Genomic DNA, 121,896 nt, shown 5'->3' on the forward strand with positions numbered 1-121,896 from the left:
GCTTCTGCAGCAGGGTGGTCTGTGCCCAGAGAGCCACGGCTGAGCAGTGCCAGGCTCAGGTGCCAGCAGAAGGGAAATGGGCAGAACTAAAGGAGTAGTTTTGCTGCTTTGCACTGTGGAGAGGTTAAAACATAGAGCTCCTTTCTGTGTTTTTACTTTCAAAGTTACCACCAAAGGTAGGGATGATTCCAATGCTCTAATGATATGAATCTCTTCAACTCACAGCTTTTTTAATGCTCAAAACTTTGTAGTAAGATACCCCAGTGAATACTCCACCTAAAGAGCTAAGAGAAAAGCTTTTTGTTTTTACAAGATAAAAGAAAGATGTCCCCATCTCTGTATCCTGTAATTATACAGTGTCTCAGGCTTTCAGAGCAGCACTACATTTTTATTTAAACCATAAAAAAGCAAATGCTGATTTCTCATGGAAAAACTGTTATTTAATGTCATCATGGTTGGCAAAAGTAGCAATATTTTACCTCTGAAGCAGTACTAAGAGCAGGTGCATATGTCCCTGTTTTCTTGCTTCCATTAAGTAGTGTTCTTTGTTATTTTGTTGCCATATGGCAAGGACAGCAGGATCTACTAAAAAATACCTCTATTAGTTTAATAAAACATGGTTACCCAGTTACCATTGGCCCACAACCGAACAAGAAATATATGAAGTATAATTTCTGGACAGGTTTTTTTTCTGAGTTAATAATTTTGCATTCTGTCAATTTTCCTCTGATAGATCTTTTTGATTTTTTTCTCCAAGAAAAGCTGTTGATGCATTGAAAAAAAAGAAAAAAAAAAAAAAAAAAAAAAAAACGTGGATGAGGAAATGTCCCTTTGCTGCCATTACCTTAGCCTTGATGAGTCTCAACCCTTGATATTTCACCTTATAAAACATGCTCAGCTAAGGAAATATTATTTCTCCTTTGTTTTATATGTCTAAAATAAGGTTTTAAATACATCAAAATATTTAGTCAAGACAACATTTATAATACTGGTGACAACATTTATAGCACAAGGCAAAGCCAGCACACAGTGGACTAATGGCAACACACTGTGGACTAATGACAACAGGCAGAGTGATTTGCCTGAAGGTTTACATGAGAGCTACTACATTGTCTTAAATTAACAAATAACAAATTAATACTGCTGGCTATGTCAGCTACTGGCCTAAGGTGTGAACCTGTCCCAGTTAAAATATTCAACATAGTAACTACAAAAACAGTGAATTCCTGTATGTCCCTTTATTGTATACATATTCCACTAGCAAAACAACTCCCACAGACTGCTTATAGAGAAGGAAGGGAATGGAATTTCACTTTGTGTGCCAGCCCAAATCATAGATTATTTTAAGATCATGAAGCACCAGCTTTGTAGAATTCCATGTTAACTTTTAAGAAAAACACATATGTTCTCATTTAGAAAAAACATTTTAGTAGAATTATAACGGCAATATGGCATTGAGGTTTCGGAAACAAAACAGGCTGACCTTGCTCTGAATTATTTCTCCTTGTTGAATGGTGCTTACAATAATATCACAGAGCCATAAAACAGTTTGGGTTGGAATGGACTTTAAAGATCCACCCAGTTCCAACACCTGTGCCATGAACCCCTCTGCCATGGATGCCTTCCACTAGACCAGGTTACTTAAAGCCACACTCAACCTGGCTTTGAACACATCCAGGGATGGGCCATCCACAACCTCTCTGGACAACCCAGTCTTGTATCTACCACACCCACAGTAAAGAATATTTTACTAATATCCAATCCAATATCTAACCAACATTCTTTCAATTTAAAAACCCTTTGTGCTATCACTGCTTGCCCTTGGAAAAAGCACCTTATCAGATTTCTTCTTTGTCTTCTTTACTGGAAGACTGCTCTGAGGTCTCCTCAGATCCTTCGCTTCTCCAGTCTGAACAATCCCACCTTTTTCAGCCTGTTTTCATAGGAGAACTCTTCCAGCCCTCTGATCATCTTCATGGTCCTTCTCTGGATTGCGCTGACTGGTCCATATAATTTCTGTTATGGGGACCCCACAGGTGTTCACAGAACTCCAGGTAGGGTCTCACCAGAGCAGAGTAGAAGAGGAGAATCCCCTCCCTCACCCTGCTGGCCATGCTGCTCTTGAGGCAGCCCAGGATACATTCGGCTTTCTGAACTCCTATCACACATTGACAGCTCATGTCAAGATTTTTGTCCACCAATACACCCATGTCCATCTCAGACCTGTGTCAGACCCAGCCTGTATTTTTCTTTGGGATTGTCCCAGTGCAGGACTTTGCATTTGGCCTTGTTGAAGTTCACATGGTCCCATCTCTCAAGCCTGTCCATGTCCCTTTGTATGGCATTCCTTCCCTCCAGCCTGTCAACTGCGGCACAGAGTTTGGTGTCATCACCTTCTGAGGATGAATCCCATTGTCCATGTCACCAAAACAGATGTTAAACAGGTCCCAGTATTGACCTCTGAGAAAGAACCACTCATCACTGGTCTCCATTTGAACATGGAGCCATTGACTGCAACTCTGCATTTGACCAACCAGCCAATTCCTTATTCAGTGAGTGGTCCCTCCATCAAATCCATGTCTCTCCAATTTAGAGACAAGCATGTCAAGGGGAAGAGTGCCAAATGCTTTGCACAAGTTCAAGGAGATGACGTCAGTCGACCTTCCCTCATCCAAGACCGTAACCATATCACAGAAGTCAACCAAATATGTCAGGTATGATTTGTTCTCAGTGAAGCCATGTTGACCACCCCCATCTGTAAGGATTTAAAGAGCACAGTTCCTTGTCTCAAACGCTGTCAAGGCCACAGAAGGAACTTGTCATATTATAAGCCACCACAGCAGGCTTGAGGTAAACACAGAAGGGAGGAATTTGCAACAGAAACATGCTGATTCCATGCCTGCCAGAGGTGAGAGCTGGTTAGCACATCCTGTTTAATGCATCCAGACAAAACTTGCCACTGTGCCAAACCATGGAAAAGGAAGAACCTCTTCATACACATGTCATTAGTCAAACAAAGATAACCTGAAGGTTAGGACAAATGGCATCTGCAACCACCAATGACCACTGAAAGCCCCCAAAATCTTAGAGGAAGAATATGCAGAAGGACGTGCCCATCCTTGCTTCACATGCAAATGAAGGCACATCAATCCTCACTTCACTTATAAATTAGGAATATGCCTCCATGGATACCCAGGACTTGAACTGTATAAAGATGGTACTCCCAGAATAATGACTCCATCCAACCCCCACCACTGAGAAACCTAGGGTGAAGAAGTACTAACAGGATGCCACCAGATTCATGGGTGAGAACTGTCTTCTTCTTGATCTCTCTCTCTCCCTACCACTCTCCCCACTATTTTCTATTTATTTCTATTTCTCTACCTCACATTTATTAAATAAAATCTGTATTGTTGACTTCAGCATATGGTCTTGTCTACACCTTAGTTCAGTCAGAGGCATCTCTCACTTCTCTGATTGTAATACCAATCATATCCTTATTTTTCACATACCTTAGTATAATCTCCAGGACGATTTGCTCCATGGTCTTACCAGGAACAGAGGTTCTTAAATATGATGAATAATGGCTTAGCAATTTTATCTGTCAGATTCCTCACAACTTGCAGATGCATGTCAACAGGTCCCATGGACTTGTGAACCTTGAGGCTCCTTAGGTTCTCAGATTTGATCTCCTAGAGTGTGTGGTTCCTCATTCTCCCAGTTTTCCAGTTCTTTGCCTTCTGCAACTTGGACAGTGAAACTGGAGCACTTGTTGGTGGAAACTGAGGGAAAAAAATAATTTATTACCTCAGCCTTCTTCATATCCCAGGTAATCAGGCTTCCCATTTCCTTCCAGAGAGGATGCACATTTCCATAGTCATCTTTTTATCACCAATGTTCCTTTAGAAGCTTCACTTGCTGCCTTTGTTGTTCCTGGCAGGTTTTACTCTATCAGGGCTTTAGCTTTCCTGCTTCATCTAGTCCTCCACTTTCTCACAATAAATATACATCTGCTGATTCCTGAAAGAAATTTTTCAGTAGAAAATACCAGGCATTACTGTTATTCACAAATATCTATAACCATGAAAATTATTTGGCTTTGTAAATTATTAAAATTTAAGAGACATTATAATTCAAACCTACTAAAGTCACATGAGTAAGACCAAGGAAACAAAGCAAGTCTAGAAAACAGAGATGCAAACAAACACATAACTCCTGCAATTCATTCACAGAAAATATGCTTCTTTCCCTAATTATTTGGTTTAGTATAATCAATAAGATCCAAGTGACAGGAACTGATAAACAAGAGATGAAAACGGGGTTTGACCTTTTAGCTTCCCTTCAGCATAGTTAATTATAATTTTAAGGTAAAATCCTCAGACATTTGCACACTTGATGAACTGTGTGAAAAATAGTGACCCGGGTTGGGAAATTCCCAATAAAGCCACTCCAGTATGAAAAAGTCTATAGGTCTTCTAAACACTTCTCAGAAATATTTTCTACAGACTTTTACCACTCTTCCAACTCACCTGGAAGACTAAATGGCTCACAGAATACATTACACCAAGGAGACACTGCAATACCTGCTCCATTATTACATGGATCTTGGCTCCCTGTTGCAAAGGCAGGTGGAAAGCATGATGTACATGAACACATAGGCACCAGGACTTGGAATATTCCTACTTCATCAGAGTACTTAACAGTTTGTCCCTACTCCAGGAAAACTGGAGAACCGAAGGAAGTGGACTTGCCCTTCCACTATTGTCTGCATTAAAAGTCCAGTTAACTGATTTGTTCCAGAAAAACTAGGAAAAAATTACTACCCTGCTACAAGAATTTTACAAATTATAATCACTTTCTCCAAATAACAACAAAATTTTTCAGCGGTTATTATAGAATGGAAATTGCCAGGACAGCCGCCTCAAAAATGTATTATTGCTGTTCAGGGCAGGACTAACAATGGCTGTAAGAGGATGTAACAGTAGAAGAGCTTGCCTTAGGTCTAGATCCTCCCTCATAAGAAAGGACAGTGGGCAGTGTTTGATGTCGCTCTAAGTTAATGCTCCTTTGTTGTCAAAGTGACCACAAGAATCCCTATATCACGTCAGTTATCCAATTAGATTTTGCTCTCTCTCCTCCCAGCATGACATTTTTGCTCCTAGTTTCAGTATCTTTTGGTATGTTTGACAAGCCCAGAAAGTCTCTTTTCCTCTCCTACTCACCAAAGGTCCCCCATTTTCCACAGGAACACTGGAACTGAAATTTTCCTAAAGGCTTTAAGCCTGGAAACATTGCTTTTGGTCTGCTTAATCTCATCACTACCACTTCTGGCACATTAATAAAAGCAGGTATCAAAAGACAGGAAAAGAACCCCTGTCAGACTGAGAGGAAGGGAAAGTTCCCTCCTGAGTGTGTAGACCTTCTCCATGGCAATGTCCCTTCTCATTTCAGTATCCAGGCTCAGTTACCTGCTCCGAGAGCATGTAAAACCCAAGATAAAGGACAGAAACCCTGGTTTGTGTTCTGTAGGATAAACAACACAAGTTAAATTTACACTGCCCAGAGATTAGATCATACAACTATATTGCACAGGATATATTTCCTGTGAAATTAAGCTATCATACAAAACAGGAAAGAGCCATTTATAGATTATTGAAATACACCTATTGTTTACAAGCTCTAAACATTCTTTTTGAGAGCAACATTTAATACTATTTATTCAAAAGCACTCAAATCAAAATGGCATTTCTTTGATACACATATATTGATTTACTAAAACAAATGAACACAGAGACCTCTAAATAATATATTGTGGCTTCAATAATTGAAATAGGGCAGGAATTCATGCAGCTTTCTAAAATACATTTGATGTAGCTGACTCAATAAAATATGATTGTATAAAGACTGTCTTGAAAGTTACTCTAGGAAGAAAAAAAGAAAGTGAGTTTGAGCAGCAGAGCACAACAGACTTGCACGTGGGAGTACAATAGATGATGTCCTTGGCACCAGCCCATGTTTTACAGTACCATTGCCTCCCCTTCTTCTGTCTACTGTTCTTATTTCTACTTTTTCCCATTTTTATCCTTTTCCTTTACTAGTTACCTGTTATCAAACAGTGTCCATATACCAGTAAATCTCTTACTTTTTTCATTAATTCTGTGAAGAGAATTTTAATTTAATTACACTCAGGAGTAGCATTTATCAGGTTAGTGACAGCCAGAGCTTTCTATAAAGTTCTTTCATGTGTCTAGGGGTTAGTCATCAGGTTTTTATCACTTTTCAGCATTTTAGAATAAAAGTATGTTCAATAGTAAAAATACCAGTCACATTACAGCAGCAGAAGTCAGTGCCAGAGAACATTCCTAGTACTTTCAGTGTAGCTATTCTAATAAACCCTTGTGCTAGACTGAAATTTCATCAGATATTAGTGCTTGACTAACCCTGAACTACTTACTTAGGGCCCCAGTGTAACTAAAGAACCCAAGATAGGAACCTGCAAAAGCTAACTCACCCTATCTTTCCTACACAATCACCAGAGGAAATGACACATTTAAGGTTAGAGGTGCCTCATTGCTTTCCATTGATGACTGTGTAGATGATTAATTGTATATATCTAATGAACAAATCCTGCTCTTCAGTAGTACACATCATAGCTACACTATGCCTTGCAAAATTGACTTGCAGACTTGATTTTAAAATCCCAGATTTCCAGAGACTTTTAAAGCTTACTTTTTAATTTATTCATGAATTCGTGTTAAGCTATATATTAAGAAGGAACATGTTTAGTTACAAAACTGAATCACCTAGATGCTCTGGCATATGTCTAGCTTTGGGCACAGAAATACTTCCTTAGATTTCATCATGAAGGCTAACTCATCAAAATGCATATGAAAATGACTAAATTTAACCTGGAGAAGTTTAAAATAGCCAAAGGAATTATTAAAAAAATTAAAGTGAAATGCCATAAGCTGGACCCAGACACTTCTGATTTAACTAAGCACCAAACTGTCCACTGTGCCTGTGAAAGTGTTCTGCCAGACAAAAGGGTGTGCAAGAGAGAGCAATCACAGGTTTGGGTACCTGGGGTATGGTAGAAATATTGTGAATACCCCTGAATGATCGCATGCAGAGCAATCGTTGCATAACACAGAAATAGAATGGGTTTAAAACTGTAAATTTAGTAGTTCTTATGGCCCAATAAGATCTTTAGGATCTATTCATTCATAGTTTTTAGGGTTTTTTTCCTGAAATAGCAAGAGTTAGATTTAATGCAAGTAGAGCTTTTCAGGAAAAAGGGAGACAAACCCCACCATACTGGATTTTTGACAAGTTAAATGAAATACCAGCACTGATGTCTAGAAAAGGTATAATGCAGTTAGAGGCACTATGTATAGCTTTTGCATAAAGAGATAAATGTATAGCTTTTGCATTATTCCTAAGTACCCTAGATCCGTAAGGTAGATACATAAAAACAAATTTAGATACAATAATGGATCCCTCAAGTAAAGCGCATACTCATTCCATGTACCACATGTGATGTTTTGTTACTCTGCTTGATTTAGTCAGGCAATAAATCTTTGCATCCCCTATGACTGGAGCAATCTAAAATCTTGCATATTAATGTTGTCTGTCCACCCGCAATTATTGGTGCAACCGTACAAGTCTGAAACAATTTTAATTGCTAAGAATAATTCACCAGCCTCTTTTTATTTCTAGACATTAAATCTTGCCTTCCCTGTTTCCCAGGAATACAATGAAGTGATTTACATCAATAAAGCAAGTAGGACACATAGTGAGAGCCTAGAATAACTTAATCTGTGTTTTGAAAACATGTTGGAGTGAGAGTAAGGAACAAGATATTCTCCTTTTTTTCTAAGCAAGTGCTGCATTTTATTTGGCATTGTGAGAAATCTGGGGGAAATGTGAAAAAAAATCAGTTGCAAAAATTCTTATTTTCAAATTTAGTCTGATAGAGGTTAGTAAATGTAAATCCAATAAAAAAATCGAAATATTACCCTGAACATGTACTTAAAAGACTACAAATAGTCCAAGAATCACAGCTACACTGTTTATACAGTGCTGCCATCCACTGAATTACAAGAAACTCACATTTGTTAATTTTCAACATTTATGAGTATTTTTCTCCTGATAAAGCTAAAACCCTTAAATTTCTTAAAGGGTCTTATCAATTTTATTTTCAGAACATAAAATTGCTGTCTCAAATATCTATATCAAAGAGAACATTTGGTGGCATGAATGTTTGATTAGAAGCCTTTGGATGGTACCCTTGGAGATGCAGACTCTCAACAACAGTCATAAAATATACATTCAGTGACCTAAAAGGCTTGAAAGACAAAAAGTATGCTTTTAGAACTTGGGACTAAATGAAAAAACCACAGTTTTGCATTCTATCCAGTCACCAGTAAATGGCACAGAGAGGCAGCCATGTATGTTTAAAGACAAAGTGAGTGGGGAAAGGATGAGGAATAATACAAGGAGGAGAAGAGCAGAAAAAGGAATGTGGTTGAGAAATGATAGCATCTTCCTTAGGGAAGATTTTCTTAAATCCTTTTTTTTTTTTCCTTTCTCCACCCTTACAGACACTGTGTAAAGTGACTGTGCCCAGTACTTCCTCTGAACTTACATTTCTTTTTGTGCTCATCATTGAGGTCAGGTACTATTTATCTACAATAGCTTTTGCTAGCCAGATGCAATTGCTCTACACAGCCCTAGGAAAGCATGTGAGGGCAATGCAGGGCACATCTCCACCAGGCTCAAGTCACAGTGCTCACATGGGAAATTCAGCTGTGTAAATGGATAGTGCTTTACCTATGCCAAAAGTAAATGGAAAGAGATTCAAATTTTCAGAGACTCCATTCTATATTGCTGATAAATCATCATATCCATTCCAGTGTGTCAAAATGAACTCTTCAGGAATGCTAATGATGAAATTTTTAAATAGCACAGCTAGCAGCCTAACCTCCTTGCATGTGGACTTAGAAGACTTCTCAGCAGGAAAAACACAGAAAAAACCTATTAAAGCCAATTGACCAGATGTTCCATGATGTTCCCCCCCGCCCCCCCTGCACAGCCCCCAAAATATCCTAGGCTAGCTCAGAGGTAAGCAGGCTGTGGGGGGAGGAATATCAGGCAAAGATTTCCAAAAGAGGTTCTTACCCCAATACAGGTTGGTGCAGCTCTCTTTATTCTGTGATGTCCATGGGGAGAGCGGGGCAAAAGAGGACAAACAGGAAATGTCAGGGGTCTGTATAGACTTTGGACAGGGTGGGCTTCTCTGGCTCTCCACCAACCCCGTTGGGGCAGGAAGGAGGGGTCCAGGGTTATCTGATCAGTCACAGGGTCCTGGGGAAGGGGGAACAGAGTGCCCATGAGCACACTGTAACAGTTCCAAGTTGGCCCAGTGAGATTTGCTTTCTGAACCATGTTTATGATCTTTTCTATGGAGTTATTTTTAATGTAATTGCTATTGATTTGTGTCTCTATTCAATAATTTTAATGACCTCTGATGTGTTTAAAATACAAAAAAGTAGTCTTACAGAAAACAGTGCTGAGTATGATGCTACTTGCCTGTCATACACACACCTAAATACACACCTACCAGTCCCGTAAATATTTGCCCTTTTCAAACCCAAAGCGTGTGTCTGAGCTGACAGAATCTTCAGGTGGAAGAGGTAATTGCTTATATTCTTTCAATAACCAAAGAAAAGAGAAAAAATCTTAGGCCAGGATGAACAGTCCTCTGTAGTCCGAGAAATGCTTCCCTAAAAATTACATTGATGACCAAGGTAAAGCAAATTGATGGACAGCTCCATTAACTTCAGTAGGCATTTTTAAAATATTCACTTGTTAAAAATGAGTCTTGCACAACTCTTGTCAAAGTTTAAACTCCTGAGTTCAGAATAAATACTTAAAGCCTCAAACCTTACAGCTACCTGTCTATAAGAACTATAAGCAAATGGACTTACGATTTTCTGTATAAGTGTGTGTTTGCCCTTCATTCTGGATCACAAGACTAAGATTGAAGTAACAAGCACTGAAGTAAGCAACAGCTTTTGTACTGATTAGAAGCCTACAACTCATGGTGCATTATCTTCATGCTTGAGAAGAGCTGAAATACTAGCATTCCCTACTATTAACTTGAATTTTTAAAAAAGCATCAATATGCTACCTGAAGATGCCTAAGTCAGGTAATTTTATTCCATGGAAACATTTTTTTTTTTTTTTTTTTTATCTCTAGATCTGATCTGAAACAGAAATAGCTACTAACCTCAAAAACAAAGGAAAAATGTTTTCACACTCCAGATTCCCACCTTAATCCCACCTGGAATGTAAATTAAAAGGAACAAATTCTGAAAACAGATAATCAGCTGCCAGATGCAGTATCTGCTCTTCAGCCATCTTTGATAGAGCAATTCTTCAGCTCAATATCACAGAAGACCTGTGGAAAAACGTAAATGTGATGGGACAAGCCACTAACTGCCTGATTGATACCAGTTATTTTTAGACATCATCTGACACTTATCAAAGCTTTTAGAGGGAATTATTGTTCACTATCATTCACTGGAGTTGTATCACAATAACAATCACCAATTTAGCCACAGTGACATTAGCTTATTAAAACATTTCAACAAAAAAAAAAAAATTATGCCATCAAGATATGTGGGAACAGAATCCATTCTATTTCTAGTCTGGCAGGGGGATCCCAACAGCTGTCTGTACTGGAAATTGAAGTTAGCCTGATGGGAAATGAATGGCAAAAAAAACTGATTGTGACTGACCTAGAGGTGCCAGATATCCTTAAAAATTAACTTGGGAGAGGGCATTTCAAAGACCCAAAAGGGCATTGTTGGACTTTTGGGATATCTGCTGTGAAATTAAGGACAGGAAATTAAGACAGCTAAATACCTTGCCTAGTCCCACAGAGGACTCCTCACTGGGGTTTCCATCCACTGGGATTCCATGACCCCCATTCATGACATAGTTTGTGGACTAGAGAGCCAGGGGGTGGACAGCAAGACCCATTCACCTTTTAGGAGCCCTCCATGGGCAGTGCATAAGTCCAAGGGAGAATGGAGACTGACAGGGACCTGAATGAAACCCCAGCACCTCTAGGTGCTGCTCTGCCAGACATGCTGGAACTTCAGTACAAACTGGAGTCCAAGACAGTAAAATAGTGCCACTATTGACATTATCACTGCATTGTTCTTCATTCCTTTGGCAGCAGAGTACAGGCTCTAGTACATGTTTACAGAGGGGTGTCCTATTCGGACAAAGAAACCCCAGGCAGACTTAGGATATTCTGAACATCATTTATAGACTGGATTATTTCAGGCAACTCCCTGATCAACATATGTCCTTTTAGACCCACAGAGAGAGAATTATTTCTCCTCATTTGCTGTAAGTATACCATAAGCAGACCACAACACATGAATTACTGTATGACAGAGGCACACATAGGCAAACTTGGTTATTTAGCTCCCAGAGTTCTCTGCAGTTCTTTCCTTTGGAACAAGCAAGGTGGTAGCACTCACCTTGGATCAAGAGCTAATACACTCATGTTCCTTTATCCACAGCTATCTCCCAAGAGAGAAAGAAAGAGAAGAGAGAAGAGAAAATGAGAAGAGAAAATGAAATTAAATTTACATGACAGTTTCCCTCTGACAAAGTTTTTCTGTTGTTCCAAACTTCCAGTGTAATTTACAGTTCCCTGGTTAAGCCTCACATTGGTGTCAACAAATCAAGATATGAAATGAGACTGTCGATTTCAGTTTTCAATTAAAAAGCTAATTAGACAAAAGTTCTCTATCAATGAGGAATATCCCAAATTTATACAGGCAGTAGATGCAGCAATTACATGAATGATACTCCTCAAGTTGGCAATGATGAAATAAAAGCATAGGAGAAATATTCCACCCCTGGAGATGTTGAAAAGGAAATCATCTGACAAAACATCAGAAACAAACTGAACATATGTAACTTTAACACCTTCACCACTATAACCAAAGAAACAGTTTTATGTTGCATGATTTTCTTTTTATTTTGCCTTTTCCTTTTTAAGGAAATGAAAAGCTAGGAACTTCAGAACTGTGACAATAAGGCACTTAAAGAGCTTTGACTATTAGTGTACTTCCTACTGTAATTGGCTGATTATGCCTTTGGCAGGAGTACTAAAGACATTTCAGGAAGAAAAAAGATCAGGCTACTTTAAGGTCTTTTTGAATTTATCATAGCATATTTTCTCCTAGGACAAAATTGGAAGAAAATAAAATTATAATAAAATAGTATAAGTATTGTTTCTTAATGATATTTAATAAAAACAAAGCCAAGCTTCTCATCTAAATAAGAAAAAAGAAGATTTTTGTTGAGCAAAATATGTTCAATTCAGAGCTCTCTCAATCTGGTTACTTTTTATCAAGGGGAAATTAAACTCCAAATAGCTAATGGGAAAATATTTCTGAATGCACACCTGTAGAACTATTCACTTTTTTGTGCCTAGAAGACTTCAGCAATATGCTTAATGGGACATTTATTCTCACCAAGGACTAAATATGTTAAGGGAAAGACATGAAACTACAGTTTGCTTAGAGAGAAGATAACAACCAGCTTCTCAATGCAATAACTTGATTTTTTTCTTGCTTTTTTGCCTCTCTGATTCAGTGCATAGCTGAATTAAATGGCACTAGTTGATTTTATTCGAGGAGATGTGAGGAGATGCTTTGTGCCCCATTGAAGCACTGAGGGCTACCAGAAAAGTAGCTCATCTACTTTCACTGAGATATTTTGCATGCTCCTTAGAATTCAGCTTTTAGTTCCTTAAGAAGAGGCAGTTCTCAGTAGCCTATTTCTGAAGTCAGTCAAGTAACCAACAGTAATCATTACTATCTGATCAGTGGTATTGCATGTCTATGCTACTTCTGTTTTTAATTATCAATTTAAGTGTTTTAAGACTGGTCTGCAACAAGTTTGCTCATGGAATGAGTTACAGTCCAAATGTGAAAAAGGAGTATAGGATGAATTTTGCTAAACTTGAAGATTCTTCTTCAATTTTATCTTCTCAATTCCAGCAGGAAACTCTGTATCTGCTCCTTCAGGGAGCAGCTGCTGCACTCTGCAGTTTCCAGTCCAGAGGGGATGCTCAGCACCTGGCTGTCCTAGAAGAAGATGAGCTGGCATTCTGCTTCCTATGGAACAGACTTCAGCAACATTACCCAGCAGATCTGGATGAAAATGAACCACTGAGCTTCAAGCTAAGATTTATGGAAAGAGTCCCAGAAAGTGCTGATGAGGCTGCACTGAGGCATAACATCATGGCACTCTCTACAGAACATTAGGGCTAATTATCTCCAAAGTACATGCTAAACCCTATTTGCTTTCTTCAAAATTTCTGTTTAAGCAGCCATAAATTTATGCTTAAATTCTAATGTAAAGATGTTTCTTGATCTTGACCTTGGGAGAAATTTTCTTATTCATAAAATCCATTAAGGTCTCAACATCAAAGCAATACAAGCAATGTCATTAGATAATAATGGGAATCACGTGAAGAAATATATTAGAAATGCCCAGCCTTAGACTTCACAAATTTTCATTGCACCATTCTGAGAAAGAGTGAAAAGACCGCAGGTAAAATTGGGTCATAAGTACATGAGTTTAGCCCCACAAATCTTTTTGTGACTTTCACTACTTTCATAATCTAGCAGGCCTTCATTTTACACTACCCAGTACAGAGGGGAAATATTTTGTAAGTGCCACCAGAAGCACTGTCAATGTGTAGAAACACAGAATATTATAAGAAAGTTAATTTCTCTCCTCCTCTAGGTTCAGAGGTGCCCTGATCATTCCTTCTTATGTATCTATCCTTACAGACATCATCCAATTAAAGCCAACTGAATGTTTCTTCTGGTAATAAGAGAAACATTCTATCTGTGTCTTAGCTGGGAAAAGTCACAAATAAGAGGTAATTCAAAGGGCAAAATAATTTTATTCATATGAGAGAATAATCTGTCTCTGGTTTAATACAAATTTGAGATTGGTGTGACTGTTAGGTGTGGAAAGGATGTCCTGAAAAGAACCACAGACCCCAGCTATCTTTCAAATACTTAGAGCTAGAAATATTCAGATATTATCATTTTTTTCAGTAGAAAAGTCCTGAAAAACCCTTGCATTGTGATGTCTATAATTTGCCTCTTCCCTACAGAAATATAAAGAGCAATAAACATGAGGGAAAGCATAAACTCTCTAAGGAGGTTTTTTTTTTCTCTTCTCCCAGGTGTTTAATTATTCAACATAAATCTTAGTAAAATTTTTCATGATAATACTTTTCTGATCCAGCTTTGTCTGTTTCTTGAATCCTACATTTTTTAAATTATGTTTCAATAATTAATCTTTAAGATATTTTTAGGACCTGAAATATTTTTAGTAAGCAAATTAATTACACATTTACAATATAAATGTTCTGGACTTCTGACACATGTAATTAGAGATAACATTTGAGTGGTACTTATATCCAGGGTGTGGCTTTATCTTTCAATTTCTGTAAGGCTGATCACTTAAAAAAATACTATACATTTTATTAATGAGTCTCATATTTGGCTAAACTGAAACATTTACTAAGAATGACATTAATATTTGGAACTGTACCCTCCTGAATCCTTCATGCTTGAAAAATATCTACTGGCAGGAAATACATTCCACTTAGAGAAGTCAAATTTGACCTTGCAGTACCCTGCAGATGTACCAGAGGTGCTTTCTTCTTCTTGCTCAATTAAATAAGGCTCCAAGCACTTGCTGTCACCTCTGTATTTGTTTGTTACCAGTTAAAGTGTTCTTGCTGCATGAAGATTCACATCTGTGACAGCAGCTGAGAAAATGACTTATTTTTATCTCCCTGTGATCATAACTCCTTCAATTAATACTATGAATTAAACTGGCCCCTCGAACTACCCTTCCCATAGCAGTTGTTTCCCCTCAAAGCATTGCTGCCTCATCTCTTGCAGAGGGGATTTTTCCAGACTCGAGGGTCACATCAAATATTTTGCAGTCTTTAAATAAACTTTTCTTTTGTTCTTTGTGTGAAACCTAGATAATGGTGATTTTGCTCCTAAACATCAAAATATGAAAGTCTGTCTATCTTGTTTCATTATCTGCTTATTTATAATAACTAAAATACATAAAACCTTTTTCTTAGATTAGTCCCTATGTTTTGTGTCAGCATCTTGCAGCCATAGGCACTTTCTGTTCTGCACAAAGTCCAAATTGCCAAGAAAAAATGGTGTTAGAAATCCCTCTCTTCAGCAAACTGCAGACATTTACAGACACACTTAAAGCCCATATTTAACAGCATTGTGTTTGTCACATATTTAACATATCCAACCTAATGCTGTGAGATGACTGAATGCATTTCAGTTTTGTCACATTATTAGGACATAATTCTCCTTTGCACTCCTCTTGAAGATAGCTAGTCTGGGTCTTTCTCAGGACCGGAGAACAGAAGTTCATGCACTTTGTACATCAGAAATGCCATCTTCAATCTGTGTTCCAGAAACTGCACAGATGTGCTCATCATGTGACCAGTTATACACCTGTCATGCAACAAAGATGCCACATTTAAATGTTCTCTGTAAAGATGGTGGGTATTGACTATAGCTTATATTGCTCTATGTTTCAGGCTGAAGGTGGTTGATATATGAAAAACAACTTCTGTCTGTTTACTAGTCAAAGTGTCACTAAAACAGTCAAATGTGACTGTATTCTTTAACCATTAACATGTGCCCTGCATGATTTTGGTTTATCCCACCTGGTAACACTACCAGAAAGGAATGTCTGAGCATGTTTCAGGGGATAGCTTGAAAAACAAACCCTCCCCAATTATCTGTATAAACCAGGTGATCCTCTAATGAGGGGATATAATTTAAATGAATAGATGTGGGCTATAAAGTGCTGCTTGCCCTCACAAGCAAAGGGTAAAGCTTGGCCTGCATGATCTGCTTGTATAGAACAAGCCTGTGATAAATAAACACTCAAATGGGAAAGAGCTGGTATCACATAAATCAGATTAATTATAAAGACTTGTCCTTCTTATGTTCCTAAGGGATACTATAGCTTTTAATAGAAGCAATTGTCCTGGTAAATACTTATAAACCTTAATCTTACTCTAAATGAGAGCTGGGACAGTTGTGGCACCACTGCAAGAGCCTCTTATCTAGAACTCCACTGGCTGTGAACAGTTTCTAATATTGTAGCTTTTTTGGACTATTATATGGAGTTTCTGCTAACCATCCTTTCCATGTACTCTGGTGTTTGTCAGTTGTAAGCTTTTTAATCCCCTAAATATTTTACCTGTATCTGACCCTTGCCTTTTTATATCAGCAAAAAATAGCTTCTGAAAGATAGTGGGATTAAAAAAATTGCAAGGACACTTCCATTGTAGATTATTAAAATCTGTATTCCAGTATAATTGATTAAGAAACATCAATCAAGGCAGTTTAGATTATACTAAATGCTGTGAAAAGGTGACAAAAGTTAGGAGTTTTTTAAAGCCATTGCTGTATGACTTGCCAGAAGCAGCTAACAAACTGAGCATGCAAAAGAATGTGAAAATAGTACAAAGGATGCTGTCACTTACAGTGGCTAGCTATAGCAAGTGGCATGACAACACGACTCAGGTTTGGCCTAACAGCCTCCCTGAGTGCTCTCTAATGCTAAAGCTGCATCTCTGTCCAGCTTATGCTGCAAAGGGCACTCATGGGGCTGGTAAGTGACAAAACAAATCTTTGAGTTAATCACATATGGAAAAATGTTTCTGAATATGTGTAGTTACTGAAGCCTATCCTCTAACAGATTCTTTTTTTAATTTAAAAACTGAAATTTATGTACATTTTCCCCACATCTGAAGTCTCACAATTCTCCTTTTCTAACTCCCAGCTGATTCCAACTATGCCTATGGTGACTGACTCGCTACATGAAACACTGAATGACTAACCTGCAAACCACAAGAGAAATATCACTTAAGTTCAGACTTAAGCCTTTTTCTCATCAGAGACACTAATTTTATCTCTCTCATTTCCTTACCATCATTTTTCATTAAAGTTTGGGGAGTAGAATAACATTAAATATGATTGAAATTAAACTTTAGATTTAAAATCTACAGCAATGAAGGGAAGTAACAGACAGAGAAATCCCATAATAATCTTTCTTTTGGAAAAAACCTAGAATATTCTTTTTCCTGCATGCCCAGGAGGAATAAATTCCATTTCCTTTTCTTGGCAGGAAATCTGAAGTGCCGGAACACATTGCTGTTGAAAAGCCATGAAATTGATTCTCAATCAGCTCTTCTGCTGGAACATTTTAGCTATAGTCCTGGTATTTAAAAAGTCATCACGAGGATAGGTTTTGGCACTAAGTGAGGTGGACAACATGAAATGGCATTGCCTGGCTTTTTCAGGGCTGATACAATTGCACAACTTTTCACAGAAGAAATGCCTCATTGCCCATCATATTTGCTTAAATTTCAGTAGAATGTAACTACTATCAAAAATCCTGTTTATAGTACAGTACAGGGATGATTACTAGGATAGGCATTTCAATATTCAATATGAAAGTTATGTGGGCTCTCAAAAATCAGGATTTCTGCCTCAGTACTGTGTCTCTCTCTCATAGATAACCTGAAAGAAAGAGACTAAGAGCAGTGTGCTTTCATTCTTGACATCAGTCTCTAGGCAACAAAGAGCTTAATTATGGTGACTGAATAACATATTATCATAAAAGGCTTAAATTTTAGGAATCACATAAATACTGTATGTGTACATACAAGTAGATAATCTATATTCACCATACATTGATGTGTATACACACACACACACACACACACACACACACACATATATATATATATATATATATATATGAGTATGCACACGCATGTAAAAAGTGTGTGCATATATATCTATGGACAGATACTTACATATAGGTACAATATGCACAATATAAGCACAACATGCATATACCAGAATAGATATTTCATGTGGCTCCCATCATATATGTACATATAGAGAGATATTTGCGTGCATGTCTGTGTTCATATGTGTGTGCATATATATATATATATACATATTTATATATATATATATATATATATATATATATATATATATATATACACACATATATATACACTTATATTTGCATGCAAATATACTTCTAGATGACTGTTAAGTGTACCATGCTTGGAATACACAGATTCAGACATCAAAGAAGAAATATTATATAGTCCTGGCTTTTTTTTGCCAAGATATTGCAGACTGATGCCTAATCTGTTTCAATGTCTTCCAATGTCCATATTATATGACTTCTAAATTTTCAGAGAGTGTTTTGAGTCATATTTTCCTTGCTATATATGAACACAGTTGTAAATAGGAGCAAAGGCAGGAATTCTCGCTCTGGCTTGAAGTCAGAGTACATCCAGTATGGCCTAAAGTTTGTTTTTTCTTTGGGGGTACAAGGGGATCAACTAGAAGATGCTATTCATCTCATTTAAGAACTCTAAGGGTTCTCTGACTTTTCCTCCACTTGAAAAGGCAAACATTTCTCCTCCCTGACTGTAATCACCCAATTTAGCTAAAATAAATTTTCCTTCACAAGAGGGTAAGTGGGAGAGTTGGTGGTTTGCATGGACTGAGTCACTGCTCTTGTGGAGAAATCCCACATGAAATATTCAGGGAAATAGGAAACATGAAAGAGAACAGTCATAGAAGCGTGCTCTTTATGGAGATCTATAGATGGAAGAAAGCAACACTTTTTTCTACTCCACAGTATTCAGTGAGGCTTTATCTATCTGTAACAAACTGTTTTATTTCCGAATAAAACAGTAAGAGTTTCATTCTCAGTTTCCACAAAATCTTCTATCTTTCCATATTCTTGCCCTTTCACTACAGGAAGATAAGGCAGTAAAGCCTGTATTGAGGACCAAGAAATTAAATCTCTTTCAAGCTAAACATTAGAATGGTCCCAAGGTAGCCCAATAGACAAGAGGGATACTTCTACTGTCATTCTCCAACTCTTAATCTGACGGGCATTCTATCAAAACATCCTTAAAATATTCTTAATTTGTTTACAGAAAGGTGGACAATCTTTCATTGCTTCCATCAAAACTTTAATGTTCCTTCAGAATTAATACAGTTTCCTGAGGAGCATCTCTGCATGGGCTCCTTAAATATGTCCAGATTTCAGATGAGAGGCCAAGCCAAGAGAACCAGTACAGTGTGCACTGGTTATAAAAATTATCAGAGAGATGCCTCTGTCCAAATTAAGGTTCAAATGAGACCATATGCTTGAGTCAATAATGTGGATTTTTATTTAACTGTGTGACATAGACTGAGAAAGATAGAAAAAATAGGAAAAGAGAATGAGAGAAGAAAATGAGAGTGACAGAGAGACAGATTAAATAGAAAAAAATACCACCACCACGTGAATCCTGACAGCATCTCATTTGTCCTCTTCTTCTTGTCTTCTTGGTGGTGAGGGTCCTGGTCTTGATCCGTTGGGAGTGGCAGAAGCCCATGAAACAAAGAGTCCACTGGATTTATATTTTCTCAGGAACACCCAGGTACTTCTCCTAGGGAAGGATCTATACTGGATGATGTAATACTTTGGATCATGGGACACTTTGGGAGCCTTTGACGGTTATGACACCTTCTAAAATGCCTCTTAACATCAGCAGAGTCAGTTCTTGACCATTTTTGGTCATCAGCAGAGGTGAATACAGTCAGGTTACATGTGAATGTGCCAATACTTTTCCATAGGTGAGTTTTCACAGCTGAGCCACTTGGACCTTGGCAATGACCCACTAAGGACCTTGGCATGATAAAAAGCACTATCCAACTTCATTGGATTTGCCTCTTATCAGCCTGTCCCCTTATCTTGCTCAACATCCAACTGTAGTCTCTGGTGATGGGCAATTAAGTGGTTGATTGTTTGAGCAATTAACCAGTGACAGTCACTTTTCACCCAGTGAAAATACAGAATGGGGAACAGGAAAGTGCTGCAGAGCCAAGGGTATAACAAATATGTAATTATTAACAGATAGCACATCAACCCAATTAGACAAGCCAAAGGGACCTCTCCAGTCTAGACTTTTAATCACTCTGCTGGGACATAAAAGACTGCTCTAATTTCCACTCTGCCTGGTTGGAAACAAGTGTCAAGCCTCCATATATGAAGGTGGAATCCATTTTCCCAGCCAGACTACATGTGGCAACACAGGTCATCCCTCAAACTGCCATCAACTGACTATTTAGGACTTACTAGGTAAAATCAAAAGCTTAAAGTGCTATCTGAAAGCCAGGAGGCAACAATCCCAATCAGGAAGCATTAGGACTAAAATAGCAATAGGAATATCAAGTTTTGTTGCAGTGGTAAGGGTAGGAGGGCTGTTCCCAGGACTCAGGGCCAGCTCTAGCTGGAGCAGCTGAGGCAGCCCCCATCCCATTGGGATTGCTTGGCCATCACCCAGCCTGGCCTATGGCAGCTGCTTTTCAACTGGGCTCTAATGGCTGAGCTGCAGCCCCCGCAGCACCACAGCCTGCCCTGGCCAGACACAGGGCCTGTCTGCAAGCCCCTGGCCCGGCTTCAGCCCATCCCAAATATGCCTCTTTAACTAAAAACCAAGTCATGTTAAGCCTTGCCACCACTACACCCACTTGTTCCACTTTGCACACTGCTCATGCCTAGGGCATGGAGGACACAAAGACAGGGTCCTCAGGCAGGACCACTTCAGATGGTGGGCAATGGCTAAAAGCTGCTGTATTTGACTTTCACTTGTACTTCAGTGTTCCTGTGCCCTGGAGAGCTGTCAGGCTGGTGCTGTTTAGCTCCTTGTTTATGTTGCAAAGTGACAAATCTGCACAAAGCCACTACCCTCCCTCAAATAAACACTCAAAGAAGCACTGGTAAGCCATGAGGCCAGATGCACTGGATGCAAAAGTGACTGTTAGTTGCTTCCAGGACTGTTAGCAAGAGTCACTTAGCAGAGCAATGGCCCTGGCACCGTGCAGGTCCCAGCGAGTGCTGCTTGTGGCAGTGAGTATGGCATGGACCTCGGCAGGGCAAGAGCTCCCAGGGTGCCCAGAGCTGCTCAGAGCAGCAAAGCCTCAGCTTTTTTGGGAACATTATCTGCCCTAACCAGGGAAGAGCCCAGGAACAAGAAAAGATTGCTCACGCTTTTGGCCACTGAAGGAGACATAATTATTTGCATTAAATTAGGGAAAAGGGAATGGCCTGCGATAAGGACAGGGATTGCATCCTGATGGGTACATTTATTTGAGACAATAAAAATAAAAATAAAAATAAAAATAAAAATAAAAATAAAAATAAGTACAAAATCAGAGAAAAAAAGTTTTTTTATAATGAACATAGTCTTACTTGAGAGTATAAAATTCGTACCTATGAAACAGACTTCTTTTAAAGACCATCATTATAAAAGCCAGAATGCTCCTTGATTCTTGACATCTTTAGTCTCTGAGTTATTATTATGCCAGTTTTTCAGTGTCAGCTGTGTCCTGAGTGCCACCTGCTTCCCTTCAGCATCAATGAAGACATTTCCTTTATTTGTTATGGAGATCACATTGTGGCCCAGAAGGTAAATTAATCACTGTTCATAACTATTATTTCGCTCAAAGGTGAGAAAACCTAGAGCTGTGTAAATCCCTTCCCTGCAGTCTTGCCTTGTTCCCGTCTGCCATCTTGTGGCCCTAAAAGTTTAATTCTGCTCTAGTTAAAGCCATTGTCCCAGTCTGACACGCACTGAAGCACCAAGTCACTCCCCATCCCACATTTATGAGTTTACTCCCTCTCGATGTTCAGAGACACCTTTTGTCGCTGCCCTGGGAAGTGTGGAATCACCATCTGTGAGGGTATTTAAGAGATATGTAGATGTGGTACTTAAAGATATGGCTTAGAGGTGAACTTGGCAGTGTAAAGTTCATGCTTGAACTAGAGGACCTTAAAAGATTTTTCTAACTTAAATGATTCTATGATTATGTGTTAGAGCACACACGGTAACAGGTGCTCCATCCATTTCCAGTATTTGGCAACAAGTCTGAAATAAAATGTTCCTGTCAACAGGTTGGAAGATGTTCAGACTGACAACAGAAGACTAGATTGGATTAGAAATATGTTTTATGGGCAATGTACCAAACCAGAAATTAAAACCCATCTAGAATAGCTGATTTTTTTTCCTTCTGTAATTTTTCTAAAGGAAATGATGAAGTGATGTAGAAGTGGAAGGGATAATGTCGAGCAAGGAGAAACCAGGAGCAGCCACAGGCAGACTTGAAGCATTGCCTTCTTATTCAGCAGTGATAGAAAAGAGCTGTGGTGCAAGACAGGAGCAGGGTCTACCCAAGGCTTCACATCAAGTAGGAAAAAATTGAATGTCCGTGCACACAGTGCACTGAAACCAGAAATATGTAAGTTGAATGTTTTTAAGATGAACATTCTGGTGAGAAAAAGGCAGGGAAAACAAAATCCCTAAAGTCTTTGCAGTGAATTTAATAACTCCAACATTTACACTCATCCTATGTGATAATATGTTTATCAGAAGAAAATATTGCTAATAATATAAAATAAGGCACCTGGAAATTAGGAAAGGCCATCACTGAAGCATAATAACAAAGTTAAGAGTTATGTGATGCATATTTACTTCTGAGCAATGTCTAAGGCAATCATCATTCAGGCCCCTTATGACAATAGGAAGCTGTACCTTAGATCAGGCTTCCCTCACTTCTTCTGTAAGGCAAAGACTGTTCAATATTTAGAAATATTTTTGCAGACCAACAAACTCACAGCAGCTTTAGTTTATAAAAGCAATGAATGGTCATTAGGTACTTTATTAGCCTTGTTACTGTGGACAAATATATTTTTTAATAAAATATCTTCATGCATTATGGTCCAATATTTTCTCATATTTTACAGCCTTCCAGACTGATTCCATTTCAGGCTAAGAGGCACTTTTGCAGATTATTCTTACTTCATACTACATGAATGAGAAAAAAATTATGTGATAATGTAAGTAGCTGGGTCTTCCTTTATCTCTGCCTCAAAATGGTGCTAAGCTAATGAATTAAGCGAAGTTTTCTGAAAGTAGTCCCCTGTCCAATGCTTTTCTTAACATGCAATGTTGTGTGAATTCAGTCACAGAATCACAGAGCAATTCAGGCTGGAAGGTACCTCATGAAGTGTATAGTCTGACTGCATGCTCAGAGCTGGTTTATACCAATATTACCCTGAACTACAGATGTAAATATGTGAAAAGGTTCCCCAGAAGCCATTCTTGAAGCTTTTGATGTGCAGTGTTCATATTTGCATGAGCCACTGTGACGTGTTTCATTATCCTGCCTCTGGGTGTCAGCATTTGCCCTCATTTGGAGACACAAATTGTCCTTAAAATCGCTTGTCTCTAAAGAACCATGAAGCCAGACAGATTCCAGTTACAATTCCCAAAACCCAAATCTCATAGACACCCAAAAGATTTGAAGGAGCTCAGCACCCCATGGGACCAATTCTCTGCTTTCCTGTAGCTCCCAGTATGTGAGCTCAGAGGCATTGCCAAAATTTCTCCAGATCCCAGGAACTGGGTATAAGCATATCCTGTGGAAATCAGTCTGCCTAGAAGATTTTGCTTATTATTTAGACACATTTAGACACATAGAAAAATAAAATATTTTGGGTTGGGAGGTACCCATAAGGATCATCAAGCCCAATTCCTTGCTCCTTGCAGGACTAGATAAAATTTTAAAATATGACTAAGCGCACCCTCCAGGCAGTTCTTGAACTCCAGCCAGCTTGGTGCCATGACCATTTCCTTGGGTAGGCTCTTCCAATGATTGGCCACTTCCTTAGTGGAGAAACTTTTCCTATTGTCCAATCTGAACCCGCTCTGACTCAGCTTCATTCCATTTCCTTGTGTCCCCTTGCTGGTCACCAGAGAGGATCAGCACCTCTCCCTCCACTGCCCTCCCTGAGGAAGTTGCAGACTGTGATAAGGTCACTCCTCAGCCTTCTTTCCTTCAAGATGTGCCAGCTAAATGATGTCAGCCACTGCTTGTAAGTCTTGCCCTTGAGGACTTTCACCACCTTGGTGACCCTACTCTGGACACTCTAAAACTCTGTACTGCGGAGCCCCAGACTGCACAGAGCATTCAAGGTGGGGACATACCAGAGGGACAATCACCTCCCTTGACCAGATGGCAATGCTGTGCTTGAATCCAACAGTACCATGTATAATCCAATAATCTCCAATGCAAAAAACAAACAAACATATAAACAAAGAGACCTCACAAAAAAAAATCTCTGCAAGGAAGTTATTTAGTTAAGATTGAATTTCCTGACAAAATAGAAATAAGTGATAATTCATGCATGCAAACCAGAATGGTCCTGTCCTATGTGGATTTATATTCATACCACCATACATTAACAACTTCAATCTGACAAACACAGTATGGTTTTAGAATGCTGCCCCCTGAAACATGGCATACATTTTTATGCTGGAATTAATGAAATTTTATTAAATTTTTATTCATTGCATTCAGATGTGTGCTAAGACAATAAATGCCTTAGAAGGAGTGAACATTCAAAAGCCCCTGTTATCTTGTGTATTGAAAGACACTTGTTTTCAGATCAGATTTAATGCATGACATTTACTGAGTAACTCTGTCAGGCATAGTTGTTTTGTCTGCATAGATCTGCCAGAAGAAAGATTCAAATTAAGAAAAAAACAAACAACCCAAACAAACAAGAAAACAAGCAAACAAACAACCAAAAAATCAAAACACCAAAATTGAAATTTATGTAAGAGGAAATCCACACCAGAATAAATGTAGTCTGATTTAAATTAAAGATTGTGGAGCGGTATTATTATAGCCCAATTTACCCCCTTTCAATCCTTCATTAAGCTGGTTTGGATTTACAGATGCTTTTATAACTTCCAAGTATAATGAAAATGGTGTAAATGTTCCCATATTAAGATCATCTGTGAAGATACTTTCCCACTATACAGTTGTCTCTGACTTTTTGAACAAAATTAGAGATCACTTTTAAAAAGTGGGTGTAAAAAAAGCCTAAAGAACTCAATGAGATATGTTTGTGGGTACCAGATCTGCCATTTGCTATTGTAAGGCCACTCTAAATCATCATAGCAAGGTCACAGAAGTTAGGTGAAATCCCAGTGACTGTAATAAAGGCAAATGTAGCACCCATCTTCAAAGGGCAAGAAAAGAAGAAGCCTGTTTGCTTGACATCTATCCACAGGAAAATTAGGAGGCAAACTTTTCTGGAGTACATTTCCAGGCACAAAAATTTGTCTGGGAGCAGCCAGCACAGATATATCAAGGTACCTCACACTTGACAAGCCTAATGGCTCTGTATTATGAGCTGAATGGGTCATAGAATAGCTGGAAACCTGTTTAAGTGCCTTTAGCAAGGCGTAAGTAGTCCATAATAACCTCACAGCCAAACCAAAGAGATAGACTGGAAAGTCAAGGTTGCTTTGAACAGCTCTCAGGATCTGCCTAGTCATGAATTTATTATAATTCTTCTGTAGCAAAGGAGCATAAATACTTAATTTCAGTGAGAAAATGAAAGTGAGTTACAGAGTTCTGATGTCCCTCAATGCATCACAGTGCATGAAAATACAGTCTCTACTGAAAATCAGCCCCCATGACAAGCTTGAGGAAAGCCAGACTGCCTGAACAAATGGAATGTGATTTAGTGATTGTGACCTTTTCTTACTGTCAGCTACTTCTGTCTTCCATTACGACTTTTTAGATTACAGGGTGATGGTTAGGGTAGGAATTTATAGATAAATTTATGGTTTGATAACTGCTACCCTACTTTTCTCATATTAACTGTGAATGTAAGAGCAGAAGTACTCAGCATTGAATTCAGAACAACCCTTTATCAAGGATGGCCACCACACTATAATTTAAAAGAAATGCTGTCTCATATTTTAAAATACACTTTAGTCTAAAATCAAAATACCAGCTACATATCATTCCACAACTGATAATTGCAGATAATATATAGAACTGATATGCTTATGAGTAGAAATAGAAGTGCTGCTGAAACAAACTGGCTGCAGATAAAACCAGCCCAGAAGAATCAGCAAGAAGATTGTCTGGGTGAAAGTACCTTCAGATCAGCTCACATAGCAGAACCCACACCAAGAGTTATAAGGTTCAGAAGTGTCTGTTACACAGCACCAGAAAAAAGGGTTTAATGAGAAGAAAGAGAGACACCATCCACACACCTAAGATGTTTTGATTTTTCAGTTATGAATACAATGGAGGTTGCATGAGGGTGGATCTAGAGATTTTCTTCACAGAACACAGACATTTTGTAGAATGATGAGAAGATAAAAAGAGAACTCTTGAAGGGTTCCTGTTTCCTGTCAGTGGAGAAGGGATGATGAAATCCTATTGAAACATTGGAAAAAACACTGGGAAAATATATGGCTTTGTTTTCACTGTGGTGTTAGAAATGGTTTTGATTACTGAGATGGACTACAGTTTTTGCACATAAGTAACATCTTTGATCTAAAATTAACTGCTGACAGGTAGAAAGTCTGATCAGTGTTCAACTTTTCTCACTCTCTTTTCTCTGTTTGCCTGGTTTCTTTGAAGTTCAGTAAAATACTTCTAGCATGCCATCACCATCACTTCATATAAAAAGCACAGGAATCCAGAGTAGTCATGATAAATTATAGATAAGCTAAGCAATGTTTCTTTCAAACATGCAACTTGGGGTAAGGTGCATCCATGCGCCTGACTGGCAAAAAGGTACATTTATTCAGCTTTGTATTTTTCTAATCTACTTATGAAATAGGAGGGGAAATTTATTTCTGGACAATACTCACGAAGTCTCACTAGGACTTCACAACAGTATTTGGCATCGGAGGAAAACATATACCACATTTCCCTTAATTCTAAAGGGACTGGGAAAATGAAGGTTAAGTAAATTCAGTATTTCACTCTTTTTTTCTCATTACTTTGGTTCTTAAATTTACAGCAAATATCTACCTTCTTTGTATGCATGCATCTTCATTAAACTCATAATATTTTCACATATTGTTTTACAGTTTGTGCTTTATGGGAATTTAGACCATTTTTATCTCTCATATATCTGATTTTAAATGTTTGGTTGCAGTAGCACCAAAGTTCACTTTGACTCATTCAAAGAAGTGCACAAGTTGTAAATTTGGTAACAAGAAGACTCCCAGCTTTCTTAACAGAAAGCAATTGAAGTCTCCAGAAAATCAGGTTTTCTTTTTTTCTTTAGTGTGCAAAAAGTATAAATCTACTCTAATGCTGAAACTGAGAGCTGGCAGCTGATAGGAGCAGCTAAGAGAGATGGAAGTGTTTAGTCTGAAGAAAAGGAAGCTCAGGGGGACTTTATCACTCTCTACAACTCCTTGAAAGGAGCTTGCAGTAAGGTGGGATTTGGTCTCTTCTGTGAAGTAACAAGTGATAGGACAAGAGGAAATCACCTCAAATTGTGTCCAAGAAAGTTTAGGTTTGATATTAGGAAACATTTCTTCCCTGGAAGCATTGTAAAGCATTGGAACAGGCTGCCCTAGGAAGCAATTGAGTCACCATCCCTGGAGATAATTAACAGATGTGGCACATAAGGATATGGTTTAGTGGTGGACTTAGGAATGCTAGGTTACTGGCTCTACTTGATGATCTTACAGGTCTTTTACAAACTCAACAATTCTATGATTCCCTTTCAAATAAAATGAGCTCACAGAGCAGAAGATCATATTCTAAAGATCTCATTCCTTGTCAGTAACATCAGTTTGATCTGAGTCAAACTGAAATATGAAAGCTCTGCAGAGCTACTACCATCAGGAGGTATGAGACATCAAAACACATATCAGACTGACAATTGTGGAAACTGAAATCCTTGTTCTTGCACTGAAATATAAGATAAGCCATTACTGGGGAAGCTTCTCACAAGCATGGTTCACTTATCCACTGCCTTGGTGACAAAAGGCAGTTGTTTATGTCATCTCCACTGAGATTACCAGCAAGTGTGTGTAGGAACACAACCAGCTGGGATGAATGGTGGTTTAGCCTTGGTGGCATATACAGGAGGCATCAACGTGAGACCATGGAAAGCAGGATCCTGAAGGGGAGATAGCTGGTCAGGTTATGGTGAAAAGAGTGTGGTCATGGGAGTTAGGATGTGAATGTATGTTAATTATTCTATAATAGGACATGTTTCTGGTTCTTGCTCTCAGTTGGTTCAGGACCTGTCACATATAAGGTCATACTCTAAGTTCATGTTTGTGATTGGAGCCCTGCCCTCAGAATACCCCTATATATTGTTATATTCACCACGCCCCCTGGTCTTTGGATATTGCCCCTCAGATCATGCAGTTTCTACGTTTGTTATTTTGCTATTAAAGTTCTTTATTTTTGGGCAAGTCCATTGTTCCCACTTTCCCCCCAGCTGGACCAGACTCAGGGTTGCAGCAAGCCAGACTGTAACTAGTGTGTCCATGTTTTTTATCCTTTTTCTCTCGGTCATAACGCAAGTTCTTCTGTACTGTACTGTATTAAGCATAGGTGATTAACTTGTTTCACTTGCTTGTTCCTTTATCTTCAGTCATTGTGTTAAACCTAGAAAGTGAAATTATTTTTTAGACTCTTTGAACCCAAATGTTTTAGTAGTTTGAAAAGAGAGACAAATGTTTTAAACCTGATGTGATTTTCTGTGGGAAGTCAGCACTGAGTTGAAACTTCTTTGATGGGTTTGTAATGCTCATTGCCACTAATTCTGTGGTGGTATGCACCAGCCTGAGCTTCCCAAGCTCTGGGAGCTTCATGTCCATTGTAGTTTCATCATGGAACTACATCAGAGCTGCAGTAATGGCAGAAAAATATGAAAAATAGAAGTCAGCTGGAAACGGTTGAGACAATGTCAGTGGAGAATCCAGCAGTGATCTTCACTAGGGGACTGAACTAGGCAGTCACAGGTATAGTGCTTCTAACTGAAAATACTGCACCAAGACTGTCCAGAGTTACTCAGTTTCTGCCTGTTCATTCACTGGCAGGATGTATGCTAATAATTACAATTTTTCTGACAGTCCTCTTGCCATATGTGATAAAGCTCTGATAACTCTATATCACCTGTTACAACATATTATCCTAATCTATCTGCAGGTAGGCATTAAATCAGTTTATAAAAAAACAACTAATTCTTGTATTAGTCTGTAAGTCAAACTTTCAATCATTATATGGTTTATTGTTGCCTCCTGGGAGTACTCATACAAAATTACCCAATTATTCAGAATTTCTACTAACTCCCTTAAACAAGGCTGCAACATCACATGATATAGAGGAGTTAAGAAGGGAGAGAATGGATGTCTTTCCTCTGCCCTTCAATATAAAACCATCCTCTCTTTGCACTACTGATGAAGTTTGAATTCCATGTTCCTGTTTGAAGCTAGCTCCTCAGCTTGCAGTGAATGGATGTGTATTTATCCTTGATCAATTTTTCTGTGAACCTGTTGCAGAAGGAAGCACCTTGGGAAACAGATAAATGTATCATGGAATCATAGAATGGTTTGGCTTTGGAAGAAACTTTGAAGATCATCCATTTCCAATTTCCCTGCCATCTCCCATGAGTTTCTGAGACAGGGCTAAAACTTGTGGCACACAGCTTGAGAACGTGAACCCCTTTTCAGTGGGACATGAAAAGACCTGTAGATAGTGAGAGCTAGACCAAAGATTTTCCAAAGAACAGAAAGGCTCTGCAACCTATGAATATCTGTTACTTTTTTAAAGCTCATTAAGAATGCTAACCCCCTAAAAGAGGTAAAAGGAACTTGCTAGTGTGAAATGTGTTTGCTCAAATTGAAGCACCCTGTGATGTGTTGACCTTGGCTGATCACCAGATAACCAGCAAGTCATTCCATCGCTCTCTCCTCAGCAGGATGCAGGGAGAAGAAACAAAGAAAAGCTCATAAATTGAGCTAAGGACAGGGAGATGATTCACCAACTACCACCATGGGCAAAAGAGACATGACTTCAGTAAAAATAATTTTATTTATTGTCAGTTAATAAAAAAGTGAGACATATAAAAACAAAATTAAAAACACCTTCCCCCCCACCATCCCTTCTTCCCAGGCTCTTCCTGACTCTTTTACTTTCTCTGCCCCAAGTAGATCAGGGAGATGGGGCATGCAGGTTGGAGTCAGTTCACAACTCATAACTTTGTCTCTACTGCTCCTTCCTTTTCTTGTTTTTCCACTGCTCCAGCATGGGGCACATCCTCCAGGATACAGTCCTTCAGAAACCTCCAGTGTTGATCCTTCCCATGGAGAACAGTCCTTTGGGAACGAACTGCTCCTGGGTGGGCCCTCAACTCATCCTGCCAGTAATACCTTCTCCTCCGTGGATCCTCTCTCACAGGCCAGAGTTCCTGCCAGGAATCTGCTCCACTGTGGGGTTTCCATGGGCCACAGTGGCCCTCAGGGCACATCCCCCTTCTCTCATGCAGCGTCCTCCCCGAGCTGCAGGGGACAAAGTGCAGCACCACTCCTTTCCATGGGCTGCAAGTGCCTGGGGCCCATCCTCCCCCTTCTTCTTCACTGACCTTGGTGTCTGCAGGACTGCTTTTCTCACATTTTCTCACCCGTCTCTCACAACAGCTGTGCAGCACTTTTTAACCCTTCTTAAACACGTTACCACAGAGGCACTACCAACAAAGCTTAAAGGACTCAGCTCTGGCCAGTGGCTGTTTTGACTCTGTCTGACATCGGGGAAGCTTCTGGTATCTCCTCATAGAAGCCATCCCTTCAGCCCCCCTGCTCCCAAGACCTTGGCACATAAACAAACATACTGCTGCTAATAACATCTGGCTTAGAGATTTATTCTCAAATGCCTTATTCATTGAATTCTCAGGCAAAACTGCTGCCTATCTGTCCTGGTAATAATCCAGCACAGTGCTTTGAATAGTCGCAGATTTTTTCTTACAAGAAAAAACTACCCAATTATTATTAATATTATTATTATTATTCCTTTAAAGTCATCATAAGATGTGTTTGCTTCAGAGAGAATTGTGATCCGTGAACACTTTGTATTTTATAAAAATAGGCTACCCTCTTTTCCCATTGCTGCACGGAGGCTGCCTGAAGATGAGACTGGCATAATAAGGTCAGCACTGCTGGGTAGTGTAACAAACTTGTCAGTAAATGTTAGTATCAAAAACAGCATCTCAGAAACCTTTTCTTTATTCTTCTCACTTCTTAAGACATACAGTTTCATGTGTCACCACTTGGTATTTTCAGAAAAAAAAAAATACACACAGCTTAAAAAAGAAATGTAATTAAAACATTTCATTTAAAGCCAGGAAAATATTCAGAATCTAGTAATTAGAAGGAACTAGTACAGGCAGCTCTAAATAGTTAATTTCGTGCACATATTAGCAATAATGTCTTTGGGGGTGAATTTCTGGCATATTTATCACCATCATATCTAGGAACTATGGGTTAAATCCTTGACCATGTATAAATCCTCTTTTTGATGCTTCAGTGGAAGATTCACCATTACAGAAAAATACTATGCAAATCAGATTACATTTTCCTGCCTTAGGGACTCCAATCCTTCTGCCATGCCAAATTCTCTATACAGGCATAATAGGAAATCCCAGAAAAAGAAGCAATAAAAATAGTAAAATAATGAAAACCTTACAGTACACAGAGAGAGAAAAGAGATTAATGTGCTGGGGAATAAATTGAGAAAGGTGCCAGTACAAGGACAAAATCTGGAAAAAATGTGGAGGTGAACGAGTCACACTTCCTATATTCTAAATATAAGCATTATATTCAGAAACATAAGCAAAGAGAAAGGTCATGCTTTGACCTGTGGGGTTTTGCATCATGTTCAGCCCTTGGTGCGTGCAAACTTAGATCTCAGGCAAGTGTTATGTGAAATGTGGTCTCTGCATACAAATTTACTGCACTAACCATGGAACAAAGTATATGAAATTCTTTGTGGTATATCTGCTCAGCTGTCTGTGGTAACACTGATCTTACATTGTCTGCACCCCAGAAGTCATGGTGAGCATGACAGTAAGTCTGTGCTATAAAACACTGATGAGAAGTGCACCATAGTATACATTCACACTACTAGTTATCTGGGTACTACTTGGCTTTGAGAACAGTGGAGAAATCTGGTGTGTGCATAGAGCAGGCTCAGCATGATGACAAGGAGCCACACAGATGTACCCACCAATAACTGGGTCCCAAATCACTGGAGGCTTTTACAATATTGCTTAGAATTTACCTTTTCCCCATTTATATTCCAGGTAATTTAATCTGATCCCATTTCTGCTTTCCTCTTTGATGAAAAAACAAGAGATTTTTCCAAGTGATTCACAGAGATGGTTGTGGGTAACATACTGTCTAATCCACCTCCTTTCACTGAGTAACAGGAAAATTTACAGTTGAGTTTCCTGAGTGGGGAGGGAACAGAGGAATCTAAAAGCATGCAGTGTCACCTAAGTCTTTATTCAATAAGTGCAGTATTTATTGTACAGTCTTTTCAACAAGTAGATTTATGGCTTTTACGTTTGTGGTGGCTTAGCATTTCGACATAAAATTTGCCTTTGTTTATTCAGTCTTGTCTAGCAGTACAGGACTGCTCTGCAATCTCTGTATTTCCAGATGATTGAGGGGAAAAGCAAGGTTCTGTTTGGAGACAGCACAGAAAAATTCCTGAGGCAAGAGGCTGCATAGGAATAGGAGCAGTGCCGCTCGTCGCTATGGAGATGCAGGGCTGCTCCGCTTCCTCTGCTCTCGCCGCAGCTGCAGCAGGAGTGCTGGTGGGGTGCATGGGCACTGCTCCTCGTGCCTCCTCTGTCCCTCACAAACACTACAGGGCAAACTGATTGTTGTTCAGTTTGTGCATAGATCATGGCTTGTTAAAGTACCATATCACTGCTGTGTTTAAGAATATCTGTGTCAGTGCATCCTTGGACTATGTGAAGCTCAAGGGGAAAAAATAACAGTCTTTAAACACATGCACCTCTAAAAATACTACTGTGAATTATCTCATTTCTGCCCAAAAGCCTACAGACAGGATTTCTTATCCACCCATTTTTGAAAACTTCATATATACATTAAATTTAACATTGGGGTGTGGAAACCATTATAATTAATGCACAAGCAAATGTATATTTATAGAGTATTTTGTATTCTAGGGCTAGAGTGAGTAAGAAAGGGAGGGGAGTCAAGCAGTTGATGGCTCCAGGTATGAAAAAGATACATATGGCAAGGAGCCAAGGAGCCATCTCTCTTTTTCTTGTGCCAAAAGCATTTTAGCTAACACACTGAACAGAAAAGCAGGTCATAGGATGATTCCTTTTTATGCACAGAACTTGACAGGCTGCACTTACTCAGAAGTATGTCTGCTTTTTTGAAAACCATTTCAAGACTGGAGAAGCAGCTACAACCATATGCATAAAAAGCCAATTTAACATGCATGTGAAAACTTCAATAATAATATCAAGTACTGCTTTAAACACATGCAATCAAGACCATATATTCTTAACCAGGACTACTATATATTCAGGTTTTTACATTAGAAAAAATCACTTTTTCTTTCCACTGAACTATCTTGCCTGCATGGATTTTTAAGAATTGTCCCTTTGTTTTAACTTTTGCCCCAATAATACTTGAGTTCAGATGAAAGGGCTCAAATTATTCTGCATGCACTATATGACAACAATGAGCTCTGAGCTTACATCAAGAGCCCAAATCTAGGAAGCAGGAAAATCAGGAGATTTTCTCATGGACATGGTCCACAGCCAGAGGTACATGTGCAATAAAGGCAGGGCTTTTAGAGAAAACATCAGTCCTTCTACCCATCTGCTAAGCAACAGAGCAGCACTGGAATCATCCAAGAAGCTTCAGAAAGACTATCTGATCAGCTTTCATGTTAATTTGTTGGCTCTGTTGACTTGTGTTATTAGCCATCACAAGTCTGGCATTTGCTATATAGATTCAGCCCTTTAAACAACATAAGATGTAAATAAGATTTTGCTTATATCTTTTCATTGCTGCAATTCACGCCATCTACCCTGGAGCATAAGTTTTATGAAGCACACTCTCTGACTCATCTAAGTGAAATACTCAGGTTACGCCACAGATAAAATTTATCTAATGTAACCCTGAGTGGACCTCAGCCTATACATAATACACTTTGCCATGTTATGTGTCTTCTGCTGTTCCAAAGCCCTCTCGACTTTACATTCAGAGAGGTGCAAATCACTCAGCTCTTCTATTCAGTTGTCCAAGGGTGAGTCCATTTCCCATTATAATCAATCATGCTCCTTGCATAAGCGCGGTTCCCGTAAGCCTGGAGTCTGCTTTGCATCCATTAAGACTAATGGCCGTGGGATGCACACACCCTGCGTCCTTCCGCGGGGTTTGGGCCCGGCCGGCGCCGGGGAAGGGCGCGGGCAGCGGGCGGCGCGGATCGGGCGCGGCGCTGTCCGCGGTGCTGGAGCCGAGCGCGGCCGCGGCCGCTCTGCCCCGCAGGCACCGCGGGTGCGGGACACGTTCTTGGCAGTCTCCCCCGCACCGATTAAAAAAAATACTCTAGAAGAACATTAATTCGTATATAAACACCTTTATATGATATTGCCTCATACGGGGAGGACTAGATGATCTTCCAAGGTCTTTTCCAAACCAAACCATTCTATGATTCTATGAATATTAAAGAGATTAGAACAGAGCTAATCCCTTTCCATAACACACTCCTTTTGATATCAATGTCATTAATATAAACCAGCTTTCTCCAGCATAAGTGCAGGCACCTACTGCCATGATTTTTCCCAGTGATTTTTCAAAATCTGCTGTAGGTTTAAACTAAACAATCATATTTACGTTGTGAAAGGGTTCTTGTGATCAAGTGTCAGCAATTAGTTGGTTTTAACAGTGTGCTTCAAGAGATTCCATGCTCTTGCTTGAAAACAGGACAACATCGAGCTGAACTGAAGAAGAAACGTGGATTTCAGGTGATAATCTTTTCCCTCTGGAATTAATAAAGTATTCCAAAGAGATCTGACAAAGACAAGATCAAACACCTGAGTCAAGGAAGCACTTAAGACAGCAGCTACTTCCCCAGGGGGATTGTGAGTCATTTATATGGGGACCCTAAGAGTTTCTAGAAGAGACTTATTAGGAAGATAAATGGGATATGGGAAGCTGTTCTCTAGCTGGCAAGTGGCCAGAAAAGAAGGACATGAATGAGAGTCACATAAAAAAGGGCAATAAAGCAGTCACACACATAAGCAATGCAGAAAAGCACTCCTGAGACAAAGAAAACAAAATGGAAATCCCCCAAAATAGAAAGAGCTACCTAGACTGTAGATATGGAAAATCCCCAAGGAACTGGGGTAGATAAGTGTCTCTAGAGAGTAGGATAGCAATTAACTCCATTGCTACCCTATACTTTTCATATCTATTTACCCCCTATTACCTAGGAGTTTCTGAATATTTACTAAAGAGGGAAAAAAGCTGAATGTCAGTATAATCAACTTTCTTTCTACTTACAATATTCAAAGCATGGGAGTAAATTCATTAAAAGTATGGATATTTTTCTCCAGTTCTCCAGTCCCAGCTGTGACACTTGCCATGGGACAGATGGCACTGTCCAAACCAGAATCCACTGATTTATTCTTCATGGAATTAAATTACTCAAATACTATCATGGACTTAATGAAAAAAAAATAAAAACAAAAAAGTGTTCCTAATTTTACACTGCATTTTCCTTGATTCAGACCATCTCCTTACAGTTGTTTTTGCATCCTTTTAATTTTAAACAAACTGTGTTCCTCACAAAAGGGGTATAGTACTCCAGGAAAGGACTTACATGTCTGATTCACAGTGTCTTTGAGACAGCCTCAATGGAGTTGATAGAAACACGTTAAGAAATTGATAGAATTAGTCAACAATCAATTCTTATTTTCATTGCTTGAATATACTTGCACAAGAATTTCTTGGAAGGGCAGCAAATACTACCGTGCACTACCATGGCCAAGGCTTTTATATACTTCAGCTTCATTTATTCATGCCTTGAACTGCTGCTGGTTTCTGCCCACATTCGCTCTGAAAGGGTGCAGCACAGTGGTTCTGATTTTATTAACAGGATATTTTTTGCTAGAAGCTCTTTGTCAGATCAAATCATTGCTTTACAAAATAGCAGAAGCAGTGTAAGTAGCAGGTTTTCCATTAGCATTCTGCCTAGAACAAAGGTGCAGTTCAGCAAATAAGGACTTAGTGCATGTCTCTTTGTTTTCTGTTTGGAAAGGGTGCAAGAGCCGCATGTTAAGTGTATTTAAACAGCTTCATTTTTTGGATCCAGATCAGAAAGGAAAATATCTTTTGCCAGTGTATCCAAGACAGGGTTCTCTAAGAAGAACACAGCTGTTGTTGTGCTATCTCATCTCTTCTCAAAAGGCAAGTATTTTCTTGTTTAAAATGTGAAGGAGATTTATTGTTCCTATTGTACTGACACTGCTGGTTGAAGCTCTGCTTGCTTTCCTGAATCAAATCAACAGGACTTGTTCCAGGCAGCAGCACTAAAATGATTAAGAAAATAATGCTGGTGGGAGGGAACTAATTTTGGAAATTCTTCAGGTTCATAGTTCAAAATAATACAGCAATCAAGAAATCAGCATGATTCATCTCAAAAAGTAACACATAAATCTTAATCTCTGTTACAATAATCCTTAAAATATTACATTTGATACTTTTTAGCCTTTAGAGATAATTTCATGCTAGCTGATTTTAGTAGTCATTATCAAAATAGGCAGCATTTTGAGATGAGTGAAAAACATCCCAGATATCTTGTACAATGCCACATTACTATACAGTGTCTGACAGACAAACAATACTTATTCATTTGATTGCAGATCCCATATATATATATATATATATACACTAAGGATTACTATTATTTAGCCTTATAATTTTTCTGGAAGTGAAAACTTTATTGGAAAGGTCTGATATTTTAAAAAAGGGTGCAAATTTTCCTTAGTTTTGAAGCATATAAAGAAAATATTTTTTTACCAAGAGGGTATTCAGACACTGAAACAGGCTTCCTAGAAAGGTTGTGATACCTGTACATGCTCAAGAGCCATTTGGACAATGTCTTTAATATCCTTTAGCATTTGGTCAGCTCTAAAGTTGTCATGCAATTGGATAAATTACTGTTGCAGATCCCCTTCAACTGAACAAGTTTAGTCTGGTCTAGTCTGGTCTAGTCTATGTAATTATTTTATTTGATGTAATTTTTTTTATCCTTTTCTTTTTATAAAACCTTGATATTTAACATCAAGGTGTTACATTCAAATTATCTCAGGAGGTCAGTGAAAGTGGGAACGTTAACTGTGCTCAACTCACGAGGCCCAACTTTGCCTAACTGGCAAGGCAGCATGTTCTCCCTTTGGAGGTGGGGACTCACAAGCAGAGCACATCATTCTCATCATTCTGTTTGATTCCGAGCTCTTCACGGTGCTCGGCGTGCACTTCAGAAGAGCAGCATGAGGTACATGCTGTTCTCTCTGACTTGATCTGTTGAGAGCATACACTGAAGTTCATTACTGCTACCTTATTCCTTATGTTAAGTAGGAAAAGTGCTATAGCAATAAATTTTTATGGGAAGAGCCTATGATCTTGACTAAAATGTAGGCAGCACCACCACAGACAGGTGCCCTAGTTTTTGCTGTCATAAGCTTGCACACAGGAATAGCCAGGCTTCCTTTTCTGTGCTATCTTCACAGGAAAATGAAAGCTGAAATTCCCATTTACAAGGATGCCCACAGCCATGTGCTTCACAGAGCCATACTCACATTCTGCTACACTCCAGTTAGTCCTGCTGAAGTCAGCATAAAGAAAGTACATGACACTGAAAGCCAGCTTTTACTCCAGAATTGTCTCACTTGAAATTTACTGGAATTATCTGACTCATATAAAGTGTTCATATGGAGTTTCTGTACAAACTGGTTTTTGGTTCTGGATGCTTTAAAGAATGGATACCACAATATAGCTGACATCTGTGAAATAAGATATTTTCTCAATTCTTTATTGTTTTCCATTTTGTCACAAAGCCACACATAAACTTTGCTGTTCAGAAGACCTAAGAAAAGGTTCTCTGTAGATTATTTTTACTTACATTGAAATTATATAAAATTAGTTTATTCCATCTCCAGTTCAGTTTGATAAAACTTGTGATTCTCAGAATCAGTTCAGAAAAAATGGCTTCTAGCAATATCTAGGCTAGGGATAAAGAAAGAAAAGGTTCTCCATCTGATCTGCCATGCTTATTTGCTTTAAATTCCCCTAATAATTCACAGTAATTTTCTCTTTCCCAGTCAACCATCCAGATGGAAGGCTGTGATACTGTTTAACTCTACTATCAATTCCATGCTTGGAGTTTGAGTGCACAGAATAAGGAACCATACAGCATTTTTTCCACAGTAATTTTCCACATGCCCTCTTATCTCCTAAAAAGTGTGAAGTAATTTAATAAAGCTTACCCTTTGTAGATTGAAAGGCTCTTCTCCATTCATTTGAGAGAAGCAACCAATTCCAAAGGCAATTGCTGGAAAGCTATGGATGTACAGTAGCTGGTTGATGTGCTAGTTCACCTTACAACATCTTGTGCATGGATAGGCTTATGATAAATTGTATAATCTGGGATACACTGAATCACTGGTTATATTTATCAACTTTTATAAGTATCAAAATATTCCTAGACACTCAAGATCATTATTAGATTTTAAGTCTCCAGAGACATGAACTAAATAAAACAGCATGCATAAGTGTTTAAGCATAAATTATCCTCACTCTTCAGAAAGGTTAAATGTAATGCAGGGATTCTAAAGTATCTTAATTTATTCAAGGAAAATGTAAGCAAAATATTCCATATAAAAAGGCAACTGAAACAAGTGTTCAAACATATCAGCTGAATTACAGGCTGAACTTCTCTAGTCTGGCAAAAGGGTGATTTAATTCAAATAATTTTGAATTTGCATCTATAATAAAAATAAGCATAGAGCTCATCACTATAGCTCAATTAATGAAACTATTGCTCAATTAATGAAGTTTAGCTTGATACATTATAGAAGATTTGTGCCTGATTCCCTTCTTTTATTAGAATCATTCAAGGACCAATTTTAGTATATGGATTATTTGCTTCATCACCTGTGAAAAAGGAACATGACAGTAATTTTGTACATCTGTGCACACACACGCAGGTTTGACAGTAAGGAGATTCTATTCTCTGATTTTCAGCCTGTGCTGACTGTAGAATAGAACAACACATCAGGCTGTGAAATTATAACTTTCCATTGTAACTTTAGAAAACATGCTTAGAACTGAATATGGTGATTTCATTGGAGTCAGTTTTTTCTGCTTTTAGAAATAAATACAGTGTTAGGTTTGAGGCTTATAGAGTTTTGAGAAATTCAATAATTTTTGATCTTTCCATAGCAAATACATTAGCCTGTAATAAAAACTAATTGTAAGGGTTGCAAAACAACTGTGAGAGACACAGTTTGTCTTTATTGAAGGTTCTATATTGCAAAAATAAATTAATCACATTTTTCACATAAACTGTGCAAGGGAACAGAGGTGGAATTTATTATGAACTTAATTAAATTGCTTTGTATAATGACAAAGAAGATCACTGGCAACAATATATCCTCTTGGACCAAAGGTGGTTAAAGAGATAATTCACCTGATGATAATGGGCTTTGAGATTACAAATGTTGGTCATTTGCTTCAGAGCTTGCTAGTGCTCATCGAATTACCATACTAAATTTATCAATTTTGTGAAAAAATTAATTATAATTGCTTTTCTCTAAGATGTGCTGAATATGTGTAAAGCTGAGCAATTAATAAATATCATGTCTCATTTGTGTAAGCCATAGATCAGAAAATGGCAAAAGAAATTATTTCCTTTCATTTGTGTGTACAAAGATTTTGAGTACTCAGAAAAAATGCTGAAAAAATGCATCAATAAACATTAGCATAGAAGAGGTAAATTGACTCAAATTCCATTAACAACCCATTAGGTGACCCTAAGTGTCCCTGTGAAAAGTTGTCAGATAATGGGACAAATCTGTTCTGTTCTCTACTCATGGAAAGAATTCGACCCTTAGTTTTTAATCTTCTTCTAGACAATAAATAGCTTGGAAAATAACTTTGGAAATTAATGCTGAGTTGTTCAGACAGGCAACTCTTTTTCTGGCTCTAATTAACTATAAATTAATAATTTGCAACTGATCAAATTACTATAGCAGATAGGCTGGGAGACCTCCTCCTGAGAATTATCAAAGCCCTCAGGTGTTGTCCTTTTCTTGGCTGTGACTCAAATTCTCAGCTGAGGTAAAGGAGGTACTACCACATCCAAGAAAATGTTTTCAATCTCCAGATAGACAATTAGCCAAGAGACTCTCCATAGTGGTGTCAGTTACACACCTGTGTGAGAAAATCTAAATTTGAAGCATAGACAAAGAATCAGGAGGCATCATAATTTTATATTCACGAGTTCATTGTCCATACTTCCACTGCCCCATTCATACAGGCAAGTCTAAAGGCCAACCAGTCTCTTACATTAGATATTGAAGAAGCATTCAATCAGAAAAATGGATGTAAAACACTATATCTCTTATCAGAGTCTCTCTTTCTAAATTAAATAATTTAAAAAATTTTGGATCCCAATCTCACTTGGATTTTTATACAAATACTACTAATAATTGATTAGCAATTGCAAATGATGTTGATATATAACCACTAATTGTTAGCAGAGCACCACTCCTGGTACATATTCAGCAAAGCCTTGATTCTTTGCTTTCCTCAAAAATAAATAAATTCTTTTATGTGCATTTCAGAGGTTGTATGACTCATGTTGCCTAAAAGAAGAGCAGCAGAATGGTAAACTAGTTTAAAATTCTTAAAATCATTTATACAATAAAAGAATTCAGCATTCTGATACAATAAATATAAATTGATATTTTAAGACAGATCTGCAGAATACTAAGATTTGGAAGATAACTTATCATTAAATCTCAGTAAAAACAGAATTGAAAGTACTATTCATAGGATTGTTTCCGAGCCGAAATAGTAATAGTTAATTTAAATTATATCAGCTACAGTGGTGCTATAGTGACTGGGTCACTCAAATAGTGCCACTTCAGTGAATTAGTATAAAAATTAGGTCTGGAAACTTCTGTAATACCATAAAATTCTGTAAAATTGAGTGTAGCACTGCATTTTTTCCTGACCTAGTTTTCTGAAGTATTTCTAGAAGCTGTTAGTGCATTTGGTTTGAATGCAATTTAGAGGGGAAGTATAAAAGATCTGATCCTTATGTTTAAAAAAAAACCCTCAAAATAGAATCTGATACTTATGTTTATATTAATTCAATTACATCAACACAATTCTTACTTAAATTTTATTTGGGTTGAAAGTAGATTCTCCATCTCAAAACTGAATGTTTTGGCATTGGATGTTAAATATTGCAGGAATTTTTGCAGCAGTCTAGACTATCAACATGACTGCCATTATCTATAAATTGTTCTTCATGTAAAAATAATCATAACATTTTACAATATTTCTAGCACTATTCGTAGAATATTTCATAGTCTATTAAAATAATGAAAAGTGCTTTTACCAACTAAAAACCATCAGTTCACACAGGCCAGATGAAGCCCACGAAGGCAGAGATGTTGGGTGCCAAGGTTTTTTATGCAGAGGTTCACTGTTACTGGCTTTGTCCCTTGAGACCCCTCTGTGATTCACAGGTTGGGCAGTTGCATTTGTCTGCCTAACACTGGAGTAATAAAATCTTTTAGGGACACTCTCTTCCCCTGCACAATTGCCAAAAATGTACTTTCTCTAAAATCCTAAAAATAGCTGGCAAATGAAAAGAATATTGATAAATGAGTTCCAACTAATTTTTGGTCCTATTCAGATAGTAATAATTTCTCTAACACTAAAAATATATGCATTAGGGAAAAAAATTATTCTTTCCCATTGTTCATACAGCACGAGGAGTGTGATTTTATGTCAAATTCATGTCGAGGGAGACATTGGTGCATGACTATTGTTACTCTGAGTAGAAGACTGATTTAATGATTCTGAAAAAACTTGAAATGAGTTGGGTGTCAGTCTCTTCTGCCCAGAAACAAGTGGCAGGATGAGAGGAAATGGCCTCAAGTTGCACCAGGGGAGGTTTAGATCAAACAGGAGGAAAACTTTCTTCATTAAAATTATTGCCAAGTGTTTTAACAGGCTGCCTAGGAAAGTGGAGGAGTCACCATCCCTGAAAATGTTCAAAAAGCATGTGGCTATGGCACTTGAGCACATGGTTTAATGGTGAAAATGGTGGCTTTGCTGGGCTGGTGATTGGACTTGGTGATCTGTCTTTTACCAACCTTGGCAATTCCATGATTCTTTGGTTCTAATATCCCTGACTGGTAAATGGCACCAACCCCATAACCTGTGAATCGTCACTGGGGCGTTGCCGTGCTTACCCCGTTGTGAGTTAGTTCATGTGTGAGATTTGGCCTTTGGCTCTGGCTGTATATTGAAGGGTGGCTGAGTTTGTTATCAACATTAAGTGTTTTGGTGTACCTTCATGACATACCTGCTGATTAAATATAGCAAATCTCTAATAAACTACCACCTTGCATTTGGCTTATTCTGATTTTTTTGAGAAAAAGGCTATCAAAAGCCTTGAAAATCACTTACATCTTCATAGCCATTTAGAAAGATATTTTGTTTTAGATGCAATGTTTTCTACATGCATTTATATATATATATATAAATGAATAATTTACTCTTATGTATTGCATACATCTCTAAGTATGAACATCCTTACCAAAATCCTTACAAGCATGAAAAACATTTACCTTTCATTTATCTGAGACATTCTTGCAATAGAGAATACCAACATTTTCATAAAACAGCCTGATACTAAGAGCCCTGCCTTTAATTTCATAACATCTTACATTCATATGCATCAAGTGAAATTTAAGACCTATGAAATTACTGCATTTTAGGACTACATCTGCAACTGAAGTAAGTGATGACCTGGTTAAAAAGTGTTGTTTCTCTGTTTGCATACTTGGAAGAAATTATTCACGTTAGGCATGAAACCAATTTTAACAGAACATGGATTTTGTTTTACTGCTTTCCTTCTTCCAGAACTGCAGCTAAAAGCCCTGTCCTGTGTTCCCTGGGACACATCATGCTTAGTGAGTGGAGGCCTGGATGCACTGTTTGGGAAGGCACAGGGGAGGTGGACGTGCTTGCACCCACTGGAGTGACCTTTCTGCAGCACTGTGGCTTCAGCACACGGCAGGCGCTGCTCTGGGTCTGTGCCCGAGCACGTGAGAATGCAAATGCACGATTTCATTTCCCAAATGGACAATACTTTATGACAAACACAGCCCCCCTTCAATCCTGCAGATAGGCTTACGGTACCTACAGGAAATAGAAAAATAATTTCGTTTCTCTCATCCACTTCGTTTCCAGTTTAACTTTCCATTGGAAATGTAGGTGTAGTCGGTCATCTTCTGCTTCTCCAGGAGACCTGGCACTTTCCAAGGCCGTATTGGGCCAGCCAGGAGAGGGTGCCGGAGAACACAGTCTGCAAACAGCTCCCTGGGTAGTTTCGTTCCTCTAAATGCAAACCAAAGCTCATTACAGTTATCATGTTTTCTGCTGTCTCATCTCTTTAATTCGTTCTCTTGCTAATTGAAGCTTCTTGGTATCCACTCTATCCCTTTCAAGTGGCATATTACCAGTGCAGGCAAGTTATACCCAGATCTTTTCAGGTCTGCAATTTTGTTTAGCTGTATTTACCCGTTATTTGAAAAAGGTTTAATATCCTCCAATGCTGAATCTGAATTTATGTCTCACCTATGCACCAGTTTAAAGGTTTTGTATAAAATCATAGCACCACAGAATGATAGAATAATTTGGTTTGAAAAATCTATTATCATTTGAATAGGTGATCTTTAAAGATCATTCATCCCTCCTACCATGGGCAGGGACACTGTCCACTAGACCAGACAGCTCTCTGGATTGTGGATGCCCCATCCAGCCTGGCCTTGAACACATCCAGGGATGAGGCATCCACAGCTTCACTGCGCAACCTGCTCCAGTGCCTCACAGTAAAGGACTTCTTCCTTATGTCCAATCTAAACCTACTCTCTTTTAGGTTAAAACTGTGGCCATCCAGCAAGCTTCTTGTTCATCAAATTGTTTGCCCAAGTTGCAAAAAACCAAATTGATTAATTTTCTTAGCCTGCAGCCCAGAATTAGGAAACAGAAGTCTCCTGCAACGGGAAGCATCTTTTAAATTCTGGTATTTTTAGATGCATGTACACTAGTACATGGTATTCCTACTTTTATAAATGTTACTATGATCCCCTAACCACAGGAAACAACAAACGGCAGCAGTAATTAAAGAATAAAAACAAGAAAGATAGCATTGCATTCAGGCAGACAAAAAATCCAGGCTAATAACTATGAACGAAAACCATAGAGAGCCTATGAGCTCCCTTCTCCCATGCTTTAATTATTTTCAGAAGCTCCCACATTTCACATGTGTCCTCCAGTCTTAATACCAGAAACACCTTATGTGATATCCATGAAAACAAATAACAGAATTCTTTGCTATAGTGTTAATGCTAACTGCATAATGATTTTTTTTCTGGAATTAATAATTTACTCTATCACTTATAGAAAACTGTTTTCCAAAGTTCACCCGACTTTTTTTTGTTGTTGTTGGTTTGGTTTTGCTTTTGAAATTATCCTTGCTTATTTTTAAATGCATGAGAGTTTTCAAAGGGAGGAACTTGGGTCACCTGGTCTGCATCAAGAACAAACTCCTAACTGGAGGAATGAATATATATCATTGGTTCAGTCACAAAAGGGAAGAAAAAAGACAGCAAGGCCACCTTTAGTGTACAGCTCTGGGAACAGAACAACAACCTTCCTATGGCACCTTTTCTACCCATCACACCTGAGTCTACAGGCCATGCAAACATCCTTCCCTCAGAATGCCCTGTCTGGCAGTGCTGCAAGTTGCTTGTAGGAGCATTCAGGGAATGTGCCAGAAACATCCGGGGACTGTCTCATATTTTCTGTGCTAGAGGTATGGGACAATTAAATAATTTAATTAAATTGAGTTTGATGATAATTTTATTTTTAAAAGGCATACATATGAAGTTCATTCCTACATTCCTACATTCCTACATTTATTATATTATATACAGTGCATAGTTTTATGTTATTTTATATATATAGGTTTATGTTATTTTTCTCATGTTCAACATATTCACTTTCTGAAAAAAAAACTCCACCAGATATCATTTTAAAATGTAGTGAGATGAATATAACTATTAAGCTGTCACATTTTAGTGAAAATAAGCACTTGAGCCAACAGTTCAATCAAATTCACTCTAAAAGGGTTATCAGATAACAGATTTTAACATCAAGACAAAGTTATTATTCTCATACAAGGGAAAAAGAAAACTGATGCAATAGACATTTGGAGGACTTCAATCATAAGGGGAAAACTTGAACTGTTAAGTCATACTCGCTATTCAGTGAGTATGAACAAATCATGCATGCCAAGCATGATTTTTCATTTCACTAAAAAGATCACTTGCCAATCAAGTGCTTACGACTGGTGAGAACTGCGACAGATTTCACCTTTGAAAAGGGATGCAAGAGGTTAAGAAGAATGAAGCTGCATCCCAAGGAGCCGAATGAATGTGCCAGGAGCCAGTCCCTGGCACAAGGGCTGGCTGGCACAGACACAGCCTATTACTGACTCCCCAGCAGCCAGGACGCTTGCTGCAGTCTGGAGGGCAGCTAGGGTGAAGAGTCTAAAGAGGTAGGCTTTATTCTGGTGTTATCCACTGACATTTAGCTGACAGCCACCCATGGTGATGGTCTCCTGTCAATTCCTCCCTGCTCCTTCCCTGAACCAAAATGGTCATTTTTCTACAAAATATCTGTAAGCACCCGGCAGAGAAGGAGATGACTAAGAGTCAGTGTGGATTAGTTAAGAATAAATTATGTCAAGCCAATATAAATTCCTTTGTGACAGGGTCACAGGCATGTGGGTAAGAGAGAAACAGCTGAAGTCATATATTTTGATTTTAGTACTTGTGACACTGTACTGACAGTGCATTCTCAAAGCAAAGTAGGAACACGTGATAGAGGTGGAACTATCTTTCACTAGATGTGGAACCAGTTACAAAATAATACCAGGAGTACAATTATCAATGGCTCATTGTAAAAATGGCAACATGCATTTCAGTAGGGTCCTCAGGGATCCATCCTGGATCTGGCAAACAGTTCCATTAGTGGCCTGCATAATGAAATAAGAACTATATTGTTAATGTGCCGACAACTCCAAGCTGAATGGGACTGTCAGAGCTTTGAAGAATGGTTAGAATTTATAATAATCCTAACAAGTTATATCATCTGAGTATAATACAATGATTGTTTTAAACAGAATAAATGAAAATAAATTAAGGAATCATGCGCTGAACAGAATAAGGAGGAATTGAGATAAACAGGGGGCAATATTCAAGTGCATAACAATTTGTTAAAACCATCACTCTCTGTTCTTCATGGCTGTAGAGGACAAGACAAGAAGTAATGACTTTAGCACAGAAAGTTCAAACACCAAGTAAAGATAACTAAGAGTGGAAGATTAATGTAGTTGGGGAGATTATGGAAACCATTGCTGTAGACTTCTAGGAGGAAGTTAGACATGCACCTACCAGAATCAATATAGGTATAGTTTAAATTCTTACTCCTAGAATAGTTTCTATTACCATCTAGAGAATATATTTATTATTTGATATATTCAACAGAAGAGAAAACCAACCCACACAGAGACTGATGATAGGTAGGAACCCAATTTGTTACATCCAGCAACAAAAATTCTGCGTGTCACCAGATAAGCACATGCCTGAGCCTCTACACAGCCTGGGGGAGGCATAAGAACACCATTGCCTCTGCAGAATCAAGGCTTCTCTCATGCTGCTCCAACACTCCCATAAGAAGCAACAGAATAAGATGCCATTTTACCATTTAGAACATTTCAAATGCATTTATAATGACTACAAAGACAATTATATTTGCCAAGATCCAGAACCTGCAGGATGATGATAAAAAAATTCTGTTATCTGAAACACTAAACCAACTTGCATGCAAACTTCCTAATTACTCTAAGGAGTAAGGTACCATTTAACTTCTTCACCTCATAGGACAGAATTCTGGTTTATTTAGTATTGCCATTATTTTAAATATTGAATGAGGTTGCACTCTTAATCTAAAAGCATCTTCTGAGTGGGAACAATTCCAAGTATGACTTCATACTGTTCATATTTTTTTCTAGTCCTATTTGGAATTGAATAGTGGCTTCTAACAAGAAGCTGGAGAAAACCCACAGTGTCTTCAATAAAAGCAGATGTAAGTGATCATTAAGAAAAATTAGAAAAGGCATCCCATCATCTAAGAACTGTGAAAAAGCCAGGAGTATGAACAACATTTGTGACACGTCACCATACAAAACCAGTAAGAGATGTAATTGTTCTCCCTCTGTCTACAGAACATGAGACTCTAATTGAAGAAGAAAGAAATAACATCACCTCTGCTGATGTTATTAGTTGCCTGTCCTTGAAAGAGGGCCTGTCAATGAATGTTTCCACCTTACAAAGCACAAAAAATCTACTAACTTCTGAAAGCCCTAAATGTTCTTATGTCTTATTTTACATTTTAAAACAAACTTCAGACTCCTGAACTAATATTTCTTACATATTGACATACACAAAAGATGCAAGAAGAAATTGTACTTGGGAGAAGATGAATTAGGGAACCCTGAAAATGTACTGAATGATTTGCCAAATTATACAAAAAATATAGCCAAATACAGTAATTTGGGTGAGATTAGACAGTGTAGGATTAGTGATATGTAGATAATTTTGATTCATGACAGACTGTGAAAAGGAAGTTTTATGAGGTCCAAGGGAAAGGTGCCTTCCAATACATATTTGGGGCAACAAATAAACCAATATACAAACTTTTGAAAAATGTATGTTTAAAACCTAGAAGTATCTGTATTTCTGTTGAAGCATTGCTAAACCTATTTGTGAAGATTCCTAGTTGGCACAGACAAGAGATTCTTTAAAAAAAAAAAGTTGAACTCAGCTCTGAAATCAAAATTGTTAGCATGTCCTGGCAACTTCTGAAAAGAAAATTCCCCCTCATTATGAAGCCCTGTATTCTCCAGCCACATCCAGTTTCATCTGCTGCAGTGGAGAAGGGAGTTTCTCTGGAGGCCAAGGTCAGGTCACAGATACAGATTGTTTGCAAAAGCATTGGAGTATCTGATGAGAAATTTGTATCGTGTTCCTGAGGCAGGAGCATGAGATCCCACACCAATCAACAGCATTCAAATCTTGGTATCTTTGGACAAGAATACACCACAAGTTGCTGGGTTTGACATGAGTTCCTCACCTGATGTTTTAAGTAGATACAATCTCACCTCTTCAGTAGTGTCACACTGAAATCCATTTATAAACTCAAAAGTGCTGCCACGTACCAGGCATGAACTGAACACTAATCCCCTATTTGCTGCTTTGTTGTGAAGAGCAGATATTACACAATAACTTCTCACAATGAAAAGTAAAAAATCAGTCTGTAAGTGTAAAGGATCAGAGGAGCCAACCCCTATTTAAACTGTAATGAAAACTAAATTCTTAAATAACAACAGTGTTTCTAATATTCCTAAATAGCATTAGAAGCAGTTCTGATACTCGAATCCATTTCTTTCTTACTAAAAACCAAGTTTTTAAAACTCATTTCTGTCTTGGATATTTGTATAAACAGTTTATGGTTTCATGGCCTTTTTTGTCAGATGATTGCTAGCCTTGTTCATGGGTGTACCACTTAAAAACAGTGGTGACATTAATATGTAAGCCTTCTCTTTCTATTTGGTATTACTTTTAATGTGAAACTAACATAATTGTTTGGCACAGCTTGTGGTATTTGTTTACAGTAGGTTTCAGCAGGCTGTATTTCATTTTGTCACAAGTTCTCTCTTGAGTCCAGACTCAAAGTATGTTTCTTTAACTCTACTGATACCATAAAAAGTAACACTGGGTGTTATTTAAATATTGTTTGTCAAGTTTTAAGTTATCTTACAACAGTGATACAATTTTAATACTGATCTGAGGGCAGATCCTGCAGACTTGCCATGAGCAGAATGGCAGTCCTCCTTGCATCAAAGTCCTGCATTTGTGGCATTGTGCACTGATGTGGGTTAAATCTGCCCTCCATGAAAACTCAAGACTAATGTTTTGAGTGGGTTGAGTGGGTGCTCTTGACTGCTTAAACTCAATTCACACTTAACTGCCATGATAGTCTCTTATAATGACTTATAAAATACCTATATTAAAGTAAAAATGACAAGAAAAAATAAGAGGTGTGCTGTATGGAATAACAAAGGAAACTACAACTTAGTATGCTTAAATACATTCTTAAATACGCTTTTCAAGGGAAAAAATTAACACTTTTGAAAATGTGAATTTGCATTGGTTACCCCCAGATAATTTAAAAGGCCCACTAACCACTTGACATCTAGATTAAGAAAGCAAAGTAGAAGGAAAACAGGAAAACTAATATGTAGAATAGGCAATTTTTAATAAGATATGTTTTTACTAACAAGGATTTTGAATCTTTTGAAATTCCTATCAGCAATGAGTGTGCAATAACTGCATTAATTCAAGTGTGCAATAACTGCATTAATTCAAGTCCCTCTTAGTATCTACAGCAATTACTCCATAGGTGATTTCAAAGCTTAGGCCTTACTTTTGGTGGGAACTACAGGGCAGAACATAACCTTTCAGCTGTGCTGGCAATTATGAGTATACAAGGACTGTGGGTTTGAATCATATTTCAGAAGTATTTGAGCCCAATCCCTTTTCTTTCCTGAACTAAGTCTTGCCCAACACTGTTTTGTGCAGCAGCAGGGCGCGCTGAAACCCACTGGTGCCAGGTGGCACAGACCCAGGGCAGCTCCTGGGGGAATGGGACATGAAATCGGCTCTGATGATCCCTTCCTGTCCCTACCCTCACACAGATGCCCCTGCTCTCCAATTCTGGGAGGCATTTGTTGCAATTAGCAATTAAATGGAGCCGAGGGACTGGGTGTCAGACATGTGCAGCTGGGGATTATTGCCTGGGCGCCTCCAGCCAGTTTGGAACAACACAGAGAGAGCCAGCACATATCTCAGCAGGAGTTCTGCCATCTCACCCACTGCAGCCAAGGGCCTCTCGAAAGAGAAGGGCACTGCCTGCAAAGCACAGCTGAGCCTCAATAAATAGGTAAGGGGGGCTGATGTAGTCTTGCACAATCACCCATAATTCATGGCTCAAACTGCATTCAGTCCTTTCAGCTCAATAACCACACTATAAATCAACAGTGTATTTGACACGGTCAACAATTCCTTATCAGTAGGAAATATTTTCATGTTTATCTTGTCTTCTTTTAGAGAAAAATTAAATAAAGTGACAAACTTAGAGTGTAAATAAAATCATCAAAACAGATGCAAAATTAAGATTAAAATTTTCATTTCTTCTTGACATTTATAAACATTAAAAATCTTCAACAGCCCTACAAACATACATTTTTTCTTTAAAGTGAGGCATTCTTATTTATGCCCTTCATGTATTCAATGTTCTCAGAAACTTCACAAGGCTTTTACTCAAAGCAGTCTCACTGTTATTTATTGACAATTGTGGAAAATGTGATATTGCCATTGTCTAAAGTAGATGCCTAGATTAAAAAAAAAAAAAAAAAAAAAAAAAGGCGTGGCATTTGCTTTTCAAATGTCCCAGATGGCAGGCTTATCTTATTGAAAGGGAATGAGAGGATGGTAACAACACAACTTATTCACATGATATGTGGGTGGATGTTATCAAGCAGAAACTACCTGTCAGGAACCATACACAGGATAGTGTTGTTTGTTAACTACAAACACACTGCTCCAAAACTCTTACACGAGTGATTTTGAATCCATTTGACTATTTAAGAATTTGCAGCCCAACTGGCATCCAGATAATCTTTCTGATGTTGAAGTCATTAAGCTTAACCACTTACACATATTAATATTAACATCTATTGTTTATACGAAGTAGCATTTCAGGGCCCTCTTCAAGACGACATTGAAACAGATACTGAAAAAAATAGACAAAAATACCTTGTCCCTGTTCACAATTCCACCTCCAAACCTTCTCAGAGAGTGCCTATGTGGACAACACTGCTGGGTAAGTGTCTAGCCAACACAAGCTGTCAGTGAAGACAGAAAGGAACAAGAGGAGGAGGACAGTTAAGTGTGTTATGCTCCTTGGCTTATATGCATCAGTACTGTGAAGTTGATAGAAGCAAGACCAGGCTCTAAGAAGATTAAAATACAAATACTATAACATCAGTTGAATAATTTTAAAAAATTATTTCTGTCTCTTCTTCTGAGCTATTCAAGTTTTCATGAACTAGTTTAAAGATGAATATGCATATATAAATTCCTACTTGATCAATAATGAACCTCAGTGCTAAAAAATTCACACATATCCCAAATCTTGTTTTTAAAGCAACTCCTGAGGGACTCATAGAATACTTGATAAGAAGATAAAAGCCTTTGCAAGATTCTTAGTTTTTAGTCTACTTGGTGGTAGTGGGAGGGGGGAAGTATTATTCATATTTTTGCCATTTAAAAGGACCAAGGTAAAAAGCTGCTTTGACCATTCTTCTGCTGTTACTTTTGAAACATGGTTAAATTCAATTTAGTTATCCAGAGCTCAAATTACAATGCTCTGCTAGTGCAGTTTCTGCTCTTCCCTGAAGCTGGACAGCTATTGACATCGGCAATTATGTACAGTTTATGCTGGTTTCCTTACTTCAGTTGCAGTTGAAATAGATTCGTGCTTCATTTATGGAGCATGGGAATATTATTATTTGACCAGCAGTGCCTCAGATCACATGTGCACCCCTGACATCCTTTCCCCATTGCCTTGTGTTTGCCTCCCACAACTGAGCCTTAGGTGGCTCAATTGCCACCTCCAGTATCACATCTCACCTGGCTATAGCACGTGCAGTGCTCCTGGCTCATACAGGGGAGACTCTGGGGACATTCTAGATGCCATCTCCTTCTACACCATCATGGCATCTCATTTTGCCTTTCACTCCTGGCAAGTGTTTTTATAAACTCATGAAATTCATACTGGTTCCAATCATTACATTTTGGCAGAAGCATGTGGTAATTGGCAAGGCATTACTTTGATTCAAAGGAGATAGCCCTTAAGAACCATGATCAGTGAGAGTTCATATTTTTAAACATATTAAATGTCTTCAACTAATTTTGAGCTTAACTTAAGAGCTCTGCAAGAGTGTGCTTCAGTTCCTGGGAAACTTTCTGATATACACATTTCACTGCATCCTTTGCCTTTCCCGCAGTGAAGAGGATTCAAAAGCAAATACTTCTCTACCTGTATGCTAAGAACAGAATAAAAGTAGATCAGAAATAAAATTTTTACTTGTAGGAACACAGAAATCCAGTTAGGTCTGCAAGCTAAATGAGCAGACACTTCTCAGACACCTGTTTTAGGGTCATAAAAATCCTTTCACAAAAGATACTTGTTTCCAGACAGAACTAAAAATATCCAAATTGGACTTCAGATCCTCAATCAAATGCTTTTTCTGTCCACTCTGTGATGCAAGTGCTATATACTATAAGCCTCTCTATATTTCATAATTTCACACATAAGGTATTGAGGAAAATAAAGCAAGGTACTAAAATCATTCCTTTGATAACCCTAGGAGATGCAGCACACAGAAACAATTAACTGCTGAATACCACCACTACTTACTTTCTCACGTATTCTGACTTAATATAAAAAATGTCTCTCAGATCCACCATGTCTTAAATATCAGTTCAAATAATGCTTGGCTGATACTACTGAACCAAGGTAAAATGAACACTTGCCCCAAAGCAGAAAAGCTTTCAATATGAGGTAAGAGCCATTGTGTGTCTGTCTGACTAATCTGTTTCCCCTGAGTATTCAAGTTTCAGCAATATCATACCAAAACCTAAATCAATTAAGTTGAAGATTACACCAGGACTCATCTACCAGAAGTAGCTGCACACCAGCATCTTTTTCAGTACCTCACCACAGCTGCATCCCAAGCTCTACTGCAAATCTATACAGAATTTACATTATATAAAAAAGCCATATGTTGCAGTAGGATAACATTATTGAGTTTAGATGGTTGGATTTTAGGAATCATAACAAAGCCACTCCTAATCTTTTACACTGGACCATGCAGTAATCTTCTCAGAGATTATCAAAATATGTGTCCTGCTATGTATAACCATTTTATGAATTAGAAAAATTGGACCTATATAGCAATACCATATTTTGTTCTGTAACAACTCAGGCACAGCTGAAGTCCAAAACACAGAATATTTCTGTGCCATTTATACCACACATCTACAAACTAACAGACTTTGATGGGAGTGCTTGTTACAGTAAGTAATGGTAATAATTTGTAGATAGGTTTTTAAAATGTGTTTATACTATTTCAAAAGCAGATCAAATCTGCACTTTAACCCAAATTTCACATATTTACCAAACTGCTCGGATGCAGAGCTGAGTCATGAGTTTTGGCAGACCTCTGGGACCCCTGAGGAGAGAAGCTCAAATCCAGGAAGTTGCTGGCCACAGATCCTTTCTTGCACCTCCATCTCCAGTGTGGGCACAGGCACAGATGTGCCTGCTTGCCATGCTTCTGCCTCTCTGCATCTCATAATTTCACACAGTCACTTCAGATGCCTGAAGTCAGAAAAGTCAGCCCATCCTTTCTACATATATAGGCTGCTTCATAAACATCTGACAGTACACAGTGCTTTAGGTTGCTTTCTGGCTTACATTTCACTGAACAGTACTGACAGAGATCTGTCTAGAACAAACAGATCACACAACTCTTATCAGAAGTCAGATTTAATAAATGTCTTGCAGTAAGTAGTATTTCCCTTGAACTCTTTCCCAATAGCACTGAACACACTGTTCCAGCAGACATTTTACACTGTGTACACAGGCAAGATCCCTCCCCTGTTTCAGCTAAATATTCCACTTCTTCTGCATAAGTTCTCTTAACCACAGTCTAAGAACTCATATTGAGATATTGGCTACTAAGGGCTCAAAATATTTTTTTTCAAATTTGCTTTCCAAAACAGTTTCCCCTCCTGTTGGCAGAGCTTTATTATTTGTCCCAGATGTTTTTTCTTTGAATTTGGCTGTTAAGTTTTAAAATGTCACTATTCACTCCAATGAGCCTTTCTTACGAGATATGTTTTCTATAAAGATGTCCTGATACCTTTTACTTTAATTGAATATTGAATATTGAATAATGTAATATTTTAAACCTATTACTTGTGTTTTCAGAATCACAAATCTATTATTCTATTATTTTGCCCAAGACCAACATGAAGCAATCTTTCCCCTTTTCTGTTTTCTCTGTCTTATAATGATATTCATAGTCTTCTCATCTTTCTCTCATTTTCTAGTATTTCTGAAAGAAGATGAAATTATTTTTCCAGGTAATTCTCTGCTGACCTCCAATGTAAACTATTGCTATGAAAACAGTTAGCTACAGCTGGTTTTCTTTTTAGCATTTCTGAAGCATTTGAGTGAGATCTGCTGATATTATACAACCCATCTGAATAGAAAAACAAGATTGACACATTTGATAAGCAAACTTGGCTCAGCTGGCAAAGTACAGATGCTTTCTAAGTCACCAACAGAAGCATTATCAGCTATGTGCCTGCATTAATGAAATCATATAGTCTTGGGATTACAGGGCCCAGCTCTGCCCTCTGCCTCATTCATCACTGACCTCAGAGGGTGAGGTAATTCAAAACCAAAACATGGCCTATGGCCAGTACAGGTATTGACTGCACTTTGTCAACCTGTGAAAGCGCAGTGCCAAAACATAAAATAAAAACTCAGACCCATGAAATTGAATCTAGAGAGATTTAGGCACCAAAACTCTCCAATTCAAAATAAAATTGTGAGAGAGCCATTTAACCCTGATGAACATAAGATCACAAAACGTGTCTTTGGTTTCCATCCCAAAAGTCCACAAGTACTTTCAGCATTATAAAAATTTGAAACAGTCCTGATCTGAGCAATGAGCCAGCCTGGTTTTGGACCAGCATTCTTTGGGTGATAATCAAAGTCTGGAAGCATTCACTTCTGCACAAAGTCAAATTTTGCAAGTATATGTAACTACCAAATGGTGACAACATAAAAATAGCAAAGGTGCGTGAGGTGATTATTGAGTACAAATTCACATAAGACAGAAACACTTGTTCAGCCTTTTAATTATTTTAAATGTTGCACACACACACACCCACACACACATACACACAATCCACCCCCCCAAAAAACCCCAAACAAAACAGAAACAAACAAACAAACAAACAAAAAACCAAAAAAGTTCCACTCCTTTTGCCACCTGGGATGACTGCTGAAGTCTGTGACTTACTACAAGTCCTAATTGCTTCCATTCTGAAGGACTGATCAAAACAAAAGTGAGGAGTTGAAGCCTTCTTGCTGAAGCTGAGCTACTACACAGAAAAGGAAAATTTATGGAAAAAGAAAGAAACATTAAAGGCTATACCACAGAGAAGGTTGCAGTTGAGACTGGTCTCTGCTGGCAGCATGAATAAACCCCTTGTGTGCAATAGTGCAAAGGGACTCTTGTACATACTGCTGAGCTCTCAGCGATTCTCTCCTGAGGATGTTATGGTTTCTGCTTATTCTTCTGAACTGCCCAATTCTGAACTGAGGTATTTGGGGACTTAATTAAGAGATATTGAGATTTTTACTGTACTGCTTTCCTGCTGTTATTATTGCAGCTCGTGAGCAAAATCACTACACTGCAAGAAAGCAAACTGGAAAACAGCATTTGTGATTTGTGGACGTCTCAAAATAATGTGTCATCAGATGGAACAAATAAACTTAGAAAAACAAATTTCACAGAAAGCTCTGCAAAAACATCAGGTGAAGCTTTCCTCTCAGCAGTTCAGACATGGAAGTATCAATGCAATGAGTTCCTTGTGACTGTGCTAATGGACACAGTGAACTGCTGGCCAGCAAAACTCTGCTGAATTAGAATCCCATTCCCCCTCCCACTGAGAAAATTCAGAGGCAGCAGCAAAATGTACTCTGTGATCCTCTGTATTTCACCACATCTTCTCCTCCCCACAACTTACATCTGGAAGGGCACTCTACCAGAATGAAGAACTTGGTAGAAAAGCCTGGAATAAAAATTGCTTCATGTACCTTGTTCCCCACTCAGGAATGTGTAAGGTCTAACCCCAGGGCCTGGCACAGCTCCCATCTTCCCCTGGCAGCTCCTGGAATCCAGGAGCTTCTGCTGAATCTGCAGCCCTCTGCAGCTTCCTGGAGAGCTGTTATTTTTCAGGAGGGAGTAAAGCAAGGAAAGGCTAAGAAGACACTTTGTTCTGTAGGTTTTCTGAGGCCCTTATGAATGCATAACATTTTTTTTTCCCAGCAAACAGAGATTTCTTCGGTTACGCACTGGTTATAAAATTAGTTTTATAGGTCGCACAGAGATCTTGCCAGTTTGTAAAATACATGAGAGGAATAAGAGTGATATCACATGTTCATATCAAATATGTGTTTCTCCCAGTACTGATGATTAACTAGTCCAAAGTAAAAATATTTTAATAAGTGACTTAAAAGTTAATTAATTCATCAATTACTGAAAAGTGACTTAATTCCTCAATATTTATAAGATACACATGAACTGTAACGGGAAAAAAATGTTTGCTTGAAGGTTAATGATTGTTTTATGATTTATGATAAGGCCATAAATCTCTATGCCAAGAGGAGGGAAGATCAAAAGGAATCACATCCCATTATGAATCCTGAGGCAGCCTGAAGACTTCACTTCTTGTATCTTGTTTCCTAGCAAGGCAAAAATTTGAGCTTGAAATGTAAAAAGATAAAACAGGCTCCGACAATTGAATCAGCAGCACCAGCAGCTCTGGAGCCGAGTTACTATGGCAATGGCTGCACAGCTTCTTCTTACTCTTACTACTGGTACAGCAGCTTTGCTTTGCAAATGTATGTGGGAGTTTTCCACCCCAATGTGCCACGGGTGCCCACGGTGTCAGGAGCAGTCCACGGTGTCAGGTGCTCTGATCTCTACTGAATGGAAGATCAAATTTGTGTGATTAAAATATGTGATTTGCAGTATTCCATGGAAACAAGTCTTGGAGCAGTAGGGAAAGGTCCCAGAATTCTTCCTGATCTTTTGTGGCAGGAAGGTAGGTGCCAGTGCTTAGAAGATATTTTAAAAGCACAGAATTTTTATTACAGGAATTTTAGGCTTTTTTTTCAGCTGTAACTACCTCATGTCTCTGAATTATAGATGTCTTGTTGCTGCCAGGGAAGGATGGTATCATCTTTTTGGCAAAGCATAGCTTGGAGCTCTACATAAGTAATGGATCTAATTCTGATGCCAGGTTAATAAATTAGTAATTATGACTCTTTGGATATACAACAATCAGTGCGTCAGTACTTACCAGTGTCCTCTTTCCTCTTCGAGGTCTAGATGAATGCATTACCTTTCCTGTTACTGCCGCTGTGTTCTCTGCACTACACATTAGAAGCAGATTTGCTCTTAATTATTTTTGAGACAGTATTTAATATTTATGATCTGATAGCAAACAGAAGTTCCCAAGAAAAATTGGGGCCCTTTATAGGTGTCATGGGAAAATTAACTATATCCCAGCTGAAACCAGGACAGGAAGATTAACAATATCCCAGCTGAATCCAGGAAGCACAAATGTAAAGGGAATCTTTGCCCAAAAATATGATTGCTGACAGTACAACTTCTGCAAGCTCATTAAGTCCTATAAGTAGACATATATGTTGAACATCAAATGAGTTTCATATTGAGAATTTCATCATCCTTCTTGTGGAAAAGCAGTCCTTTTCACACATGGTGAATAAATAAATGCTTATAGCCCAGAATGTAGTCGTGCCAGTGCTTGTTTTTTAAATAGATGCTCTCTAGAGAGTAGATGAACAAGGTTACCACATGTGCATTAATCAATAGGAGGGTCAACAATAATTACCACAATGAATGGTAGAGAGAGAATATACTACAGTTAAATATATTGTAATGTATCATCTGAGAATCAAGTACTTTTTTATGTAAGAATCAAGTAAGATTTTGTCTCTCTACGTGTTCCATAAACATGTTACTGAAAAATAATAGGAAGAAATTCTTTACTTTAGGAAGATATTCTTTGCTGTGAGGGCGGTGAGACACTGGAACAGGTTGCTCAGGGAAATTGTGGATGCCTCAGCAGTGGCAATCTCCAAGACCAGCTTGGATAAGGAAGAGCTTGAGCAACCAGGTCTAGTGGGAAGCGTCCGTGCCCGTGGCCGGGGAGGTCAGCACTAGATAATTTTTAAGGTCTCTCCCAAACGCTTACGAGTCTGTGATTCTGTGACTGAGAAACAGAGAAGTCTGACGGTGCATTTTGCTAACTGTGTGGCTATACATCCATCGTATCTGCACCGGCATCACCTGCTCTCTGCCCGTCTCCTCATGCCCGCGTTCCTTGGCGCCTTTGGCGGCCGTGGCGCGGCCAGCCCGGCGGGACGGCGGGGCTGCCGGGGCTGAGGGGCTGCCGGGGCTGCCGGGGCTGAGGGGCTGCCGGGGCTGAGGGGCCGCGCCCGCCGCACCTGCCGGGCGGGGCGGGCGGCGCCGCGGCCGCCCCACGTGCCGGGGCGGGGAGCGGCGGGGCCGGGCCGGGCCGGGCAGCGCCGCCCCCAGCGCCGCAGCGGCAGCGGCAGCGCAGCCCCGCTCAGCGCATCCCTCTCGCCCATGCCAGGTGCCCGTCCCCGGCTGCGCCGCGACTGAGGAGCGATGGGGCCTCTGCGGGAGAGCAGCAAGGTGAGCAGCCGGGCACGGGCGGCGCGGCGGGGAGAAGCAGGGGCGCGCAAATCGCGTCCTGCCCCCGCCCTGGGGTGGGGGGGCGGAGGGGCCGGGATTTGCCTGCCCCTGCCTCGATGATGGAAGGAGGAGGGCACATCCGAGAGGTTCCTGACGGGGTGTCCCTTCCCCAGCAGGAGCAGAGGACGCAGCTGGAAAAGGAGGTATCCCGCAGCCGCATCCCCCGCTTGGTCCTGCGGCCGCAGCAGAAGGTATCTCCCGCTTCCGAATCGCCCTTTTCGGAAGAGGAAAGCCGGGAATTCAACCCGCCCAGTTCCTCCGCGGGCTCCGGCAGGACTGTCAGCAGCAACAGCTTCTGCTCAGGTACCGCAGAGAGATGCCCAGCCCCGGGGTGTCTGGAGCACGGTGTGCCCCGCACGGCAGCCCCGCGCTTCGCTGTATTCCCAGCCGCAGCGGCCGCGTCTCGGGCTCCCATCGAGCCCGCATGAGCGATCCGTTTTACCGATGAAGAAGGGCGACCATTGATTTTTCCAGGGAAATCTAGTATCTGTTCTTTTAATATGTGTCCGTAAGCGACACCAGATGTTTCCATTCCGCGTTCTGCTATCCACTGCTAAAAAAGTTGGCGGTTTTATTGTGGCAGAAGCGTTGCTTTAAAGAGAAATATTTGCCTTAACAACTGCAGCGTGGTATTCAGGCGTTTTGAAAAGCCCTTAAATCAAAAGTCGGCAAAACAGGGGAGTTGCTATCAGATTGCAGTGTCTTTTGTTTTTTTCACAACGATCTGCATGAACTGGAACAGAATATGTAGGTGAAGTCTTCACTGTCATACAGAAATAAGTTTTGTTTATTTCAGAATTCAGGCTTCTACTGATGAATGTATTGCCAGATATGAGTTGGGCATGATGGCTTCTCTACAGAGAGGGCGATGGATATGTGATTAGAAGTAAATCATTGCTCTCCAACTATAGACCAAAAAATGTAATTTGCTGTTCAAAATATTACATGAGGGACAACTCGAAAACAGATTTTTTTTATGTTGAATATTTGCCTTGTGTAGAGTTTAGCACAATTTAAATGCCTCAACTGGCAGTGAAATACTCAGATGCCTACTAGTGGTGAGCAATTTTTTAAGTCAGTGAAACTCTTCACTGTATTTGTCATTAATGTACATGCATAACAGAATTGAGGGTCACATCATGAACACCTTGGACTCTATATGCCCATGCTAATTCAAAAGGTGTTTCTGGTGTGGAGAAACTTGTTTTCAATAGTCAGTGTTTTGGAAAGCATAATATTTTCAGTGGTGGATTGGAAGTGCTAGGTTGGACTCAATGACTTTAGAGGTCCTTACAACCTAAATGTTTCTATGATTCTGTAATTCTCTATTTAAAAATCTGAATTATAAGAAGTATTTTTGCAATAGTTAGTATCAGAGCAACTTCTTAGGCTTCCTTTTCTTTAGGTCATGAAGTGTTTTCAGTTACCAGAGGTGTTCCTGGGAATAGTCAGGAACATTCTTATTTATCTTGGTCTTCACTACAGTGGATTAGATGACTGTTCTTACTTTTTTAACTCATTTAATGAAAAATAGTGTATTGAACACAATGTGCAAGTTTTCTTAGATGAGAAACACAATATCCATGTTTGAGTCTAGCTCTGCCAGATTTTGCAATTCAGGCTCAGTGGAATGATCTATTTGGTTATTGTTTAATGAACAATGCAGAGCATTAAACAAACATCATAGGATTGTAAGAATGCTGGAGTCTTTTTCCCATGCTTTTTAATCCCTCTACTTTACCTGCTTGAGTTTGCATGTTCCAAAAAAATAAAATCTTTTGAAGCTTTCTAGAAAAACGGTATTTTTATGATCTCGTCCAAATGGCTGCTTTTCATCCTGATTTTTTTCCTTCTGTGTTGACAAGCCTTTCATCTTGATCACTGACATTTTTTCATCTTTTGTATTTGTACCCTGATCTTCAGATCTACTCAACAAGTAGCTGCCACTGTCATATGCCCTTGTTGTCCCACTGCACTGCAAAGGCTGCCTTGAGTCCCAGCAGCACGTTGTTTTTATTCTGGGTGTGTCTGATCTCATGGCTTGACAGTTTTAAGGCACCTTTCACAGAGGTATTGCAGCGTGCACTGCTGGTCTCTTAACCTGCATCTTAAGCACAACTGCTCAACTCTTTTATTTATTTTATTAATCTTATAATATTTCATGCATGCTGCAATTATGTAATCTGATTTTTTTTTCTCCATGTGAGAGCTTTGTGTTTCTAAAGCTACCTGCAGCACCCATACAGGTACATACTACGTGGTTTGCTGCTCTGAGTCTACAGACTTTCCACAGCCATGGATCAGCCAAGGCACTGTCCTCCATCCTAGACCCTGGTTCAGTTGTTGCTAGGTTTGATGGATTTTTCACTGGGATGCAGGTACGGCAACAATCACTGTCTTGATTTCCTCGTTCTCTGACATCTCTTTCCTGTCTTCCACTTATGATCCTTCCTTATCAGCATTTGTCTGATTTAGAGTGAAATCCCCCAGGGGCAGCAGGTGGCTGCTAATTCCTGTTTCTGGGGTGGAGATGGTGAACAGATGTGTGGAGAGGTGAGTGGAGGGGCCATAACCCTAACTTGCCTCTCCTGGTGCTTCTTAATTTAGAAGTAGCATGTGCAAAAAGAGTATTTAAAATTAGCAAGTAGTACATTTGGAAGATGACAGCAGATGGGAACACTAATGTAGCAGTATGAGAAAGTTCATGAGCATTTGGATAAATGTCTCTTTTGTAATTTTTTTTTGAGCACTAAACCCCAAAATGTTTTTGATACGCAGCAGATAGTATGAATTGATCCCTGGAATAGTTCCTTTCCTCTTTACCCTTCTCTTGTCTAATTGTTCTCGTCTACATTTCTTCCATTATTATTGACACCAAATAATGATCTATAGATTTCTTTTTACCGCAAAAGAAATTACTCTTTTCCCCTCATCCATTAAATATGCATTTTTTTGCTTCATTCCCTAGAGCTTCTGATGTTGTCCATTTTCCTTGTGTGCTTATGCTGATCTCAATGCCTAAGTGAAGGCTTGGAGTTCCGTCTTTCTAAATGAGGGTAAATCTTGTAGGTATTAATAATGTTGGTTTTGGGAACCATGGCAGTGCTGCAAGCATGGTGGTAACAGCAAAAAATATCTCTTGGCAACAGAAAAGAGACGGCCTTTGTAATGCTTAGTTTCTTTTGAAGAAGTTGTTAGTTCTGGCTGTGATAGGTTTAAATTTGCATGATCAGCTCCCTCTTTGTCTTGTTTGAGTGAATCAGAGCCTCACTTGATCATGTTGGTCAATTATTTGCAGTTGACTTTATGTCAGTTTTGCTTTGTAAGTCCATATGAAACAGTGAAAGTGTTAGTAATATCTGTGTTACTCCTGACAAAATTTTAATATGCTTTTATATGTGTTTTAATAGTCTTTGTTTCTGCCAAGTGAATGTGCATGCTGTCCAGATGCTATGTAGGCAAGCTGAGCTTTTGTGTTTGCATTCACCATGCACAACCCTTTCTTAAGACCTTAGAGCATCTGGGGTCTTGGTTGCCATTTGGTATGGGAGCACTTCTCTTCTTCTGCTTGGATGCTAGCCACATAACTCATATGATGTCAAATAATAGAAAAACACTCTCCCAGCAGCTTTGTGTGGCTCACCTGCTACAGAGCATTTGCTTGTGTTTCTCTCCTAAGTTGCTCTTGGCTTCCAAGTGGCTGTGTGCACTTACCTTGTCAGTTGTGCAGAGAATGTGATCCAGAGCATCTCAAACAGGCCTCCTGCTGAGGGATCCATGGAGGAGCAGCTGCTGGGCCTTTGGTCATTCCACTTAGTGTTTTCTTTGTAAGAAATATGATACTTTGGGCAAAGCACTATCCTTGGTTTTGGTGTACATGTCCTTGGTTTGAAGTCAGCCTGTGCTAAGCTCAGCAAGTGTATTCAGCTTCTCCTTTAAAAAGGAATTTAGTCTGGGATATATATTCTTTTCTACTTTTGATTTTTTAATAGCTCAGCTTTTAAATTTCTCTGTATGAAGATGACTTTACAACAATGCCCAATTCTCTTTCAGCCTTTTCTAGGATGCCAGCTGCCAGAATTTTTGGTAGGGAATGCAGTGAAGCTTTGGTAATCAAGATGCAGCTTTGCAGGAAGCACTTGTACATTTAATAATTAGTTCAGCAAAGGAATTTTTGAGCCAGAGGACTTGGTTTATACCTGTAGCAAACAGTTCCTCTTTTCTTGGGCTTACCTGTAAATCACGTTTTTGATTAGACTGAATAGTCCTACGAGCTATTGAAAACCAACATCTCTGCACATCAATAACTGTGACTCACTCCAACGCAGTCTTCAAAAATAGGAGTTGAAGCTTTGTTTTTGCTTTTTCTTTAAAACTTCAAGATCTGGTTCAACACTTACTCAATCCTTGTTTCATAACTTGTTCTTTTCTGTGGCAGCGATTTTATTTAAATCTTGTCCTTTGCATGTGTGGCACAATAAATGTCACGTGTACAGGGGCTGCACTGTGAGCCTGGGGTGTGGGTGCTGCAGCAGGAATGTCTCTGTTGCCGTTCCTTGCTCACCTGCTCCTGTGCCCTTGATCTCAGAAATTACTTGCCTGTTGGCCCAGCTATTGGTGGATGCCAGGGCTGAGTTCACTGTGTGTCCAAAAAAGCATGTAGGCTTGAGGCAGGCTTATTAAGTCCATGTGAATGCACAACCCATCTTGCTTGCCATAGACAAGAAGAAGAGGTTGTACAACCATTCCTGAAGAAAAAAAGCTGTGCCTTCTCCAGTAAATAATTTCTCTGTGAGAGCAGGTTGCATTATAAAGCAGCTTGCCTTGGAGACTGCTCTAAATAAGTATGTATACTAAAATATATATTCCTAAACAGAAATAGATACAGAAAACTAAATTTTTAGTATTTTAACAAGTCAACAGACTGAGGCCAGACAGTTAGTTTAAATTACTGAAAGTAGTTGCTCCTATTGTTTATATATATGTATCTACTACTATGGAAACAGTGAGGTCTCTCATTCTTCTTGTTTCTGGTTATACGAAAAAATATTTTGTTTAAATAGTTCCTTACTGGTTTATGTGTTTGATTTTTTTCTCTGCTTAAAAGTTCTCAAGTATGTGATGCTGAAAGTTAGATTGTCTTTCCTACAGTCCTTTATTATAAGCATTCCCACAGTCATTTTGCCTTTTTTTTTTTTTTGGTCTTCTGAAGGTCTCTTCTAGCACTTTTGTTCACAGCATTTTGTAAGGCAACTCAGTGACATTAATTTGCAAAAACATTGACACAAAATCTGCTTTCAAAAATACACATATGACCTTTTTTCATGAGCATGGCACTGGTGACATGCTTCCTTTTCTCACTGCTGCTTCCCTAGAGAATTTCCTGCTGGACCAGCTTACATGCAATAATTTATTATTGCTTCATATTATGAGCCACCAGTTTTGTTACTGTGGCACAGAGATCTGTTCCAAACCTGGAAATAAGAACAGTACCTAGGTACTAAAGAGCAAAGTCTGCTTGTTCGCCAGTTTTTGGCCTTTCCCTGCTTCCCTTTCAACTTCAGTATTTAATCCCCCTGACTAAGTAACAATCCTTTTGTTCCTTTTGCCACACAACAACATCTGGAAGCCAAAATATTTGACCTTTTGGATGTTTTTTATCACCTTTTTATGTGTCTGTCAGTACTGTGAACCTTTAAAACCCAATCCAGAGCCTCCTGGGGTCAGCAGGACAGTTCCCATTCTCCCTTGGAACATTTTGCATGGCGTCCTGAGAACAGTCACCCTTTCTACTACACCTCAGACTTTCTACTGCCTTTTTTTGTTATAGCTTGCTCTCTACTATGGGCTGAATTCTAAACACTATCTAGTATTTTCTTCACCACAAATGCATAATCCAATACTTTTTTTTACAGTGCTTTTCATGCAACTTTCTATTGAGTTGAATGTTGTCATGCACTCTGAAGAAAATCATAATAGGAATGAAACTTTAATCAGAAGTCTTGCATTTACTTTGTGTTAAAAGAGAATCGTGATGTTTTAAGAGAAATTCAGCATTATATATTTTAGCCCTACATTTATAGGATTAGTATATATCCATGAAATTTTCAAACAGTGGTTTGAAGTGTATGTGACTAGATTCTGTGGTGCTGCTAAGTGCCACTCTAGCCTTGAGGATAGTTAAAAGAAAAGAGAAAAGAAAAATATGCATAAAATAACAATGGACAGAATATATATTATTTCCTTCCATGAGAAGGTAACCAGAGCAACATTATGAGGTGATGATGAAGCTGTGAGGGTCACAGTTAAATGCTGTCAGCCATGGAGGCAGAGCTATATGAGACCAAATAAGTATAACATGTTGCACCATTTGAGGAATAGGTACAAAATTCTTTGTGGTCTACTGAAGATTTTTGTTTCCCAAAATGGTGCCTTCAAAACTGGAAAGAATATTTCTAATTTCTTTCTTTACATAATGGAATAAACCATACAAAACCCCACAGAAATCCATCTGTATATACACATACATTTCTCTTAATGTTAATATTAAATGCATAGTATTTCTTACACTGAATGTAGTCAATGCTTTCCCACCGGAGGTAGCAGCAGTGGCTCCACTTCCAGCTGTTATCCTCGCAAGATTAATGAGGTCTACTAAATTGCTTAAACCCACACCAAACAGAAAAGTCTCTTGTCTTTTCTTTTTTTTTTTTTTAGATTCTTTCCTGTCCTTACATTTAGTTTAAAATTTCTATAAAATTTTCAAATATGTTGTTCAGTCCTTTATCACCTTAAACTCCTTATCCAGATGTTTTCTGTGATGTGAAAATGAAACTCGGGGAGCTGTGCTATTCCTGACTACAGTTCTCCTAGTAACAGTACTATTTTTATTGATATTTTTACTAGTAAGCCCTTATGCTTCTCATCTGTAATACACCATTAGTAGGGCTATAAATGTAATGACAAAGCCAGTAAACCACAATTACATAGCCCTCTTTCTTTTCATATGTTTTGACAGAGCTTGCTTCAGTCCTGTTTGTTAGTGAAATGTTCAAGTAGAAGGAACATTAGTAGATTTGCTGTCAAAATCAATTAAAATTAGCTACTTCAGTATGACTTAGCAGTTGCATAGTCAAACATCAAGAGCAGATTGCTTTAAAGACATATTTATATGAAATCCTGCATTGCAAAAGATGCCCAAGCTTAGGAGCAGGTCAGTCCATCTTTTTTCACCTTCCTCTCTCCTATTCTGTATTATCTCAGCCTGTCAGCACTCCTGCCATGCTGTGACTGAGTAGGGAGGGCCTCTTACCAAAGTCAGTGAGCAGCTCTCATGCTAAGTTTTCAGCACTTAGTGGGCAGCCAGTGGGTGTGACAGAAGCCAGCTCAAAGGGGCTGGTGCGCAGCAGGTATAAAAGTTGGCTGTACATTGATGATCCTCAGCAACCAGTTGAAGATGTTTAGTTGTGATTTTACTGGGTTACATGGTAGATTCCATGACTAGAACATTACAGTCAAAAGTTCTAGCTTGAAAGATGTACCGTGAATAGCAGGTTGTTTTCCAGATCTGGAATATCTGATAAAAAGAAGATCATGTAGGTTGGAGGGACCTGTAGAGATCATTTCATCCAGCCTCTTTTTTGAAGCTGGACTGTTCCCAGCACATCCCAGCAGCCATGTATTTGTCTGTCAAGAGTCTAGAAACCCTTCAAGGACAAGACTTTGCACAGCCTCTGTAGGTGACCTCAGGGAGTGGTGGAGCTGCTAGCCAGCTTTTGTTCACAAGCAAAATGGAGCATAGTTAATTCTGGTTTTGCCTGCAGAGACACCGAGATTAAATGTTGAATTACTTGCATGGCAGGATTGTGCATAAGTAGGCCTCCTCTCTTTTCCTGACACTGCTGTAGTTGTCCTTGTGCTTCAGCTCTGCTTTACTGTGTTTGACTTTTGGTAAGAGACTTGCCTCACAAGTACGTCATATTCTGAGAAATCTTCTTAAATACCAAGCCAAACAGGTCTTCAGAATAGCTAAGAAATTACTTTTAAATTGATCAGGACCAAAACCAGTAGCATTTTTAGGGCTCTACCTTTAGTGAAGTTAATAAATATATTTTTCTGAAGTCTGTGTGATTATGTAAGTGACAAATTGTTAGTAGCAAATTATTAAACTTACAGAGTACATACAATCACATACTGGAATGGCCACTACACCTCAGTACAAATGAAAGGTTTTAGTACAATCAGGAGCTGAGGAGAATATTCCCACTATTTACCCTAGGCTGTGCACCCTCAGTGGTTGCTGGAAAGGGGAGGGTGCCTCCAGAGGTGTGAGGTAGGTGTGAGGTGTTGAGATCCTCCTGGTGTGAAGCTGAATATGCTCCTACCTCTGCTTTTCGATGTGTACTACTAATTTTATACTCTGATGTTTCATCTGCTGCTTTTACTGTGTTTCCCAGTTGTTCCAGAATGACATTGTGACTCTGCCATCAGCTGTTTTCTCTGCTGGGCACTGAGCCCTCACATCCCTGGTTCAGCTGCCCAGGTCAGAGCAGTGGCTGTGTTAGTTGGAGAGAGCTGCAGCCCTGCAGGCAGTGAGTCAGAGTACTGGGATGTCTTAGCCTGAATGGGGACTCGCCCTCCAGAGGAGCCTCTTTCTCTCTGTTTAATACAGAAAGAGACTTGCAGGTGGAAGATAGGTGCTGTATTTCCTTTGGTGTCTGTCAGCAACTTTCATAATTGAATAAACACCCCTGTGCTATAAGGCTGGCCATGAAGAGAAGACCAAAACAGTTTCAAAAACTGATGGTCAAAAAAGGTGAGGCAAACAAGCAAACCCTGAAAAATTACCCTTTGTGATACCCTCACTGCCAATAGCCATCTTGCAGTGCACCTTCCTGGCAGAACTGTGGCTACCCAGACTAACAGATCCTGGGATGAATACAAACATAACCATCAGGTAAAAGCCACGAAATTGTTTTTGTCTTGGTACACTGAACATTCAAAATTCTGTTAACAGACATGTGTTTAATTCCAGAATGCACATTTCTTGATGGAAATTCAGACTATGTACAGCCTGAGTCTGGGGACTCTTAGGAGGACACAAATTTTGGACAGTGAAATAGGAATCAGGCAGGAACTGGACCATTCAGTGTCACAGGAATGCCTAACTCAATCTGGCAGCTAGGAATAAAAGTAAAAAGAAGTCAGTGCTTCCTCAGTGAGAACATCATTAATTATTTACATGTGTTCTATAAGGAGGTTGTATATTCAAAGCTTCTTGAAGCCTTTTGGGAAAGGCAGTATTTTTTTAAAGAAGGTTCTAAGGCATATTCTAGTGAACCTTCTAAGATATCTGCACTGAAAAAATCATCACATCCTAACATATAGCCTAAAAGTCTACAAGAACAATATTTTTGTCAATTGTTCAGAGTATTATTATCTTTAATATTGCTGTTTATATTTTGACTTTATTGTTTAAAGGTTACTCAGGGCATGCAAATGTCAGAGTGCTCTGAGCAACTTTCCTGATGGTTTGTTTGAGGAGACACTATCCCGTGCTTGGCTTTGAAATTTGGCAGGCATGTCTGATCTGGGAGAGGGCTTGGACGTACAATTTCAAGTGATGAAATCCAGCTGATGTTCAAAGGAAAAGTCTACTCCCAGAATGCTCCTAGGAGGCCCCTGTGGAAAAAAAAAAAAGACACTGTGAAAGAAAGCAATGGAAGTCGTGTGTTATGAATTCGTGTGGTTTTACCTCTTGTGCAAGTAAATTCAGGCAAGAGCAGAAATGCAGGCTTTCATAGCAGTATTTACCAGTTTTCTCTTTTTTGTCTTCCTGATGCTGATGTGCCTGAGAAGGTAAATCAGGTCTGCCTCTGATCCTGAGGAGTCTAAGGTCTGAAGTCCTTACTGGGGCAAAATTCCAGTTGAGTTACAGGGGTGAATCCTTAACTGACCTTGCTGGACACTATATGCACATCATATCATAGAGTGAATCCCATTGTGGGCTCATCTTCTCCTTACCCACTTTTTTAAGAGAGATTCTTTATCCTACCATTTCTGGGCAGGTGGAGGTCTTCACTTTCTTCCAGCAGAGCTTCCAGCAGGGTTTAGGAGGAGCCCGCAGGTCTGGGGGAAATCCTGGACGCACCGTGCTGCAGTCACGTTGTGGGTGAGGAGCAGTCACTGCTGCAGTGAGCAGGGAGGGTGGCCGGGCTGTCTGGAGATGGAGGGGGAATCAGCTCCACATCAGGCTCCACAGGGAGGGCTGCTGCTCTCCTGTGGGGGTTCACCTGCAGTATTAAATACAAATACAGTGCCTGTTAACGTTTCAATTGCAGGAAAGATGAAGGTAGGCAGGCAACTGGCTGGCACTAAGCAGCTAGAGAGCATCTCACTCCTCACCAGGATTTTTCCTTGTGCCAGGAGGGTGAGCTGTGCATTGGGTGGATCCCCCCAATGTACAGCAGAGCTTTGACAGTGAGCATGAGGGTTTCATAGGCAGCTCTTCCATTCTGTAGTAGCAAACATCTTGATTACTCAAAAGGCTGGCACAGAAAAATCTTTCTGTACAGCTTGCCCTAGTTCTGGAAAATTTATAATTTTGTTCATGTTTCTGGTAATAGTAGTAGAAAGATGATAAGTTTTACATTGCATAAAAAATAAACTATCAGAGGAGAGGGAATACAATAAAATCATTTATTTTCTGTAGCTGGAGTGGAAGTGCTCACTTGGTTATTGGTGTATCTAAAGGTTACAAGGTGTATGAGTAGAGTTATTCTTCTTTGTGCCAGGCTAATTTGTTCTTTTAAAAAATGCCCTGTTGCACTGAAAGCTGAAGTTCTTAACAGTAAAACAAGGATATGTAGATATGACATAATCTGATGGTACAGTGTCACCAGTGTGATATCACAGGCAGTGTTGGAGGTGGTAAGTAAAACATTTTGGTGCTATTTTAGTATGTATTCTTCAGCTACCTTTTTCCCCATTGTATTTAGTTTTGTACATTTGGGGGCTTTAGTGCCCCAATTTTTAGCACTGTAGTTGATTTCTTTCATTGTGCAAAGTTTTACCAACTCCTGTAGTTCTTCCACGCTGCTTCTCTATAGCTTTTGGAGTTGTTTATACATAAATTCTCCCATATAAAACAGGTCTGTCAGGTCTGCAGAACCTCCTGTGCAGGTATTGCAGTAACTGTATTGGTGAAAAATGAGATAAATAGTTTCTTGTGAGTTTGGGTGGAAGGCTTTGAGAGGGGACTTAACTTTGGGTTTTGGTTTTTATGTTTTGAGGGGGTTTTTGTTTGTGTGGGGATTCTTTGTTGTTTTTGTTCTAACAGAAAGTTTGGAAACTAATACCACATACAGAAACATCTAAGTGGAAAAGTCATAATTAAAAACAAACTGCACAAGCTGTCACTTATTTCTGAATATATTTGATTATAAATGTTTGTGTGCTTCCAAAGAGAGGATGCTTCGGACACAGCTGAAGCAGCTACTTAAATGCAATTCAGGAGCTCACTCAGTGGTGCTGATCCACTGTACTGCAGGTAATATTCACTCAGCCTGCAGATGAAACTCCAAATGTTGGAGAAAGAAAAACAGATGCTGATCTGGGAGGAAATTGCCACCTTCTCTCTTCTTTGTGTTGAGTTATATTGTGATGTTGGTGGGAAGGGAAAGGATAAAAAAGTAAACTACAGTCATGTGGGAAACAATCTGTCATTAGTCAGGATGTATGCAGGGGCAGGCTGAAAAGCTTACTAGCAGTTTTCTCTTTTGTTATTTTGCTAGGAACTAATTCTAAGTTACAGAAGGCAGCAGCAAGACGGCAAATAGAGATGCTTTTTGGCTTAATTGGGATTATTTGAAAGAATTAAATATGATTAAGCTGGATTAGGTGCTTTGCACTGTTACTGCCGTTCGTGCCCTGGGGGGTGTTTCTGGCAGTAGGCTGGGCTGCCCCTTGGCTTGGCTCATTCCTGGCACTTGGCAGAGGCCTGGGATGCAGCACTTCAGGCTGCTGGCTGCTCCTGCAGCCTAATGCATGCAGCTTGCTCTGCACAGTCAGCAGCTGGAGGTACCTTGCTCGGGACTGAAGGCAGGAGATGGAGAAACGAGAAGCAGAACCTTGGAACAGATGAGTGAGGGTAGAACAGTTGCCCCGGCATGAAGGAAAATTGGATCGCATGAAAGAGTAAAGTTTTTTTACTGTATTGAGGGAGCAATAGCTAAAAAAAGAAAAAGCTGTTCTTCCCTGCTGAGGGGAGGTGGGTAGAAAGGTGTTAGATATGGGTGTCCCTTCTATCTCATAAACCTGCAGTCATGCACTGACTTTTAAATCAATATGCCCGTGCAAAATGACTCTTGACCTACATTATGAACAGGGTGGAAGGGTAAGTGCAACACAGTCATGCAAATTATTTGGCTCTGTTGCAGGTACTTTGGGTTTCATGTTAGCTAACAATAATGCATCGGGAGAAGAGTGCAATGGCTTAATTCAGACGGCAGCTTTCATTTTAACCTGGGAAAGAACAATTAGATTTCTCCAGGAGGGTCAGAGTAGCATTTTTGGTTTTGTTAAACCACCATGACTTCTAGGGGAACTACAATTACTCCAGATAACATGGAACGTGATTTGGAGTTTGATATGTGGATTTCATTCAAAATCAGACTGCTTACTTTGCATTCAGTTGTTAAGGGCTGGTGTGTTTGTATCCCTGGAGGTCAGGAACCTGGGTCTGTTCCCAGGGTGGCTGTTGATGCCCTGGAGTGCTGGTGTGCCCTCAGAGGAATTCAGCTTTAAACAAAAGCAATCTGTGTGTAACCCATGCTTTTCTAAACTAGGTACCTCACAGCCACTTGTCAAGTATAGAAGAGTTCTATGATCATGGCTGCTTTTAAAGGAAAGACAATTTTGAGGAACTTGTATTAGTTCCAGTTACATGAAATTCCTTACTTCATGCATGTGGGCTGTAGGCTGTTGTCTTCTTGTTCAGATATGGGAACATTTCTTAAAGGAGAGCATGTCGCCTGTGCTTGCTCTGCAGCCAGTGTGCACTACACAACATTTGTGTCTTGAGTATTTTCCTGCTGCAATATTCCTTAACCTTGCTAAAGGAATTTGTCTTCGATAGGAATTTGCATTATGTGGCCCTTGAGTTTGTATTTTGTCAGACTGGGTAAAACAAGTACTTGCCCTTTTAGCTTGCCATAAGCTATTCAAGATTTCTTCACAAAATGCGTGAAACAAATAGCTTCTCACCAGGTTTCAGAGCCAAGGTTGTACATATCACTTACTGTAAAGAGTTGTAATTCAAACACACTTTCTTTTATTCTGCTAACTTTCATATACTTACTGGTTAGAAATGTTGATGCTTTCCCTTTTCTCTTCAGATGACACTGGCTGTCCTAGTAGCCAGTCAGTATCTCCAGTTAAGACTCCTTCTGATGCTGGAAACAGTCCAATCACTTTTTGCACTGGTAGTGATGGAGACTTTGCCAGGAAGAAACTCAGTGCAGGGTCAATGAGTGAAGGGAATACGCAGCTGGCTCGATACAAGAAGGAGACAAAGACAAGTCTTGTAAAGCCCGGTGAGTATAATTCCTTTCATTTCCTTAATCACACTTTCTAATTGATTGGTATATTTACAGGTGTCTACATACATGGACACCTCTGTTGTGCCACCTGTTGTACCACTAATGCTGATAGTAAATAAAATAGGTGGCTTCTTTCTGTGGAACCACCTGAAAGATATGAAAACACTATTGTTATTGTCCTTTTCATGGAAATATAATCAACTGATATCTTCACTTTTTTTTATGAGGCTCAATGGTAATATCAAATAGCTGAAATTGATTTTATTCTGCTTCATAGTAATTGCACACATATTTCAGTGCCCAAAGATAAATGATTCTTAATATATGAAAAAGTCTTGTGATGTCCTTAAATTTTTTGTTGGATCCTGCCTAAACTTTTGTGCTCAGGCTCTGACAGCTCTGGGGATACAAGATGTCTGGCAGGCAGCCTGTATGTGGGAGCTGGGCAGATTTGGATCTGTACTGCATTGGCTGAATCAAGAGTGTATCTCCCTGTGCTTTGGGCTAATGGGCCACCTCAGACAATCAGCCAAATCAGCACCTGCTTGTCACACATCCGAGACTAAATACCCAGATGTGCCATTGGTTACTGTAATTTTAGTGAGTTGATATAAAATACTTTATATCGTTTGATTCATGTACAGGCAGCTCTTGATTACAAATGGTCAGGATATTTGTGCTGCTGTTTAATTAATCATGGAGACAGAGTTGGCCCTGTACATAGCCAGCTGCAGAACTGACATGGTTTATGAGCTCAGGTACTTCCTGCCTATATAGTTTCCAGAGTCACTTTACCTCTGGAAGCAATTTAGATACTTTCCTGAAAAACCAGCTCAGATTTGCCAGCACCATCTTTAATCCAGAAACAATGAAAATCTGTTACAAAATCTCTTCACTGGCTTGGTCATTGGAAGGGTTGATTAAATCTGTTCTACCATTATCCCTGCAAGTTCTTTGGCTGATTTCATAGTATCACGTTACCTGAGTGTTCCCAGTCTCCCACTGCTGTGCATAATGGGTGATAGTAATAATCTTTACAAGGTTTGCAGTGAATGTGGTACATGACAGTCAAATCCACAGCTGTGGCTACCACAACAATTTTGTTTGTGAATATGAATGTCGCTTAGCAAAATGTGAATAATTAATGCAAAAGTTTTTTTCTAATGAAGAGTCCTATACTCATGGAGAAGAGTTATGCACCTTTTTCAAGAAATTAATTCACTTGTTTTCAGTTTTACACTTTAATTGACTTATAATATGAAGTTATTAGCCTTTTGAAATATTCAGCAACCAGGTCTGTTTTACAGAGTACTTCTAAGTTCCTCCTGACAAATATCTCACAGTTTGTTTTTTTTTTGTAAAAAGCTGTTAAAAATCATGTCGTAGTGTGAGAGCTGACACAAGTGAGGGACATGTCAGACATGGATGCCAGGGGACAGCTGGGGTTCATTTTCTTCAGTGTTGGCCACAGGGGGGGGTTAATGTGATTTTCTCCCATTGCTATCTCATTCCATAGCTTCAGGTGGACCCAGTCTCTTCCTCATGACCTACTTGCACATGAATTTCTGGTGATTCAGTTAAGAAGATATAGCTATTGTGCAAGGAGGAGGCATCACCATGTAGCAAAACATGCAGAGAATAACAAGGGATCAGTAGAAGGGAAGTGGGATATGGAGGAGAATAACAGCAACATGTCCTTGTCATGTATAAAAGAAATTGTGTGCAATTTTCTCCTTACCAAAAGCCTTTCTTGATTTATAGAGATTACATCTACTTCATATTAATCTGAAATGGCTTGTGACAATGATCACATAGCAGGAGTCATATATAAGAGACAAAAATCTAGCCTACCACTGTTTTTTACCATGTCCTGCACTACATTTTTTACACAAGTACATCCATCACTGTGGGCCTTCAAAATTCCTGTCATTTTGCTGAAATCTGTCTGTTTCCAGTATTGTTTTCTTGGGACATGCTGAATCTCAAAAGAAACACTTAAACAAATATTTAGATAATTCAGAAAATGTCAGAAAGGGATAGGTCTGAGAATGAGCCCTGGGATGTTTTTGGGCTGTTCCCAAGCTCTGATACTTTTCTGCTTCTCTGGTAACATCACTTCATCTTTCTTTTCTGTACTTCAAAATGCAAAATACACACAGCCTTTTTTTCCTCTCAAACAGCCTAAGGCCTCGTTATATGAATCTAAGCCATCTTCACCTCTTGAAGTATTAACAGAATAGATAAGGCTATCATTCATATTTTATGTAGTTTGCATAGAGAACCATACATAATCCTGGAGTGCTCTTGCTAAACCTCTAAAATATTTATAACAATGGAGAAATTATTCATTTGAGAGAGATGGAAATGGTTTATATTGTGCATTAAATCCGAATCACAGCAGTGTAGAAGTGAATTTGGCTTAAAACCTGTACCTGCTTTCCCAGGGAAGCATGGAGAGAACTAGAACATTAAGGAAAATAATAGAACATCCACTCTCAGAGATAGCTACAAGTCTTTGAATTTCTGAATTTTAGAAATTGGTCCTTCTTTTAGATGTGATTAATTTACATAATATTAAAAGCAGTACAAAATGTGTTGCAGAAAATGTCTTCAAAAAACGGCAGAAAAAGACTGAATTAATGTTGGTCTTAGTTTTGTATCAAGATGCTGTACTGGATCCTACACTTTTTGTAATTGAATAAACAGGACTGTAAGCACTTCTACATGCTCACATTCTTGTGTAGTCCTCCTAGAAAGATCCCTCCTGAATTCTTGTAGTTGATGTCCACATCCTGTTGAGAGCTGTGGGAATTGTTTTGCTTCCTTTGACAGTCTTTCCCATCTGCTTTTTTGACTTACATTAGAACACTTAGTGAGAGGATTCAAAATCTGCCTCTTTCAAAGACATGGATAAAGAAAAGAATCTTTAGCAGTAGTTGTGTCCATAACTTTTAAAAGTCTTGCATGTTTTAACTAACACAGACATATTTAAATCTCTGAGAAGGGCATCTGATCAGCTGTGTTCAGCATTTCTGTAAAGTTCAGGTCTTCTTGCTTTTGGTGTTGCAGGCACACTTGGGGCAGTTTACTGAATGTTTGCTCTTGGAACTGTTTCTTAGAGCCCATGGAATTGTTTCACATGAGATTATTAATCAAGGCTGTCCCAGACCTTTTAGCACCTTCAGGATCCTACATAATAGATGTGTAAACACCATGGCACAAAAGGAGCCCTAGGTGAGCCCCAATTAGGGTAAGCTCCCAAACCTTGTAAGGACTGCCTGTCTGTCACTCACATCTTGGTACAATAATAAACATTCCAGGTAGCAGAGGACTATGCAAAAAGGGTTTTTGTGGTTTTTTTTTTCATTGCTAATAAAACATCTGGCCATTTATTACTGAATCTGGCTAAAATACCAATATTTTGGATTTCAGTGTCATTGAACTGCTATGGATTATATTTCAAGAAGGGTCATCACTGGAAGTTTGGACATTAAAACTTTTTTTGTTCAGATTAATGGGAAAATCTCAGAGGCTTCCACCACACACAGAACCTACATTTGTTGGACAATAGGCAATGAGCACAAACTGAAAAACGTGAAATTCCATCTGGACACAAGAGAACACTTTTTTTTTTTTTTTTTTGTCAGACACTGGCACACATTGCCTGGAGAAGCTGTGGAGTCTCCATCCATAGATATAGTCAAAACTCAACTGGATATGGTCCTGGAAAGCCTGTTCCAGCTAGACTTGCTTGAGTGGGGAATTGGGCTGGGTGGGTTCAGGAAGTCCCTTTTACTCCCAGAGATTCTCTAATCCTGTGTTGCTGGACTCTTTTTTGTCCTTTAAATAGTGCATCAGCCAGATCTATAGTTAAGTAGTTGCAAGGCACAGTTTGTGGTTTTCCTGCCCTTGCTTGGCCACATAAATTCATAAAAATGAAGGTGTATTGAAAAAAAATCATATTTTAACAATCACTACGCAAGTAAAAATGTTATTTAACAAATAGTAAGTACAAGGCAAAGTACATAATCTTGTATTCAACATGTGTTTCCTGCTTTTTCCCACTGAATTTATTTAATGCACCATAAATGAGCCTTGTGATAGGGTGTCCCAGTCTGAACAGATTAATCTTTGAAGGCTTTAGGACAATTAGGAGCTTTAGGAGAGACAGGTGGAACAGAATGTATTGCCCTTACTTAGTTGTGAGGACTCAATAGGTGCAAGTGCTTTTTTAGTCAGTGTTGGAGCTGACAGTGATCAAAAAGGAGGCAACGAAAATTACCCTAGACAACTGGAAATATTAAGACTAGAACTTAAATAAGCAAAACAGATCAGAGAAGAAATTCAAGCATTTAATACGTTTTATCTGTTAACAATATCTAGTATAGCTATTAAAACATAATGCTTTTCCTGAAGTTTGGGGGTTTTCTATTATTTTTTTTAATTATCTGGTGTATAAGGATTAGATTCCCAGGACACTAAATGTCCAAGGACTTATTTCTGAGGGTCCCCTGTGAAAGCAAGGAGTAGTGACTAGTTAATCCATTAGTATAAAACAAGCAAATAAATTAATCCATATTGCTACTTTACTTCTGTATCTGTCTGTATTCTAAAGGCAGTCACTTTGGTTATTTTAAAAAATAAAACATAATTTTGATTTAGGTTCTGTTCCTGACATCTGGCTGTATTATTTTACAGGTCTTTTGTCAACTCATTCCCTCATTAGAGTCTGACTGTGGGGAATAGCAGTGGCTGACTCAGATGTGTGTGTGTGTGTATGTGCTTCACTTGAAAAAGATGAGTTGGTGTGTAAGTTCTGTGAGAGGATTGTCTTACAGGTAATTCTGGAAATTTATTTCACTGTCAAGAACTTCCTTATGAGTGCATCATTTTGCAAGGATAGGACTTTGTTTTATCTTGGAAAGTTTGATAAAACATTAGAAAGACATGCTTTACCCGTACATTTATCCAAGAACATTGTATCTGGTATTTGCATGACTTCTCTTTATTCTCTGTATGAAATTTCTGCAAGCAGTTGGAAAATAATAGATCTGTTGTCCCTGTTATTCAGGGGCAGCAGTACGGAATACAAAAACCGAGTTACAGAATGTGCTAACGTGAATAATTCCTATGGCACACAAAGAAATTCTTGAATCTTTTTAACTGCTTGCTAGGACATTTACCTATTGTGTTGAAACACTTCTTAAGATGCTGATGGTGTACTGTATATTCTAACACAAAGTCACATTGTTTAGTTGTTTGAAAAAAAAAAACACACCAAAGCCAATGGAAAACCTCTATTTGGAGATAGCAAAGTGCCTTGACTGATCCTTAAAACAAACTGTCATTCTTCATTCCATCCCACATATGTAAGAGCAATAGGAAGACTGGTATCTGTCTTTTTGCTGTAACTTACTTAACAGCACCTCATAACCCACATTCAAAGACTGCCCCTTTTGTTGCAGGAGGGATAATTTAGAACAAGGGCATGGCAAAGAACATTTAACCTGGTTACAAATGTAGTATATAATCAGTGAACACCATGTTCCCATCCTGCAACCAGTGATAATCATACTTGAGTGGTGAAATTGGGAAATTCATGCTTCCATTCCTAGGAATATTCAATTACTTAGATATGTGGCTGGTGTCACATGCATAAAAATGCTGAAATTAGGAAATTAGCTACTCTAGGTTCATATAATTGGTCCTAGAACAAAAAAAAGGTTCTGAAGATTGACCAAGTGAATTGAGTTGATACCAAATTATGGAATGTCTTGCCTCTGACTGACCATTAGTTCTTTCCTTAAATTACTTGAATTAACAACAAGTAATCTCTTGATCTGACAATGTTTATTGATAAGTGTAGAGCATAGATTCTTTGATAGGTACCAAGGAGGTTGCAAGTGAAAAGAGGAAGAGCAAAAACCCAGGTTCAATCAGTAACTTAAACCAGATGAGGAGAGCTTTAACTTGAGCATTATATCTTTAAGCTACTTGATATTTGGCAAAGAGCAGATACACAGTGGTCAAGTACTTGTGCTTCTGGAAGGCTTTTGATCTGTTTTTTAAAACATCACCTTGGCAATAAAGAGGGAGAAAGCATCTTTCTCAGCTGTAAGCACATGCTTTGAATGCTTCACTTCTATCCCATACCTGATAGCAGCCATTTTAAGCATCCTGACATTCAAATCCAACCATATGCAACATCTGTTTCCTGTACAGTTTCAGTCACACTCTTCTCCCTTTCTGCTATTTGTATTTCATAATTTCATTTGTGACACTAAAGTGTCTGAGACTTCTAGTACAGAATCTCACAAATACAGTTGTGGCAGTTTTTTTTCCTCAGTTGCTTTTGCTTTTCTTCTTTTCCTTCACCTTTCATTCTGCACCCACACAAAATAGCTACTGCCGATTTTCTAAATAAAAAAATGTTTCTGGATAATATTTCTGTATGTGCTTAGTCCTCCTGCCTATTTTACTGCTTTAATTTCATGTCTGTTGTTATGGAGCTGTGCAGATTTGCTTGCCTCACCTGCCAGCACAGGGAGTTATTAAGGCCTCGGTTCCAGGGGTCCTGGAGGAGCAGGGTGTGCTCTGGGGAGATGCACATGCACATCTCATCCTCCAGGAGTGAGGACATCGTGTCTGGGTTCCTGCCCATGCCATCCTCAGAGCCCAGAGGACATCACCCTGCAGCAGTTTGGTGGTTGTAGCAGTCAGTGAGGGCTGGAAGGTGGCCAGCCTGTGAGGTCTGGGGGATGGTGGAGGGGGCGATACTGCTGAGGGTCCAGCATTTGCAAAGCCCAGCCTCCCCCACATATTCCAGGATATCCAGGTTCTTATGGCCCCTTTGAATATTTCCTTCTAGTTCTAGACCCAGCACAGCCAGTAAATCTCATTGGTTGGAGCTCCTCTGCCTGGCATAAATCCCTCATCCTTTGTGATTTAGAGGAAGTGAAATTGGAATCTAATTAACTCCTTAGACAACCTTCAGTAGCAGATGGGGTCTGACTGTTGCTGGTCCTAGTGGCTGGTTCCATTGCTCAAGGGAAACAAAACAACTTTAACAGGTGAACCTGCCATTTCCCCTCTAGGACTTACAAGGAGCTATTTTGGAGGTCAGGGATGTGTGAATTCATAGTCTTCATCCAACATGAATAGAGCAGATACAGCCCCTAATTTATCTGACCTCCATTCCCTATCTGTAGTGTAGGGATTAATTATTAACTCCCAATCCTGTAGTGCAGGATCTTTGCATGAGTGCACTAAGGTTCTATTTCGTTTTAAAGGAAGTAGAATGAATGAATCCACTGTATCTGGTGTGTGATCTTTCTAACTAAATATTAAATCATTTACTTTAGGATTCACTGGTTATGTTGATTGAGAATAGGACCGAGGTTGGCTCAGACATGGAAGACTTCCATGTTTAGTCAGATGAATCCTACCTGCCTTGCCTGTGTCCTCATCAGGCCTCTGACTCATCTGCTGTTGGTTCTTACTAAAGTCAACCACAGGCTCTGTGACTTTTCTTTCTCTTTATTGGCCTCTTTCTTTTTTTAATGGAAAGGGAAGCTCTTAGACATTCAGTTGTGGAAGAAAGTTTGTGCTTGAAGAGCAAGCATGGACCTTCAGCTAGTTTTAATTATAGCTTCTTCCTCTTCTGTTCATACCTGATAAGCTTAGGCACTCTGTTTTCCATTTTGTGAGGACTGCTGCCCAAGCTGCCTAGCAAAGGGAGATTCTGAATCCCATTTTGTGCTATGGATTCACAGAAATTAAATGTTTTTAGGACTAAGTAAAGTCCTAAAGCTAACTAAATACACTGAAGTGAAATAAGTGCTCTGTAGCTTCTGAAAAATAATATATAACCAGAATCTAAATATTTTAAGCAAAAGATGCTTAGAATGATAGGTAAAAATTATTAGCATAGCAGTAGGTTTTTAGTTCAGATTTATATGTATTTTGTATTAAACTTTTAATTTAAACAAATTTGCTTGAATTGCTGGGCAAGACATTTTCAAATACCCAAAAATTTCTTATAAACATGAATAAGCAAAATAGAAGCTACAAATAGTTCTTCAGCTTCAAAGTGTTTCATAGTATTTAACACAGATCTACAAATTCCTGTTAAAGTGTCATAGAAAAACCATCTTTTAAATCTGTGTCACAAATTTTATAATCCAGCCTCTTCTAAAACATGATTTTGGATGTTGCTTAGTAGAGACATAGGCAATTAGCGGGTAGGCTGTGGCCTCTCAAAATATATTTCTTTGTTCAGAAGACTCTTAGGCTGCAGCAAGTGCCCAGATGTCACCGCAAAAATGGAGGATCCAAAAAAGAAGCCAGCAAATTGTGAAGGAGAAATTGGCAAATAAAAGCTGAAAGCCTGAGTCCCACTGTCCTGCATAGGGACCTGCTCTGGGCTGGTGGCACAGGGCACCTGCAGTTCAGGGCCTTGGGCAAAACTCTGCAATTACATACCTCCTTCCTTACAATAAATAAATAAATAAATAAATAAAAGGATATCCTTGTTGCTTAGTTCAGGAAATGGAAAAGAAACTTAGATTTAGATGTCTTTGTGTGCCTTTTGGGGGAAGGAGTTCAGCACAAACAGAGGAGTGCCCTGATACAGAGCCCAGGCAGGCCGAGGGGATGCGGGTGTCTGCTCCCAGGGCAGCTGCTCCACTTTAACTCCGCTACTCCTGTACGGGGGTTTGGAGCTGAGCTCCCAGCAGGCACACGGCAACTCCTCCGTCCCTCTCTCCCTGACCCATTAATTGTACTGCTGCTGCAGACACACAGAAATGGGACGGCCACTGTCACAGGGAGATGGTGGCCGAGGATGCCCGTGGATGGCCTCCAGCTCAACCTCGCTCTTGGTGCGCGAGAGAGCCGCTGCTGTACTGCAGGGAGCAGGGACCTGGCTGGGGCTTCTGCAGGGACTGCCTGGGATGCTGCACAGCATGGCATCCCTGCCACACACCACATCTGTTAGACCTGAGTGCCTTTTGATAGAAATTCCAGTCTCCTAGGGTTTGCAGGGATGTGCTCCTGCATCAGGAAAAGGCAGCCGAGGGCCTGGCACAAGAAGGGCCCTGGGGTTTAGAGGTAGGTATCGAAGATGGCAATAGCTGTGATCTTTAGTAAAAACAATATGATTCTTTTTGTATATTTAAGGAGGTTTGTTTGGGTTTTTTCTCCTCTGTTAATCCAGAGTGGAATTTGAGCCAGAAAGGAGAAACCAATGCTAAACACACTGCACACTCTTAAGTATTTGGTTTAAAATATGTGTGAGGTCAACATAGAACATGCCTTGAAATTTGTTTATTTACTGCAGTGAGTTTTCTGTGCCTTGAGTTTGCTTCCTGTGGATTTCAGCCCACTTGAAAGAATGAAATGCTGTGCATGAGAAAGAGTCCATTATGAATCTTCCCTTAGGAAATTTTTTTTGTCCTCTGCTTTTAAATTACAATCTGTATTATTTATGCCAATGTTTAAAATAGCTTCCTAACTTTCCCTGGTTAAAGTATTCTGAACCTACTCCAGACACATTTTACTATGCACAACTCCCACTCACCATTAGTTTTTATTTCAAGTAATTTTTCATGAAATAACATGCATCACAGCCAGAACCCTGTTGCTGTTTTACATAGTTTTCTTTACAGTTTTCCAGCTGTATTCCCCCTCCCATGATAAACTGTATTGTCAGTATGCATTTTTATCTTAGAATAAACAAATTGCATTCCCTTAATCTCCTCTCATAAACAGTGTCCTGTCATGCTGTTATTATTATTGTTGACCTTTTTTGGAATTTCTCCAGGTTATTAATGCTTTTTTAAATGAGAATCATGGGATTTAAAGTGTTTTCTGAGCAGTGTTTACTCAGGAATTGATAGATTATTTCCTTTTGTATTTTTCTTTTCATCCTCTATTGCTTTTTTGTCTGACATCTTACTATGTTCAAAGCAGAGCTATGCAAACAATTGATTTGGGGGTTGCTGCCAAATCAAAACATTAAACAAAATCTTTGTTTCAAACTGAACAAAGGCCATATTCAATCTAAAATATTTTGAATTTTGGGGGATTTATTTTTATGTTTTATCCCATTGTTAAAAGAAGAAAGGCATTTATTAGTTTTCATAATTAAAGCATCATTTAGAACAGAAAGTAGAAGAATCTGATTTTACCTTTTTCTGGCCATATTTGACTTCAAATCATAAATATTTTCAGTGCTCTCTGATCTATTTTTTTTTTTTGTTTCCCTCAGAGTCCTCAAGTACTTCTGTACCGTATTGAGTGGATAAGTCAATATGTGTTTATATATATGTATTTATGCATAGAAATAGAAATCCATGGGAATGTCTTTATTTTAGTAATGGAAATCTCACTTGATTTCACTGTCATATAAAGGCATTGGTGACTGGGTGGTGACTGGCCTCAGAAGGGGAAGGTCAAGCATAAACAACTTATTGGATCTTTGCAGACAGTGGTATCATTTAAAACATCTGGCCTATTTAAGCAGTGGTATTTTACTTGCTTTTATGTACATAGATATCTAAATCCTGATGCTTTAGATGTCTTTACTCTGTTTTGGTTCTCCCTTGAAGTTAAGAATTCTGAGCTTGGAAATAGCCTAGCAGAAGGGAAAAATGCATGCCCAGTCCTTGTTGCAGTAAATAAACCACAATACTCATAAAACAAAACCCAGCAGCCAGAACAACTAGATAGAAGTTGCCCAACTTTGCTAAAATTTTAGGTTGCAGAGAACAGTTTTCTCAGCTGTGTTACGTGCAGGGTGGAATCTCCTGATGGAGGTGGGATGGTGGGAAATTCTGGCCTGTATGGATTTCACTCATGTAGCAGGGGTTAATGAAGACAGGCATTCCAAACTACTAGGTGTTTTTTTGGAGGAGCTGGAGAAGGGCATGACAAGCTGCAAGGATGGGGCCTCATCTCTTTATAAAGTTCTTATTGCTGGATGCTGTGTTCCTGGGGGTGTGATGGGGAGATCATGTGCAGCATCCTCCCAGTTCAAAGCTAAGCTTGGCCCTAAAAATCCCAGGTGGTACCTTTCTTTCCCCAGTAAAGCAGACAGCATAAAAGAGATGTCATTGGGTTTGCTTTGTGTGGATCCGGATTTATGTGGTCTAGTGTGAAACACCCACCCAGGTTTTTCGAAAGAGGCACCAAACTGTTCACCACTTTTTAAGCTGACCTGCTTCTAGGCATGCACAGAAACAAGTTTGCAGAGCTGAGAAGCTTTGCTGAGTGGGACTGGTGGGAGGTGGTTCCCAGTAGGGATGGCAGTCAGGGAGAGCACCAGCTCCAAAGCTGCCATAACTCCCCCAGGAGCTGGAGACCTGGCCTCTTCTTGTGCATTCAGCCTCCAGACACTGCAAAATGAACATGGCTTCCCCAAGGACTCTGAAATGTACTGCCTTTAATGTGGCATAAAAAATAGCAAGTCTGCTTTATAATAATGTATTTTATATACACCATTACATTAAATATATTTAAAAGAAATTAAAATTCTGTGAGGTTTGTTTAATATTTTATTAGTATTACATTGTCTTGCTTCCATGCTGAGGCACTTAATTACAGGTCTGTGTTCCACCTTTCTTAGATTCTGTAAATAATAGGAAGCTGTTGGCTTTTGAAATCTGGGCAGGCTGTGTCTGTTTGCTAGAGCTGGTGGAGTACAGCTTGACCACAAACCTGCAAGGATTAATAAGCTGAAAAAGCACAGGCTTCTTGTCTGTCATTTTTGCTTCTTAACAGTAAGAATGAAAAAAAGCAGCAAATGATGGCAGTCATAACTTGAAATGCATTGGCCTCAGACCCACCTTGGACTTCTTCCTGTAAAAAATACTGTTTATGCAACCAATGGCATAAGGTTTTGCTGTTCTTTTCAACATATGGCACTTGAACTTCATTAGTTTTTTGTAATAATTTCAACATGTGTGTTACAGTAAATATTTGATTAGCTTACGACAAATTTTGCTTCTCATCCTGAATTGCAGGGTTGTTTCACCAGTTACCCCCCAGATATATTTCTCTTTCCAATGTTTTTCCCTTGCCTGTTGAAAACATGTCAAACTGATTTAAAATGTTTTATGCACATTGAAATGAAAACCATATGTCTTGTATTAAGGGTGACTATGCATAAGCTTTCACTTGAATCAGGTTTTGCATGCAGTTTTGTGCACTTGCAGATACACTGTGCCCTCCTCCTTGCACACGGGAACCAAATTTGGGAGATGTGTTGAAGGGGCCTCTGAAAACCCTTTGTTAAACTTCTGCCACCAACGTGACAGGAGGGCTGGGATCTTTTCCCAGTCTGTGATGAAGTTTGCTGCCTCTCTGTGTACTGCTAAGTTATCCCTGCCAAAGATGACATTTTCCAGTTCCTAAAAATACTTCTGACCAGCCTATGCATTTCCCTTCAAACAGACCAAATAGTACTGCCCAGTACATTAAAAAAATCCTCTGAGGTGATACTGCATGGTTGCTTATTAAATATACTTGTCCATAGGTGGATTAAAGATATAATTTCTAAACTGTCAAATGCAAGTTAGCATTGTGTTGTACAACTCCCAGTGTATTTTTTGAACCTCCAATTTCAATGTTTGTATTGAGGTTGGTGTAGGAAAGCAGCATCCTTCTGTCTCTGATAACAAAAAGCCTTTTTGTTTGAACAAGAAGATAAGTTCCCTAGACTGTTCCCTTCTGCTCCATGAGCATATGTTCCCCCTGACAAAGGTCGCTTCAGGCTGAGAAGAGTGAAATTATGGGAGTCATTTTTAAGGTGTTGTTAGAATGGCTCAAACTCCATGCAGAAGCACAAAAAATAACTAGGTCATGCTGACTTCTGTATGAAAAATATCCTTAAAAATACATAAAGCAGCAAAAAACTCCAACTTGTAATGCTCTTTGTCTGTTCCAGCATCTGCTTTTGGCTTCTCTACAAATCAGTGAATTAGAAACAATTAAGAAAACACAAGCCCAGATCATAGTGATATGCAGAATATGCATGATGGCTCTCAGCCAATGTCAGTAATTATTTTGTAGTGTTTTGAGAGAAGAGCTTGATTGATTGTGGTTTCACAGAATACATAAGTCATATTATGTATTCATGTTGAGATCTGCAATGCTTATAATTTGCATTAGTGTGGTTCAGATTACTACTGAAACTATAGTACTTAGATCAGAAAACTGCTTAATTAGATTAATTATTTGATAACAATCCTTTTTTCAAAGTAAAAAGAATTAGCAAGAAAAGTGAGAAAAAATCAAGATAAATAATCATTTGTAAAATTGCATTTCGATCCAAACACAGGGGAGCAGGATCTGTGTTGCAGTCCTTCCCAAAAATCTGTCTGGTTTTGAGCTGGAAGTCTTCTTGCCCAACACGTTTGAACAATTTATGGAGACCCACACCCAAAGTTTTTCTCCACACCCTCTCTGACTGTGTCTCTGCCAGCTGCCCAAGTTCCCAGCTGCTGCTGGGCCAAGCACTCAGCTGAAATGTGACCACAGCCCTGTCTGCTGAGGGAGCACTGCCGAGCAGTTGGGTGGATGTCCACCCAGGAGTGGGGAGTGTGGCTTCATTCATTGGCCAGTGCAGTGGGATAGGGAAGAGATGCCTGTTGTACCCTGGATTGAGGACTCCAGACATTGCTGTACCCAGTTTCTTGGTGTTATATGTGGAGCACAGCTCACAAATGTGAGTTCGATGACTAAACCCTGTATAAAACCAGAGGGGTGATTAGGTACTAAAATGCAAGATTCACAGCAGAGACCACACCAGACATGCCCACAGGAGATGCCAGGGAGAAGTGCCCATCTCGCAGACTTAGTCACCTGCCTGTAGTCCTGGGTGTGCCCACGTGCATGCCTTGGATTCACTGTGAACCTCCATACCAGGGCCAGACCATCTCTGTGAGTGCAGAAATTCAGCAGGTTTAATTCCTCTGAAATATGGGCAGTCCTAGTGCTGTGTCACACCTGAGCAGTTAGACCTTGAGGAAAGAGTCTGAGTCCATTCCCCTTTTTAGACCAAAGGAGCCCAAATCTACACTTCTCCTAAGAGTTCCTGAACCAGTGCAACCTGTCTTCAGCTTCCTCCCTGATGTTAGACCTCATTATAGTGGAGAGAGTGACACAGGCAGAGCATATGGGAGCAGCTTTTGTCATCCAAAGGTTACAGCAGTCCATATGGAGGAGAGCTGTGACCTGTTCCTTGCTCTCAGGGTTCTATCTGCCATTACCCAGGTACTGTTCAGTGAGAAATTTAATAGTTAAGTCCAAAATAAGAGTCTCCCATACAATAATCCTAAGTCAAGTAAGTAAAAAGCCAAAGGCCAGGGACTGAAACCAAAACTCACTGTCATCTAAGGTCTTGACACTTTGAATTCATCACATCAGCACATCTCCCACTAGGAGACTTCAAAATGGGCTATTTTTAAGGGTGTTATCTAGAGAAAAGCCTGAAGTGTTAACGCAAGATTTCATTGCTTCTTTGCAGCTTTTTTTTTTTTTTTTTTTTTTTTTTTTATACATCTGTCCATGCATGTGAGCAGTGTGATTTTCTTTCCTAGGTCATTTTTAGTGTACAAAATCTATCTTGCAGGAGCAACCCTATATTAAATAGAAAAATAAAAGGGGTATTAGTGCTTCCTGGAAATATACTGCTTATGCTGTTAAGTATTGGAGCTAGAGATGTAGCTGTGACTTAAAGCTCTCATGATAAATTAAAGTAAATCTCTTCAAAATGCAGGTCCTTTCATTAGTGGAATTCTGAATTCATTACAACTGAATTCTCTCTACTTTTCCAGCTGCTTCTAATGACTTTGCTGGATATTTTTTCACACAGTCAGGCCCAAGCTCTGGGAGTCTCTAAATCAGGCTATCTAGAGAGACAGCATGCCACTTACTCATCAAGTAGCTACACCAAAGAAGTTAATATGTATGCATATTTTGGTCACTTTGCTGTATCACGGAGTGCTTTTGAAGGCAAGAAAGCTCAGTAAATTTAAATGCTTTACATTTTGAGGACAAGCTGTTTCTGTCAGCACTGTTTTATTTACAGCTCTGTTTTACTGGCTATATGCAAAGCCTACTTCAAGATCGATATACATATAAGGATATGTCATTTTTAAGAGTGTTATCTGAAAAAAAGCCTGAAATGTTAAAGCAACATTTCATTGCTTCTTTGCGGCACTTTTTTTTTCTTACATTTTTCTGTGCATGTGGGCAATTTAGCAGTTTGGTTTTCCTAGGTCGTTTCTGGTGTACAAAAATCTATTGTTTGATTCCATAAACATGACGTATGTGTGTATGTGTATGTGTATGTGTATGTGTATGTGTATGTATATGTATATGTATATGTATATGTATATGTATATGTATATGTATATGTATATGTATATGTATATGTATATGTATGTTAGTGAACTCCAGTATCATACGGCTGAAGCTGGTGGCCCAGCGTGTAGCCCCTTTTGCAGGAAGCGGTAAGAGTCCTTGCAAGAGGAGCTGTGCGGCCGCTGTCCTGCGCTGTGCGGGCCCGGGCGTGGCTGCCGCTGGGGGTGAGGTGTGCCCGCGCCCGGAGCGGGGCCGCGGCGGCGCCGGCCGGCGGCTCCTTCTTCTCCCGCCTCCATCCCGGCCCCGGGGCTGTAACTGCGTCAGCTGCAGGACGGGAAGCCTGCCCTTGAGATGTTCCTAAGAGTGTCCCGGTTGATCCCCGGGCTGCGGCGGGAGAGTGAGCTCCCCGAGCAGAGGCACGGGCGCCGGCCGGGCGGGGTTCGCCCCGTGCCGGGCGGGGTTCGCCCCGTGCCGGGCGGGGTTCGCCCCGTGCCGGGCGGGGTTCGCCCCGTGCCGGGCGGGGTTCGCCCCGTGCCGGGCGGGGTTCGCCCCGCGCCGGGCGGTCTCAGCTCCGCCCGGGCGGCGCTGCCCGCACGGCTCGGCTCGGCACGGCTCGGGCAGCGCCGCAGCTGGCACGGGCTCCCTTCTCCTCCCTCGGGCTCAGCCCAGCCCAGCGGCTGTCGCGATGCTGTCAGGGCAGCGAGGAGGCGAAATGGCAGCGCAGAGTGCGGTGCTGCCTGCAGAGCGCTCTGGGCTCGGTGCCGCAGCCCGCCGAGCGGTGAAGAGCACTGGGCTCTGCAGCATTGCGCTCGTGTTCTCACATCCCCGTTCCCGGCGAAGAGCAAGGCTGGAAAATGTGCCGGTGCTTCGCTGGCCGTCCGTGCGCTGTTCGTCCCGATGCACGGAGCCGGGCAGAGCTCTGCTCCACGGCGTGGGCGTGCTGCTCGCAGCCCGCTGCCGGGGCGAGGACGGGCTGCCCCGCACGGACACCAGCCTGGCCCCACGGGCTGCCGCGCTGGTGCTGCAACCTGCAAGAATCACTCAGCTCCAAATGACAGACTGCTGAAGCTGGCGCAGCATCTGGTGCAGGAAGGGGTAAGACAGTCCTTTCAAGAGGAAAGTCTCTCATCGGTGCTAAACGAGTGTTACGGCCAGTAAAGACAAAGGAATGCGGGGTTGAAAAATGTCAGTCTCTTTCATAGTTAGCACTAAATTAATAGGCTGTTCTGGAGCTTACATGTGTGAGATTTTGCAATGACAAAGTCACAGTGACAACAATCAACAGTCATCCTTAGGAAGCTGTCAGCCTGGAGAATGGCATTAGGAGAACGAGAAGCCATGTTCAACTCCTGCCTGCACTGCTGCTAAACAGAGTTTCATGTTTTGTTATTTGTAAGATAGAAGTCATGAGAATATGTTGCAATAGATATTTTATGGATAGATGCCATGTTATTTTGCTCAGAGATGTCTACCAAATGGGAAAAGATGTTTTTTAAAGTCTCCTAATAACACTGCTGTCAAGCTCTGCTACACACAATACTGGCTTGAACATAATTTGTACACTTGGAACAATTACTAGCAGTGACCCCTTTAACTTATAAAATGTTCTGAAAGATCCTATAAATAGCCACATGGCTAATTTTAAACATAAGTAGTCTCTCCTGTGCTAAGTGTTAAGCTTGTGTGTAGCTGTTATTGGAATCAGGGCCAGGAAGGTTATTTCATGCTTTGCAGACACTGTTCCTGTCTCAGATGCAGTTCAGTCTTTCAGAAAGCTCTGCTGATGGTGTGGTTGTGTTTTCAGGCTCCTCTGGCTCTTACCAGCCATGCCCAGTCCTGCAGCTCTTGGTGCTCCAAGCCAGGCAGGTCAGGGAGAGGCGATTGTTTAAGCCTTGCTACTCGGCCATGCTTTCAATAGTGAGATCTGATTATGATGTGATCTACTTACCCAGAGATGAACCTTGGCTGGGGCTCCTGCTCTCTGTGCCGCAGCCAGGACTTGCCTTGGGAAAGCTGCTGGTGTCTTGCAAGAGCAAGAATGTTTTGGGGACCCAAACACCAGAGGTATGACATCTGTGTGACATTTTTACCTGTTTGGGTCTTGGTTAGAAAAGTATTTTGGTATGTATTATGGTACTTCAAGAAATTATTTGGAGTGTATGTTAGTCTTGTAGATGGGATGTTTTGTTTATCAGGAAAACTCTGTTGCATCTTGGAACATCATGTCCCATGATAATTTTGCTTCCCCAAGGAGAAGGTCACTCTTATTTACATCTGTAATCATGATACAAATACTCTGTGAAGACAAGTGGTTTTGCTGCTTTCCTTCCCTTCCCTTGCAAATTTGCACACAGCTCTGATCTGGGTATGGGTGTGGTGGCTTGGGTCTGATTATCAGGGGCGTTGTACTGGGTATGGAGCTGGTTAGAGGTGCTAGAGCTGGGTCCCTGGGATCTCCTTTTGAATACCTAGGCTTTGTATCTGAGCACTTTGAAATTGGACTGAGGAATATCCTGGGGTATGCTGATGCAGAGGCACAGAGAAAGGGAGGCTGGTCTCAGATGTCATGAAGTAGGGAAAGTATTGGGTTAAATCTAATCTCACCTTATCCTAAGGCCAGTTGCTAAGTGTTGCCCGATGGTAAGAATGGTTGCTGGCTGAATCAGCCTCTTTAAGGCTGTGAGGCCAGGCTCTGACAAAGCCTTTTCTCAGTCTCAGGCATTCAGGGTGAATGATGCACCCTTCACCATCAGCTGTGTGTAGAACTGAAGAGAGATTGAGGACTAGAAGGTCTAGCTGCAATTGTGGGATGCTGGTGGCTGCACTTGCATCTCCCCTGTGTGGAAAAGATAGCAAAAACTGCAAGTTTGCAGCTGCTGGCTTGGGGATGTCTATCGATGGGATGACACCCAGAAAGTCCCAGGTGGGAAATGCTCTCCTTGGTCAGCTGCTTAAAGGATGGTGGAGAGTTATTTCCATCCCCTCAGCTAAAGACACCATTCATTATTGTGGCTCAACAGCATGAGACCACCTGGGTATAGCATGGAACATTTGCTGTTAGACTGACAGATTGAAAAAAAATATAGCTTTGGTGTGTTTTTGTTCCAGAGGACAAAACTTTCTTAATGTATCCAGCTGCCTTAGCAAAATGAGAGCAGTTTTCCTTGGATATGCCAGAGCTTGTAAAATAAAAGGTGTGATCCATAGAAAATCAGTAATCAGATGACTTGGTACCTGAGAAGCACTTGAGACCTACATGTGATTACTGGATTATTTGAAGGTTATTAGAACTGCTTCACTATGCTTCTGTAACACGTGAAAACCTGCATATGCGTGTAGATGAATACATAGATATTAGCCTGTAGATGTTTATACCTATATATATGTACATTTATGTTATCTGAGGAAACAAAACAGAAGCAGTGAGCAGTGTTTCTGCCTGGTTGTAAGCATGAGAAATACCCAGTTACAGTGGTGTGTTCTAATCACTGTGCTTCTGAAGGAGCCACGTGAGCAGCCGCATTCGTCTGTCGATGTCTGTGAGAGAGCAAACAGGTTGTCACAACAAGTGTTCCTGTCTGAGACCTAAAATGGCTTCTGTAGTGTGAAGGTTTTGTGTCCAAATGTTTTTTTCTGCTCTTGTTGAAGTGCCAGTTCTGAAGAAATGTTGAAAATCTGGAACAGATCCAGTTCTTGTCCCCAGGGATGTTTGAAAATCCATGCAACTTCTGAAATTCACCCAGAACAGACAAAGGAAGGATGCTTGTGATTCACTGTTATTTTGAAAACAATCTTTGAGTTATAATTTCCATCATGTCTTCACTCTTTCCTTTTCCTTTCTAGGCAGTGAAGCTGATTTTAGCTCTTCAAGCAGCACGGGCAGTATTTCAGCACCTGAAGTCCATATGTCAGCTGCTGGAAGCAAGAGATCTTCTTTTTCTCGCAAGTAAGCAAAGCAATTTTTCCTGAATATTGCTAGTGCAGAGATAGACTACTGGGTAAGGTCTTGCATTTTAAAATGATGGGGTTAACACAAGTCTCTTTGGTAGCACACTGGTGAGAACTGCAATATAAGAAAGAAAAAAAATGCTGTGTTCAGTGCACAAAAATTGTCAGTCTGCCAGATCAGCCATCTTGTTGGTTTTTTTTTTTGTTTATTCATGGCAAGTACGGAAAATAGAATCAGGTAAGGCAGAAAAGGCATTGGCTGGAGTGGAGAGAGCTGGGTGTTAGTTAACAGCAGTGTTTCTAACCAGTTAACCTAAACCTTTTGGTCTTAACAATTTGTTTTATCTATGTCATTCATTTTCAGCTAAGCTTACACCTTTCCAAATGGTGATCTTATTTTTTGTTGTAAGAAATAGATAGTTTGCCTGAAATACCCTTGACAAGCCTATAGGCAGTTTTTTTAAGAAAAATTGTATCATAGTCATCTGTCTAAGTGAACCTTTCATGAAGATTCTGTAAGATTTCTCCCTGTCATATCTGAATTGCAAATTCAGACAGCTTGAGAGCGCAGGGGCATTGGGATGGAGCAGTCCTGCCCACACAATCCCTGCTGGTTGCTTTCTGTGGAGCAGGAGGAAGGAGTTCACAGGGCAGGGCTGGTTTCCTGCCCGTTGTGGAAGAGCTGGCAGGCAGGCTGGGACAGCAGCAGGATACCCGTGTGCCTGAGTCACAGTCCTGAAGGTCGCAGTGTGAGGCTCTGAGAGCACTTTCCTATCTGTATCATGAGACTCTTAGAAAAATAAACACTACTTAAGTTCCCTCTAGATTACATTCAACAAGTAAAGTTACTGGCTGTGGGAAAAAATGGTACTAAGTATAATATGAAGCCCTAAAATCACCTTAATATAAGATTCTGTATCATTTCATATACTGGGCATTTTAATATAACTTTAAAGTAGAGCATACTGACATCCTGCATTGGACAGAAGTCCTCTGTAATAAGGCTCCTTCAGATGTGCTGCTATGTTAAGCACAGTCTCTGCAAGTTCTGCCACACACGAGATTTGATGATGCACTGTATAAAGTGGAAAGAGATATCTCCTTTGCAGTATGTTCTTTTTTAACTGTTCTTGCTATGAAACACTCCAGCGTTGTCACAAACCACAGTCCTGTACTTCATTGTAAAATAATTACAAAATCACCCAAACCGCAGCAGTGTGATGAAGGTTCACAGCAGCCACTCAACCATCTGTTCCTTATAAACTGTTCCATTTGTTGAGAAGGGAAAAAACCAAGTGAAACAATTTAAATAAGAGATGTTGCTTCATAGTTCTGTGGTATTTGATTTTTTTTATATTCAAGTCTTCTCTTTTGCTGGCTGAGTTTGCCTTTTTCTGGTATTTTTTGTTTGGATTTTTAAGTTTATTTTTTTTAAACCTGCCCTTTCCTTACCATTTTGAAGAACAACTTCAGTGGGAGAGTGAAGGTAGCAGTGTAGTAGTGTAGGGTGACAAACCAAGTGAGCAGGAAAGGGACACATCCCGGGAAGTTGGTCTCAGAGCATTCCAGCCCTTGGGCAGCTGTCAGGCAGCGGGGATACCAATTGCTTTCAAACACACACAGTTGACAGATTCTTTAATAAAGAATGGGAAGAGAAAGGTAAATATATATGAGAAAAACTGGAAGAAAAAAAAGAAAATTCTGTGCTTTTCTTTGTCTCTTTTAATACTGTTTCAGCCCACTCTCCATGGGGTTCAGACTATATCAAAGTGAATGAATAGCTGACCATGACAGATGAAGCACCTAGTATGCCAAAGGCAGAAAAGAACAGTGGCCCAAACAAAATCTGTTTTCATTGCACACTGTGATCCCTCAGGCTGCTTGCTGAGGAGCATGAAAGCTGTCTTACAGCAACCCTCCAAGCACAGGCACCACTCTGCAGGCCTGGCCAGGGAAAGCTGCAGTGTGGTTCTTTTGGCATTAGTCCAGACCACAGGCCTCTCATGACTTAACAGAGTCAAAGATTCAGGGAATGTGGATGATCTGAAAGAGTCACTGGGAACTGCACTGTCCACAGAGAGATGTAAAATGGCTGAGATTTCCTTAGAACACTTAATTCAAACTGAGAGTACCCTGCCAGTGAGAGAACATGCAGTGGCTAATCATGTCAGAACTTTATTTCTTTGCAGCCACTCACAGTTATCTCTCTGGTTTATTCTTTAGAGAACTTTCTGTGTAAAATAAGACATATAATGGGTTGTGTGATAAGAATAATGCTTTCACTGTTTTGGTTCTTCTCCAGTCGTGGTCCTTATGGTCGAAATAATGGATCCTTATCCTACAAGTCTGGAGGCAGTCCACCTGCTTCACACGGAAAGGACGTTTCATCAACACTGTGCAAAAACCATCTGAGTCCTGCTAACATCCATCAGAGTTATAGGGCTTCTTCAGCCAGCAGCAGCAACTCAGGCTCATACAAAGGAAGTGACAGCAGTCCAGTGATGAGGCAAGTCTCCTCTGAGTGTTTCAGCCTCCTGGTGTTGGGTTCATTGACACTCTCTGCACTGTAGCATGGGATCAGCTGTAGGAGTTGCCATGCAGGTCATCTTGCTCCTTTACCATACTGGTGATGCCTCATATAGGTGACTTAACAGTCACCAAGGTTCTCCATGCCATGTAAAGGCTTTATTGTTTCAGCACTGTAAAAGCCAAGTTTACTTCAAGTCAAAGCCCTTTGCAGTTGGTTTTCACTCCAAGGCAGGCTATTTCATGCTATCAGTTCTCATGAGGATTTGCTGGTTCCTTTGTTGTAGGGTTCTTTTCACTTCAAAGAGAATTGGGTGGGGTAGTGTAGGAAACATGATACACTTGGGTGAAAATTCATCCCGCCTAGCCTTAGGCACCTCCCTAAGGAGTGCAGTTTCCTGTACAGGAAAGAACACAGATACCTGCCAGAACATGTGACACATGTTGCAGAGAAATAGCCACCATGCTGCTGCTGTTGCCCTCTCTCCCAGACAGCTGAGCAGCCAAGCATGTAAGATACACACCCAAAGCTAGACAGGATGAGTGTAGGTTTCAGTGTGCTCAGCTTTATAAATCCTCTGTGGAGCTGAACTCAGTCCTTGGGCTGCCTCGCCTGCTTGGCTGTAGATGGGTGCCCTTACCCTGCCTGCTCTTGGGCACACCACCCATTTGGGGTGAGGGGATGGCCAGGTATTTTAAAGTAAAAATGAAGTTAAAAGCCTCATTTGGTGTAATGACACTGAAACCAAGTGCAATAAATAGAAAATCTTGCACTGTAGCTACAAATCAGCTGTTTCCTCATGTACTTTGATTTGCAAGGTGAAGTAACTTCTGTGGACACTGAAGAGCCCCTGATGAGTCAAGCTTTGCATTTATCAGTCAATGGGATGTTTTTTGTGATGTTATGTGATGGTTTGTTTTGTTGTTTTTTTTTCAGGCGATCAGGGAGATATAATTCTTGTGGTGACAATCACAGCATTAAGCCACAAAATCCAGAGCAGTATTTGACTCCTCTGCAGCAGAAAGAAGTGGCAGTACGACATTTGAAAACCAAGCTGAAGGAATCTGAAAGCAAACTTAAAGAAAGGTAAACCCCACTTCAGAAATCAGTCAGAAAGATTTATTTGGGAACATTTAGGGTGGGAATCCTGAGTGGTTTTACTCATTTCTTGATCAAGTTTCCATTAAAAAATTTCAACACTGATCAGTCTGATTAGGTTGTTTTCAGTATTTCAGATTTCAGAGTGTACTAAGGGGATGCAAAACAATGAGTTTATAAATATAGCTGTCTCTTTTTCCTTTTTGAAATATTCACAATAAAATACTTTAAAAACACAACTTTTTACAAGTCTGATTTAGATTGAGACCTTTTATACATAGAACAGTTTTTCCCTGCCAGCATGTCTTACCTAAGGGCCCTGTTCTACCTTAGTGCAGTAGAACTGCAAATGTCCCCCTTTTCCCCAGTGAAAGAAAAGCTTGTACCCAAACCACTGTGCCTATTTGTGGTTTTGTCGCTTATATACTGAATTTTTCACAATAGCCCTTTGTATGGATGCTGAGCAAAGTGACAACATGCATTATGCAGCAACAGATGTCTCTTTTACTAAAACTGCACTCTGGGAGCTGGCTCTCCAGCACAGACAACCCAGGGGGGCACAAAGAGCTGCTTGAGTGGAGCCCAAGACAGAGTTCCAGGGACCCTGTGCTCTTCCTCTGCATCAGCAAGGCCTGGAACTGACACAGGAGTCCCTCTCCCCTGCGTGCTCCCATGTGCTTGCAGCAGCCTCTGGCTCCCTGCTGGGGAGGCCAGCCTGGTGCCCGCAGAGCTGAGCTCCCTGGTGAGGCCAGCGCTGGCTCTGGCACGTGTGACAAGCTGCTGGCAGGCACTGGGCATGCATCCAGGCAGCTGCTTCCCCTTGGTCCAGGGTGAGGCAGTAGGAGAGATTTTAAGCACTACAATGGTTAGACCTGACCTCAAGTCACCACTTGCCTCAAATTGTCCAGGATCATGACAGCCCACAAGGCTGCTGGTTTTGTGGAGAGCTCAGTGACTCCCATTAGCAATCAGCTGGCATATCTTGGCTCTCTCAGAGGTGGCCACAAATGGCACCTGGAAAAATTTGCTTCCTTCTTGGAGCATCTCAGCAGCAGAGCCATCACTGTGTGGTGGGGCCTCACGTTGACTTTAACTGAGCAGTCAGCAGAAGTGTTACATCATTTTTATTTTGCTACAGGGAAACAGAAATAGAAGAGCTTAAAGCTCAGCTGGGACGGATGAGGGAAGACTGGATTGAAGAAGAGTGCAATCGTGTGGAGGCAGAGCTGGCCTTAAAGGAAGCAAGAAGTGAAATTAAACAACTCAAGCAGGTTATTGAAAGCATGAGAAATAGCTTGGCTGAGAAAGACAAAAAAATTCAGAAATACTTCACAGACATAAACATTCAAAACAAGAAACTGGAATCTTTGCTGCAGAGCATGGAGATGGCTCAGAACCACTCTGTGAGGGATGAGCAGTGCCTGGAGTACACGAGTGACTCAGAGGGGAAGCTGCTATCATTGTGTGCCACCCTGCCAGACAGCCCCATCACAGAGGACCAAGGTCTGGAGGAGGTGGCAGACAGTGATCTGCTTCTTAGTGAGGACAGAGCTAACGGGACTGACTCATCTGGAGAGAGTTTGACCACCACAACCTCTGAGTTGAGTGATCCAGCTCCCTTCAGTGCTGCTGTAAATAAAGAGATGCTTGAAATCATTCTGGATGGAAAACTAACTTATTGCCAGGAGGAAGAAAAAAGAAATATGACAGTGGAACAGGCCATCCAGACTGATGTGGTGCCATATAGCTTAGATGTGGAGCAGCTTATTCAAAATATCTTCAGAGCTCAAGACACCTGTCCTCTAAGCCCACCTTCTTCACTGAAGGAATTGGGTGAATTTTCTCTTGGAAGCTTCAGTGATTCTGGTATCATAGTGGACTTAACTCCAAGTGATCCCAATTCTGCCATCCTTTTGTCTCCTATGGAGTCTCCATGCAGGAGGGTGGAGCACAGAGTTAATGAAAACCGTTTCATGAAAGAACTCGATTTTACAGAAACTCATGATGATGAAGCCTTTGAGTATGTTAATACAGGAATAAAGAGGAGATACTGGAGCAGCAGTCTCCTCGGGGATCTTCTGGCTGTAGCAGCCCCTGTTGTACCAACTATTGTGTGGGCTTTGAGTACTCAGAGAGGGGGAACAGATCCTATTTACAATATTGGAGCATTGCTTCGTGGTTGCTGCCTGGTGGCCCTGCACTCTTTACGCCGAACACCTTTCAATATCAAAACCTAAAGTCTACTCTGTCCCTGGGCACCAGCTGGCTGAGGCAGAGAGAAAGAAGGATGAGATAGATCATAAAAGGTTACTGTATATTCTGGCAGAGTCTATCATTTGCTTTTGACTATTTGATTTGCACTATAAATCAGTTCAGAAACATGTTCCTTGTTTCAAAATAAAAAAAAAAAAAAAAATAAGCTGAACCTCATACTTCCACAAGAGGTTTTTAACAGTACTGCTCCTTACAAAAATAGTCCTCCTGCTCCCAGGCACCATGTCCCTCCCCTGTGCTGGTGACTTTCTGGTGCCAGCACATCTTCTCAGTGAACACAATAAGGACAACAGGAATTTGAGCCTAGTGCTCTTTCCTGTTCCATTGCTGAGCTAGGATTAAGCTCAGTCACTGCCCTTGATGGTTCACTGAGCAAATGTACAAGCACTTTGCACTGGCTCAAGGGTAGTGCGAGATGCAGGAGGGAACAAGTGGCTGGAGAAAGGTGGGGTATTTCTCTGGACAGCACTGACCTTCCCTTAGGGTATCACACCTGTGCTCCAGAGGCATGCTAGCGCTTTCTGTTTGTTGTCCCAAGTGTCAATTCAATTTAGAGGTAAACCCCGTATTCCCCAGGCAGCTTCCAGCACATCGTTTGTGCCTGTCTCATGTAGTGCTCTTCTCAATTGTGCAATTGCTTGAGCATTTCACTGGTCTTGTGCGTATACAAGGACTGTAACCAAAAATTTACATCGTTGGGAGTCTTAACACTTGTTACAATGATAAGTATAGGCGTGGATACACTTTGACTCTTAATGTTGTTTTAAAGTCTTTATGTATTGGAACCTGAGAGTCTTTTGAGCCCTTTGAAATACTATGTATAAATGTATTGTGTTTTAACTTATTGTTTATTTAATTGCTTTATTGTAAATTACCTTTATAATCACAAGTTCAGTAAAGCATGATAGATATATCAAACGTGTGAGTGTTTTATTATAGAAAGGTATAAAAAAATACCCCATTCTAGCTGAGCTGTCAGATACAGGCTGAGCTAGGGGAGGTACTGTATCAGGTACTGTTCCAGGAAATCAGACTGAGAAAACCTGAACACAGTTCCAAGTGTAAGCACTCACCAGGCTGATTAAAGGCTCCAGCTGGGCTGCAGTTGCACACACAACCCACTCTGCTGCCTCACACAGCCTTCACAGATGCAAGTGACCTAGTCTTTAACCCAATGAAATAATCTGGAAGCCTGTAACTCCTCAGCGCTGCAATCCCAGAATAGTACCAGTCTTTCTGGCATTTAACCCATCTGACCGTCATGTGGGGTCAGTGTGTGCACACTGTGACCATCAAAACATTAATTCTCCATGTCCAAAACCTAAGATCTGTGGATAGATCACAGAGGACAGCAATGCTACCCAACAGGCAAAACAGTGGGGTTTGGCTCCACCCAAGCTTTCAACCCCACCTCTGGCCATTCAAATCTCCTGTTTTCCCCATCAGCAAAACAAGTGTAGTATTTCCTTGTGTGACCCAGAGAAGAAGGGATCCAGGGAAGCCTGACAGCACCATGTATTACTCTGCAGCTTTTGGGAAGTTATGAGTAATCCACAAAGGAGTGTAACTGGCCACGTGTGGGGAGCATTTGCAACACTCAACAGGCTGATACTGATGCTTACAGAGGTAACTTGCACACCTTTCATGTCCCTGTGGTGCCTGAGTGATGAATTATTTTGTGTTTGCCATAGAGATTTTAGAGGTTTCATTAAGCATTACATTATGGAAGAGAACTCTTAACAGATCAGTTGAAGTAATAAAATCCTGATCTAACAGAGATGGACATGAGAGCATCTTGCTTACATTGCCATAACTTTTTCTTCCATGCTCTTCACCTTCTTGGGTGCCTGCAGCCATCTGGCTTGCCTTGTGACACTGCTGCACTGTGTATTACTCAAATATCACTTTCAAAAGCTTTTACATCATAGGGAAACTAGGGCCAAAATTACCAGTTGGAGATATTAATATAAATTTTACACAACCTAGATTTTTATAATTGCTGAATATCTCTTCTTGGGACTGAAATGCATTATAGAAAAATTTATTCCTACATCAAAATATGTCCATGCAGGGCCAGAACAGCAGTACTGATGTTACCAACTTCATTACCATGTTGGACTTTTCTTTCACAGCCATTATTGAAGTGATCTTTGAGTGACAGTGAATTGCACAATAATTTAGAAGAAAAATTATTTTCAGTTCTAGATGTATTCACTGTTGACTTTGTGGGGGGTTTTTGCAGCAAGAGGCAACAAAGCCCAAAAAACTATACTTAAGTTTTAAGATGCCATAGGCCGATTTCATAACCAGAACAATGTCGAAGTTTCTTGCTGCCCTTAAGATTCTTCACCAGTTCAGCTTTCATGACATTTAACTCCTATGCTCAGAGAGAGGTGACAGCATCCTGATCACATTCCTGATAAAGCCTTGGCTCTGATCTCTATCTAAAATTCAGTTCACTTCTAAGCCTCCACCTTTCCTCCTCCGCACTGCAAGGACATAAGACAGCTCAAGGTGCTCTTTGTTAGAACACACCTGAATTACTATAATGCACAAGTCCCAGACTTTGGTCTTTGTTCCATGATCTGCAGAGAATAAGCCAGTTGTTGCTCCAAACGTATCAACTCCGCTTTTTTCCTTCTAATATTACACTTAAGTCTTAGTTATGTCTCACCTGAATCTCACAGCCTCCAAACAGTTCAAAAGAAACTCCCATCCTTTTTTTGTGAGTTTAGAAAATACTCATACCCACACCTGTACCCCACTGGAAAGTCACATCTCCAACATGCAGGTGAGGAGGACATGCAGCTCACACACCATGGGTAAAACCCTAAACACCTGAATTCGTGCTCACAGCACAAGAACAAAATCAGCTTCTTCCTGGGCTGAAGGGATACATGCTCATATTCCACTATACATTTTATTTCTAATCCAGGGACAAAAAAAGACTTTCTTTCATATTCAACTTTGAGGTACCCAACATGCTCTCCTGCTGAAAATGTTGAGACTCAGACATTTGACCCCTTCCCACCAGAGATCCATCTCTATCCTTCACAGAATGTGTCAGGTTGGAAGCTGATCATCTGGTCCAACCTCCCTTCTCAAGCAGGGAGAACATGGCATAGGATAGCATCCAGGCACTTCTTGAGTATATTTAGTGGGGGACACTACAGCCTTTCTGGGCAATCTGTTCCAGTAAGAAGTTCTTCATCATGTTGAGGTAGAACTTGCTGTGCATCAGTTTCTGCCTGTTGACTCTTTTCACCCTTCCTTATGTCCTTTTCACAAGGTTGTTCCCAACTCGTAATTACTCATTTCTTGTTCCTTTCCCTGCAAATCAACTCCCTCTTAATCCCAAACTCCTGAAACACATTTAGCACTGTTTTATATATGCCCTATATAAGAAGTGAGTATTTTGCTCCAAATCCCCTCAGACTGATCAATACAGGACCTGGCAAGCATTAACAACTACAGCACAATCAAGGAAAGGATTTTTCAGTCATCCTGGTAGGTCAATCCTCCACAGATCAATAATATCAGTGAAAGCAAACAAATCCAGCTTTCAGCCAAGAAAGAAAAAAAAAATAAATCACATGGCCAACAGCTAAAATATGAATGAGAAAAAGAAGAGCATATGGCAGCAGAAAGGAAAGACAAGAAATACACACAGGGGTGTACAGGATCTTCAAGAAACTCAAACCAATGAAAAAGATAGTATCAGAGCAGTAGCCTCAGTAAGTTTAGCAAAAGTGTTTTCATATTTATCAAGGATAAAGAATCAAGATATAGGAAAAAGATGAAACTGATACTCATGCATGGTCATCACCACTCAAGAGACTTCCCCCAAGAGCAGTGTCCTCCCTACTGGCACCATGTCAACAGGGCAGAGACGGGAGGAATCTCTAGAGCAGCTGTGCTCAAGTTTGGCAGGTAGATGGAACAAAGAACAGCAAAGCAGTATGCAGCAGGAGGGAAAAGCAATGCAAGCAGAAGGTTTTTAAAATGGCTGAAGGCTCAACAGTCAAATGCGTTTTCATGATGTATTCAGGGGCTTTGTTTGCAACTTATGATTTACATATATTGTCTCAAAAATAGCAACAGTAATCACTAATTTTCTAAAAAATGAGACAGCTTCCAACACATTTCACTTTAAACAGGGAGCAGATAGCCAGTTTACTTGACCTGTGTCAGTAATTGTTAAAAAGAATTGTGACTGGTATCTCCTTGCTTCTTGAGTGCTGTTAAAAGGACAAACACAGATTGTTATTAAAGCTTATTCATAAACTTTCTCATCTCCCATCCCTTGTCAGATACTTTGGAGGTGTGTAGTAGGAGCAGATTTGCTTGCTATACTGCTGCACTGAAGTCTACACTTGAAGTAATCTGTTCTACTCCAGCCAGCAGACTTGTGCAGAAAACATGCATGGCACTGTTGGCTTCAAAATATATTTCAAAATTTAATATCTGAAAATTGCTGAGCTGTGCAAGATTTGAACCTGTATGTCAAGCATACTTAACATTTTTTAAAACACTTTCCTCTGCGACTAAAGCAATTAAAATTAATTCTTACTGTCTTGTTTTCTCAATTATGTAGACTCTAAGCAATATTTGTGCCAGAGCCTACTAGAACTTAGCTACAAATTCTATTTTTGTAGGCAGGAAAGATCTAGTCACGTGCCCCCTCCCCCCCCCCCCCTTCCCATTATCTTATAATTGACCCTTCCTGTGCTGTCCCTGGATGAACAGAAAACAAGTCTCGTGCAAAATGTGCCGACACATCTGCCGTAAGGCAAGAAATCCATACAACCCATGAATCAGGGATAACACACCCACACAACTGAACCTGGACAAAGCATTCACTGAAGCACTGGGCTGGATGAAGCACACAGACCTTAACCCCCTCCCATACACCTCTTTCCAGCAGACACTGAACTTCATTAAAGCACTGCTGCCTTCTACTGCACATTTACCTTACACACTTCACCAGGGGAATTACAGAGTAAACAAATACAGTAAGTGTGCAAAAAATGGAGTTTGAAAAGTGCTTGTAACTGAACTGAGACTTTTCACACTAGCTTTATTAGCAGGAAGACACATTTTTTCTTCTCAATTACGCTAACTATGCAAGAACTGTAAGATGTGAGGATTCCTATCTGTAGGAAGAATTTCTGCTAGAAATACAAATTTACCAATACAAGTAAATTATTAAAATGCTCCCTTATATTCACATCAGCCTTTGTAGGTTGCACCACTCTTGTGTAGTGATGCCACTGCTGGTAGTCATTGCAGTGTCACATGCAAATGGGAGCATAGGAAGCTGCAAGTGACAAAGCGACAAGAAATCCACTTTCAGTGTTCAGCTGGATAACTCACCAGGAGCACATTTTGATTTGCAGGTCATCCATAATAAGTTATTCTCTTCTACACAGGTCAATATAATTTCCCATGGAGAACTTTCAAGTGTTTACAAATACTTTCATAAAAGAGCAAAAGCAGATTTTTTTTATCAGACAGGAAACAAAGGTTCTTTAAAACTGTTTAATTACATGTTTCAGGTAAGCACAGACAATACAGGTAGATTTCCCACCACTCAATATTTACATTATTTTCTCTAGGCTTGAACTGTTCATTAAGAGTGTTTTTCAATCAACATCCTAATCAATCACTTTTGCTGCAAAGAAGGGTGCTGGAAAATAACTATTGCAGGAACCATCCCATCAAGGCATGATATTCTGTGGCGCTTTTCTTCTTTAAGAACTACTTACTAGTAGTTCAAGATATTTTGAGAAAATCCTGGTTTCCAAGATGACCTGAAGAATGGATTGAAACCAAGCAGTGTGTTGAAGTCCTATAAATAGTTAAAATCAATACTAATACGTATGTTGTGGAGCTGAAATTCTCTTTCCACTGGCACTGCCATTGCTGCATGGCTTCTGTTAGGACAGTTTTACACCAATTTTGTTTTGTTCCTTTTTCATTAGCCTTTGTGCCTCTTTCTCCATTTTCTTTCGTTGCTGTTCTGCTGCTCTTTTTTCCCTCTCTGCTATCTTCTGTTGTCTGTAATTAAAGAAAACATGAACTGATAAAAAACACACACACAATTTTCAGCATGGTCATACCTTAAACTCCTGTCAATACATAGGTTATTACAATATATAGGTTATTAAAACCAGAGCTCCAGTTTATTGCCATTAGGCTTAGAACAGTCCTTTTTCTGTGCTGAAGTAAATTTTCAGATTAAACTAGAACTGTAGAATATTCTGAGTTTGAACCCGCAAGGATCATCAAAGTCCAACTCCTGGCCTGCACAGGACCACCCCCATGAATCACACCATCTGACTGACAGTGTTGTTCAAACAGTTCTGGCAGGCTCAGTGCTTTGACCACTTCCCTGGTGAGCCGGTTCCAGTAATCACACTCTAGGTGAAGAACCTTTTCATAACATCCAACCCAATCCAATCTAGTTTTAGGCATTAATATGTGTTAAATTATTCTGCAAGTTAAAAGCCACTAGCTTCTCAAAGATTCAGAGTAAGTGAATCAGTGAGAGAATAGGACAGTTGAAAGCCTAGAGCAAAAACTAAAAAGCTATCTAATACTTTCAGCAGCAGCTCAAAATTTTGAGGTTTTGCTGGTTTTTTTTTTTTGTTTTTTTTTTTTTTTTGAGATTGTCACCTATTATTGTACATTTCTACCCGACAGGTGACAGAGCTGTCAATCTAGCAATATGCAGGAGTAATAATATTTGCCACATTACAGTGGCAGATTTTTATATTTCCCATATATCTGAACTGATGCAGAAGTGCTATGCACACCAACCAATATAGAGACAGTAAAGTTCCAGAAATCCACATGGTGTTAATGGTGCTGTTCACGTGCAGTTCTGAAGGGAGGGATCGTGGCAGCTCCTGTTTCTTCCCCCAGGATGGCCCGCAGGACACGGAGCTCCTGCACACAGCAGCGGCTCTGCGCCCTCTACAGTCTGGCATCCTGCACTCAGCTCTGCCCAGAGAGACCCTCACCTGCCTCAGACACAGCAACTGGCCGACAAAAATACAAGTAGCTGCTATAAACTACAACTGTGTGAGCTTAACTGCTTCCACTGGCATAAAAAACTTCATTGGTATTATAAAATCTGGAGTTGTAGACAGGTATCTAAAATTTGCAGAAGAAACTAAGTTCCAATTAACTCAAGTTAACTGAAAATGCAGTTTATAATCCACTACATCAATTCATTACTGACTGGAAAATTTTAGTGCACCCCAGCCCAGAACCTGCTGGAAAATGGGGAAAAAAGAGACTATAGAAACTTCTCAGGCTCTGATAGCCTACTCTTGATCACTGTCTTTCTTCATGTCTTAATTCCAGGGAGCATATACTGACCTACTATATGTGCTCATTTCAATTGTTATGCTTATACATAAACCCACCAGAGAAGCCACAGGATAGAGTGAGCCTTCACTGCCAGTTAGCAGGACACAGCCCACTTCTGCATAACTGATCTGCTCTCCATCGCTACACAAAAATTATTCTGGTCTTACCGAGCACCCACAGGTACCAGACACAGCAGACTAGGGAAGACCCTTGCTCTTTCTGCCCACTCATTTCATTCTCAAAAAGCACCACTGGAGTATAGTCAGCATTAACACTCTGAACATTAGGGGAACACTGTCCTCTATTTGGCAGTCTGAAATATTATAAATATTATACAGGCTTCTTCCAAGTGTTACACTTATGCATTAAGTCACCAGAGTGGCCACAGGATCTTCAAATCATTTTGCAGAACAAGATGCAGACATCTGTCATCAAAAAGAGACTCCAAAGCACTTCATTACTACACTCTGTTGAAAACAGAGCCAGGCCTGTGCAGTACTGTACTTAAATTTTATGTTAAATGTCAGATGTTAAAGACAGCAGTGATGTCTACTGCAAGAGAAACTAAATCCAGTCAGGATTTTTTATCAATCTTGCTAAAAATCAGCCAGGACTCGACTCATTTACAGATAAACATTGTTATTTCTGTGTCATGAATAAAACAAAGATTTTACTTCACCCAGCTGGGATACAGCTTACATAATGACCAGCTGTATTGAGGTAGCCAGCCATAGCTGGACAAGTGGTAAGCCACAGACAGCTGGAGTTCTAATCATGTTTTATCTGCTGGAAATATTTAGACACACATCCCTTCTATAACAACTGCAGTTTGATACTTTTTAGTGAGGCCAAAAAGATATCCTGTGAGAAGTAATCATTTGAGTTGAACCCTTTCAACAATAAAGGTGGTAAGTTGAAATCTTTAAGATAGGTTCAACCAAATATCATGACACTTTGAAAAATTAAAGTTTTTGAGAAACCTCACTGCTATCACCATGTAAGAGATCTCTCTTCCTAAGTATTCTAGAGCATGAACCTGACATTTGGCAAACAATATAACTTTGACCATCCTGGAAATTTTGCACTCCAAAAGTAAACTGGTATACACATACACTAGGTAATTTTTAGTAGTTAATTCATATACGACAAACCCCTGCTTCAGAAAGTCTGAATACTACTTTTGATAGTCCTAAGACCATCTGTAATGGAATGTGGCAAGGGTTAAGTAAATACAATGCAGCCTCTGCAGTAGCAAAAACAGGTGTTTCATTTCTCCATAAAAAAAACAAACAAACATTTCATTGTCCTTCATTTAAGTCTCAGCAGACTACAATCTAGCTATTAAAGATCTTAATGAGTCTATTGATATTCTTTACAGGAAAAAGTACTATCCATGGAACAAAAGCAGCCCAAAAGCACATCTTTCATATCACAAAGCTTGTACTTCAGTACAAGACCTGAAATAGTAATGAAGTTTAAAAAAAAAAAAAAGACAAGCAAGCTATTGACCAGAATGTACACATAGGTAACAGATAAAGTTTACAAAAATATTTGCATTACAACCCTATTCTCACATGTTAAGCTGCTGCAAAGCAAGACTGACAGAGATAATAAATTGAATAAATTCTAATTATGATTAGCACATTGAAAATGAGCTAGTAACTTCCCTCTTGTCTTATTCCACAGATAGAAAATGTAAATTTTTTAAAACATTAAAATAAATACTTGATCAGATTCCTCTTTTCTTTTCCTCACAATACCTATTTTCCTTAGAATTATTTTTGACTATATCACACCTTTATTTCATATTATCATTAGTGGACCATGAAAGCCATGCACTTCTGATTTAGTGAGTAGAATTACGACAGCCCAGGAAGCTAAAGCTATCTGAGGCTGGTTACCTGATGATGTACCAAGCAATAAAGTTTGATACAACTGCAAATCACTACCAGTTCAAATCATTGTGTATGATAAACTTCATTTGCATCTCTTTACCCTCCACACCCCTTAAAGGAAAGGAAAAAAGAACACAAACTGAACGGCTGAAGTATTCACACTAACTTGTGCAAGACTTTGATTTTACATTCAGCCTTATCAGCTAGTTTAGTTAAGTTAGAAAAGCCTAGCTCCTACAGGGATTCCAAGCACATACTTTTCACTTCACCTTCTATCCAGAACTATTTTTACCTTAAACACATAGTTGTGATACTTTTCATGAGGACATCAAGTGGTATTTTACTTAATGAAGTAATGTGATCTGAATATAATAAATCGTTGGGATTGGCGCGGCACCGTTTTTTTTAGCGCCTGCAGGCACGTGTTAATGTGTTGTTCCAATGTTTCAGTCATTTTCAGATTTCCTCTAATATCTCATTTATTAAATTAATTAGATCCAAAATGTCTTCTGGTGAGTACCATTTACACAGAGATTAGATGCATAAAAATAATTTGTCTTAAGAGGCATTTAACAATTCTTGGCACTTACCAGAAAGATGTCAAATAAACAAATATAATACTTTTACATGTAAAACCTTTATACAGTGCTATATTAATTTCAATTACCTAAGAACTTCTTCTGCCTGCCAAGCAGCGTCTTCCTCTTCTTCCCAGGCATTTGTATTTTCTTGCCAAGTATCCAAGTCTCCCAATTCAGGCTGAAACAAAAGAGAAGTTCTAAGCACATGGAAAAATTAGATAAAACACTCATGTGTGACTGACAGTGGCTCCTGATGACAGCAAAGTTTCCTTAAGATTTATTTTTAATCTTAATTCTTCAGACTTACAGAAATATTTGAGGTATGGCAGTGCTTCTCATCTTATTGTCCATGTTTCTTTTCCTGATGTAATACTGAGTTTTTTCAGTTGTCAAAGGGTTTTTTGACCAAAGACAGGAAAGAAGTAGTGGAGGGCATTTTTAGCAAGAGGAAGACAGATTGAGCAGATTATATGAATAGATAGTGTAAAGAGATTTCTGGAAGTTGCATGGACAAACCAACACATACATCCACATTTTTATGTTCAGTATCAGTTCAGTAACACTTTTACTGACTAAAAGTCCTTTCCTGAACTATTTTCATAAAGGACAGTGCAGGGAGGTGGTATGACCATTCTGTACTGCTTCCTGCCTGTACCCTTTTGTGCAAAATATTTATGAAAAGAGAAACACTGTTAAAAAAGGCTAAGGGCAAGGGACTAACTGGCCAGACTGTTAGGCAACTAGACAATTTTTTCAAAGGCTAAGGAGCAAAAATTAGGAGACTGCCACATTACAATCCTTACAAAAAGGAAGGGAGAAGCAGGCTAAAAATGGATTCAAAACAATAAAGCAAAGGTAACTTATAAGCTTTCAAAAAAGACTTCTACTCTTTTATTAGTAACTTACAGTGTAAAATCCAAAATTGTAGTTCATTGCTTTAGCAGATTTGCAAGCCCATAAGGATATGGAAACTTCCTACCTTTTTATCACTGATCTATCAAGTTTCTCAGCAGAACATATTGGACTACTTCATTCTTCATTCAATTTTAAAACAATTTACATTACTCCCCTACTATTCCAATTACTCCCCACATTGCACACCTTAGGCAGACTATTCCGTCCACTAGAGAACATAATTTAACTGACAAATAAAAGATCAATACTTAAAGCATACTTACAGATTGGTGAAGAAAAGGAATATCTTGTGTGGCTGCTAATCTGCTAGAGAATCCTGTGTTTCCCTCTGGAATCCCAAAATTTAAAGGCTCTCGTTTTTTAATAATTATCTGAAAATATTCAAAAAAAGAAACAAAAAAGTGGTAGATCAAAGCACTGCAGGGATTCCTTGGTGATCATATAAGTCTGTGCCTGTGAAGGTTCAGCTACACAACACCTCACTGTATCTTAAACCTAGCCAGGTTCTGAAAGCTGCACAGCCAAATGAACTTGTAAGTGAAAGATAAATGCAAAAGAGAAGAACTCCACCTCCCCTCACTAGATTTTTCTTTAGCCACATAGAAACCTGTGACTGTATCAAGACAGAGAATGGGCACAAAGAATAACAGATCAAACAGCCACATCTCTCAATACGCACAGAAGCTACCAATTATGTGATATATTGCTTGGGGAAATCCTGCTTCTATGGCAGGTCACTTTAAGGTACTTCCTTTGAGTGCTGTCTGCACAGTTGTACTGCACTGTAATGTCAGCTCTCTCAACTACTTCAACAGCATTTCTGTGCAGTTGCAATAGCTGCAAATTCTCTGTCAACAAAAACTACTAAAGCTCTGTACTGGTTTGGCTGAAAAGCAGTGCTTTTCCCAAAACAGGTGCTAAGATCACATATCATTTTCACTTGTCTTGACCTCAAGACACAAACTTTGTTTAGCCTACTTTGAGCTTCTTCTGCTTCCCAACAAGGTAGATCCACAGTTCCACTACCTATATGCTTGTACCAATCCAAGAAAAGATACAGGACTAGACAATCTTATTGAGCAATGACAGACTTATTTGACTGAGGTTCTATTTCCAAACAGATGAGTATAGATGAGTGACAACACGAGTAGACTGTACCTCAAATCTAAGGGTTTATATTGAGACATTCAGTGGAAATAAACACAAATTCACACTGAATGGTATTAACTTGACCAAGTTAACAGGGATGTTCTTTACAATGCTTGCAGTCATCCCTAGAGATATATTAAAACTAAACCCAGTGTCCCAGTTTTGTTCTGAACCTGAAGCTCATTCTATGAGGAAAAAAATGTCAGTAGATATAAAGGAGAAATCTACTGCACATCTTCTCTGATAACCTATTACAGTACTTGTGAAGTTTTTCCCATTGACTCAAAGACATATAAGTACCCAGCTGAAAGATTTGCACATAGAAGCAAAACCTGCAATCACCAGATTTTAGTCAGCATTTATTTACAACCTTGATGCTACTGTAGAGATGCCCTCCTGTCTTGTCTCCATAGTAAAAATGGATATTTGAAGAACAAGCTATTTTGAAATATCAGTTCCCTAATTCCAGCCTCCCCAATATGACTTGGTGAAACAAATAACCAGTGCTCTGAAACAGCAGGGCTGCTCCTTCAGACTTCAACAGAGCAAGACATTTAATGTCGTTGCTCAAATAAGGATATGAGTACAAATGACTAAAGGGTTCTCACATTATACTTCCAAGAACTCTTAGAGTATGAAACTATTCATAAGTTTCAAATATTATGAAAACTAAAGATGCAAACATGTGATAGCCTCACAACTGTTAAGATCTCAAATGTCTTAACATTAAACATGATAAATTACACACCAGCATCTATTCTCATTTACCAATAGCACCTTCTGTAAGTTGCCAAATTACTTGCTTTTATTTTAAAGCAATGAAAACCCTCCGTAAGTATAGTTGAAAATGTAATACTTACTTTTTGAGTTTTTCTTATAGTTGGTGCCATATCTTTGAAATAATCAGGCTCCATTTGTTCCAAAGAATTTTGCTGAGCAGCCACATTACCATTGCCACCTTCAATCTTCACACTTGTAGGTGCATCTTCATCCCATGAAGACCAGTCTTCTACTTCAGGCTGAATATAAGAATATGGTACAAGTTAGTATTATCTGCAAGTAAAAACTTGTCTTTTGATATCTTGCTAAGATATATACTTAATACTGAATCACATATTATTATATCTTTCATATATATCACATTATATTATATCTTTCTTGGATATATACCAATTCAATATTGTAGGACTTCTTTAATCACCTTGTTAAGGGATTAAGTCAGCTACCATTTTAACAATTACCTGCTTAGGAACAGATGAATAATCCACTGTGGTTGGCAAAGTTATTTGGTCTCCACTTAACTTTCGCCCTCTTCCAGACCTGAAAAAAAAATGTAGGATTCCTCCAAGCTCTGAAAACATGAGCACTAAGTTTAAAAAAAAAAACAAAAAAGGAAGTCTGAGAACAGCACTACTAAAAATAGTCATGGCTAAAACATTTAGTGCTTAGCAGTAAGTCTGCTAAGCAAAGGGATTTCATCATGAATTGAAAGTTGTGTTCACAAGAATATCAAAGTGCAATTTACTTTTCTAATTACAGTGAAATAGAGGAGAAATACTTCTAAGATATATGAAAATGGACTAACTCATCTGCATAATTCAGTCACAATTTTTAGACTGTCAGTGCTTATGAAGCAAGCACCAGGGATCTATATTTGCCAAAGAACCATTTTACTATAAAATGAGAACATTTTCTATTTGCCTTAAATTTTATGCTATATCTAACAAATAGCTTTCTGAGCTGCTTGATCTGAAAGCCCCTCTAAAGCTTTTTTCTTCAAAGTCTAAACAGAGGTAATGCAAGATTATGCAAATCAACAGCCTTAATTCAATCCATGCTTCTACTTAAAGAATACTGTTTCAATGCATTTCAGCAACTATATGAAAGAATTTTAATTGAAAACAACACTGATGCATTGCAAATAAACTACCTAGATATTTACTTCATTACAATGCTCAAAGATCAGAGTAATAATTAAAGTATTCCTAGCTAACATCCACTGTATTTTGACACCTTAAAACACAAAATAATGCAATTCAGGCTCACACTTGTGTTTTCCACAAAGAATGTAAGCTCCTACAGCAAAGCAGTCATGTAACTGACCTTATGTAGCTTGCAAAATATAATGTTTTTTTCTTACTACTGATGTGAATAAACTGGGAAATTTCTATTTCTAGTTTTTATCCATTAGTTCTAGTATTAGAGAACATACTACCAACTGACAAGCTAAACTGCTTGTAATAGCACCTCTACTGTATGCTGGTGAGTGACTAGATATATTTTTTCTACTCAAGACCAAACAAACAAGGTCAGGTGCTAACATCAAATTTTCAAGTTTTATATAAGTAACTCTACTCCCTTTATAAACAGTGCCTTTAAGTTGAAAAGAAACAGATTTTAGGGGTAAAAAAAAGGTGAAAACACTGTGTCCTCAAACACATTAGACTTTTGGTTTGATGAGATTTACTTGACATCTCTAAAGGAAACCCAAGCTTAGAAATATCCTCCTTCAGACCTCTACAACATACACACCCTTAATACTGCTTACATTTAATACTGATCTTTAATACTAATTTAATACTAATCTTTAATGCATCACTTCTGCAATGACTTGCTCCACAAGACAAACAAGTAGCTTGTAACAAACATTAATCAAGTCAAAATGGTTACAGCAAGAGGGCTGAAGGTAGGAGGAAAGAGCTTTTGTCACACAACATCAGAAAAGAGGTGGTACACAGAGCAGCACCAAGGAAGGCTACAGATCTCGACTTCCTCTAGGAAGGGAACAAGATGCTTACAGGAACAGCTGCTCCACAGCCATCATTAGATACTGATCACTGCTCTGCATGCCAAATGCCTCAAGAATTATTGGATTTGTTTCACCTTACTAATAAGCAGCATCCAGATTTCTCAGCTGGAGATAATTAGAGATTTTAAATGGAAGGAAGTTTCATCTCTTTTTATATTTGCATGTTTTATTCCCTGAAAACTGGATTCAGGCAGTCTGTTGTTTATCAAGAGAAGATTTAACAAAAAAAGGACTAGTAGTGTATGTAAGCTCTATGGTGCCTAGGAAGTTGCACAATCTCTATAGGCACTTGTTCAAATGAAACCTAACGTAAACTATGTTATCTATGTAAGTACTAGCTCATGTCCATTGACTTAAAATGCACGTTTAATTAAATCACATTTGCTGATTGTTAGGAATAGCTATATAGAGGGGTGCATCACAGGAAAACAGAAGTTATCAAACTACACTTTGCAGATGACAGTGAACAAAAGAAACATCTGTAGCTAGTAGTCTGAATTAATGTGATCCAGTGACTTGCTTATGTGAAATACTTAATTTTCATTTCTTTGACTAATTTTTAGTAAACAAATATAGGGTTTTCTACTTTATGTACTATGAAGCAGTTTCTCAGCTGTTCAAGATCATAGGTCTTTCAGAAGTTGGAAAAAAGAATGAAAATACTGTCATTACACCCAGAAAACAATTATCTGCTTATAAAAAGTATCTTTACACTTAAGTGAAGGATCCACCTAATATAGAAGTTATGATCAACTCAGTGTTTTGACTTCTTTCAGAACTTGAACAGCAAGTACTCTCAATTCTCGAATCACAGAACTAAGGTTGACATCTATATAACTGTATGCAGTGTTAAAATTTATCTTTTTAATGCTTCACTAAATCTGTAAGTGAATTTACCAACAAGTCAAGAGCTTCCTCTTATTCTTGGAATAAATAAAGGTGAAGAGGAAATAAACAGTTATTTTGTGTCTACTATATATTCTGCATATACTTTAATCCTCACTGGGAAAGTAGTTATCATACAAAAAAAGAGAATACATTTCTCTAGATTGGTAGTTGTTTATGTAAACAACATGCTGCAGAAGTGGTAGGAAGCACAGAAGTTCATTTGACAGCACAGTGCCAAGAATTGCCTCAGGTACTCTACTACTGTATTATTGAACTCTACTACTCCACATTAGCTCTTGAGGGTTTTTAGACTGCTTCTAAGTACTATACTACAACATTAATGAGCCTACAACTCAAAAGGACACCAGATATGACTTAAAAGAGTGTAAAAAATAAAACATTCTTCATCATTAAAAAGGAAAAAAAAGCCATTCCCTTAAACTTAACCACTAGCCTCCAAACTTCTGAAAGAATCTTCAATAGGTAGAAGAATCTGAAGTCTCAGGCAATTCTTTTTTGACAAACAGGATGAGAATTGCCTACATTTGTAATGACAGCCTACTGAATGATGACAGAGTAGATGCTACCATTAACTGAATCTCTTAAAACACAAAATATCACTTGATAAGTACTTTTCAGAACTGTGCAGCACAGCTCTTCTTCAAGTTTGACACAGAACAGTTTTAAAAGCCATTTTAAAACCCTCTCATAGATATTTCAAAAACCTCATTCAGCTATCATACAACAAAATACACTCACAAATACACTACACAGACTTTTGGAACTCTGAACAAATACACAAATTAAAGAATTCACTTGATTTTGTTTTCATCTGTTTTGATTGTTTTGCAATTAGTAAAATCAGAACTGGCAAAAGTGGTGGCTGGGTGCTGGGGGAAGGGCAGAAGTGCAAGGACCTGTAATTGCAAAATTGAAAAAGAAAAGGTAACCAAATTAAGTAAGACTTGTTTACCTGCATATTAACTTTTTAATGAAAGAAAACACTGCTGCCAGGCAAGTACAGATTTTAAAGAGTCGAAACTGTGTTATGGCCATGGTAAGAAACCGTTCCTGCAAAAGAAAAAAGTTAGATGCAGAGGATTTTACAACTTTATACAGTACTTAAAGCCAATTACTTTAATTGCTACTAAGCTAGGAGCATTCCGTGAAACAGTATTAATGCAAGGAAGAGAGCAGGTACCTGGAGCAAAGATGCTACCTGCCTACTATCAGGGTATTTCACTGATGCAAATAATACAAGTATCTAATATATATAGCCTTTAAAGAAACAGCACAAAATCACAGGTAAAATCAAAGTTAAAGACACTCTTAAAGGGGAAGTGTAGGCAACCATCTGCAGTGCCTGTGCAGCCGATCCGTTTCAGACACTACCAGTGGCATTGAACACTGGCAGTGCAGAACAGAATAATAATCAGAGAAAAGCTCTTGCTTGCTTGAGCATATCATGCATATACAAATTACAGATTTAGTCATTAAGTGAAATCCCAAAATTAGCTGCTTAAATTTACCTTCCATTTTGATGGAAATGTGTGATGAGAACACTGCTTATTTTAGAACTAATCTCACTGAAAAATCATCATTAAAGGGAGAGTGTTCATCCTGTGTGAACTACTGCACCAGCTAACCCACAGAGCTACTGACATTTCTATGCCTGACTGGATCATGACAGCAAACACAGAAAAGAAAAAATTCATCTTTGGCTGAGGCCACTCCTGTTTGTAGCTATTTTTTCAGTGACAATCTGATAATCTAGAGAATTTATGTTCATCATATCACATCATTCCAACGTACCACCTTGATTAGCTACAGACTGACTCAGAAAAATCTGCTGGAATCCCTTTTCTCTTCTATAGGTGAACATTTCAGAGTTAAGAATAAGAGGTTAGGCTTCACAAGTAGCTTTTAATTATAAACATCTAGACTTGTAACAACATTTTCTGTTGCAAGTTTAACATACCTTCTGGTGAGAAGAGAAGGCAGCCCTGTGACATTTTCCTCAGGCCATGAGTATTCCATGGAAGGACAGCTTGATTTCAAATATGCTATGGCATTTAAATCACTTTTTATATTCCAGGCTTTAATTAGGAAGAGTCAGGAAGGTGGATGGTAGGTAGGCTGCTCCAACACTGTCCTGAGGATTTTATTAAAAAGGTACACAATGGGATTTGTGAGCTTCATGGAGCATAGATGTATTTTTATTGGTGCTCATTTGCTAGATAATGTAACCATTATTAAACACTATATTAATATAGTACCGGAAATATTGCTTTACATGTAGTGCAGGACAGGACTTTCTGCTACTGAAAAATTATACAGAAGCTATTAAACAAACAGGTCCTTTAACTGCAAAATGGAAGGCTTAAGTTAGTAGTAAACACCAAATTACAGACTACACTACCGAGCTGTAGCTCAGGAAAAAGGCTTCATAGGACACGTATCACCTCTACCTCAACATTTGTGTTATCTTATTTCATTTCATGGGCGACTTAAAAATGTAGAGAACTTTATACAGGGTTGGATTTGGCTCTTCATCTAACAGAATTAGAAAGCAGTCAGTTCCCACAAAGAAGCAAAAACAGATATGGTCTGACATATTTAGCTTTTAGTTTAAAAGACTGGACCATCATTTCATATTATGCTCAAGCACTTCCTTACCTTTCAGAATAAGCAATGCTGACAATATCTAGATGACAGAATAATCCATCAGTCAAGAATTTGAATGATTAGGAAATAATCCAAGTTAGTGAAAGAAGAGTGAACAGGGCTAAGAGGGAAAGTTCTCGATCCTAAAGGTAGAAATTATGGCAAAGTAACACTGAATTGATGAAAGAAAATCTTATTTTTAAGAGAGGCAGCTAGAAGTTATCTGCCTGGGATGTGAGGCATGAAGAACATGTGACCTGCTGAAATGATTATAAAGGTACATCTTTTCTGAAAAGCTTGTTTAAAAGTTCACTCCACTCTACCAGAATTCACTCTTTTATCAGCTTGGAGGGGAGGAGGGAAGGAGTAGAACAGTACTCAATATTAGCAAGACTTAAGCTCTTTTCCCTTGTTCAGGCTATCTAACTGCTACACTGGACAGTACACACAGACCCTAAATTTAAAAACTCCTAGCTACTGACTGAGAAGGTTGTTTTAGGAAGCCACCAAAAATCTTTGTAGACTATACATTAATTATGCCTAAAGCCAAGGAACTAGGAAGATTACTAAGTGCAAAACTAAAACCAGAACAATGTTCAAGTGTGTCAATCACCAATATATGTATTTATACATGTAAATATAAATGAGCTCAGTTTTCAATTCATCCTCATTTTCTCAGTATACTGTACTGAGTTCTCAATAGAAAGTTAAACAATTGAAAAAAAACCATAATCCACAAGAACTCTGGCTTGCAGAGTCAGTGGACTTGTGAAGCCCACAAGAACTAATCACCAAAAGTTAATCAAATTCCCAGGTCATTCCCATGTAAGAGTGACTACACTTCCAGTATCATCAGTATGCCCATTTGGCAGAGTTCAACAGTTATCATTATGTCCATGACAGCCAGATAACTTACACCTCTCCACTTTCCATGTGTCAGGCAAAGATTTCAGAGTCACAATGAGACGTATAGCCAGTTAACATATTTGTGATAGAGCTGCATTTCATTTCAGCTGAGCTAGAACTAGGCCCTTCAAGGGCTGACTTGTTGACCTTGGAGGTCTCTTCCAACCTTAGTGACTCTATGATTTAAGATAGTAAGTACTATTTTGCCCACCTCTTTTCTCAGCATTGACTGCAGTCTTCCCAGTAAAGCTCCCTACACTATAAAATGTCAAATGCACAACCAGTGTTTTGGCAACAACATTCTATTAGCCATAGTAGTGTTAACAATCGTTTACCTTTAAAAAGAACTTTCCACAATGTACCTGCTTTTTATACTGCTATTTATGACATGAAGCAGTATATATGTATTTATATAATGAATATTATTTTTATAAATTAATTTAAAACACAATCTTGAACCAATTATTGTCTCAAGGTAAGGACAAATCAAGCATTTTCTGCTTTGTCTGAAACAGCACTTGAAACATGTGCATTGCTGCTCTAAGAACAGCACTACCTGAAAAGTTAAACATTTGCTAAAGGTTTTGAGTTTTATTTGGTGTCTTTTGGGGTTGAGTTCTTTTGTGCTTGGGAGTTTTTTTTATGTTAATTACATTTGTCAAGGTACACAGAAACCTAATTTTCCTCAGTTCACTGCAAACTTAATTCACACAATACCATTATAGTAAACTTGTGAAGTGAAACAAGTTTTTCATCCTTTTCTTGTCCATCTTTCTCACACATTGGAAAGAAGCACAGCCATTTCTCTTTCTCCTGGGAAAAAAATATTGAACAGGTAAATGGCAAACCACAACGTTCTTTCTTTTCTTAAGCCTTTCCTTGATAAACAATCCCAAAAGAAACCATAACTGTATCTGCAGTCACTTATAAGACAGGATGACAGAGACATAATGTAAAGTTGCAGCGCTACATCAAGAATCCTAAAACATTTCTTAACAGATAAGAGTTAAATGTGAAACACTGGACTAAAATTCAGAAAATCTGGTAAGAGCTGTCTGCCAGCCTGATACATCCTTCGGCATATCACACCTCAGCCTCAGCTTTCCCTTTATAAAATGGGATAGATTTCCTTCTCCCACTACTGGAATTGCTTTGTTACATTTATGAGACTTAGGGTCAAATGAACTTCCATTACAACAAATATAAACAAGCAAATAAATCAAGACATAAATCCTAATCAATTTAATACTTGTGGTCAACTAAACAATTCAGTAACAGACTCCAAATTTAGCTGGAGATTTTGACTTCTGCATCTCATACTGCCTTCCACTGGGAAAAAGGCACAACAGGTGTTCACATGGAACATGAGCCCAGAAAGGACTAAAAGACAACAGCCACAAGATGTTAAACACTTTAGAATCAAGTCAGAAGAATGAGGAAACGTAAACATTTTAGGGACCCATAAAGGAATCAGAAGGGAGGTAAATTTCAGAATTTTATTGAACATTTTTACTTTGCTTACAGCTTGGAACAGCAGCTTCATTAGAATTCCTGGCACCTCTGATTTCACTGACAGTAGCCAGCATAGTCCACCCTCAGGTGGATTGGTCAATCAGCTATGGTGCAATAAGCAAGATTCTCACTGTTCATCGTTGTACAATAAGCACACTGGCACCTGGAGAAACACTTCCTCTTTCATATCTAACCGTACACACAAATACCACTTAAGCAGGATTTCTACAGCTAGAGCCAATTCTAAAATAAAGTCAATTTGGGGCAGTAAAATTATTTTAGAAACTTGTTTCCTGCTAGTGAACTCATCTTTTACTGTCACATCAGCTTTCTTTCACATCAGCTCACATGTAACTCTGGAATGTAAACACAAACACACCTTGGAATCAGTGATTTCAGCCTACATTAAACACAGCTAGATAAATAACCAGATGATGGTGCCTAAAATAACTTGTCTGAAACTGAAAGGCTCCCCTCCAATTTACATAAGAAGACACAAAAAAAGTTTCACCCTCCTAAAGCAAAACAAGAAATTAATTTCCTAGCACTAAAGACTAACATGGCCTTTACATTTGTCAGCACCAAAAATCCATACTGGTCCAGTAGTGCTTTTGGGCTGTCACTTGAACAGCTGACAATACCCAGTAAAGTTTCAGTGATAAGGACAGAATTTCTTAAAAGGGGATCTTGTATGAAGTTCCAGTAGAATGACCACATCAAAGATCGTAAGTAGGTTTATAGGGAGATGGAATTTTATTAAGATTAGTAGATAGAGATAAAAAACCTGTTTTCAAACACATAAACCCTCCTCCAAACCATGTATGTTACAAGACATACAAAGACACTTTGTATGTTAAAAAGACAAAGCAATGATTCAAGAAGGGCTTTCAATCTGGTACTGAAAGACAAAACCAGCACTTCCTGCATTTCAAAGACAACAACCATGATTCTGTAGCCTACTGAGAGGGTCCACTGCCCTCTTCCTGCTTGATTTGCTTGGTCTCTTGGTTTTTTCATCACTTTACACAGAAACATAATATTTGGAACACATGTGTGGAGGGAAAAAATCCTGTCTTGATCACTGAGCTTGATAAATACATACATTAAGTGGCACCATGACTGAACCCTAAATCCACGCTATTACAGCATTAGGGAGAGAAGCAGAATGAAAAGAGAAAATCAGTAGGCATCTCCTCTATCTAATTGTAGGTAAGTGTTGTGGGATGTGCGTAAAATTATTGTAGTTTCAGTACTGATCTTCCAACTTTCATTGCAAATACCCTAATTAGGCAGTTGAAGTAGCTGGGACAGAAGACAGCTCGCTCACATTAATCACAGAGTGAAGTCATCAGAGGCACTCAAATCCAGAAAGAGACACTATCAAAAGCTGCAGAAGATACCAAAAGTCAAGGCAGAATGTCTGTCTCTCTAAATAAAGGCAGCAAAAATTGGTGACTGCTGGCAATTCCTGAGTTATTTCTAGACACTAAATACTCTGACATACAACATACAGAGTTTCAACTCTTTTTTTAAAGATGTTACTCCCAGACTCATACTCTGTAGTAATACCACCACATCTCACCCCTTCCTCTCCAAGAAACTAAATTTAGATACAAACTCACTAATGTGAACTCCTCAAGCTTTGTTTTGAATTAGAATAAATTCTGCTCTTCAAGGCAGTATTAGTTAAGACAGAAGGTCTATGTCCACTGAGTGATCAGTTACTCTTTGAGAATTCCTTACCTATATATGCCACTGTCTTGTGAAAAAGAGCATACAGAACACCACTTGAAGTAATGCAATCGTGTGAGACCACACTATAACTTCATCCACCTTTACAACAAGTCTTTTACATGATGCACTAGTTCATGTAACTCACTTCACAAAACTGAAATTCTCATACATAGAACCAGAGTTTAAGGTAGCGAAGTTTTCTGTAATTACATGGAATGCCAGAGACAACAAATTAACACACATTCCTTGTTACTACTACAAAATCATCTTGCAATGCCTGTCTTGACTAGAACCAGCTATTTACAAACAATGACAGCATAAGACGGCTTGAAGAAATCTCTGCAGTGCACACGTGCATTTCCACAGAGCTATAAAGCTACGAAGAGCTATAAAGCACCAAGCTACGCCATTCTTCATTAGATATGCAACTCAGGCGCTTACACTGTGAATTCATGACCAAAAAGCAGTACCCTACCATTTTACTGACCAGCCGAGTCTTGAATTTTATTAGAGACATCACTGAAGCCAAACAGAAGCACTTATTTTTTCTGTGAGCTGTTAGAGATTCTTAAGTATTTAAAAGCGTGCTAAGAAATTTTCACACGATGTATTACTAAACGTGCCCGTCAGCGCGAACAGTAGGTAACCCCAAGCCATGCCGTCGCACCGCGAGCTCTGACAGGACGGGTGCCCTCGCCCTTTCCACAGGAGCGAAGCCGCTCAGTCCCCAGACGCCGCCTATCCACCTGCTCGCCACCCCATGTCGTTCCAGCCCATCACCCATCGCCCCGGAAGGGCCCGGGCCGGGCGGAGGCCGCGGGCCTGGCGCTGTCGGGCCGGCCGAGCGGCTCCGCCGCGGGGCGAGCGCGGCGGGGCCGGGGACCCGGGCGGGGCGCGGGCGCTGCCGCGGGAGAACCGCGCGGGCGGCTCGGCCCCGGCAGGGAGGGCGCCGAGACCGGGCCCCTGCCCGGCACGGCGGAAGCGGCACCCGGCGGCGCAGAACCGACCCTTCCCGCTCACCTGCCCCGCGGGGGAGGCCGCGCCGGGAGTCGCGGGGCTCCAGGGGCCGAGGCGGCCGCTGCCGCAGCCTCCGGCCGCCCCTCATCCAGAGCCGGGCCCGCGCCGCTCCGCCGCCGCCCCGCGCGCCGCCATCTCGGCCCCGTCACCCGGGAGACGCCCGCCCCTTCCGGCCGCGCCGCCGCCCGTGCGCTCCGCTCCGCCCGCCCCGCTCGGCCCGGGGCAGGGGCACAGCCGCGCCGGGCCGAGCCGCGCCGGGCCGCGCCGAGCCGAGCCGAGCCGAGCCGAGCCGCGCCGCGCCGGGCCGGGCCGCGCCGAGCCGCGCCGGGCCGCGCCGAGCCGAGCCGAGCCGAGCCGAGCCGCGCCGGGCCGGGCCGGGCCGGGCCGCGCCGCGCCGGGCCGAGCCGCGCCGAGCC

General features: G+C 39.7%; 2 protein-coding genes and 1 long non-coding RNA gene across 9 annotated transcripts; 2 read left to right on the plus strand and 1 right to left on the minus strand.

Moving 5' to 3' along the window:
• Positions 1-36,190: 36,190 nt before the first annotated feature.
• LOC144246802 (uncharacterized) lies at positions 36,191-38,624 on the plus strand. Of its 3 annotated transcripts, none has more exons than XR_013340516.1 (3): positions 36,191-36,288; positions 36,441-36,535; positions 38,452-38,624. It is a non-coding gene; the product is annotated as an uncharacterized LOC144246802 (long non-coding RNA). The 3 variants fall into 3 exon arrangements; XR_013340513.1 differs by having other exon boundaries at positions 36,197-36,288; positions 36,387-36,535; XR_013340511.1 differs by lacking the exon at positions 36,191-36,288 and having other exon boundaries at positions 36,317-36,535.
• Positions 38,625-59,034: 20,410 nt separating this feature from the next.
• Positions 59,035-98,954, plus strand: SYBU (syntabulin). Of its 4 annotated transcripts, none has more exons than XM_021546459.3 (7): positions 59,035-59,168; positions 59,342-59,531; positions 72,623-72,820; positions 92,033-92,135; positions 94,440-94,643; positions 95,601-95,750; positions 96,901-98,954. In XM_021546459.3, the coding sequence occupies exons 1-7, from the start codon at positions 59,142-59,144 to the stop codon at positions 97,997-97,999; spliced, it is 1,971 nt and encodes a 656-aa protein (XP_021402134.2). In that variant the 5' UTR covers positions 59,035-59,141; the 3' UTR covers positions 98,000-98,954. The 4 variants fall into 4 exon arrangements, with proteins under 4 accessions (XP_021402134.2, XP_021402135.2, XP_031359930.2 ...); XM_021546460.3 differs by having other exon boundaries at positions 59,345-59,531; XM_031504070.2 differs by having other exon boundaries at positions 59,036-59,168; positions 59,342-59,419.
• A 4,606-nt stretch (positions 98,955-103,560) lies between these two features.
• Positions 103,561-121,611, minus strand: EBAG9 (estrogen receptor binding site associated antigen 9). Of its 2 annotated transcripts, XM_021546462.3 has the most exons (8): positions 121,484-121,610; positions 115,626-115,799; positions 114,621-114,718; positions 111,192-111,270; positions 110,811-110,969; positions 109,065-109,172; positions 107,973-108,064; positions 103,561-104,093 (listed from the first exon to the last, which is right to left on the minus strand). In XM_021546462.3, exons 3-8 carry the CDS (start codon positions 114,701-114,703, stop codon positions 103,973-103,975), a joined length of 642 nt encoding a protein of 213 aa, XP_021402137.2. In that variant the 5' UTR covers positions 114,704-114,718; positions 115,626-115,799; positions 121,484-121,610; the 3' UTR covers positions 103,561-103,972. The 2 variants fall into 2 exon arrangements, with proteins under 2 accessions (XP_021402137.2, XP_021402139.2); XM_021546464.2 differs by lacking the exon at positions 115,626-115,799 and having other exon boundaries at positions 121,484-121,611.
• Positions 121,612-121,896: the final 285 nt, after the last annotated feature.

This window comes from Lonchura striata, chromosome 1, assembly GCF_046129695.1.
Source record: "Lonchura striata isolate bLonStr1 chromosome 1, bLonStr1.mat, whole genome shotgun sequence".
NCBI classification, from domain to species: Eukaryota; Metazoa; Chordata; class Aves; order Passeriformes; family Estrildidae; genus Lonchura; species Lonchura striata.

Bases quoted from the DNA above. Each gene is read 5' to 3' on its own strand.
- EBAG9 (XM_021546464.2), bottom strand. From the start codon at position 114,703: ATGGCCATAACACAGTTTCGACTCTTTAAAATCTGTACTTGCCTGGCA. The intron at 110,970-111,191 runs GTAATTGTTAAA...TCTTATATTCAG, and splicing joins ATTCATCTGTTCCTAAGCAG to CCTGAAGTAGAAGACTGGTC. The intron at 109,173-110,810 runs GTAAGTATTACA...GAATATTTTCAG, and splicing joins CTATAAGAAAAACTCAAAAA to ATAATTATTAAAAAACGAGA.
- SYBU (XM_021546459.3), top strand. From the start codon at position 59,142: ATGGGGCCTCTGCGGGAGAGCAGCAAG. The intron at 59,532-72,622 runs GTACCGCAGAGA...TTTTCTCTTCAG, and splicing joins CAGCAACAGCTTCTGCTCAG to ATGACACTGGCTGTCCTAGT. The intron at 92,136-94,439 runs GTAAGCAAAGCA...GTTCTTCTCCAG, and splicing joins AGATCTTCTTTTTCTCGCAA to TCGTGGTCCTTATGGTCGAA.